The 144179-nt window shown below is 36.6% G+C and overlaps 1 protein-coding gene across 2 annotated transcripts; it reads right to left on the bottom strand.

The window, feature by feature from the left end:
• Positions 1-62059: 62059 nt before the first annotated feature.
• GABRG1 (gamma-aminobutyric acid type A receptor subunit gamma1) lies at positions 62060-143798 on the bottom strand. 2 transcript variants are annotated; one of them, XM_053578110.1, is made up of 9 exons: positions 143348-143798; positions 122572-122720; positions 105922-105989; positions 88491-88711; positions 87449-87531; positions 83536-83673; positions 83262-83414; positions 77957-78168; positions 62060-68115 (listed from the first exon to the last, which is right to left on the bottom strand). In XM_053578110.1, exons 1-9 carry the CDS (start codon positions 143449-143451, stop codon positions 67846-67848), a joined length of 1398 nt encoding a protein of 465 aa, XP_053434085.1. In that variant the 5' UTR covers positions 143452-143798; the 3' UTR covers positions 62060-67845. The 2 variants fall into 2 exon arrangements, with proteins under 2 accessions (XP_053434085.1, XP_053434086.1); XM_053578111.1 differs by lacking the exon at positions 62060-68115 and adding an exon at positions 77224-77305.
• Positions 143799-144179: the final 381 nt, after the last annotated feature.

Raw genomic sequence — 144179 nt, 5'->3', positions numbered from 1 at the left:
TCCCCTGTTTCTTTGTTTGTGTGTTTTAATTTCCTTCGCACATACCCTCCCTGGCTAAAGGAAACAACGTTCCCAGACTGAAGGCGGTCCCAGAGGCAGAGTTCCAGATTTCCAGGCAGGGGACTTGGGCTTTCACGCTCTCTGAACAAATTCAAAGGAAAGTAATAAGCACAAACCACATGTAAGGGCTAGAGAGAGAGAGAAAAAAATCAACGCCCATGATCCTATCTGCAGGTTCTTCCCTTGCCTGCACTGCGTTCCCCTAAACTATAACCCAAGGTCAGGGAAGCTTGCACACCTGTGATGCAAACATTACCAAGGGCCTAAATCATTAACATTTTCATAGATGAGACCGTCTCAGGGTTCTCTTTTTTTTTTTTTTCTTTTTTGGTGGGATCGCCTTCTTAATTATTCCAAATGCACTTTAAACCCACAAGAGTGTGTTTTCAGAGGGAATATTTTAAAGGAGTTATAAAAGGTAAAATATCGTCTTATAGTTATCTCGAAAGAGCATCGTTTCCTGCAGTGGTAGGGAGCCTTTGCTGGGACTTCATCTCTGTTTTGAGGAGACAGGTACAGCAGTCAGAGGTAGGATCTGGTCTCTTCATCTAAACAAAAAGTTTCTTTGATACGTGGCCACATGACAGCAGCATTCAACAAGTACCTAAGGTTTTCTGATTTACCACCATATGTCCTGTCCCTAGCATAAGGCAGCAGCTTAGTATACCTGTGCTGATATTCTGAATTACTGAGCAATGGATAAGAAATTGATGATGGTGCTGCAACCAGGCTGAAGAATAAACTAAAATGAAGTCATCCATTTTAAGGTTGCAAGGCATAGAAGCGTCATATTCATAGGATCATTGAAGAGGAGATTCAGAACATGCCACTGCAACAGCAACTCTACCCCTGTTCACCCTACCCTAGGATTTCCTTGTTGGCCACATCCCTGGGAGGAAATTTTTTGGGAAACTAATGCAGGTATAGAGAGACAAATTTAAAAGGAAGATACTCCTGATTTGAGAAACACTTCTGCTTTTACCTGGAAGTGTTTATTGCAATAAGGATAATTCACTTTAGGAGGCAGAATATTTTCTGTCTTTTCCCCACTTACGATTGTCTGAATGGGGTGCTGGCGTCATCGCTTTGGGAAGGTGTAGCTAGAGTGAGCAGCGTCAACAAAGCGTGGGTGGGAGGAGGGTCTATACTGAACAGATATTAGGATAAGAAAACATACCAGTACTACGTAAGTTAATGAAAACAAAGGTGGTCTCTAGAAAGGGCTGATGAGTCATTTGTATTAAAAAAGAGGGTTTTAAAGATACAGCAAATCCAAATAGGGTAAGGTAGCCATTGTTCGTAGAAAACTGACGATGATGAAAATAATAATAGGAGAAAAACAATTAAAATTCTCTTCAGTTAATCTTTTTTTCCTCCATTTCCAGATGTTGTAGCTTTTGCCCTAATTACATATATAATTAGATTTCAGTAGCTACATGTAAAATCTTTTACTAAATTTTCTTCTTAACTTAAAACTACTTAGACTTATAAAAATATAAGTGAATAAAATACTAAAATCTAGTAAATTTGCTTTTGACTTTGTTTATGAAACACTAACAATTCTAGTGATTTTTAAAACCCAATTCTAGTGATTTTTAAAACCCTACATGTAAGTTTTATTTAAACGGTTGAAACAAAAAGAAAGTGAAAGATGACATCGCTTGACTAATGGGAACTTTGTATTTACTATAGAGTGGTCTTCCATGTATGTGGCATTTTGAAAAAAAAAAAAAAGCTGAAACTTTGCAGTATTAACAATTGGCTCGGCCAGGCATTGTGGCTCACATCTGTAATCCCAGCACTTGGGAGGCTGAGGCCAGAGGATTGCTTGAGCTCACAGGTTCGAGACCAGCCTGAGCCAGAGAGAGAGCCCTCATTTCTAAAAACAGCCGGGCATTGTGGTGAGTGCCTTTACTCCCAGCTACTTGGGAGGTTGAAGCAAGAGAATCACTTAAACCCGGGAATTTAAGGTTGCTGTGTGACACCACTGCACTCTACCAAGGGTGACAAAGTGAGTCACCAAAAAACAAACAAACAAAAAACTGGTTCAAAAAAAAAAAAATGTGACTAAGATACTTTACTTGAGTTTGACCAAATGTAACTTTGTCAGACTATCTTACTGTTATAAAAACAAAAATCGGTCTAGTCATACTCAAACCTAACATTCAGTTCTACAGACCCTGTAGTAAATCTTATGGTTTATATGACTAGTTTACAGCATGGCATGAGCTTTACTGTAGTCAATGGCGTCTGGGTTTTTGTTGCTGGTTTTTCTTATAAATGGTTTATCAAGACTTAAAATAGTTTTCTTGCTCAAATGGTCTGATGTAATATTTTAAAAATTCTTATAAAAAGGAATAAATTAACATCTTTTGCCTTAAAAAATAAATTTATGTTTTTTGCAGCAATTTAAATGGAACTAGAGACCATTATCCTAAGTGAAGTATCTCAGGAATGGAAAAAAAATACCACATACTCTCTAGTAAGTTGGAAGTAACTAGTGGGAACACGTGGGCACAGAGGGGCGTGAAAATCACTGGAAATCAAGAGGGAAGAAAGACAGAGAGGAAAGGGGCAGAGATACCTGATGGGTACAGTGGGCACTGCTGGGTGAATGAATAGCCCTGAAAAAAAGCTATCCACGTAACAAAAACATGTGTTCCCCTTAACATTTTGAAATTTAGACAAATGTCTTATTAGTCTTTTGGTTGTTATTATGCACCTATAAATACATCAAAATACATATTGAAGTTGACATTTAAACAATCTTTTAAGACTTCAAAACAGTGATACATATATATAAATATATATGTACTTATGTGTGTGTATATATATATATATATGTATATATATATATTGAGACAGAGTCTCACTCCATTGCCCAGGGTAGAGTGCCATTGTGTCAAAGCTCATAGTAACCTCAAATTCTTGGCCTCAAATGATCCTTTTGCCTCAGGCTTTAGAGTAGCTAGGACTACAGGTGCCTGCCACAATGCTCAGCTAGTTTTTTTTCTTTTTTTTCTTTTTTTAAGTAGAGAGGCGGTCTTGTTTAGGCTGGTCTCAAATTCCCTAAGCTTAAACAATCCACCCTCGTCGGCCTCCCAGAGTGGTAGGAAAACCAGTGTGAACCACCATGCCCAGCACAAAACAGTTATATTTGATCTGGGGTAAAATCTCTCCAAGAATTCAGTATATTTTTGCTTTAGACTTTAGAAGTGTTATATGTTCTGATAATATTACTTTGTTCATGTTGTAGTTGTAATCCAGATACCATCAGGATGTAGGCTTCACAGTTTGTGAACGGATAATTATTTATTTATTTATTTATTTAATTTTTATTGTTGGGGGTTTATTGAGGATAGAAAGGACCAGTTTACATTGACTGCGTTTGTTAGGTAAAGTCGCTCTTATAATTGTGTCCCGTCCCTCAAATGTGTGTCATATATCGTGACTCACCAACCCCCTCTCTCTGCTCTTCCCTTCCCCCACCCACTCCTTCCTTTTCATTTTTATTTATTTAATCTTTTTTAGAGACAGGATATTGATATATTTCCCAGGCTGGCCTTAAACTCCTGGGCTGAAGCTTTTCTCCTGCCACAGCTTCCTAGTAGCTGGAAATACAGGCACTCACCATTGTACCTGGTGTGAATAGATATTTTAAATAAACTTTTCCCTTTCCTATATTTAGATATAAACGTATTCACACAGAGTTATCCACTGTTATAGAGGAAAGGAATGTCCTAATTGTCTTCACTACAAATTAGTCCAGACAATGCATTCTGGACTGGATTTAAATCTTAACATTTCTACTCCATAGATTTTTTTTTTCACCTTGGAGTATATGATTAACATTTCTGTGCATATTTCCTCTTAGAAAATTAACTCCTATAATTATTGTGAGAATTAAGTAAACTAATAATCAAACTCTTTGATTTGGTGCAAAGCATATGCTATGTTACATTAAATCATGTGAAATTATTATTTTTATAAGCAAAAAGTGGTTGGTATCAGACATTTTATGCATCTCAATCCAGTTTCAGTATTATAATCTCCCTGCTTAACTACTATTCTTTATTTAAGAGTCAAAACATTTATTACTCTTTCCCAGAGCCATTCCTAGGCACTTACTATTTTTTGTTTTTGTTTTTGTTTTTCTTATGACCTGGTGAGGGAAAATGCTATGTAAGATGGAGCCAGGAGGCCATTTCAGCTTAGACCTCAGGCATGTCTTAAGTGAATACTCCACTCAAGAGGTCACACATTCTTGGCTGAATATCTGTCACAAAAATCTGTTGACTGATTCCTGCTGAACTGGGAGGTTCCTAACCATGGCTACATTTTCAGCTATTACAATCTATCTCCAACATCCAGACTGCTTCAGATATAATCACATCAATTGTAATAGTTGAAAAATAATTCACCTGATCTTCCCATTATTCTTTAGAAGCCTGATCCTCTCCTTTGTTCTCCAGGGCACTTCCTGAGGTAACTTGGACGTGTTTGCCGGGCTGTTACAATCGCTCAAATTGGGCTCAAAAAAGATCTTTGCTGTTTAAACTATGCCTCAGTTTTTTTCTAGTCCAAACTCAGATCCACATGCCTCTTTGTTGCTACCACAAAACCAGAGAGAGAGATGTCTTAATCCTTTTCTGTGTATATGCTATTTGTGATGTCTGACAATTGAGTTTGAGAAATCATCCCAGAAAAAGTGCTCCATACCTCATTTCTGAATATCACTAAGGTCACCTTCAAAGTGCTCCCCTTGGGAAGCTGTGCACCGATGCCAGAGCCTCGTCCACCCTTCAAAGCAATTTTGGAACTCTATTTCTGGAATGGAGAACTGTTGTCACATTACCATTGATGTACTGAACATTGCCCAAATGTCTTCCTTTCAATATTTCCTTTATCTTTGGGTAAAGAAAAAAATGACTGGGGACAAGATCAGGTGAGTAGAGCAAGTGTTCCAATAAAGTTATTTGTTTACAGTTTAAAAACGTTCTCACAGGCAGTGCCCTGTGAGCTGATGCATTGTCATGATGCAAGAGCCAGGAGTTGTCAGCCAAGATTTTCATTTACAATTTTTCTAATGTTTCTCTATCATGTTTACTTGATCTTCTACCCTTCTCACAGTCAGCTCATGATTTTGACACACACTTTGATGAACTTTTGCATTTTTCCACCAGTTCTGCTCATTACAGGCTCCCCTTACCTCTTCTCATTGGTGACACTTCCTTTCCTTTAAAAAAAAAAATGCTTAATCAGGCTTGGCCTCTGTAGCTCAGCCTCTAGGGTATTGGCCACACGCACCAGAGCCGGCAGGTTCGAACCCAGCCAAGGCCTGCCAAACAACAATGACAACTACAACCAAAAAATAGCCGGGCGTTGTGGCGGGCACCTGTATTCCCAGCTACTTGGGAGGCTAAGGCAAGAGAATCACTTAAAACCAAGAGTTGGAAGTTGCCATGAGCTGTGATAACACAGCACTCTACTGAGGGCGATATAATGAAACTCTGTCTTCAAAAAAAAAAAAAATGCTTAATCAATTTGTACACTGCCACTTTCTTCACAGTATTATCCCCATAAACTTGGAATAACAAATCCCGATTTAACAAGAAAGTACCACAACAGCACACAAAAACACGCAACAACAATAATGAACACCCCCATCCCCACTCATCCCCCCACCCCAGCTACCCTTCTCAGCTTCTGGTAGCCATCATCCTACTTTCTGTCTCCATGAGTTTTTTTTTTTTTTTTTTTTAATATTTAGCCCCAAATACGAGTGAGAACATGTGAGATTTGTCTTTCTTGCTTGGTTTATTTCTTAACCGAACATAATGTTCTCCAGTTCTATCCATGTTGTTTCAAGTACAAGGCTAATTTTTTTTTCTTTTTTGTACTTTTGTGTTTTGTTAGAGACAGGGTCTCCCTGTGGTATACAGACTGGTCTCAAACTCCTGGCCTCAAGCTACTCTCCCACCTCATCTCAAAGTGCTAGGATTACAGGTGTGAGCCACTACACCTGGCTTTCTGTTTTTTAATTTCTTTAGCCCGAGTACTTATCACATGTTTCATTATGTCAATATATCCAAAGTATATTACAAGTGTCGTTAGCAATACTAGCACAGAATTTTTCTTCTTACATTACCATGTTTCACACCTAACAAGCCACCAGCCTCATTACAAGCTTTTCATAGTATACTAGAGAACTGGCTATCAGACTACTTGGAACGCAGGGACGCAGCAAAGAGCAGCTCAGTCTCCTGTACTAAATGAAGGGAAAAGGGCAAGACAAAGGAAATTGGTTGTACCCTTAGACCTTTCTGTACAATAGTCCTCAAGAATGAATTTGTTATTTCCAAAAAGTAATTCCCCAGATATGAAATTATAGCTAAAGGAGTAATTGGAGATCTGATTCAAGCAGAGAGAGCTCATGATTTCTCATCCAGATCTACTGCATGTAGTGAAGTCAAACACAGAAATCCTACAAACTTCTAATATGGGATATAATGTGCATTCCATTCTTAAAAGAAGAAAAAAGAAAGAAAGGAGAAAAGAAGAAGGAAGGAAGGGAATAGGAAGAAAAAGAGGGAGAAAATAACAAGAAATAAAAGAAGAAAGGGGAAGACATAAAAAAAAAAGAATAGAAAAAAACATCAAACCATGCAATAACTCACCATGAATGTAAACATACTATGTGTGGATACAGGGGGGATAAAACTAAATGTTCATTCCTTTTCTTTCACTCAACAATTAATATGTCACTAACGGCAAAAGTTTGTGAAGGTTTACCACCAACCAGAAGATTCTCCAGCAGACACCGTCTGGGTGTCCACTAACTCCGTTCAGTTCCGACTCAGTCTACCTGGAGATATCATCGAATTCCACACATTGAAGATTCAGTCCTCAAGACTGCCCCCCCACCACTGCCACCTCAGATGCCACTTGCAAGCATAGCCTGGGGTCTATGCTTCTGACCAGTCAGAGTACATAAGGATCCTTCTTTGGGTTTAATCAATTTGCTACAGAGGGTCATAGAACTCAGGGAAAGCATTTACTCACTTTTCTCCATTTATTATAAAGAATTTTGCAAAGTTTACAGGTGAATAAAAGTGCCCTGGAAGTTCCTGGCCCTTTCCTTGTGCACCAACTCCAGCAACCTCAGTTGTTCAGCTATCTGGGATCTCTCCAAACACTGTCCTTTGGGGTTTTTATGGAAGCTTAATTATGTTGGTATGATTGATTAAATCACTGGCCCTGGGTGAGCAGTCCAACCTCAGCATCTCTCCCTTCCAAGAGGTCCAGGTAAAATAGAATGTTCTAATTGTAAACCATGGATTGCCTCCCTGGCCACCAGCCTTCATCTTGAGGATACTCCGAGGACCAGCCACCAGTCATCTCATTAGCATACAAACACTACTCTATCGGAGCTATATGCCAGGAAACCAGAGGGAAGACCAAAAACAGTAGAACCTCTGCAAGTTGACCACCCAGGGGACTGTAACCAACTGGTCAACGTATGGAGGTGGTGAACATAAGGAACTAGGCCTGCTGTACTGATATGCACATGTGGAGCAGGTCTGGTCTATGAAAATCAGGTCAACTTAAGGAGGTGGTTAATGTAGAGAGGTGGTCAACTAGGGAGGTTCTACTGTGTGTATTTCATGGTATCACAACTATCAGAGCCAGAAACTGAGCTCTAGAATTATTAAGAACTTGTTTGAGTCTTGTCTGGCTAATCCTCCCTCTAACTCAGTTTCTTTACCTATAAAATAGGTATCATAATTATAGTACCCACTCATATAGTTGTGAAAAATAAATTTAAAAAATTGCATAAGTTACCTAATATAATTCCTAGAATGTAGTTAATGTTGGGATATGGGGTTTGTCTGGTTCCTTGAGCAGAGGAATGGCTCCAATAAAAAAATGAGTGGAAACTGGAAGCGAAATACCAGCGGTCACAGCCAATGTAAGCGCCCATGGGCATTAGCACAACAAAGAGAAAGTTCAGCCGTGTGGGGGCTCAGTGCTGTCATCCCAGCATGCTAAGAGGCTAACCTAAGTGGATTGTTGAGCAAGAGCGAGAGCCCCCCAATGCTCTGCTACAAATAGAAAAACTAGCCTGGTGGCAAGCACCTGTAGCGGCTATTTGGGAGGCTGAAACAAAAGGAGCTTGAGCCCAGGAGTTTGAGGTTACTGTGAGTTCTGATGACACCCTGACACCCAGGGCAACAGAGTGAGGCTATGTCTATTCAAGAGACAGAAAGAGAGAGAGAGAGAGAGAGAGAGAGAGAGAGAGAGAGAGATAGTTTAGGGAGAGGAAGCAGAGCGCATTTCCAGAGAGTAGGAAATGGGTCAGTCCCTCTCCTGAGTGAGAAGAGACAATGAGGCCACCTCAGAGCCAGAGTAAAGACATAATTATCCTCTTTTTCTCCCTTTGAAATTGTGTACCTCAGTCTCTCTGTGCCTCCAGGCAGTTTTATCTCTTTTTGTTGGTCATCCATATGGTTACTTTATACCGATATTTTTTGCCTTTTTGATGAAAACTGCTGAGTGTTGATCCTACTGTTGATTTTACCAAAGCTCAGGTGTTTGTGGCATGTGGCCCACACACATCCCATGACCAAATGTGGTGACTGTATTTTGTGCAGCACAGGCTTGGTTGGCAGAGCACAGTGCCTGGTGTGTTTCTGGGCCCCTCCAGACTTTCCTATCAACAGGCCATGCCTTCCCACCATGCCCCTTGAAGCCCCTCTCTTTGTTATATTTTAATAAATATTTATTAATGTATGGAAAAGACAAGGCAAGGTCAGAATTAGATATATTTTAAATATACATACAAATGCATATGTATATTAAAAATACAACAGTCTTGGCTGAAAATATTTTCAGAGACTATTATCCAAAGGAAATTTCAAAATCATCGTTCCACAAAGTCCTAACATTTTTATTATGGACAGTTGTAATTCTCATTTTAGAAAATGTGAACATGAAAAAATTTAACTTCAATTCTGGTAAATGACTTTTGGGGTACTCTTGGAAGTTCAGGCCTCAAATAGGAGCTGAAGCAAGGAAGACATTCATTTATTTCTTACCTAAATATAGGCCCAAAATTCATACAGAAGCTCCACAGTGCTGGAGACCCAGGTTCGTTCATTAGTCAGGGTAAGATGACTGAATGTTGCCTTTATTCCTTCATTAGTCAGGATGAGCTATTTGGTATTGTTGTTGAAACCCCCAATTCAGCCCTCTTACCTGATGTGCAGGTGCACCCAGATGCTGTGACACTGGACACTGAAGATAGAGATAATTTACTCAATTTTGTCAAAGTGAGCAGATGGGAACCCAGGTCCACCTTACCAAAAACATGAAGTAGGGGCATTTATGTGGCTAGGGAATAAGGGAGGGGGGGCATCTCAGGGAACTGAGGTGACGTCTTGTTTCTTAAGTCTCAGATAACATCTTGAGCACCCCAAAATTCCCCAAAGAGCTGTGTGTCCTGTGTGCATCACCCAACTCACACACGGTGCTGTCACACCCCCTTGTTTCTATCTGGCTTCTTGATTGGATTTACCCCTCCTGTTCTTAAAGGAGGGCACATGAGCGTTCTCACCAAACACTGATCTGGATCGCAGTTTTAACCCAGTTTTTTAGCACAGGCAGGACACTGGCTAGGCCCAGCCTGACCCTAAGGTGACAACAGTTTGACAGATCCATGGCTGCGTAAAACAGCTTTAATAACAGCCTCAAAACTGCTGACACCATGGCTTGTGCCCCTGAGGAATGTATTTTTTGTTGCTGTCAGGAAATCCCACCCTGGGCCTATGGAAGCTCGAGGGACAGGGGTCATTGAAGGTTTATTGGGGCATTCAGTTATATCCTTCTCAGTACACAATGGAAATGTCAACAGACACTGATCATTCAGTTGATGTAACAAGAATTTGAAAGGAAATCCCATCTTGGCGAGAGGTCTCTGAGAGGAATTTACAGGAGGGATTTTTAAAGATGCAGACTCTTTGTTTGGAGACACTTTGTTCCCTCCCAGGATGAAGAGAGGCTGCTCACCAGCATGTGCTTAGAAACATATTCATCACTGTAAAAATTATAGCTAATCGGGCGGCACCTGTGGCTCAAAGGAGTAGGGCCCCGGCCCCATATGACAGAAGTGGCAGGTTCAAACCCAGCCCCGGCCAAAAATTGCAAAGAAAAAGAAAAAAGAAAAACAAATTATAGCTAATAATGCTACTGTTATCTCAGAGCAACAAAACTCATTGTATTCTCTATCTAAAGTTGTCTTGAGCAATCATATAACACTTCTTGTTAGCTGAAAAAGGCAGAATATGTGTAATAGCAAATCACTCCTGCTGTGCTTATATTAAAGCTCAGTTGAAGTTGAAATGCACATAGGTAAAATGAAAGAGTAAACTCCATGGCTGCAACAGGTGAAAAAAGATAAACCAGGATTAGTAATGGGTTTTCGGGACGATTTCCATGACACGCACAAGGGCTTTGATTTATATTTTGGGGAATCATTACATTTGGCTTATATCTCTTATTCATTACTGTTGTAACTTGTATCTTGGTTAACGTCATCATCAGATGTGGATTAAGATGCTGCTGTAAAATTGTACACAGGAGTACTCAGATTGTGATACAACAGCATGCGGGGGTAGAGGTACTCAGATGATAGGACAGCATACAGGGTAGGGGTACTCAGATGATACGACAGCATGCGGGGGTAGGTGTACTCAGATGATAGGACAGAAGGCAGGGGGTAGGGGTACTCAGATGATATGACAGCATGCAGGGTAGGGGTACTGAGAAGATACGACAGCATGAGGGGATAGCGGTACTCAGATGATACAACAGCACGCAGGGTAGGGGTACTCAGATGATACGACAGCATGCAGGGTAGGGGTACTCAGATGATACGACAGCATGCAGGGTAGGGGTACTGAGATGATAGGACATCATGCAGGGGTAGGCATACTCAGATGATATGACAGTATGCAGGGGTAGGGGTACTCAGATGATAGGACAGCATGCAGGGGTAGGGGTACTGAGATGATACGACGCATGCAGGGTAGGGGCACTGAGATGATACGACAGCACGCAGGGGTAGGGGTACTCAGATGATACAACAGTATGCAGGAGTAGGGGTACTCAGATGATAGGACAGCATGCAGGGTAGGGGTACTGAGATGATACGATGCATGCAGGGTAGGGGTACTGAGATGATACGACGCATGCAGGGTAGGGGTACTGAGATGATATGACAGCATGCAGGCGCAGGGGTACTGAGATGATACAACAGCATGCAGGGGTAGGGGTACTGTGATGATACGACAGCACGCAGGGGTAGGGGTACTGAGATGATAGGACAGCATGCAGGGGTAGGGGTACTCAGCTGATACGACAGCATGCAGGGTAGGGGTACTGAGATGATACGACAGCATGCAGGGGTAGGGGTAGTGAGATGATACGACAGCATGCTGGGTAGGGGTACTGAGATGATACGACAGCATGCATGGGTAGGGGTACTCAGATATAGTACAGCACACAGGGGTAGGGGTACTGAGATGATACGACAGCATGCAGGGTAGGGGTACTCAGATACAGTACAGCACACAGGGGTTAGGGGTACTGAGATGATACGACAGCATGCAGGGGTAGGGGTACTCAGATACAGTACAGCACACAGGGGTTAGGGGTACTGAGATGATACGACAGTATGCAGGGTAGGGGTACTCAGATATAGTACAGCACACAGGGGTAGGGGTACTGAGATGATACGACAGCATGCAGGGTAAGGGTACTGAGATGATTCGACAGCATGCGGGGTAGGGGTACTGAGATGATACGACAGCATGCAGGGGTAGGGGTACTGAGATGATACGACAGCATGTTGGGTAGGGGTACTGAGATGATTCGACAGCATGTGGGGTAGGGGTACTGAGATGATACGACAGCATGCAGGGGTAGGGGTACTGAGATGATACGACAGCATGCAGGGGTAGGGGTACTCAGATGATATGACAGCATGTGGGGTAGGGGTACTGAGATGATACGACAGCATGCAGGGTAGGGGTACTGAGATGATACGACAGCATGCAGGGTAGGGGTACTCAGATGATACGACAGCATGTGGGGTAGGGGTACTGAGATGATAGGACAGCATGCAGGGTAGGGGTACTGAGATGATACGACAGCATGCAGGGTAGGGGTACTCATATGATACGACAGCATGTGGGGTAGGGGTACTGAGATGATACGACAGCATGCAGGGTAGGGGTACTGAGATGATACGACAGCATGCAGGGGTAGGGGTACTCAGATGAAAGGACAGCACGGGCGAGCAGGCCTCGCAAGTTGTCAACTAATATGTTCACTCACTAATCCAGAAAATAACATAGATCATTTCTACTCAGTTTATGGACACTTACCTAACTAGATGAGTGTATGTCGGCATTGCAAAGAATGTTTGGTGAGTATTGCTAGCTCTGCACAGCCAAAGTTTTCTGAAATCATCACACCATAGCTTCATTGCAGCCAGAGGAAGTGGGAAGGAGGGAGGTAGAAAGTATTCTCCATTCTTGTAAGGACTGCGTCTGGAAGATGCACATATACTTCTATTCAAAATCCATGGCCTGGGCGGCGCCTGTGGCTCAAGGAGTAGGGCGCCAGTCCCATATGCCAGAGGTGATGGGTTCAAACCTAGCCCCGGCCAAAATCCATGGCCTTACTTTAGTGAGATGGCCATATCTACCTGCAAAGGAGACCAGAAAATATGGTCTTTACTCTGATGATCCTGCACCTTGCTAATATTTAGGTGTACCATTACTAAAGAGAATGAATATTGAAAGACCAATTGCAGCCTCAGACTCCAAATTTGTTGACAAAATTATATAATGTTCATTAGGGTCAGACCATATTTAGGAAACATTTGCATTTCTACCTTCTAATGTAAATCAAAACTCCAGATTCAAAGCAATCCTGACACACTTCCTATGTGTCACCAAAATAAATCTTTTAAATCAATAATCACTCTAAGGATCTATTTAAATATATATTTTCCTTCCACTTAAAAGGAATTTCTTCTGAATTACCTAAGCAGCCTAAAAGCTTTTAATGACAAGAAGCCTTACAGGATGTCAGTGAACTAAAGTTCAATACAGGTTAAAGAAAAAAGAAACACAGGCTTAAGGTTCGCAGTTTAGCTCTCTCTGAAGTTACGTGAGGAGAAGCAAGGTATCCATTACCATTGGACAGCAGAGTTTTGGTTTTTTCTTCTCTCTCAAGAAAAGCCCAATACTTTGGAAGATACAGCTTTGACGGTTCCACAAACTAGTGTTCCAGTTCTGTAACTATATCAAAATCAATGTAAAAGAGAAAATTTTTCATTTATTTCTTCTTTTTGTCAAAAACTCTTTCCCATTTGAAATTCATCCTTAGAATCTATTTTTTACAAATTCTTATCATTGGCCACCTAAGGATTGAATGAAAGCTAATTGGTAGAAATTATATCCTTTTATCGACCTTCTAACCTGAAAGAACATTTCAGGCAGTATTTCCCACAGTGAATCTGTTATCAAAGAAAGCTGCTCTCTCATTTTAAGTAAGCTGTCTTTCAGGCTGATGTAGAGTAGACTGGCTTCTTTCAGACACTGCTTCCTGTCATCAGAGAATGCCTAGGTTAGAATAAGTGCCAGTTAACCAAAATGTTACTGTGATTCTAGTGCAAAGTACACAAATGGAGGATTAGAGGCCTGAGTGCTGCCACCACCTAGTGTAACTCACTAGGTTTGCTCGTGAATACTTTCTTCTCTATGACTGTGATAAGCCTCCAAGATGGCATGGCCATATCTTCATACAGGTGGGTCTCATCTTCTTGAGAGTAAAGACCCTTCAAACAGGATGCTATCAGGTGATAAGACTCAGCTGCCAATGGTGATCTATGCAGCTTTTGCCAGCCAGAACCTGAGGCTCGGACTCTTAATCCACAATGTTCTATTACTCAAAATGCCAACAGGTCACTTCACACCTTTAGTACACCAATTGCCTCCCATCACAGGTTTTGCTGTTGCCTCGGAGATGCAGAGGACTATTTGGAAGCTATCTCTTCTACTGGAAGTTCATCTGTTCTGGAAGGCACCCAGTAAGAAGGGATAGCAAAACCTTGAGCTTTTTCAAATTGAAGGAGCTTTTCCAAACTGAATTTGGCCAGTGGGAGGCAGGAAACAGGAACTAACTACAGTCATTCCCTCACCCTGAGCAATTGGCTCTGCTTGCCGTGTGGATGTAACCAGCTTAGAACTATAACCCCTGTTACAAGCTTTTCCTACATCTTCAGTTCATTTTTCTCAGACTTCACTCACTCATAAAATGTTATCATTTAAGTTTTCACTTCAAGCTCTGTATTTTGATCACTTGAGCCAAGACATCCATAACTTAAATAGTTTTTAGCAATTTTATTTATATCATAAACTCCTGTACTATAATCATATATATTTATAGAGTAGCATTTAATGGTTCAAGGCATATCTATGTTGTATAACAATCCAATTAATGTAGTTAATATATCTAATTATCTGTATCACCTAATATATCTATTTTTTTTTTGTGGTGAGATTCATCAAGAGCCTCTCTTTTAGATATTTGGTAATACTCAATATTTTACAGTTAATTGTACTCTCCCTATAGTGAATTGAACAACAGAATTTACTCTTCCCAAGTGTAACTTTGTACCTTTTCCCTCCTCCCCTCCCCATACTCTCTGGGGTTCTAGTCTCCACTTGCATGACCATCTGTGTGTTGTTTTGGTAGATTCCACACATTATCGAGATCATGTGTTATTTATCTTTCTGTATCTGGCTTATCTCACTTAACATGATGCCTTCCAGTTTCATCCAGGTTGCTGCCAATGATGGGATTTCAGGCTATTTGTGGTTAAGTAGTATTCCATTGTGTATCTATACCATATTTTATTTTCTTTCTTTCTTTCTTTTTTTTTTTTGTTGTTGTTGAGACAGAATTCTCACTCTTTTGCCCTGGGGTTGAGTGCCATGGCATTATAGCTCACAGAAACCTCAAATTCTTGGGCTCAAGAGATCTTCTTGTCTTAGCCTCCCAAGTAGTGGGGACTACAGGCATCCATCATACCACCTGCCTATTTTTTTCAGACAGGGGTCTTGCTCTTGCTCAGGCTGGTCTCAAACTTGTGAGCTCAAGCAATCAACCTGCCTTGGCCTCCCAGAGTGCTAGGATTACAGGTATGAGCTTCTGTATACCACATTTTCTTTATCCATTCATCTTTCATCAGACACTTGGGCTGACTTGATGTCTTGCCTATTGTAAATAATGCTGCAATAAACATGGGAGACCAGGTATCTCTTCAAGATGCTGATTTCATTTTCGTTGGATATATACATAGCAGTGAGCTTGTTGGATTCTGTGGTAGTTTTGCTTTTAATTGTTTGAGGAATCTCTGCACTGTTTTCTGTCTTGGCTGTGCTAGTTTTTATAATTCAAAAAATAGCATGTAAGTGCTTTTATCCACATTCCCAACAACACTTGTTTCCTTACATATTTTTGGTAATAACAATTCTAACTAGAGTGAAGTGGAAACTCACTGTGGTTTTCACTTGTAATTATCTCAGGATTAGTGATGTGGGGCATATTTTCATAACATTCTCATTAAATATGAGCATTAAACAGGTCATTAGATGTGAAATGTCTAATATCAAATCAAAAGTTTGGTTTAGTCTAGGTCAATGAGAAGCAGTACAATTATTCAAAGTATGCACTCAAACTATCAATGCAGCTTGGCCATCTTAGTGGCAAAGAAGCCTACAGAGCAAGTGGCTATGAAATTGCAAAAGGTGTTTTCCAGAGCTTGTTGGAAATTGAATATTTTTCCTTGTAGGAAGTGGTCTGAAAGTCTGGAAGAAGTGTCAGTCAGTTGGTGCAGCCTGACGAACATGGTGGATGACAGAATGTTTCCAAGTCCAGCCTCTGTAGTTGAAACACGTTTGTGTGACATGCGATCAAACACTGGTTGTCTTGCAAGGGATATGCCTGTCTCTGCTGATCAATTTCAGCTGCTTAACTGCAAGCATCTTCATCATTTATCCAATTGATGGTGTAGACCTTTGCTGTAATCCACTGACCAGATTTCATGAAGCTGTAGTGGATAATATTAGTGCTAGATCACCAGACAGACACCCTCAGCCTTTGTTGATGAATATTCAATTTTATTTATTTATTTTTTCTGGTTCTCACGCTTTTTGCCCATGTCATCATAGCTCACAGCAACTTCAAATTATTGGGCTCATCTCAATGGGCACTTGGGCTTCTTCCATTACTTGGCCTTAATGAATTGAGCTGCAATGAACAATCTGATGCAAATATCTTTGTTATTAAGTGATTTTTGGTTCATATCCAAAAGAATATTCAGTTTTAGACTGTGTTCATACTTCATCTTTATCCAGACATTGTTACAAACACTTGCAATTGTCAAAAAGAAGCCATTTCTCATCATACAAAACAATATGGTATAGAAATTGTTCACCTTTATGTTGTGACAACAAAGAAAGGCAAGTTTCTGGATGATTTCTGTTCTGATGCTCGTTTAATTCATGTGGAATCCATCTACCCAATTCCTTTACCTTGCTAACTTGTTTTAAGTGGTCCAATACTGATGGAATAGTGACGTCAAACCTTGCTGCTAATTCACAGTTAGGTTGACACAGATCCGCTTCCCCTGTAGCTTTCAGTTCATCATTATCCACCCCAGTTTCAGTTTGCCCAAATGGTTCATCTTCAAGATTAAAATCAACAGAGGGGAAATTTTTAAACAGTCGTCCATGCAAACACTTCATTGATGTTTCAAGCTGTCTACATTACGTTTGTTCCATGATAGAACTCGTATTCGAAGATAACATGGATTTTTGATTTATCCATGGTTTCATGAAAATTGATCCAAAAAAAATAAATTGAAGGATAATCGCAAGCCAAAATATGTGTTTAAAAGAATGAGGATGTATCTTTTTTAACAATAAGATTTTAAAATTAAAAAGAAAAACATAAATTGAAGGATTTCAAGATCTTTTTTATTTCTGAGAAAAAGAGAACTGATACATAATAATGTTTTATGATTCTCAATGTCTGAAAATGAAGTCACTTATAACAGACAACAGAGCCACAGTGAGATTGCTGAGCCCTCAGAGTGCACATGCATTGTGGACTAAGGTGACAATATGACACCTGTGGTATCAGGCACCCCCCAAATACACCTGACAAGAAAGTGAAGCCAAAAAGCAGCTGATGGTAAAGGCTGTGCAAGCTCCTGCAGACAGTAAAAACTGCAGAGAAACTGCCCCCAGCTGAGCGTCCGCAGAAGGTCTCAGCTCGAGAACAGTGAGACTTTTCTCTGAGAGCTGGAAGCTCTGCTGGGAGAGCAGGACAACTCCTGCCCATCTGGCCTCCCGGGAAAATACAGATCTGCTGGTGCAGTCGGCGCTGCAGTTTGCAGAACGGTGGGCATTTCCTCGGTGAGATAGTAGTTGTTCTCCATTTTCCAGAGAATTTGGGCCAACCTGGACCGAGCAAAAATGGAATCGTTTTTGGCACATCTAAGTGAGAAGGTTGGAGTTGCACCTGCCCTCAGGCACAGGCTGGGACACGTGTATAAATGAAACCCTCACTGTGGTTTTTCTCCACAAACTCGCCACTTTGCCTCTTCTTCAGCCTTGGTGCCATCTGCAACACGCCGCAAAACCAGCAACAGGGCAGCAAAGGAGACTCACGTTCTTTCTGCTTTGATTCCCTCCTGGAGGGCGACATCCTCCCCTGCAGGACACTCAGAGACATCTCGCTTTACTTTTAAATTTAAACACCAATTTGACACCAATCCTAAACACAAACCTCTGGCAGGAGAAAATAGTAATCAATTGGCTTAGGGCCTGTTTAAAGTCAGATTTCCCAGAAGTAAACACTGACAGCAAGGGCCCCTGTGGAAGGGATTGAGGCTGTATTCCTGGGAGAAACCAGAAAGCGGAGAGGCAGGGAACCAAGTCGGGGTGTGAGTTCAGCAGAGCACAGAAAGAGCCACAGTTAGCCCTTTCCTGCAGAGAAATCTGCTATATAACTTGCTCTTACACTTCTAAATTAACAGCCATAGATAAACATAAATTCCATACTTTTTGTACACGAGAGCACAGTGGCTCCAGGGTCAGAGGCCTGTCCCTTGAGGGGCAGTCTGAGTTGCAGGCCAGTAGGAGCAAACGGGCAGGCGGCTCCCAGGAGACAAAGGGACTGGAGCACTGGAGCCTTTCACTAAGAGGTAGCTGGGGATCTTATCCTGACAAAAACCAGGCCGCATTTCACCAGCATGTGAATAAAATGAGTGTTGTAGATAGCACAGACCAAGACATGTCCACTGCATTCTCCAAATTAAATTTTGGGAATGAATCAAAATAATCTTTAGTAAAATACTGAATAACTGATTAATAATAGTAATTTTGGTTTTATATTTTAAATGATAGCATTACTGAATTAAGCAGTTACTGTGGGGTGAAATGAGCATAAGATTTAGAAAGTAGTTCTGCTTTCAGCCTCTCATTTGGAGTGTAAATTTGGACAAATTAATTAACCTTTCTAAGACTCAATTTTCTTATCCTCAAAGTGAGAATTAAAATAAGACCTCCTTCCCTAATTTCAGTGAAGATCAATGAGATAATGAATGCAAAGAGGGTTGCAACTGTAACAATGTTTGGAATGTTAATGGGCCCACCTTTCCTATTAGTATGTAAATATCTGATGGCCTTGACCTCTTGACCTTATTTTCCTCTCCTGTCCCCGCGCTTAGCCTACTACTTACACTTAATCCACACTCCTTGGAGACTTAATCAGGAAAAATATATTTGGCTGGCTGGCGTTTTGCTTTGGCAGCTATATAATCAAGGACTTGATTGTTCTATACCAAAATTTTCATTTTGATAGAAATACAATAAACTATTTTAGATTTTTTGAGGCCAAATCATGACCTTTATAATGAGCCAAAAGAAGGAATATGGGAGGAAAAAATGACTTTGTCACCTGTTTTACATTTCATAAATTTCGTCTTATTGAGCAATAATTATGGCTTGGTGCCCACAGCCCAGGGGTTACAGCACCAGTCACAAACCCTGAGGCTGGCGGGTTCGAACCTTCCTGGCCAGGTAAACAACAATGACAACTGCAACAAAAAAATAGCTGGGCGTTATGGCTGGTGCCTATACTCCTGTCTACTTGGGAGGCCAAGGCAAGAGAATGGCTTAAGCCCAAGAGTTTGAGGTTGCTGTGAGCTGTGATGCCACAGCACCCTGCTGAGGGCGACATAGTGAGACTTTTCACCATGAGCTGGAAGCTCTAGCCCTCTAGTAAGTTATATACCAGATTTCCCTACAGGAAAGGGGTAAAGATGGCTCATTCTGTGCTCTGCTGAACTCACACCGCAACTTGTCTCAAAAAGGAAAAATTAACTAGGCATAAATTCTAAACGTTCCGTGCAATCATTGGCTGTCAGATTTCTTCAGAAAACCTGATTTCTTCAGAAAATCAAGTTTGTATGTGTCTGGAAGTAAAATGTCATCAAAATGGTCTTGAGAACAAGGAGAGGTGGAAGATATTGGGGAGAGGCAGAGAGAGAGGTAATAATAAATAAGAGATTCCAGGAAATTGTAGTAGCAAAATATCTGAACTTCAGAGTCAGGCTGTCCTGGGTTATTATTTCTCTCTGTGCCTCAATACCCTCAGCTGTAAAAGAGGATACAATAAAGGCGTCCTCATAGATTGTGATGAGGACTAGTTGTTTTAAAGCATATAAAGCATTGGGTCATTGTATATGTCTTTTTTCCCGTAGAATGTTTATTGCTTGCCTGAAATTACCAGTGGATAAAAGACATTCAGATCATGGTAGAGGGTCTATGATAATTGACTATAAATATTCCAGCACCTGTAAAAGCAAGGACAATTAAGCATAAAATGTTGTCCATTGTACCCAAAGCAACCTATAGATTCAGTGCAAACCCGTCGGAATTTCAATGTCATTCTTCACAGATAGGGAAAACAATTATAAAATTAGTACAAAACCACAAAAGACCTCAAACAGCCGAAACAAGCTTGAGCAAAAACAACAAAGCTGGAGGCATCACACTCCCTGACCTCAAAATATATTACAAAGTTTATAGTAATCAAAACAATATGGTAGTGCCGTGGAAACAGAGACATCAGCCAACAGAGGAGGGTAGACAGCCCCGAAGTAAAGCAAGCATCTGTGGTTACTTGCCTTTCTACACACACGTCAAGAATCCACAGTGGGGGCAGGACGATCTCTGCAACAAGAGGCACTGGGAAAGTGGCTGTTCACATGGAGAAAAATAAAACTGAACCCTTATCTCATGCCATATACAAGAATCAACTCAAAATGAATTAAAGACTTAAATGATGAACCTGAAATGGTAAAACTTGTGAAACTGCCAAAAAAAGGTTTAAGGTGAGAACTGTGGTAGGGCCTAAAACTCTGCAAAGGCACAGACGTCCCTAATACTTGTGATTATAACCTGGTTTGCAACCGCACACTTGCTGCTTTCCTGAAATTGCTCCTCAGGAGTCACAGATCTGCTGATGACAAAAATTCTTAACTTTCTCAAAAAAAAAAAAAGAAAAAGAAGAAAAAATTCTTAACTTTCTCTATAGATAACATCAACCTTGTGAAACTAAGGCTAGTTTTTGGTGTATCTTCCAGGCCCTGCATTCCAATACAACAGCTGACCCACCCAGTCCAGTGCCCCATACTAAAGAATTGACTCAGCTGGTATTGAAACCCCAGCCCAAGAACTGGCTCTTCAATGGAGACAATTTCTAAACCCCTGTGGTTTTTGCCCCAAGTAGTAAATCCAATTGCCTAGGCCAGGAGTCCTCAAACGTTTTAAATAGGGGGCCAATTCACTGTCCGTCAGACCGGTGGAGGGCCGGACTGTAGTTTAAAACAAAAAACTATGAACAAATTCCTACGCACACTGCACATATCTTATTTTGAAGTAAAAAACAAAACAGGAACAAATACAATTCACACCGCTTCATGTGGCCCGCAGGCCGCAGTTTGAGCATGCCTGGCCTAGGCTTTTGGCCCCAAAACTGTCTTTAAATACCGTTTCTCCCAAACTTTTAATGGCGCCTGTGATATTAAACCCTTTCTTTGCTGTGACACCTGCTGTCTTAGTGTACTGGCTTCCTCCTGGCCAGGGGACAAGGAACCTGGTTGGGCAGTCACATTACTAGAAGAAAATACTGGAGAAAAATGGTAACATTGGTGTGGGCATTGATTTCTTGGATATGACCCCAAACGTACACGCAACAAGAGCAATGATCAACAATTTCCCATTTGCATCAAGCTAAAAACCTGTGCATAAAAAATAAAATGATCACCAGAGGAAGAATACAACTCACAGATGGGAAGAAAATATTTGCAAATCACACATCAGATAAAAGTCTGTGTATGGGAGAAGGAAACATTTCCCTTTTGTCCCTAGAAGTTTCACTGAAAGATTAACTTACAATAAGGCAGATAATTAAGAGAAAGACATTTCTCTTTATTTCTGTGCAAGTGGGAAGAATTACAGAGTGATTACCAATATCCCAAACAGGTCCAAAGTGCCCTCATTTGAAAGAGGAGGGGAAGATGAGAAATATAGGTAATTCTGGCAATAAATAATTACTAGGGAGGATGAATAGGTACTTGGGAGAATGAATGGATGGAGGAAACAGATCCATAAGTGAAAGGTTCTGGACCCAAGGATAAAATCATTCCCAGGTGCAAGACAAAAGGAAAATGGAGGTCCAATTCATGAAATTAAAGTGGCTTTTATTCTACCCGGAGTGTAGGTGGGGGAGATTCCTGACTAGGGAGAAATCCACACATGGGCTATGACAGACAGGGATTTAAAGGGCTAGGGCAGCCAGGATTGGTGGCATTCCAATTTCCTGGGAGGGACATGAGTGTGACCCTATTTGGCAGGCCATGACCCTTACCCTTACCCTTCCCGGATGGGGCAAGTTTATTTGCACAGGTACATCTGATTCTATCAATTTGTAAATGATTCTCTTTGGAAATTAAGTAAATGTGAGAGACAAGTATTATTTCTAAAATGGATTGGACAAAGATTTTCAGAAATAGGAAAATCTGAAGGAAATTGACCAATACTTGGAAGCACGCCACTGCCCAAGACTTCGCCAGATTCAAGTGGAAATGTTGAACCGGCCTATATCAAGTTCTGAAATAGCATCAACCATACAAAATCTCCCTAAAAAGAAAAGCCTGGGACCAGATGGCTTCACGTCAGAATTCTACCAAACCTTTAAAGAGGAACTAGTACCTATGTTACTCAACCTTTTCCAAAATATAGAAAAAGAAGGAATACTACCCAACACATTCTATGAAGCAAACATCACTTTGATCCCCAAACCAGGAAAAGGTCCAACAAGAAAAGAAAATTATAGACCAATATCACCAATGAATATTGATGCAAGAATATTCAACAAAATCCTAACAAACAGAATCCAGCAACACATCAAACAAATTATACCCCATGACCAAGTGGGTTTTATCCCAGGGTCTCAAGGCTGGTTCAATATACGTAAATCTATATGTATAATTCAGCATATAAACAAATTAAAAAACAATATAAACAAATTAAAAAACAAAGAGCGAGTGTTTGATTCTCTCAATTGGTGCAGACAAAGCTTTTGATAATATCCAGCATCCATTCATGATCAGAACACTTAAAAAAAATTGATATAGAAGGTACATTTCTTTTTTTTTTTTTTTTTTTTGGTAGAGACAGAGTCTCACTTTACTGCCCTCCGTAGAGTGCCGTGGCATCACACGGCTCACAGCAACCTCCAGCTCCTGGGCTTATGTGATTCTCTTGCCTCAGCCTCTTGAGCAGCTGGGACTACAGGCGCCGGCCACAACGCCCGGCTATTTTTTTGTTGTTGCAGTTTGGCCAGGGCTGGGTTTGAACCCACCACCCTCGGCATATGGGGCCGGCGCCCTACTCACTGAGCCACAGGCACTGCCCAGAAGGGACATTTCTTAAACTGATAGAGGCCATCTACAGCAAACCCACAGCCAATATCATATTGAACAGAGTTAAATTGAAATCATTTCCAGTCAGATCAGGAACCAGGCAAGGTTGCCCATTGTCTCCACTACTCTTTAACATTGTAACGGAAGTTTTAGCCATCACTATTAGGGAAGAAAAGGCGATCAAGCGTCGCCATATAGGGTCAGAAGAAATCAAACTTTTGCTCATCGCAGATGATATGATTGTATATCTGGAAAATACCAGGGATTCTACTGTAAAACTCTTAGAAGTGATCAAGGAATACAGCAGCGTCTCAGGTTACAAAATCAACATTCATAAATCAGTAGCCTTCATATATACCAGCAATAGTCACACTGAAAAAACAGTTAAGGACTCTATTCCATTCACAGTAGTGCCAAAGAACATGAAATATTTGGGAGTTTATCTAACAAAGGATGTGAAATATCTCTATAAAGAAAACTATGAAACTCTAAGAAAAGAAATAGCTGAATATATTAACAAATGGAAAAACATACCATGCTCATGGCTGGGAAGAATCAACATCATTAAAATGTCCATACTACCCAAACCAACATACAATTTTAATGCAATCCCTATTAAAGCTCCACTGTTATACTTTAAAGTTCTTTAAAAAAATTATACTTCATTTTATATGGAATCAGAAAAAAACCTTGAATTGCAAAGACATTACTCAGAAAGAAAAACAAAGCAGGAGGAATCATGCTACCCGACCTCAGACTATACTATAAATCTATAGTGATCAAAACAGCATGGTACTGGCACAAAAACAGAGAGGTAGATGTCTGGAACAGAATAGAGAACCGAGAGATGAATCCAGCTACTTACTGTTATTTGATCTTTGAAAAGCCAATTAAAAACATTCAGTGGGGAAAAGATTCCCTATTTAACAAATGGTGCTGGGTGAACTGGCTGGTGACCTGTAGAAGACTGAAACTGGACCCACACCTTTCACCATTAACTAAGATAGACTCTCACTGGGTTAAAGATTTAAACTTAAGACACAAAACTATAAAAATACTAGAAGAAAGTGCAGGGAAAACTCTTGAAGAAATTGGCCTGGGTGAATATTTTATGAGGAGGACTCCCCAGGCAATTGAAGCAGCATCAAAAATACACTACTGGGACCTGATGAAACTGAAAAGCTTCTGCACATCCAAGAACACAGTAAGTAAAGCAAGCAGACAGCCCTCAGAATGGGAGGAGATATTTGCAGGTTATGTCTCTGACAAAAGTTTAATAACCAGAATCCACAGAGAACTCAAACATATTAGCAAGAAAAGAACAGGTGATCCCATCTCAGGCTGGGCAAGGGGCTTGAAGAGAAACTTTTCTGAAGAAGACAGGCGCATGGCCTACAGACATATGAAAAATGATCCTCATCCTTGATCACCAGAGAAATGCAAATCAAAACTACTTTGATATATCATCTAAGTCCAGTAAGATTAGCCCATATCACAAAATCCCAAAACCAGAGATGTTGGCATGGATGTGGAGAAAAGGGAATACTTCTACATTGTTGGTAGGAATGCAAACTAATACGTTTCTTTTGGAAAGATGTTTGGACAACACTTAGAGGTCTAAAAATAGACCTGCCATTAGATTCTACAATCCCTCTACTAGGTATATACCCAGAAGACCAAAAATCACATTGTCACAAAGATATTTGTACCAGAATGTTTATTGCAATCCAATTCATAATTGCTAAATCATGGAAGAAGCCCAAGTGCCCATCAATCCATGAATTGATCAATAAATTGTGGTATATGTACACCATGGAATATTATGCAGCCTTAAAGAAAGAGGGAGACTTTACCTCTTTCATGTTTACGTGGATGGAGCTGGAACATATTCTTCTTAGCAAAGTATTTCAAGAATGGAAGAAAAAGTATCCAGTGTACTCAGCCCTACTATGGAACTAATTTATAGCTTTCACATGAAAGTTATAACCCAGTTATAACCTAAGAATATGAGGAAGGGGGAAATGAAGGGGAAAGGAGAGGAGGGAGGGAAGAGAATGGGTGCAGAGAGGGTGATGGTGGGACCACACCTACCTTGCATCTTACAAGGGTACATGTGAAACTGACTAAATGTAGAATATAAATGTCTTAACACAATAACTAAGAAAATGCCAGGAAGGCTATTTTAACTAGTGTGATGAAAATATGTCAAATTACATATAAAACCAGTGCATGGTGCCCCATGATTGCATTAATGTACACAGCTATGATATAAAAAAAAAAAAAGCAAAATACCTGGATAGGCATTTCTTAAAAGGAGACATACAGATGGCTTTATATGCCTTATGTGAAAAAATTTTCAGCATCTGTAACCATCGGGGAAATACAAATTAAAATCACAATAGTCACTTGATATTTGTTAGATGGCAAGGATGTGGGTGAAAACAGAATCCTTGTACAATGTTAGTGAGAATATAAACTAGTACAGCCATTTTGGAAAAGAGTATGGATATTTTTCAAAAATTAAAAATAGAACTACCCTGTGATCAAGCAATCCCACCTCTGATTGTGTTTCCAAAGAAATTGAAATCAGTAAGTCGAAGCTCTGCTGTTTGCAGCATTATTCACAATAGCCAACATATGGAAACGAAATTTCTATCAATGAATTATTGGATTTTTGAAAACATGGTATAAATGCCCAATGAAATGTTTAAAAAGAAGGAAAATCTTTCATTTGTAACCATTTGGATAAATCTAGAGGACATTATGGTCAGTGAAATAAGCCAGGCAGAGAAAGACAAATACCAGGTTATATCATTTCTAGGTGGAATCTAAAAGAGTCAACTTCAGCTGCCCACAAGCACGGAGGGACTAAACCTATCACAATCACTTCTTCTGTTGATAAAAATGAGGATTGGGAAACAGCTCAATCATACCTTTCTTAAGTAATATTGACTTGCAATTACTAACCCTAAAGTTTGATGGTTATTAAAATAAGGATAACGATTGCTTCTTTACTGGGGTGTTATGCTCAGAATATTTGTGATGTAATATGTTGGTCCAATTTCACTAACATTTTCTCGTGAGTTTGCTTTTTTTGGCATTATTCTTTTTGTTTCAATGTGTGTTTGTTAAAATTTCACCAAATTTCTTAATTTCACTAGGGACATTTGCTTACAATTTGATTGTGATTGTGACTAGATTAGGTAACACTCAAATTGTCAATTTAAAAGATGAATAAATAAAAAGGAATTTAAATAATATAAAAAGACATTTCTATGTACCTAAGTGTCCAAGAAGATAGCTCCAATCAATAAAAAAGACCCCTAAAGGCATTAGAAAACTAACAAGAAATATAAACAGCCGACTTGCAGAAAAAGAAACTCCAGTTGCCAAGACTGCATAAAAAGACAAATAGCCTCACTAGTAATTACAAAATTGCAAATTATGACCACAGCAATCTAGCCTCAGCCAAACTGGCAAACATTATATAAACATCGGGCGTTGAATATTATGTGACAAAATAATAACCTGTAGAAATTCCTCTTAGAGGGAGTGAAAACAAAAGTACCAACTCTATAAAACTCTTGTAATGGTTAATCTAACATATTAAAAACACTTAGAAGAGTGCCTAGCACATATTAATATCCGAATAATTCTTAAAAATGTTCATTATTCATTTGGATATATATTTAAAATATATATATGTGTCCAATAATATTGTGTATATATATTTTAAATATCCACGTATTTTCATGATAATAAATGAAAAAGGGATTATATTAAGGGTGGAATTTGTGTAAAAAAGGAAAAGCAGGGAAATAAATGAAGTAAAATGCAAAATTAGAGAAGAGATGTGTAAAGGCTGATGTTGAACTTGTCATGTGGTTAGAAGAACACAGTGAACTGAACCGTCTACACTTGAGATCGAAATGGAACGTATCTGCTATTTTAATTCCAATAAGCTTTTTGAGGACAACCTGGCACAGTTAGTTGGAATAAATATTTTGCAAAATCATTGACATCAAAATTCATATTTGATTATTTTCCTAGGGAATGTGCTCGAAGTATGATACATATTCCTTATGATTAACATACTATAGCCTGCCAGATAATGCAGAAGAGAAAATACTGAGCCCAGCTTCCTATTGAAATATGACAACTGCAAGTTTGATGTGATAGTAATTGTACAACAATCTTGTGAGAACTCAGATAAAGATTCAGTGTTTGTTGATCTCACACAAGAACATGTACATGAGAAATTCCTGACTGTAAAATAAATTATTTTTCAGGTTTGTAGAAAGGGAGAGGGAAATTGGAGGTGTCCTGCTAGAATCTAAGCTTCTACCGTGTGGTATCTTTTTTTTTAACAACTTTCACTGTACTTCCTGTAACAAAGCCCGGTACTTAGGTGCTTAGTTATTATTTGTTAAGTTGAAGAACAGATATTACAAGGAGAGACATTAACACTTCCTTCACTGGGGTATCTTGTTTGAATATTTAAGAGCTCATGGTCTCCTAAGAATCCAATGTCCTTAGTTGATGAATAAGGAAAGCGATCCCAGGGCTTGATGATGTGTGTCTCGTCCTGCCTTTGCTGAGCTGCCCAAGTACTGAAGCTTGACAGACACAAATCCTTTCTACCTGCAGCCAGTAAATAATGAGCCTCGTGGCATATTAACAGCCTTTAGATGCAATGGCTGGAGCAGCATTTTGTTTGTTTTAACCCATTACCCAGCAGGGATACACAGAGAGCTCATCCTGAATGGAGTTACCCCTCATTTCCTCCTGGGTTATGTAAAGACAAGGGGATAAGATTTCGCTATAACATTTTGAGTACATTTCTCAGCTCGTCTTATTTTGTTGTGAGTGGTAACAATTTGGTAACCCTTTACCAGCCTCTCCTCCGTGGTGGGTAGGACTTTCCCGTGACCTCAGTAGGGCTCAGTTCACCATTCCTGCAGTGTCAGTCGGAGACACCTGTGGTAGGTGCCACGTTCCAGACCTGTGCCCTTCAGTATTTATTTAGTGAACAAGAATCAGACAAAACCTCCTTTATCCCTCATCTGTGGATTCAGTGTTGCGGTCTGGTGACCCTTGGTCCTCTGCGTTCCCAGGCCACACCGCTGTCCTGCCGGCCTGATCCCCACTCTGACCTGTGATGGGGTATCTGTGTGCTGACCTGACACATTCTCTGTGGAAACATGTTTGCTCAAGTTTTCTTTTCAATTAGCAAAGATTAGCAGCTCCAGAACATATCCCAACGAGTAAGTTTTTGTCTTAATTTGTAGCTATAATAAGCTGAATTTTCTTCCCTAAATAAGAGTGATCACTGTCCCAAGCATCAATATTTGGAGTAGATAAAACTTCAGAGCTGTTTTTCATTAAAAATTTCTTCAGAAATATGTAATAATAAAATGTTACTTTGCACTTGATCAACTGTAAATATTAACCATCCTTACCTCCTTACTCTTCCTATGCAATTACTGAACATAAAAAAATGGTTTGGAAATTCTTTCACTGCATAAATCTGACTTACATAATTAAGTCTGCTACATGTAGTATAATAAATTTAATATGTGTCAATATATGTCTGTTCACAATTATGCAGTAATAGCAATGATTAAAATACTAATAATAGTAACAGGTTTTTCTTCTGAAATACTATCTTAGAATCAATGAAAACTGTTTTAGGAGTATCTTAATTTCTCTCCTGGTGGACAGTGGCATCCCCGACCACTAAGCATTGGTGTGAGAATAAAACTTGGTGCATGTTAATGTGAAACAGGTTTACTGCGCACTGAGTCCAGTGAAACATAAAACCCACACACTCAAGCTATGTGAAGCAGCAAGGGACTATAGAATCCTGGGATTCATTCCGAGCCTGACCCCTAAGACTCAGGCAATCAGCCCAGGCCGGACAGAGCCTCATCTGTGTGGATCCCATTACACTGCAACAGAGAGACTCCAAAAAGCAGCCGTCTCTGGGCTTCATGACATCACTGAATGGTGCAGTTTGCTGGGATGAAGCCTGCAGCAGTCCCCAACCTTTTTGACACCACCAGGGACTGGTTACTGGGAAGAAAGGTTTCCATGGACAGAGTGGGAGGGAGCAGGAGACAGAGGCAGTCAGCCGGGAGGCTGTGCCGTGGCCCAGTTTCTCACAGGCCACAGACCAGTCCTGGTCCACAGCTCAGGAGTTGGGGACTGCAAAATTAAAGGACATGTGTTTCTAGGAATTCCAGATAGCAACAGAGGAAAGCTACTACTCTCGTTTCTTTTCTCTCGTCTTAGGGTGTTGCATTTCCAGCACATTCTACAGTTGGTTTTGACAGCTATGAGCGAGGAAGGGGAGAGAACTGGGTGGGTCCAAGGCCACCTGGAGAACTGCCCTGCAGTTAAGTGTAGAAATATGCTACATACTCCGTACAATTAACATACACTAGCATAGCAAATAATGCAGAAGAGAAAATACTGAGCCCAGCTTCCTATTGAAATATGACAACTGCAAGTTTGATGTGATGGTAACCGTACACAGTTAGAGATTATATTATTGATAAGAATGTAGGACATGGTATGCAGCTTCCCGTTGGTTCTCTGTGAAGTTAGACAATCTAAAAATTCTCTCTGTACAAACACTAATCCAGCTGTGGAGCTGATAAGGTCTCTTTTGTCTGCTGTGGTGGATATTACCACTAGGTACAAAACATAATGCCCATAACATCGTGCTGCAGAAGAAAATAAATGACAGAGCTTTTCCTGTTGGATGGTTTAATGTAGTTCACCCTTTTATTCAAATCCAAGGTCAGGATTTTCTCTAGTCAGGATGGCAGGATAAATTTTGCTCTTTTTTTTTTTTTTCTTTTCAATGGGTAAGCTGTAAGTAGTATTTTTATACTGACGTTAGTGTTAGAGCCTTTGTCTTGTGAATAAAAATTTAGGCTGGAAGGTTTATTTTAGGCATTCACTTGTTTATTTAATGTGCATTATAAATTATTCTACCACCATGTTATCTAATAAATCATACTGTTAGATGTTTATCTTGAGATTGAAAATTATTTCACAGGCAACTCTTAGGAAGTTAGAGAATCTCTATAAATAATATACCAAGTATTTCTGAATAAAAAAATTGAGAAGAAATATATAGTTGACATTTTTTAATTCCATTTCTGAGGGAATGAAAGTCAAATAAATTTCAACAAGTCAAAATGACTTTCACAGCCACATCTGTGTATCAAAATGAAGCACACTTTGAATTTAGAAAAGATTAGTTTTTCACATTTTGATCAGCTGAATAAAGATTTTTGCTTTCTTGCCATCATCTAAAATATGGCAAACATCCAGATTCTTAGCTAATGTATATGACATCTGGGAACAACAGGGAGAGATCAGAGTTGGAGCTTAAATACATTTTACCTAATATTCTAATGTAAAATGATCTGAAGTGGTGGAAACACATAGTATACTACGGACAAAAGTTAACAGTTTCTGAATAATATTAAGAAGGGTAACAATTTGTAAAACAAAGTAAATATTTTTTTCAAATAATCACATTTTACAAGTAATTTAGATGTTAAGTGATATCATGAAATCCTGCCAAAGAGCATAGGTTGTGACGTTAGATACCTGGGTTAAGATTTTACTCTGCTGCTGCAAATTATTTCATTTTCCTGTGCATTGTTTTCCTTGTATTTAAAGTAAATATAAATTAAACTAACAGTTCAGTAGGTCGGTGTGAGGACCGAGGACATTAATATGGTGAAAGCACATGGATAAGTGAAATACGCAAAAAGCACCCCAAATAATTCTTACTATCAAAAGTTAATCAAAAGAAGCAATTAGGATAAATATTTACAGTAAATATTTTTTCCATAAATATTGAGAATACTTAAGATACATCAATGGAGAAAAGACATAGTCCAGAAAGGAGGAAGTGTATTATTTATGATAAAAACTAAACCCCACTGATAAACAAAGAAATGTACATTGAAAAAGTATTAAAAACTGATTTTTATCATTCAAAGTAGCATGTATAAAGAAAAATATGAGTATACTATGTAAGGCGTTTATACTGAAAAGACCATTTTTGCATAATGCTGAAAGGAATGTAAATTTATAATAATCATGAGAAATTACAATATTTTATTTATAATAAACATGAGAATTATAATATTGTATTAACTGTTCTAAAAATAAAATTTTGTAAGTTGTAGTTTTGCTTTTAGTTAAAGCATTAAGCAAATGATAATGTAACCTAATTTGTGCAATTAAGTTATTGGCATTTTAGGTGATTCCAAATATGTGAGATTGTGGTAAGAGCATTACATTGGAAAGGTGAAAAATCATCATGCAGTTTTGATTTTGTGTTTTGGGCAGATATTATGAATCCATCATGTGTCAGACACTATGCTAATTGCAGAGCTTACAATAGTTAGCCAGAACAGATTAAACACCCCGCCTTAATGGAACTCACAGTCTAGTGGATAAATACACATTAGAAAATATTTGTGATGTCCCACTATGGTTGGTAAATGGTATTTGTTGGGGGAAGGGGGGTACAGGGAACTAAGGCTGTTGGTATGCAGGTGCTATCAGTGACATTTGAGTGACCTGTAGTCTGTAGGAATTAGATTTAAGGAAACAGCAATTCCATGTAGAGCAAAACAAGATACTTAAGGAAGCCCAGCGGCGTGGCGAGGTTTATAAAGCTGTCATTGTACTTGAGGAAAGGTAAGAAGGATTTGAGCTGGATGATCAGAAGTGACCAGATCAAGCACAGCCTTGGAATGGAATGTGAGGATTTGTTTGAGGCAATGGAAATCTACTTTGGGGTTTTACAGAAAGAAGAGTGCGTTTTTGAATGAGTAATCGTTCATCAATAAGGAAAATACATATGAAAGTGACGATACCGTTAAGTAGGTGTTAGAGCAAACAAGGGAAGAGAGTGGGGCAGTTGAAGTAGAGAAGTCAATTTTACTTAACCTCTGAGCTGCGCTGTGGTCCTCAGGCAAATAAAGATGTCAAGCTGGATGGACTCAGGTACCTTTCTGATAAAATAAATAAACAAATTGACCTGACTGCGTTCAGCTGATAGACAACAATAAAAGGAACATCCCAGCTCTACCACAGTCATTCAGAGAGTAAAGCAAGGCCAATTTGACTTAACACATAACAATGAGGAACCGGGAGACAAGAATTTGAAAGAGAAAGACAAAAAGTGGCCATGAGAGAGGAGAGCTGATGAGCTCTGAGGTCTTGTGGGAGCCACGTCACTCAGGCTTGTCTGTGAAGGTTCCCAAGGGACAGACTCAAAGTAAAACAGTGTGAAGTTTTCATCAGAGAACCCCACACGGCATGATCACTGCCTCCCTGCAGGTCCTTACACAAACTTAATACCAAAGGTATTTCCTTTGCATTTGTAGAATGTTTTCCCCTTCACCAGGAATCTCTCATCAAAGGAAAAAGACAGACCTGTCACCCAGTCTAAAGAAGGCGTCTTCCTCAAAGTCACTTTTTCACCCAGTCTAAAGAGGGTGTCTTCTTCGAGATCACTTTTCCAGCTCTTGCTCTGTGTGTGCACAGTTTAATGGGAAAGAAGTTGTAAGTGTAGGTGTTTGGTTCTCTTGAGTTACTGTGGAAAAAAATCAGAATAAGAATTTTCCTAATAACAACGGAATAGAATATGCAAATTTTTGCATGTTTAGTGGTGACGAAGAAGGGACGGGGTCTTACCTGGCCTGCCCATGGTTCTTCCTTCATCTCTGTTGTTTTACTATATTAATGTTTTTCCCCAGAAAGGGCCAATAAACGTGTTTCTGCTTGATTGTCAAAATTTCTTCCTTCCACTGTGTTACAGGGGTCGGCCCAGCCCCTGCTTGGTCATGCTTTTTCTGCATTCTGCTCATGGGAGTTACGAATACATATATTTATATACTATATACAAATCACAAACTTCAGGGGATCTTTAATCCAACGTCTTTATCCTTACTGCTAAAGCAATTGAGTTGCAAGCCTGCAGCATTCTCTGCCTTTTCAACCTTACCTTTGAACCAGAACTGAAGAAATAGGAAAGGAGTGTTACATAGCGAGTCCCCAAATACTGAATCAGGCCCCTCCAGTCCATCAAGCCCTCTGTTACCAAGGCGGGATCATCTCTGCCACTGGAGGGAAATTCAGTGGTATTTTTGTTTGTGTAATGTTCTAATGTCCATGTTAGGGTTTTCCTAATTTTTAGAATACTCTTCTGCCCCTATCTTTGTAGAATTTTTTAGCCTGTGTGGTTGATGTAATTGTTGATGAAAATTGAGACAAAACCCGTGAGTTTTTACAAGCATTATAGATGTCACTGACCTCTTTATTCTCCGGTTACCACAATTTTAATCTTGGTGCCCGTCTCGCATTTCCACTCATACTTGGTTGCATGTCTGCCTTCTTTTATACCAGAGGCATCGCCATGGCAGGACCCTGTACTCACCATGTTTGTGTTCCAGACGTCTTTCATGGTACATAACAAATACATGGTTCAATAAATATTTGCAGGGTGAATCTTTATTAACTGAAGAAACAATGTTGCCTGTGTTAAATAAAGGCATTATTAAAATAACATACAAATTTATACATCACAGAATTTCCAATATATCCCAATTTTAGAGCTTTTATTCTTATCAAAAACTGAGAAAAATTTGAGAGAAGGGATATGGGGACTTTAGTGAGTTCCATTTTTTTATATACGACTGGGAGATGATATGGTAAACTAGACTAGATCACTTAAATTGTGTATCCTCCCATTTATTAGAAAATTGCAGGGGTGTCCAACCCACAGCCTGCAGGCTGCATGCAGCCCAGGATGGCTACAGATGCGGCCCAGCACAAAGCTGTAAACTTACTGAACACATTATAAGTTTTTTTGGTGGAACTTAATGGCACGGCTCTCGAGCCTGAGCTCTGTGGATGACAAGGTCCCGTCCCAATGTCATGTAAAGTAACCATATGTGTGCTCTCACTGTTTGTACATCCGAGTGGCTTCAGTTTTACTCTGCAGCTCCCAATATGTGTGTTCCAAGCACAGACAGCCAAATTGACTCCATCACACATTCCACGTGCAGGTGGTAACTTGGTAATGCAGAGATTATCAGTAATATTTCAACCTACCATTGCAACGTTAGGCCTTTACTGTCATTTAGAAGTCAGGTAAGCGTTCTTATTTGATTATTAAGGGTACTTGGCAGGGGCACCTCACGTACCACCCACTGGCTCCACTGCTGGCCCTCTGTGTCACCCTGCGCTGGCAGCTGAGGGCCCAAACTTTGCTTTCTAATTTTTGTCAGTTTATCTTCCTAATAAAAGTAAATATTGGCCCTTACTACTTTTTTTAATACCACCATGGTTTCTGTGATGTCTTAAAAAAAAACAGAACCCAATAAAAGAAAAATTAAAGATTAAGGAAGAATGTTTAACGAAAAGTGGATAGGTGACTCATTTTTGCCAAGGCAAATAACAAAGCACTTTGATTGAATTTTCAAAGACCATAATTTGAAAAGCCATTCTACATAAAAAATGTGCTGCCAAATTTGATGCATATGAAGGATTGGGTCTCAAGGACAAAATAGCAGCACTTAAAAAGCCTGTCTTCTCAACAAAAATTGTTTTAGAAAGTTACAACTCAGATTCCACTGTAACAGATAATTTTTTTTTTTTTTTTTGAGACAGAGTCTCACTTTGTCACCTTGAGTAGAGTGTCCTGGCATCATAGCTCACAGCTCAAGTGATCAAAACCTGAAACTTTTGGGCTCAAGCAATCTTCTTGCCTCAGTCTCCCAAATAGCTAAGACTATAGGCTCACAATGCCCAGATATTTTTTTAGAGACAAGGTCTCACTCTTGCTCAGGCTGGTCTTGAACTCATGAGCATAAGAATCCACCCCCAAGCCCCCACCCCGGCCTCCCAGAGTGCTAGGATTAAAGGTGTGAGTCACCATGCCTGGGCCTTGTAATTGTATGGTAGTGTATTTAATAGCAAAAAAATCAAAACCATTTGTTGATGGTAGTTTATTAAGCAATGCATAGAAAGCATGGCAGATAGTTCTGGGGCAGTACCTGTGGCTCAGTGGGTAAGGAGCTGGCCCCATATACCGAGGGTGGTGGGTTCAAACCCAGCCCTGGCCAAACTGCAACAAAATACTAGCCAGGTGTTGTGGTGGGCGCCTGTAGTCCCAGCTACCGGGAGGCTGAGGCAAGAGAATCGTCTAAGCCCAAGAGCTGGAGGTTGCTGTGAGCTGTGTGAGGCCACGGCACTCTACCAAGCGCCACAAAGTGAAATTTTGTCTCTAAAAAAAAGAACTTTGTTAGAACTTTTTTTTTTTACACTGATTGCATTTATTAGGTAAAGTCCCTCTTGCAATCATGTCTTGCCCCCAGAAGGTGTTACACACACCAAGGCCCCACCCCTCTCCCTCCTTCCCTCTCTGCTTTTCCTCCCCCCCACCATGACCTTAATTGTCATTAATAGTCCTCATATCAGAATTGAGTACATAGGATTCATGCTTCTCCATTCTTGTGATGCTTCACTAAGAATAATGTCTTCCACGTCCATCCAGGTTAATAAGAAGGATGTAAAGTCTCCATTTTTTTTTAATGGCTGAATAGTATTCCATGGTGTACATATACCACAGCTTGTTAATCCATTCCTGGGTCGGTGGGCATTTAGGCTGTTTCCACATTTTGGCGATTGTAAATTGAGATGCAATAAACAGTCTAGTAGAAGTGTCCTTATGGTAAAAAAAAAAAAAGTTCTAACATCACTTTGTCTCACCAGACTATAGCTAGGTGAATTGAAGATATTGGAAAATCTAGTGAAAAGAAATTTGGAGAGTGAAGCTGCTACTTTTATTTTTTATTTATTTATTTATTTTTTTTTTTGGCCGGGGCTGGGTTTGAACCCACCACCTCCGGCATATGAGACCAGCACCCTACTCCTTGAGCCACAGGTGCCGCTGAAGCTGCTATTTTTAAATTTTATGATAATCGCCTTTAGATGACGGCACTGATGCTACAAATATGGCTCAACCTGCCATTTTATTAGAAGTGTGGATGATGAATATAATGTCCCTGAAGGAACAGGGGATTTTTAGTGCCATTGAAAGACACAACCATATCAAGAGATTTATGCAAAGCAGCGAAAAATATGTGAAAGCAATTTTTTTTGTCCATTGTCAACATAACTGGTACAGTTACTGATGGTGCCCCAGTGAGAGGGGCATGAGGGACCTGTAAAAAAAAGAGAGGGACATGCAAAATTGATAGAAGATGATGTAATTGCCACCCAAAACACGTGTTTGATGAAGGAAAATTTATGCTCAAAAGTTTTAAACATGGATAGCGTTAAGCAAATCATCAGCACTGTGAATTTAATAGGGGCCAAGGATTCAGTCATCACCAGTTCCAGGAATTCCTTGAAAGTGTTGATGCTAACTACGGCGTTTGCTTTTTGGAAGTAATATGGCTAAGTCGAGCCCAAACGTTGAAGAGATTTAATGATTTGTGACATGTTATCAAGTCATTTATGGTATCAAAAGCCAATTTTGTGCCAGAACTTGATGAACACTGGTTTACATATTTATCATTTTTAGTGGATTTAACTGCTCACTTACATGAGTTAAATATGCACTTCAAGGTGAAAAACAACTTCTCAATACAATGTTTAAAACCATAACAGCGTTCCATATGAAATGGAAATTATTGCAAGCTCACATTAAGGCGAATGATTTTTTTTTGCATTTTGACACATTGACTAAAGACAGTTCTATGAATAGTCATAAATATGAAGCCTTGATTTTTGATTAGAAACAAGAGTATGAAAACAAATTTCAAGATTTCCAGGAAAAGAATATTGGTGAATTTGCTACTCCATTTTCAGTCGACCTGAATATATTATCTGTCAATTTTCAAATGGCATTGCAGAGCTGCAGGAAGACATTCGACTTAGAGGAAAATGAGATCACGTCTCTTTACTGGACTGTTACAGGTGCCATCTTCCTTGCTTCAGAATCATGCCTTTGTCATGTGATTGGGTTTTGGCAGCAACTACATTTGTAAGCAACTATTTTCTTTTCTTTCTTTCTTTCTTTTTTTTTTTTTTTTTTTTTTTTTTTTTTGAGACGGGGTCTCTGCTCAGGCTGGTGTCCAACCTCTGAGCTCAGGGCAATCCACCTGCCTCTGCCTCCCAGAGTGCTAGGATTACAGGCGAGAGCCACCAGTCCTGGCATAGCAACTATTTTCAAGAATGAAGCCCATTAAGAATAAAAGTTAAAGCCAAACTGTTTGATGAGCTCCTTGAGAAGTTTCTGAGAATTGAACTGGTTCTATTGAACCAGATGTTGATGCATTAATTCCTCAAATACAATATCAAATATGGCACTGGTTTTATGTTGCCCACTTTTCATTTATAATAAAAAATTATAAACTATCCAAAGAAATTGTATTATTTGATGTGTATATTTTCCACACTAGTGATCATAGATTTGAGACCTACTCAGTGGTTTTAAAAGACTTGGAATGAGCACTGCTTAGTCAGGATTAATATGTGAGGACATTTTTGCTTATCTGTAATGGCAGATATCACAAAAATTTTGCACAGATTTTCTTTTTGCTATTTTCATTCTTTTATGATTCCGTATCTAATGTGTGGCCCAAGACAACTTTTCTCCTTCCATTGTGGCCTCCAAAGAAGTCAAAATGTTGAAAACCTTTGTTATATAGTTTTAAGAAACATTGGCTTGAACTCATTTCTCGTTGCTAACAAAGAAAATAATCTGTCTGTCTAGGATATGCAGTGAGTCTTGGTGAATTTTAATTTGTGTGAGGTGATAGTTAAGCATGGTCTTCGGCAGTAATCTATTACAGTCCTATGTCGCATCACAATGGTTCTGGCAGTGATGATGGTGCACCGTTGATGGTTCCACATGATTATGGGGGGCTACGTAATGCAGCAGTCTACGCGCTCCTGTTTGTGGAGTGCCCTCTGTGATGTTCCTGTGATGGCAAAATTGCCAAAAACACAGTTTTGCTCTTCACTGACTTCAGTTTGTACATCTTCAACTGCTCTTCATTCATCTAAACCTGAAATGAAATTTTTAACAACAGAGGAAGATAGATAGTTGCAGGCAGCTCCAAGCACATAGTAACTTTGTTGCATTGTTAATTCCAAGTCTTCACACACTGAAATCCTTGCTGCCACATAGGAAAGGCAAAGCCTTCAAGATCAAGGATATAGCAATTTATTCACCTTCTAGATTTGGTTTAAAAGGGAGAGGCTTTACATACTTGCTTATGAAGTGAGTGACCAGTACTGCTTCGCATATATGAGACCATCACTGTGTGCTCTAAACTGGAGACAGTGAGCAGCCTTTTATGAGAATGCCCTGCCCCAACCCTCCTGTGGATGTTTCCAGAAAAACTCATCCAGGTATGATACCTCTTAAGGCAGCAAAAAAATTCTTATGTACAATGTGCTGATTTTATATACCATTTGGAATGCTTACATCAAACTGGTTAACATAGCCTTCACCTCACTTACTTAATTGTAGTGTTTAGACATTTATACTCGACCATTAATACATTTGACATGTGCAATATGCACAGTTGGTGAGGTCCCCCCGATTTCCCTTCCGCCACCCATCCACCCCCTCCCTTCGCCCGCCTCTTCTGTCCTTCTTTCTTGGCTCTAATTGTATTATATCTTTTATATGAAAGTGAGGGTAATTAAATATTGACTTCATAATAGTATTGAGAACATTGGGATTTTTTTTTTTCCATTTGTGAGATACTTTATTTTGTTATAAGAAGCCCATCGACCCGGGGTGGATTAACAAATTGTGGTATATGTATACTGTGGAATACTATGCAGCCATAAAAAGATGGAGACTTGGTCTCTTTTACATTTGCCACCAAGTTTTGATGTGATAAGATATAATTTTAGGCAGAGTCAACCAGCTTGAGTTTAAAGACAGGAGTCAGGGGCAACTCCAACATGTTTATCAAAAGCAACTAATCTGAAGGATAAAGTTATCTTTTTATTAAGATGGAGAACACTAAAAGAAGACCATGTGAGGAGATGGAAATAAACAATTAGGGGAAAGTTTATGTCGCCTGTTAATCTGCTGAGGAAATATGTGAAGCTGGCAGGTAGATGTGGAGTTCAAGGAAGAGTTCGAGAGTCTTTGCAATTTAGATAGCCATTTACTAGAAAAAATTACTTAGAAAGCAAGTGAATTACAGAGAAAGTGGTATAAGGACTTGATCCAAGGACCAATTTCTACAGTCCAAAAAAGCATTGTAGGATTAAATTTCTTCATCAGACCTAATAACCCCCATATTTTCAATGATTGAAAATAAAAGTATATCTTTGAAAGGCAAATAAAGGGAGAGCTGTTTGTTTGCATTCATTATGAATTTCCAGACATTTTGTTTTTCAGAATTTGAAAGCAATTTAATACAGTATTTTGGCTCCACGGGAGAGTAATGTGTATGAGGAGTCTGACTATTGGTTGAAAAAATATGGGTTGATTTTGGGGTTCAGCCACAGGCAATTACAAAGACTTTATGAGGCAGGCCTCCAGGGGCAGGGAGCTGACTCCCACGGTGGCCTCCAGGGGCAGGCAGCTGATTCTGACTGTGGCCTCCAGGGGCAGGGAGCTGATTCTGACTGTGGCCTCCAGGGGCAAGCAGCTGACTCCTACGGTGGCCTCCAGGGGCAGGGAGCTGACTCCCAAGGTGGCCTCTAGGGACAGGGAGCTGACTCCGACTGTGGCCTCCTGGGGCAGGGAGCTGACTCCCATGGTGGCCTCCCGGAGCAGAGAGCTGACTCCCACTGTGGCCTCCAGGGGCTGGGAGCTGAATCCCAAGGTGGCCTCCAGGGGCAGGGACCTGACTCCCACGGTGGCCTCCAGGGGCAGAGAGCTGACTCCCAAGGTGGCCTCCAGGGGCAGGGACCTGACTCCAACTGTGGCCTCCAGGGCAGGGAGCTGAATCCCAAGGTGGCCTCCAGGGGCAGGGACCTGACTCCGACTGTGGCCTCCAGAGGCAGGGAGCTGAATCCCAGGGTGGCCTCCAGGGGCAGGGAGCTGACCCCCATGGTGGCCTCCAGGGGCAGGGAGCTGACCCCCATGGTGGCCTCTAGGGGCAGGGAGCTGACTCCCATGGTGGCCCCAGCGGCAGGGAGCTGACACCCACAGTGGCCCCAGAGGCAGGGAGCTGACTCCCACAGTTGCCTCCTAGGGCAGGGAGCTGACTCCTATGGGGACTTGAGGCACAGCCAGCGCATAGCAGCTTCCGAGAGGAGGTGTTGTCAAGGACGCAGCTCTCTCTGGCTGACCATGCTCTTTCTCACATTGCTGCTAGTTCCAGATCCTTCATTCTTAATTTTTCTACTTTAGATCTTGGGCAGAGGTTTTCTTTAGGTGCCTCTGCTTATATCTTCTTAAATGAAGGGAAGGAAGCCCTTGAAGGCACTTTGTCCTTCCTTACTCCTAGCCTCTGCCCCCTTGCTCCCCACTCCAATCCCAAGGTTTATTAAATGATCAGAGTTTTTCGTTCTAGGTTCCCTCAACATCCAGATGACCCCCCCATATCTGTGCTGATTATCCAGTGTACCATTCCATGGGGGCAATGGAGAGGGGATGGGAAGAATGATGTCATTTTCTTATCTAGGGCTCATGCTTATACCATCATAATATGTGATTGAAGGCTTAACTGTCATTTTTTAAATTTTCAGGTTAATATGCAGGCACAAACGATTAGATTACATTGCATTTCTTAGGTAAAGTTCAAGTTGTAGTTGAGCCTTTCAAACAGGGAGTGTGCTGTGTACCCCTATCTTAGGTGAGAGCTTACCAATCCTCCTCCGTCCCTGTCCCCCATTTGAATTTAATTGTGTTTTTCTCTTGCTGTGAGCATGCAATTGTTCATCTTCTAGTTTCGTATTCGTATTGAGTACACTAGATACTTCTTTTTCCATTCTTGTGATACTTTACCAAGAAAAATGTGATTCAACTCCATTTGTGGTGTGTTGCTTTAATCAGCCTCACCAACACCGTGCTCTCTCTCCCAGGAAATTTACCTGACAGTGTAAATTCACCTTTTACAGATTTTTATTGGAACAAATTTCAATTTTTTTTGCCAACCCTGTATGACTTTAATTTATATTTAGGTATTATCCTGCATTTGAGATGGATTATGATTCTCTTAACATTTCTTTTTTTTTTAAACCTTTTTTTTTTTTGATTTTTATTTTCATTTATTTATTCTTTTTTGCAGTTTTTGGCTGGGGCAAGGTTTGAACCCACCACCTCCAATACATGGGGCTGGCGTCCTACATTTCTTGCAGTTTAAGTGGTTATTCTAAAACTTCCATAAGCACTTTTTTTTTAGAGAAGTACTATTCTGCCCTGATATTAATGCTTTCATGTTCCCACCAATGCTTTGGCAAATAAACGAACAAACAAACAAATCTTTTTGTTGTCACTGGGATCTTTATAGTCTTAATTCTTCTTGCAGGATCCTTAAATAGTTACAGCCTCCAAAATTAATGGTAAGCTACACACTCTGTGTTACAGTATGAATGTGTGTCCTGAAAGCATGTGTTGGGAACTTAATTCCCAAATCAGGTTGCAATTTAATTTCACTGTAACAGTATTAAGAGGTGGGATCATTAGGAGGCACTTAGGCCATTAGGGCTCTGCCTCATGAATGGATTAATAACGTTACTTTGGGAGTGAGTTCCTTATAAAAGGACAATTTTGGTCTTTTTTTGTCTCTTTCTTTCTCTCCCTCTTTTTGCCCATTCTCCACGGATAATTCAGCAAAAAACTCCTTACCAGATGGTAATCCCTGAATCTTGAACTTCTCAGCTTTCAGAAAGATGAGCCAATTAATTCCTGTTCATTATAAATTACCAAGTCAGTGGAATTTTGTCACAGTAGCACAAAATGCAGTTGTAAATACAAATTCCTCAAATATAACTGCAATTAATCAACTTTTCCAAGCTTATTTTTACTGCTTTTCAGTGCTAAATTGATAAACAAAGTTTAATATACATTGAGATCTATCTTTTTAATATACAACTTTTTAAAGCTTTTTATAAGTACAAAAAATACTGAAATTTAGTTCAAGTTAATTCTGTTCTGAATCTAGATATGTAGAAAATGTGATTTACACCCTATCAGGACGAGTGAAATGTCCTGTACCTTATTTATCATAAGCATTTTACTATTACTCAAATATTATTCTTTGTTATGTTTCTAATATTGTGATTAGGAGCGGAAGGACCATAATATTTTACACATGACAAGTACAGTTTGCTAAAATTTATGGAGGAAATTAGAAGGAAACAGAGGCCAAATGCTAATGCTGTTTTCAGCTCTTGAACCATCCAGCATTGAAGTCACTAAACCTCTGTGATCTTCCTCACCTCTAAAATTAGTACCAATTACCTTGTATAGTTAAAAATAATACATTATCTGTTGCACTACTCAATCCCACAGTCTTGATTTTATTACAATTGTACAGATGTTAATTTATTGGTGGACTGTGTTGGAGTTAGGGTGTAACAATAGGCAGATCATTCCTGGGAAAGTTTGCAAACTTCCCCTTTCCTACGTCTTAATACCTCAGTGTCCTCCCCTTTGCTTACCTATTACCTACCAGGCTCCATGACCTGGGATAGTCCTGTATCAAAGGGGCATTTGTCCCCGTGGGCCCAGTCCCTTCTCTCAACAAAAACCCTCTCTCTCCTTCCTCACGTGAGAAGTCAAAAGTGAGAGCTCGCCAAACAAAGAGAAATGATATCGAGGCAGAAAGAACTCTGGAATTAAATTTGAATGGGCTCGAATCATTGACCTCATCTTGCTACTTCTTTTACTTTCAGAAAATGGCTCTTATTTTCTTAACTGTACAATGGGGCTAGTGATACCTTTTGATTGTCTCTGAGTGTTGGGAAGATTAAGTAGCCTCCAAAAGTCCCTTGTAAATATTAAAACACACGCAAAGCAAGTTCATGTAATTCAGCTTCCGCATGTTAGTAGGAGGAAGGCAATAAAGACTCCATGGAAACCTCCCATCAGTAGAAAGAGGTATATGAGCGTTTGCAGGAGCCTTCCAAAGACAATACCTCTCATTTGTTGCTGAATCCAAAGGAGTGGTATAAGACACAGGCTTGGGGAGAAGAGAGACTTACTAAGTTGAGGAGGGGCTATCGCTATGATTTATTGAAAAATTGTGATACCCTAAGTATAGACATATCTCATTTGCCTACATTATCTCCAATTTTTATTTAGAAAATCATCCAATGTAGAGATGGTACTAGTAGTCATCATTTTTGTTTATCACATATTTCCGTTTATTTTTCTACCGATGGTATAGTGACAAGTGACATTTGAATAGCGGCTACTCTGTCATCATGGGTTTCTGAACAGTTACAATGAGCAGCGCTCATAGGTAACGGAAGAGAGAAACAAAGTGCTCTGTCTCAGATTTTGAGATTATTTAGTGGCACTGGTCTATGGGCAGCGCATGTGGCTCAGTGAGTAGAGAGCCAGCCCCATATGCCGAGGGTGGTGGGTTCAAACCCAGCCCCAGCCAAACTGCAACAACAACAACAAAAAAAAAAATAGCCGGGCGTTGTGGCGGGCGCCTGTAGTCCCAGCTGCTTGGGAGGCTGAGGCAAGAGAATCGTGTAAGCCCAAGAGCTGGAGGTTGCTGTGAGCTGTGTGACGCCACGGCACTCTACCCGAGGGCGGTACAGTGAGACTCTGTCTCTACAAAAAAAAAAAAAAAAAAAAAAGAGAGAATAGTATCAGATAAGTATGTTACATGTTACAGTCTATTGCAGCCCAGCAGCACACAATTCTCAAGACTGATCTCTGTCTTCTATAATGCTGGATCCCACAGTGTGACTGCAGGTTGGAGGCCAACTCAAACTGATCTCCGATGGCTAATATGTCCCTACCCAGGAGAATTCTTACTCAGGATACTTCACAAGTGTGAGGACTTCACTCAGAGAAGCCTTAGAGAAAAGAGACAATTTAGAATGAGAAAAAGGACAAACAGACTTGAAGTCAAAGTAATTATTTATTCATCTGCAACACAAAGCTAATAAACAGTGGCCAGTTGATCTGCCTTTTTGTATAACCTAGATTCATTAATTTATGTAATGTCATAAGGACTACTATATTCCAGGGAACTTTCTGTGGAGGACAGTGGTAAGTCCCACACACAATGACAAGTAACTTACATCAAAAAGATTTCTACCTTGGGGAAACCTAACTTTTGACAAAATTCGGAATTGATACAATGTATATGGAAGTGTTGTATAAATTCTAAAATGTAGTCATTGTATAATATAAATAATACACTAGAGAGAGATTGTCCTGAAAATGTTTCTAAAAAAAGATATTATTAACAAGAATAGTTGGGGAAGAAAGAAAACAATAATGAGGGGGAAAATGAGGTAACATTAATTGAATGTGTGCTGCTTACCATAATAAATCTTCAGGACTTTGTATGAGGTAAATGACAGTATTCTCCAGATTTCTTGCTAGAGCACTGATATTTTAACAGAAAAATCCATGCTGTGTACCACACAGTACAATGCCGAAAGCATGGCTAGCTCTGTCCAAGGTACTGAAGAGTGTTAGGTTGACTCATTTTTAACCAGTCGTTACCATTATATTTTTATTATTGTGCCATTTAATAATATTTCACAGTGTGCTATTTATGGAGAAAGACCAACCTGTGACTTATTTTTCTAGTGAGCACATTGTTTCTCATAGGCATTTAATTAATGATAAGTCACAATGAGTTATTTCCTGCTGTTATTGTCTAGAAATATCAAGATATTTCCATAAAATATAGAAAAATATAAAATAAAAAAAACCTTCACTATCTTTTGGTCCCTTTTGTCTTACATCTAATATGTTAAGAAATATTTAAAATATAAACATTTATAGACTATGAGAAAATTGGCAATTAATTAACTGAGTGGAATATAAATAATTTATAGATAATTATTCCCTTATATATATCTGAGCTGAATCTTATGGTCCCTGCATCATCAGGGACCATCAGGATCCCAACAAAGCTCATCACGTTTTCTCCAAAATATTACATAATAATCTTCCAGGTCACTGAAAACCAGGGAGAATCATATAAATAGGACAAATTGGTCTTGGCCATAAGCAATTGGGACTTAATCTTACCAAAGTCTTCTGAAGAATATATAGGATGTCTCCTGTGATTCTCCACCTGTGATATCACAGGAAGAGCCACAGACTCATTATTTCCTTTTCCCCATTGGTTGGGAGTTTACATATATATATATATATATTTTTTAATTTTATTTTTACTGCCAACACTTCTAGGTTGCCCCTGTGTGCGTGCTGATCATGCTCCCATCTCCCACACCATTGTTTGGGAAAAGCTCCAGAACAGAAAGTGAATGGATGGGCGGTGGAAGTGGTGGAAACTTTTAGATGAGAGATTATCACCTTGAAGGGATTCTAAATCTGCACACAAGTATTCCCTAAATCTGTGACCAGAATAAGGGATGTGTCCTTGAGTATGAAGTTAGCCTCATGAAATGGTGGTGTGCCAGGGAAATTGTTGAAGAAGCAAAATAATTAAAGTTTCAGAGCTGGAAATGAACGACATAGTAAATTAGACGGTCAGTGAACCTGGAGAAGTGGTGGAGGGAAATGAATGTGGAATATCTTGAAACAAAAAGTATAGTCATGTTGTATAGTTTGGTATTCTGTTATCATAGCATCAGTATTTAGAATGTGCTATAGGAGGGATTTATTTCTGTTTTTTTTTTTTTTTTAGAGACAGTCTCACTTTGTTACCCTTGGTAGAGTACTGTGGCATTACAGCTCACAGCAACCTCCAGCTCTTGGGCTTAGGTGATTCTCTTGCCTCAGCTTCCCCAGTAGCTGGGACTACAGGCACTCGCCACAATGCCCAGCTATTTTTTTGTTGTAATTTGGCTGGCGCTGGGTTCGAACCCACCACTAGTATATGGGGCCGGCACTCTCAGTATATGGGGCAGGTGCCCTATCACTGAACCACAGGTGCTGCCAGGAGGGATTCATTTCTGAATCATAATCTTATATTTTCAGTATTAACTGTTGAATACATAATATTCTGTATGTTTCTCAATTCAAAGTTCCTAAAGTAAGAGCTGTACTTTCAAAACTGTTTTTTCCAAAAAAAAAATCATCCTGGTTTGTAACTTATTCAAAAGAACATCTGGATTTGGATCAAGAAGTTCTTTCTGTTTCCCAATATCTGTATGTGGAGAAGACCCAAAGGTGGCAGGTGCGACAGTTGACATCTCTAGTGTAGGTAGTGTAGGGGATTTCTGCCTTCCTTTTACCCACTAGATATTAGAAAAATGTGTTCCAAAACATTCTTACCCACTTTGCTTTGGAATGGTCAGAAGCACCTGTAATCACCCATAAACCACTGGGGCAGAATCTTCATGCCTTATAGACAAAATGAAGACCTGAATGGTCTATCATTGGAAGTGAGGGGAAGAAAAAGATCAAAGCTATGTAATGTATAAATTAAGTAATAAGCTATACATTTATTGATTGCTAAACCTTTCATTCAGAAAACTTGCTGAAACCTGTATGTGGAAGTTCTGGTAATGCCCAACCAGGATCTGCTGTAGTAGACCTATACAGCAACAACCTATAGTTGACCTATAACCCTAACTGCTACCCCTATGAAACTACCAAAATGTTGGGTTGAGGGCACACTTCATGCAAGTTATACTCAGGTAATGGTTGAGCATGGTAAGGACCAACAATCATGGCCATTGGTAAGAGGCCCAGCACTTCTCTAACAGGTAAATTGACTTGAGGACTCCTAGCTGTCCTGGCCCACCTTTTTTTTTTGAGCTGTGCTGCAGTTCCAGAGTCTTCGTACCTGATTCTTTTTCAGTTTCCTTCTCAGGTTAGACACCCAACATCACCTGTTTTTCTGTCTTCTCCGGCTCTCTGTCTTCGTCCTTCCCTGGCATTACGAATGACAGATCTCTCGTCTATCTATTCACACGTCATCTTCTCCGTCTGGGAGATCCCCACTTTCACAATGTGCACTTTCCCCCACACCTCACCTCCATCACACATACATCAAGGAAGAAATTCTCTCATAAGATGAGTCTCTTGTATTTATTTCAAAGAGATTATGTTAAAGGAATGGACAAAATATTTCTATATTTTGGAATCCAGTAATAGAAATGAAAAAAAAATATTGATCCTCCAGTGAGATGAGGTCAACTTTTTACTATAAATAACATCAATTATACTTAAAATTCTTTGATTGTTCTTAATTTTGAAAGTTGGTTTTTGTGACTCCAATTCTAATTCTCAGGGCTAATAGACATCATGCTGTGCCTGGAATAAGTTCATGAAACAGCAATGAGTAACAGATGGTTTTTCAGGTATTGGAAGGACATTTGATTCAGACATTCAAAATGAGATTCAGATTTTTGAATTGTATCCAGTTGTGCTGGAACCGGTAAACGGGAACTGGAGTGGAATATTTAATCTGATTGAGTAGACAGATAGTCCGCTGTTTTTGCCTTAATAAAACCTTTTTTCTTTTTAATATTGGTTGCTATAAAAACAGTGGGTGCAATACATGCCAAATAAGGACTGTTAGCAGATTTGTAGTCAAGGTTTCTCAAAACAAAAACATACAACAAAAAAAAATTTAAAACTTGAAAGTGGCTAGTATACTGTTGGATAAATGTCTACTAAAATTCAATGCTGAGAATTGAGTGAAGATGTTTTATATTCAGAAGAATTAAAAATTAGAAGTAATCTGTGAAAAAGTTGATGGAGGCAAAGAAAGAACAAAATTTTTATTGGTTTCTTTGATTTTTGTGGCTTGTCAAAGAAATCGTATTTAGATTTCAATCTATATGACAACGTCTCATTCTGTCACTCAGGCTAGAATGCAGTGGTGTTATCACAGCTCACTGTAACCCTGAATTCCTGGGCTCAAAAGATCTTCCTGAGTAGCAAAGACTACAGGTGGGTGCCACCATGCCTGGCTGATTTCTTATTTTTTTTTAATTTTTTTTTTTTTTTTTATATATAGGTTCTTGCTACATTGCCCAGGCTGGTCTTAAACCAGGGCCCTGAGCAATCCTACTGAGCCTCAGCTCACTAAAGAGCTGGGATTGTAGGCATGAGAAACTGTGCATGGCTAGATTCCAATTCATTTAAACAGGAATTAATACGGTAGTGAGATTCCTCAAGTATTTTGTGATTATTGCACTCATGCTATTTCCATTTTTATAGATTCTCAGAAAATGTGAAGTTTGCTAAAAGTCCTTGTAACTTTTATGATATTTTTAAATCATTATTTCATTAATAGCTATTCTCATTAATCCTAAGGGCAATCTGGCTTCAATTTATTACTTTGTTAATGTCTTTTTGAAATGATGATGTGTTCATGTTTGTGGTATTTCAGTAAGTTAGAAATAAAATATTACTATAAAACAATATCATTTAGAAAAACAAGCCATTATGTTTCTATTACTATTTCACATCGAGAGCCAGCATTCCTAGTATTTCTGTGACTTAGTGTTAATTTATTTTGCTTTTAAATGAGAAGTAATGACATTTCTCAGATTGTTTTCTATTTGAAAGAAGCCTAAATACACACACACACATAAGCGCAAATTTGAGGTGATAATAAAATAAAATACCATGTGGTTTAAAGCAAAGAAAATGGTTATGGGTTTTGCTACAAGATTAATCTAAATTCAAAATTAATTCTGCCATTTATCAAGAACATAACCTGAACTGATAACTCTAGTATTAAAATCTTCAATATATAACATTCAAGATGGCTACTGGAAATTTTAAAAATGCGTCGAGCATTGTCACTGTTTAAGCCCAGGTTGTCAAGAATTTTCTTCTTCATGTGTTTTCCTTTCCTACTTTCGTCCCCTATCTCCAATCAGGAACTTTTCAAATAGTAGAGTTCTTTTAAAACAGTTCATATGATATTCAAGCTGACTGTGAAAAAAATACCCTACATACCCTACATGAAATTTAAAGAAAAATAAAGAGAAAGATTATGTAAGCTTATATATTCAACTTGAAATTAATTTTTATAAATTACAAAAATTATTTATTGAAAGGTGCCGGCCCCATATACCGAGGGTGGTTGGTTCAAACCCAGCCCCAGCCAAACTGCAACAAAAAAATAGCTGGGCGTCATGGCAGGCACCTGTAATCCCAGCTATTGGGGAGGCTGAGGTGAGAGAATTGCCTAAGCCCAAGGATTTGGAGGTTGCTGTGAGCTGTGACAGCATGGCACCCTACCGAGGGTTAATAAGTGAAACTGTCTCAAAAAAAGAAAAAGGAAAAAACAAAAGAAAAAGAAAATTCTTTAGTACCTATTCTTTCATCACATTACTTGATTTGATATTTCTTTAATGATGATAAAAATTTCCTCAACAGGGGTGGCACCTGTGGCTCAAAGGAGTAGGGCACCGGCCCCATATCATATGCCGAATGTGGTGGGTTCAAACCCAGCCCCAGACAAAAACTACAAAAAAAAAAAAAAAAAATTCCTCAAGGATGTATCAAATAAATCACTTTTTAACTGTTATTTTCCTTGAATTATTAAAATAGAGCCCATCTATTACTATAACACATGTATTATTTCTAAGCCCTTGAGCAAACAATATTCTTTCAAGTTTTCACATGTGTGATATGTCATACCAAATATTCAGCCTGTGGAAATGCAAATCTAGCATCAGGAAAATGCTCCCTGAACCTACGTCTCAGGGAGCATCTCTGAGATATTGCTGAGCACACTCTCGGATTGTCATTTCAGAAGACCAAGGTAATATACAGCCACAGAAATACATTTGCAGAATTGTATTTGCTGGAGTTTGACATTAAAATGCATTCCTTATACACATTAATGCAACAGGGCTGTAGTTTTCTTGGTTTTTCTTCTTTTTCATATTTTAAAAGAACATTTCTGTTAGAGTCAAATTAAATGGTTTTAAACATCTATTTCTATTCTGTTTGTCAAAATACTGAACTAATTCACAGTTAACTTTCTCTAGCTCCAGTGCCTTTTTCCCTGGCTTTACATTGGGTATTCCAGGGAGCTTCATTACTACTGAGTAATTGTGCAAAGTATTCTCCTGATGGCTCAAGTCCTACTCTATTTGATGTCTCATCTTCCTTCCATTTCAACTTTAGTTACATTAGTTATCTTCATTTTTACCTGTTTTGTGAGTTTTTTTAATTTTGATTTTTTTAATGGCTTACCTGTTAAATAGAGACAGAAAAACTGAAGTATTTTTCTCACTCTCGTGCACAATCCTTTTTGACACCAGCTGGATGTCTCTAATTCAATTCAGTTTTGACACTATCTACCTGGATATGTCATGAGGTTCCATAGATCAAGGATTCAGCCACACGAGACTGCCCTCCACTTCTGACACCCGTCATCACCGCGCTAGGTACCACCTGCATTTCTGACCCACTGACCATAAGCACGAATTCTAGTATCTCTTCTCTGGAGATAGAGGGATTCGGAGAACACAGGGAAACACTCTACTTGCACTTACTGGTTTATTTTATTTATTTAATTTTTATTTCAGGTTGGTATGAGGGTACACACGATTAGTTACGTTGTGTTTGCAAGGTAAAGTCTGGACTAACTGTTATTAATGAAAGATATAAAAAAGATATAGATGAACAACCAGATGACAAGGTACAGAAGGTGAGATTGGGAAGTTCCCTGAGGACAGGAGTCTCTATTCCTGTGGTGGTGGAGTGTGACACCCTCCCAGGGCTTGATGTGGTCACTAATCTGGAAGTTACTACAGGGTTCAGGGATTTTATGGAAGCCTCTTCAGGTAGGCTTGGTGAATCAGGAACTCCATTTCTAATCCCTCTTCCTTCTCTGGAAAAAGGAAGGTGGAGCTAAAAGTTACGTGATGATAATAATCATGTTTTGTTCTTTCTGGTGATGAGTCCCCATCCAGGAACCCACCAAGAACCACCTCATTTGTAGAAAAAATTCTTCTACCACTCAGGAAATTCAAAACAATTTAGGAGCTTTATATCAAATGGTCTTAGCACACAAAGAATTACAAACGTCTTGGAGTTCTGGGTCAGGAACCAGAGCAGAGACCAAATATTAAAACAAAAGATTCGCCTGGCACCCCTCTATCTCAGAAAACTGAAGAGTTTTAGGAGCTCTGGTCCAGAGACCGGGGCAAAGAACATGTATATATATTTTTATTTATCCCCTGTGTTTATTAATTCAACTCATAGTTTATCAATTGATAATTTTCTATATTACTTTTCTCACTTCTGGCTTTTCTTGTGTTTGTTTTGCTTATTTGTTTGAACTGATAGTTGGTACTGTGGAGCATTAAATATCATGTATTTCCTTGATTAAATGTAAGTATATGTTTTGTTCTATACTTTTTCAAATAATTTTCTTACATTTGTACATATATATGTGAACGTTATATTTCTATCAGGATTTAATTAGGACTTTCACTTCTCTCTTGGACCATTATTTCAATGACTCTTTTAAGTAATTGTCTTCTTATGTGGTACCTATTTCGTCCCTTGACTTAACATATGCAGTTAACACCGAGGACAGGCATGCATAAATTATAAATGTGTGTGTGTATTCATAAAAGATAGTGCTTATAATAAGTACCCTAATTGGGGATCACATTGTCAGACAGAGAGGTCAGAATAGTTGTGGGGAGTTTTACATTTACAGGTTAATCAGAGGATACTTCCTTAAGAGCACAATTTTGCTTAGATCTAAAGTATAAGAAAGAACTAGAAAAACAAATTATAGGGGAAGGAGCAGTCTAGGAAGAAATAACATGTTGCCCTAAGATTCATATCTGTGAATGCCTTAGGGTCTTTGAAATGGCACTAAAACTTGTAGATTTTGACAGGCCAGATATTACAAGGCTTTCTGAAAAATAAGTAACTAATTTAATTTGTTATGAATAGAAGCAAAAAGAAAATATAATTTAAGCTGCTGTGTGAAGAATTGATTATAGTGAACAAGAGTGGAAGCAGAAAAACCACAGTACTGGGCCAATTTATAAATTTAGAAGAAATAATGAAGAGGGTACTCCCTAGTTTGCAGCAGGATAGGTAGAGAGAAATTAATTGTGAAGGTAGAAACAGCAAATATTTGGTACCTATGCACATGTTTTCCCTGAATTGTAAAAGAAAAATCATTTCAATGCCTTTAGTTAGGACGTATACTTTTCGATTCAACCAGATCAGTTAAGCCTTGGCTAGGCTAGGTCAGAAATTACATATTTAAGTAACCTATTTGGCCTAGAAGATATTAAATTAAGGGATAAATATGTATTTCATGAATTCACAAAGTTCTCATTTATTCAGCATAATTGGAGGGACATAATGATTTAACTATATAGGTTATAGTTACTGTTTACTCAAGGAACCTGGCTCCATCACTCAAGGAACCTGGGCTATTACTCAAGGAAAGTGGGTTTCATCACTCAAGGAACCTGGGCTCCATCACTCAGAGATCCTTAATTTCAAAAGAAAAGAAAAGCAGCAAATTGATTACTGCTACTATTTAACAAAGTACTCGAAAAACTTACCTCATGAAACAGTCAGATTAATAAGGTCAGTTTCTACAGGTCAAGAATTCAGATATGACACAGTAGGGAAGATTTCTCCTGATTCCATCATGTGAGGGGGCTCAGCAGGGAAAATCAGAAGGTTAGTGGTGGTTGAATACTCGAGGGTGGAAATTTTCTGAGTCACCTTTAATTGCATGTTTAGTAATTGATTCTACTCAACTGGGATCTTTTCTGGGCTGACGGCTAGAAAACTTCCACGTTTCTTCCCCCTGTGACCTGTCTGTGAGGGTGATTTGGGGCTTCCTTACAGCATGCGACTGAGGTTGCAGGGCCAGCCGCCCCCAGAGAACCAGACGCAGGTCGTGTTACCTTTTAAGATCTAACGTTGGAATGCTTATAACATTAGACCCAGCAGAGTCACGAGCCTACTGGGATTAGAAGGAAATAACATTGATCTGACCTTTAACAGGAGGAAGGTCAAGGTCACACAGTTAAGAACACTGTGCACTGAGAAACATGGTTGCAAAAATTTCTGGGGAACACAATCGGCCATACACCTCATTTAGCAAATAATGGAATTCTGGGCATATGATAGGATTGGTGTGTCTTTCAAAGAGCCAGAAACATCTTTACTTCATTGAATATGGCATTTTTGTTTAAATGTTATTTTAATTTTCGTCTTGATAGTTTAAGGAATGTAGGTCACGGTTGAAAATTAAACCATTTAAAGACCATTAGGAAACATACATTTTCTAGGCCAGTAGAAAAAGCATTTCAGCTTCTTATTAGCTTTTCCTATGATGAATCACAAAATGAATCAACTTTACACTAGGAAGTCAGCACGGCTCAATAAACTAATCAATGAACTAAGGCTTCAGCATATGGTAAACACCCACTACTTCCCCCAAGATATTTTAAGCCTCATCAAAATAGTCCGAACCAGATGTATGTCAGGTTTTTTTTTTTTATTGCAACAGTACAATCTATACTAGAAATGAATTTTTGAAACTCCCTGAAAGTTCTTACCGTAGATTCCCATCCATTCCTGAATGTCTGCATTCCTACCTCTTCCACTAAGTAACCAGAATATACCCTGTTTCCCCGAAAATAAGACCGTGTCTTATATTAAGGTGTGCTCCCAATGATGCGCTAGGTCTTATTTTCAGGGGATGTCTTATCTTTCCTGTAAGTAGGTCTTATTTTTGGAGGACGTCTTATTTTCGGGGAAACGGGGTATTGGAATTAGCTTTGGACAAACTGAAAAACCTGTAATGCAATCGGCTCTTCATGGTATTTACTGGTTAAGAGAATGATGAAAATATTGGGTTATGATTCAAATGTAGATTGATGCTAACACATGCTTCTTCCACCTCATGCTCAACGCGGTAGAATAGTAAAGGCAATGTTACGAGTGGCGAGTTTAATGAAGTGCGCCTGTCTGTTAAAAATAATTTGCTTCAGGCAAGTCACCTTGCTAACTGCTTTCCTTTCCTCCATCTGCTTCCTTAATGGCTACAGTAAGGTGACAGAGTCTTCAACCAACAGTTTTGGGTTTTTTTAATGCATCAGTACAAGAACCGGATGAGCAGAATAAGGTTTGCATGGAAACCAGCAGTGGATCCATAGTCTTTCCAAACATTCGCTTTTGTTCCCCTCAGGACTTACGTCTGCATTTCAGGGAAGACGCAGGGGAAGCCCAAAAGCTGACAACACTAGGATTTATTTCATACATCATCCTCGCAGGTTCCTTAAGAACAACCAAAAAAAGCTTAACGAAAAGACCCCCTAAGCACTTTCTTATATCTCATTAACAAGAACTGGATCATATGATTGCCTTTTATGGTAAGAAAGTTTGAGAAGACAAATACTTTTTCATTCCTTTATCTCTGGAGTAGAGAACAGCCAGAGGGCTGTGTGTATATTTTTTCTTTTCTTTTTTTTCTTTACTAAATCATAGCTGTGTACATGGTTGCGATCATGGGGCACCATACACTGGTTTTATAGACCATTTGACATACTTTGATTCCATTTTTATGATACGTTCAGAATAAGCGAACCTATTTACCCAGGAGGTAGCTTAGTGATTGCTTAGGACAGGGGGTGCAGGATAGATGGTGGTAACTAAAGGACATGGGGTTTCTTTTTAAAGTGATGAAAATGTTTCAAAATTGACTGGGGTGGTGGTTTGTACATATCTGTGACCTGTGACTACACAGAAGCCATTGATTTGTACATTTTAAATGGGTGAAATGTATTGAATTATATCTCAAGGAAACTGTCATTTAAGAAAGTTTTCAGGAGCCTATAATATTGAAGGTAGTAGCATGTCACTAGCGATGTTTGAGTAGGTTAAGGAGTCTGGGTTTTCCACTGTGAATAGTAGGATTTAGGGATCTCCCTGTGCATATTTCAGTGAGCACTCACTTCATGATGTCTGCTGCACTTCCTGCATCGTCAAGGTTATTATTACTATCTGTGTTTTACAGTCGAGATGAATGTGGCTTAGAAAGCTTAAGCAGTCTTCCCAGGGCTGCACGGCCAGTGACCAAGGGAGTTGGACTAGAAACTGGGCTTCCACATTCAGTCATATTTTCAGCTGCTACAACTGTGCAGCTTGTTATTACGGTTGAGGATTCAAAAGTCATTATTTCAAGAAATCTCTCTTTCATACATGTCTTTTACTTCGCCTAAGCATTAGAGGGAGATGCTACAGTTTTGAAGCACTTGCAAAATGCCAAATATTTATATAAAAGTTACAGTTATTAAATCATCTGTACAAGAAAATGCCAGGAAGGCCATGTTAACCAGCATGATGAAAATGTGTCAAACGGTCTGTAAAACCAGTGTATGGCCCCATGATCACATTAATGTACACAGCTATGATTTAATTAAAAAATCATCTGTAATATATGTTAGCCCTAATTTCTAGATTAAAAAAAGTTTAGAAGTTTAAATAATTTTTCCATGGTAAAACAAAACAAGGGGAGAGTTTAATATTTGATTTCATTTGCGCATTGTTTCAAAGTCGCTCCTCTTTTTTACTATTATCCATAACATGACTTTGTAACTATTATGATGGTTCCTAATTCCATTCATCTATATCCAGTCTGCAGAAGAGTTATCTATCTATCTGCCCATCATCTACTCTCCATTTCATTTATCTGATGAATATATTATAGTATATATACAGTGCACTAGCTGTTATTATTTTTTCTTATTGTCATATTGTGTTTTATCACCCCCTCATTTTTCATTCTCAAAAGCTATTCTCACAAGCCTCATAGTAAAACATGTCTCCCATCCCCACTCTAGTTATTCCAATGTGTCGCCTTCAATTTTCTGTTGTTAGAGTTATTTGTCAAAGATGGTTAAATGAGAATTGAAGTAACCATGGTGTGCTCATGCAGTAAATATTCAGTTGCAGTACCAGTAATAGTATCAGTACATTTTGATCAAAACTTGATGACATTTTTTAAATAATTCTGGGCACACAGTAAAAACTCAATACATACTGTGTTACTTTGCTTTATAATGATTAGTGACCGTTCTCTCACTTGGGTGGGGGGGGATGTGTGTGTACCTCCATAGAGAAAGGTGATGAACAAATATACATCCAATTGAGAAATAAATTCTATCAAATTTAAGTTGAAATGCATGATCATCTTATTAATTCTAGAATTTTCCGTAAACTCTCTCATGAAATGTACCAAAGTTTCCATTTTGGTATCAAGAGACAAGTAAAAATGAAAAAGGACTTTGCATTTGTGTTCTGTGATATATATCAGGTGTAGAACAGTGTTCATCAGAGTAAGAAGACTCAGGCCAGCAAAAGAAGCCCAGCCTAGACACCATTTGCCTTATTTCTTTGACCCAGTATCTCTGTACATAAAACAATCCACGAGATAAGTAATGTAATTTAAAACAATTGTTACAATTTCAGGTGAAATCGGTTCCTTCAATCAAGACTTCCTTTTATCCATGGACGAGAAGATTGCAGTGTACCCACGAATTCATATTCCTTTAAAGCAGGGCTTACACACAATGTGTGTAGTTTGCCAACCCCTCCCTGGTGAGGATTGGCAAAGAGGTGTTCAGAGGTGTCTCAGACAATCTGAAAAGATGAGTAGTGATAATGGCTAATGAATAATTGTCAAGAATTTAAGGATTTAGGGAATATACACTCACAGTCTTTTGCTAATGTAAATAAATTTTAAAGGAGTTTTTTTGTATAAAATATTACAGAATGCTCAAGTACTTGTTTAAAACAATGAATACTGTCTTTGAGACTTTAAAAAAAATAGGAGAAAAGATCATTACAATGAAAATCATAAGCTGCAGCGCCCGTAGCTCAGTGGATAGGGTGCTGGCCACATGTACTAAGGCTGGTGGGTTCAAAACCAGCCCGGGCCAGCTGAAACAACAATGACAACTACAACCACCACAACAAAAACAGCTGGGCGTTGTGGCAGGTGCCCACAGTCCCAGCTACTTGGGAGGCTGAGGCAAGAGAATCACTTAAGCCCAAGTTTTTGAGGTTGCTGTGAGCTGTGATGCCACAGCATTCTACCCAGGGCAACATAGTGAGACTCTGTCATTCCCCCCAAAAAAATCATAATAAACTTTATATACTCCAGAATATTCTGGTACCTCCAACCATACCATTGCTTTAATTAAAGTTATTAACTCCTAGTAATTGTTTATATTTGTTTATCTTTTATATCTTAATTTATCTTTTGCTTAGCTATAGCTGGATTAAAGTTCAACTATATGCCCCTCAATTTATTTATTCAAAATATTTCATATCAGATTGTTCAAGTTTTTCTGCTTGTTTATTTTCTTATTTGATTCTAAACTGTTCAAACTCATGAAGTATCTCAAATTAATTGTTGTAACATTAGCAAGAAAAGAAGTTCCAGAACACCCCAATCTTGTCTCAGCCCAGGTTTTCTTTCTCCAAATTATAAAAGAAAAATAAAAAAGAGGTGAAGGGGTGTACTGTAGACAAAGAAAAACATTTTAAGGGGAATTTTGGCAACAAATGTTAATTTAAAAAATCTAGTAAGTTAGCTTTTGCCCTTAAAACAAACATATGTCTAGAAATTTACTGCATCAATGTTGAAAAAAATTGTATTTGCCTGTATGGGAGAGAAGGGAGCTAGAGACCCAGGGATATTCTTGGATCGCCCAGGTAGAGCTCGCCAAGGGTTCCCGGCCCTGCCGAGGTCACAGGACCCGCAACTCCGGGCAGAAGCCCAGAACCACCTGCCGCTGCCTCCGCTCCCGTTTCTCGGGTAGGAAGACAGCAAATATGTGGCCAGAAAGTGCATTAACTTTAAATTCTGCGTCCCATCAGCATCTTCAAGCCTCGCACCGAGGATCTCCACGTTCCCCTCGGAATCTTGTCTTCACCCCTCCTCCCTCTGCCCTGTGACCTAGAAAGCTGACTTGGGTGACCAAGCCCCCCCACCCCCGCTCACCCTCTGCTCTGGCCTCCTGTTACAGTGTGGTGCTGGGACCACCAGCAGCAGAGCAGAGCAAGGAGAGGGACGCGGGGACGCTGCTCTAAGGGCCCCTCCGGCCTCCCCAGCTGCCTCGTCCTCTAACCGGGAGGCAGGAAGGCTGCGCTCCCTGCCCGCGTCCCTTTGCCCGCTGTGTCTTTACAGCTCCCTTAACGCCCCTTGGGTCCTTCAGCGCCACCTCCTCCATCAGTGATTAGTTTCAGAGTTCTGGAAGCTCTGCAGGGCCTTGCCTAACTCTTTCCCAGACTTTTGCAAACTGTGCATTTATTTATTTTTTTATTTTATTATTTTTTTGTAGAGACAGAGTCTCACTGTACCGCCCTCAGGTAGAGTGCCATGGCGTCACACGGCTCACAGCAACCTCTAACTCTTGGGCTTACATGATTCTCTTGCCTCAGCCTCCTGAGCAGCTGGGACTACAGGCGCCCGCCACAACGCCCGGCTATTTTTTTGTTGCAGTTTGGCCGGGGCCGGGTTTGAACCCGCCACCCTCGGCCTATGGGGCCGGCGCCCTACTCACTGAGCCACAGGCGCTGCCCCAAACTGTGCGTTTATTAAACCTTCCTCAAACTACAGGACGTGGGCCCAGCCTGCTTGCTGGTGCCTGTAATCCCGGTGCTCTGGGAGGCCAGCGTGGGAGGATCGCTTGAGCTCAGAGGTTTAAGACCAGCCTGAGCAACAGCAAGACCTCTGTCTCTACTGAAAATAGAGCTACTCAGAAGGGTCGCATGAGCCCAGGAGTTTGCGTTTCAGTGATACCATTGCTCTCCAGCCTGGATGATAGAACAAGACCTTCTCTCAAAAGAGAAAGAAAACATTATGGGATTTGAACATCTTATTCTTCTTCAGGAACCTTGAGTGAAAACCACATCAACAGTCCCTTGGGGAGAGAGTAATTTTTCTTACCCGCCTCAGTCGTCCCTAAAGGGACAACAGCAAGGAAGATGGGAGGGATGATGCATGCGGTGTAAATAGTCTGGTGTTTGCAATGTGCTGTGATACCTGGAGGGTGTGTTGTAAACACAGAACTTCTAAGCAGAATGCTTGAGCTTGATGTGTGTCACGCTGCGCAGGTCACCCAAGCGCCCTGCTCTCTGCCTTCTGGCTCGTCATAGGGAACCTTTAGTAATGATCCCTCTTGTGCCAAAGGTTTTGACAATGGCAAGCTGAGATCATTAATATAAAAATTATTATGCACTAAAACAATAAACTAAGATTTTTAGTAATGCCACGTTAAAGATCAATATGCAAAGTTTCAACTTTTTAACATTGTGATGGGAATCTTTTAAAATGACAAGCCAGTTAGAAAATGGAAATTTGAGCATGATGATTCAAAGGTAAGAAGTTAAAAATAAATTAAAAATTGAAAACCTAATTTTTAGTAAGAAAGAAGGAAAATCAGTAGGGATTTGAGGCAGTATTCAGATATTTGATTTGCTGTAAATGTTGACTGTGTATCATGACCAAATGTACCTACTTTATAAGATTATCTTAAAGAAGCTCTCCTATTTTATTCAGAGTACACAGTTTCTAACAAAATGGTTGCTGTGCCTATTTTAAATATAAATGTTAATAATTGAAGTGCACGTACTTAAATGCAGAGAAAGCACATGAGTAATGCGCCAGCTGAATTATTTATTCCAATGAAATTATTCATAAAGGGCTGCTTGAATTTTAGTGCTGTGAAAAAAATGTTGTTAAAAGCAAGATTTTAAATTGACACAAACAATTTTAATGAGAAAACATACTTTATTTGTCTTAAGGGGAAAAATCATTAAAATTACTCTAATATTTGCATTTATCACTTTTCTTTTACTTAACTCATCTTGTGTCAATTTTACCGCCAACAACAACCTTCTCTCTAGATTAACTTACTTTATCTCCTTCAAATAATAATGAAATCATTATGAAAAGGATGTAGTTTCATTAGTGAAATAGAATTACAATAATTTTTCACAGATTCTATTAAAGAGGGCATGGCTTTGAGAGAAGTTGAGTAGGAAATACAGTGGAGAGCAATTAATTGCATTTACTTCACATAAACTTCTCTTCAACCGAGTCCTTTTCTTTGGAAAGTTAAAATTCAAAAAAAGAAAAAAAGGATTAAGCAAATGCACTTTTAAATGTGATTATTTTTAATTAACACGGTAAAGTTCTTCTAAAACAGGAATTGGAAAACTTTGTTTTCTTTTCTGTAAAGTGGAAAAAGATAAATAGGTTTCGCAGGCCCTTTGATTCCTGTCTCACATTCTCAACTGTGGCATTATATTACAGCGTAACAGCGGCCATGGACAATACGGAAATGAGCACGGTGGCAGGGGCCTGCTGCTGTGATCCCAGTTTGCCCAACATTTTATCTAAGGTCAATCCTCCATATTTTGATTGGAGTATTTTTTTAAAAAAAAAAACATGTTTAGTTTTATCAGTGATTTCAACCAGTGTGTCGTGAGAGGATCTTAGGTCTGCTGCGAAAATTTTTAAAGATCATTAATTAAATCATTTTCAAAAGAAGTTCAAAGCACAGTAAGTATATTCTTTTCATTACTTTTGTTTGTTTGTTTTTGGATCAACATAATTTAAGTGTGGCGTGGAAGTTTAACTATAGGTTTAAATGTGCCATGAGATAAAATGGTTGAAAAAACGCTGGGTTATATTTGACATGTTTCAGCTGAATTAAAATCGACTTTGGAAATAACAAGTGAGAGGTAAGAAAGAGGATGCTATTATGCTATTACTGACTTATGTAGTGTTTTGTGATTTAGACAGAATGGAAGCGAGAAGTCTTTGCTTCTCTTTTGTGAGGGAAACAGGCTGGAGTTGTGGAGTAAGAATAATAACCTCGCTGTCAGAATAGTTCCGTGTAATTGAAAGATATGGGTCTTTAGAGCTAATGGTAATTAATTGTAGGGTACAAGTATGAGTTTTGCGAGTCTGTCTACTATATTTGCCCTCCGTTTTCCTGTCTGTTATACAGAATTTTTTGCTTTGAAGATGTAATAATCAGTATGTAAAACATTGAAAGTTCCAGATAGCACGTACTTAAGAAACTGTAATTCTCTATCTCCTTTTTCAACATTTCATGAAAACAGCATATCTGATATTTTTGGCTTGAAAAAAGAATCACATATATATATATATATATATTTTTTTTTTTTTAATACCTTACTGTGGTGACAGGGCAGGAAGAAATAGGTGGATAAAGCAGGATTTGCGTCTTTCCTGATTTCTGGCTTTGAATTTTCCTTCAGTAACTGTTTCTTCAAGTGGAAACTCTCTTTCATAACATGAGATATTTGGAATGGTCTGAGTTTTACCCTAAACAGTAGACATTGCTCTCACTGATATACTGGGGAAGGGCATCTGGCAGTTCAGATTAGGGTAAGATCACAAACTGGTAGAATAAGCCAGAAATTCAAGCTTTGGCAGCAAATATAATGCATCGCCATTACACTTAAATTTCATAAATTCATTTTCAAAACTGTTGATCAAGGGGAAATTCTTAACTTTCTTAATTGAAAGAATGGGAAATAATATATTTCAGAAATTAACCTCAATGCTAAAGACATGATCATATACTCCACAACGGTAAAGGGACATATCTGTAGGAAAGCTAAAAAAAAAGACACATTTTTCAGAGAATGTAACTCTTTACTTCATGACAAGTGACGGGGTTTATTTTGTACGTAGGTCATGAAAGTACAGAATGCTTTGAAAGACTGAGAAGCTTTAGCTTTAGAAGCCGCAAAGGCTTCTCCACGTGGTGAGGCTGAGAGAGAACAGACGCCGTTACACTCACATGCCAGAGAAATTTATTATACGGAGTAAGCGCACAGACTTAATGGGTGCAAATCACAGTAATTACAGGGCATTGTCAAGACCCCAAGTATTTCCATCCGGGTAAATCATGTCTTAGAAGTCCATTGGTTAGCGCTTTTGCTTCCCTGCCTTTCAGTTATCACAGTCTTTGCTAGTTACAGATTCAAAGGAGCCAGGTACATTTCATTATCCCATGATAAGAATACTATTTATTATGAGACAAATAGTCCAAAAATTGTTTGAGGATCAGAAATCAATTTTCCAGATTTGTTTGATCCCATAGTGGAGTATTTTTATTCACAGTTAGAAACCCAGCTGATGAAGAGTTGGCTAGGAACAGGCAGCTGTGGATGGAAGCAGTCCGCTGTTTCTAGTCACGCTTCTCGTCTCTTTCTGATTTTCATTTTCAGTTAGAAAGCAAAAAGGCTCTGCTTGAAGAGAAAGCCCTTTTAATAAGGAACAGATCTTTTGAAAATAATAATAATCTGGATTACCTTATGCTTTACACTTCAGAGATTATTTTTCTTTATCTCTTATGTAGGAAAAAAACAATAAACAAATAGAAAAGAAATAAGCATTGGATGAAAATACAACAGCAAAGAAGCTTGTCATACATTGAGAAATAGTGTTTTCGTGTCTGTTCACACACAAACATGTGTTATTCCTTTTGCTTGACCCACCGTGTGTCTCAGTTACATTGCTTCATAATTGAAGCTAATGTCTGCCAGTTTACTTTTCTTATTCAGGGCTATCTTTCCCCCTCTCTATAAAGACTTCTGTAATTAGAGTGTGTATCTGCACTCCCTCTCACCTCCTATGTTATAGTAGCTTCCTAGCTGGCTTTTCTTGCTTCAAACATCACACAGCACTAAGACAAAACTTCTACGGTTTTATTAGTGGCTCTTTTGCAATCCAGTATTTCTGTAAATGCTTAATGAATTTATATTATCACTTAGCATCCCACACTTTTTATTCCTGCCTCTTGGTCTTATCTTTCTAACTTTGATTGTCTCTCTAAGAATCTTCCCCTCCAACGAAGGTGGAATTTTACTTTTTGCCCTAACTTCTGTTTATTAAAGTGTTAACACTGTTTATCCAACTGGAAATTGTGATCTCTGTTTATTTCACCTGTTGAATCCTAAAGCTGTCATCCTTAAAAACATATCCTCCATGAAAACTTTCCAGAGTTTCTTTTAAATTTTATAATTACTCCTGTTGTCTCACTAAAGTATACATTCTTTAAGAGTTAATCTAGACATTCCCTATTATATCTAGAACAGTCCATTTTACATAGAAATTGCTGCATAAATATCTGAATTAGGTTACCTTGTGTCCGAAATGCACACACAGAAAGGCAGAACCTACCCTACAGCACGAATGTGGCCCATGGTGTTTGGAAACTGCATTTGGCATATCTTTGATGGAAATTTGGTAATGGCTTTAATAACTGAACAGAGGTCACCCTTGGCCTCTTTAGCAATAAAAAGTAACAAAGAACGACCAACAGAAATATAATAGCAAGTGTGTGTGGCCGCATACGGTATGATCATGACAAGCAACGAATTTGATGATGTAAAGAAAAAATAGCTTGGTTAGAAATTATCTTCAAAATGTTTGTAGTAAGACAAAAGCTAAATCATTAAGTATCTGTTGTGTCACTTCATCCCAGGTGTTCAGACCAATGAAATAATTTTGGGTACGGTGTCTTGTCACAAGAAATTTTACAAGGTTAAAAATACACACTGGCATAGAACTTTGATTATTCTATCTGTGTATTTATTCATTTATTATGTTTATTCAATTTCTGGTTATTGATTTAAATTTTACCCTAACAAATCTTATCTGAAACTTGTCTTTTGTGCAAAGAATAGGATGCATTTTGTTACAACATCTTGACCTGGAAAACAGTTTATATTTACCAGTATGAGCTGTGTGATTGTCTGCTGAACCACTGGCAACAAGGAAGCCCTCAATGTTATTCTTATTCTTAAGAAAAATATATAGTTTATTTTATGATGCTATATTAATGCCAGAATACAGGAGCACAAATGGGAGGAAAAAAACCCTTACAATTGCCTGTATATTTACACACATTTACTATGCTTTGATTTGAAGTTGATAACATTTTAAGGTCTTTAATGAAATCTGTCTTTAACTTAAAATATATCCAACCAATTGTCTAATTCTCACTTACATCAAACTTTACATTTAGCTACATCTACCAAAGAATTTTTTCCTTTCCCTACTGAATTCTCAGGTAATTTATGCACTTTTTTCTTGGAAACTATTTTGCATGATAGCAATTAATTTCAAGTGAGCGCTAATTTTGACAATGCAATTTGAGGATAAACCAAATATAACCATAAATCTATGAGAATAAAAATATGTCCATCACACTTCCCCTAGAACTTCTAGATCCTGGTCACATACTCAGAGAATGAGTCTACAGGTGAATTACCATTTTTCCAACTGATCTCAAATCCATCTGCTCTAGTCATCCCTACATCCTTTAGATCCACATTTTTTTGGTCTGTTATGTAAAAACATTTAAAGCATCCAGGAAATTCAAGTCCCAGTGAATCTCATAAATTAAGGTATAATTCACCTGAGGAAAGAGAAAGATTCTAAAACCATCCTCAAGATGGTAAAACTAGTATTTGGAAGAGTAGAGGGAAAGGCATTGCACTACATCCTACTTGAAATAAGCTTGATTTGATTTTTTAAAAAAGGAATCTAAGTGCATTTTTACCTTTTCATTTTGTGTTTTAAAAACTGTTAAGATTTTCACACCTCTCTGTTCTGCATATTTAAATAAAACTGTTCAAAATACCACTTGCTTTGAAAACCAAGTGCTTGTTTTAATGGTATATACAAGGAATGTCGATAGAAAAACATCTTTCATGTTTGTGTCAAGTTTGTTTCCACCTGTAAATATTGACAGCATTTAAAGCCAAGTTAATGAAACACGAATGATAAAATCAAGGCTATTTATATCAAGCATTTTTAAGTCGTTTTTTGTTTTTTAAGTCATGCTCAGTTACACTTGAAAGAATCCCCAAATCAAAACTGCCCCATGAAAACGAGCAGGATACAGCTCAAAACAGGAAAAGCGCCATTCCACATTTTAGTGGTCTTTTCTTCTTGAGTGCTTTACCTTTTATTTTTCTCTAAATGAATGGTTACCATAAGAATATCGATCATGACTCAATATTATAAAACTGAATGTACTACGAATCGCCTGAATGTGAATATGTACATGGCCAATGTTTACTTTGGCTCTGCATTCAATTAAAAGCAGTGTCGGTGGATGTTGGGCATTATTATTCAGTCCATGTTTATTTTTTCAAAGACTTATAGACAAAGTGAAAAATTTAGCTGGGAACACATAGTAAACTGTATTTAAATTAAAATGAAAAGCCCCATATAGTCAGAAATCAGAAGTATAATCATGCTGGAGCCTCACAGGTATCCACTAATCTTAGGGGAAAATTGTCCCATTAAAACTAGAATATCCAGTGCCCAGGTGAGAGCTTCCTTCTCAAACCTGAAGACAGACTGTGGTCATAAAATTCTTCATCCTGACAGTTGCTCGTGGCAATGGAAACAGTTTTTAAAGGTTGTTGCCAAGCTGACTGTGGTGATTATCCAAAAAATTAGGTTGTGACTATTGAGTTCCTATAAACAATTGACACGTCAAACCACTTTCAGGATTTGAATGACTAAAGGCTACAGTTAACGCTCCTCTTAACAAGAGGGACATTTTAAAAACCATTAGCTGACAGGCTTTGTCTACACTGAGACTTCACAAGGAATTTTATCTATTCCTGCCTCTAAGAATTTAGAGAGCTCCCATTCTCATGTTCGCTAAAGATGCCTCTAAAAAAACAAAAAAGCCACCTTTAACATGATTTTTGAGGCTGCTCCGATTTTCTAGAAAAAATAATATTATAACAATTTATATTATACTTGTAAAACTCACAGGGCTGAGCACAGTGGCTCCTGGCTGTCATCTCAGCTACTCAGGAGTCTGAAATGGGAGGGTCCCTTGAGGCCAGGAGTTCAAGGTTACAGTGAGCTATAATTGCACCACTGCATTCCCGGCTCAGTGACAGCGTGAGGCTCCATCTCTTAAAATGAAAACAAAAAAGAAAATTTGCCTGGTTTTGTTTAAACCCAGGAGTTTGAGGCTGCATTGAGCTCTGATTGTGCCATTGTGATCTAGCCCAGGTGACAGAGTGAAACCTCATTTTTAAAAATATGATTAAGCGCCTGTAGTCCCAGCTACTTGGGAGACTGAGGCAAGAGAATCGCTTAAGCCCAAGAGTTGGAGGTTGCTGTGAGCTATGATGCCACAGCACTCTATCAAGGGCGACAAAGGGAAAAAAAAAATATATATATATATGATTAAGTAGGGCAGCGCCCGTGGTTCAAGAGTAGGGTGCCGGCCCCATATACCGGGGGTGGTGGGGTCAAGCCCGGTCCTGGTATAAACTGCAAAAAAAAAAAAAAAAAGATTAAATAGAAAAAGGACATAAACTGACTAGGTCTTGAACTTTGAAGTTGGAAAAGGTAATACCTGACACCTTTAGGATTAAAACTGTTCCTCAAAAATTACTGGTATAAAATTGATAATAATACAGACTGAAGATAATATTCTAAATATGACCTGCAGCTCAACTTTTCAGGTTGAAAAGTTAATGGTTAATTCTTTAACCATATTAGTAAGTATAACCAGTGTTCTTCAATGCCTTAATGTTTTGTTAACTTAAGAGCTGTCACAATCTTATAGAAAGAAAAAAAGTCATAATTTATCTCTGCATTTAATTTGTTTGGTATATTTGACATTTCAATGTTAACCTCTTCATACTTTGTAAATGCTCTAGGGCAGAGAATAAAATGGTTAAATTTAACAGTTTTCCTGATTTCACCCAACTTTAAAAAAAAAATGACTTTGGTGGTTTCCATCAAGTTTGCAAATCACCAAAGTATATGTAACTGGAGTTCTATTTAATATTGTGTCAGAAAATGTACTGGGTTCAAGACAGTTAAAATCAGCCTTTGCATAAGTCTTTTATAATTGATAATTTAAACATAAATCAATTTCTTCTTGGGAGTAAAACTTGGAAATAAATCCAAGAATATCATGGCTTTATGATTTTAAATAACTATATTCCTAACAGGACATACAAATAAAAAGCAAGAAGAAAATTAAATTGACAACCTTTTGTAAGTGAAAAAAAATTACTACATAAATATTAGATAGTAGTCTCACATTACGAGTAATATAGATTATATTTAAATACAATATGTATTAAAATTATCCCATCTTTAAAATATGGATTTAAAAAACTGATGTTAAAAAACATGGATTATGGAAAATACAAACTCAAAATATAATAGGATGTAAGTTAAAGAAAATTAAAGTAAAAATATATAATCATATTTTAATATGCTTCATTTTGCACTAATCGCTTTCATGTAAATTGTTACTGTATTTACCTATGAAGGTCTGAAAATAACTGCAATACAATTCAAATTCTAACCATTGGTTTCTTTGCATTTTAAATTTAAACTTCATGTTACTGAAGTAGAAAAGATTATATTGGATTTAGTGACACTTAATGATTTTTGTCTATGAATTGGAAATTATAGGTAAAGATAGCCAACCCAGTAAACCAGATTGAACAGGGCAAAAGCTGTTGGAAAGAATATTCTAGAATAAGAGTCAATTTTGGCAATGCGTATGTGTATCCTTCCTTCCCTCCATGATCCTGTTCTGCAATCTTCAAAGCAGCAGAAGAAGCTGGCACAATCTTTGCCCTCCAAGCACTGATACCCATAATCCTCTTCTCCTTGCGGCACAGAAATGCTGTTCATCGGAATCAGGGTGGATCCAGGATGGACAGCAGGGGATGTCTGAATAAAAACATAAATGAGGTTTTGAGACAAAAGTCGTGTACAGAAAGATCATTTTGCCTCCTCAAGACAAATTTTAGGAGGCTCATATGCAATAACAATAATTTCAGTTTCTAAAAATCAAGTATTTATAATTCTAACCTGACTATCAATTATAATTTACTTTGTACTATGCATACAAAAACTATGCAGACAAAAAATACGCTCCCAAAGAAAACATATTTTATACCTTTAGAAAGTTGATCCACCAAAACGTCATCAACCAGGAATCTAATTCTAACATGAGAATGAATCGTCTATTCCCAATATTTTATAATAAAACACTTGCAATACTATAAATATGTTATTTATTTTGATAAAAATCAGAGACAAAAAAGAAAACATTTTGATAACGTAAAGGTTTGAGAAGCTACAACTGGACCGTTTAAGGGGTTTGTTGTAGTGGATAAGCACAGGGGTCCTATTTGGGAGAGAGGATGTGAAGGACTTAAAAAACCTCAGGTTTGGGAACAACAAGTGTTCAGAATTCTGCTCATTTTGTCAAAGAAGCTATCCTTATATCTCAAATTATATTAGCATCTAATTTTGTGACAGCTATGATGACTATATATCATAACTCATGTAAACTGTTCAGAGCACCATCTTGCCCCAATAATAATAGCTTCTACTATTATCAGGATTATTTGGAATACATGTCAGATTAACGTATTAACTTTTTTCATACCAGGTTCTGAGTAATACTTACATAACAGTAAGAATTTTTTTAGAGTACTATGTATCAGGCGAAACCAGAATACTATGGAACATTAAGGTGAACACTGCAAAGCCAGATGACCTTGGGCTGAATTCCTAGCTTTGCCTGGAAGGTAGAGTAAGAATAAGCTTGAACAGGAAATGTGACTGTTCTTTGCCTCTGTGTCTTATGCTGTTCAAGAATTGAAATAACAGGCCAGGTGCAGTGGTTCATGCCTGTAATCCTAGCACTCTGGGAGGCTGAGGAGGGAGGGTCCTTGAGCTTAGGAGTTCTAGACCAGCCTGAGTAAGAGCTGATACCATTAAAGTTACTGAATATTAGTAATATTATCAAATATTATTGGTGATTTTATTACTGTTATAAAATACAGATTAATATTACTAATTTCCCATTTAAAATGTTGCACAGGATAATGCCAAACCAAGCACTGGTTTTCTCCACCTCTTCTGTTAAAAAATCCGTTTAAGTGGGACCTCACCTACTGTGCATTGTGCAAGGGTACATGTCAAATACATTCAGAGTATAAATGTCTAAACACAACATTTAAATAAGTGAGGTGAATGATATGTTAACCGGTTTGATGTAAACATTCCAAATTGTATATAAAATCAGCACAGTGTGCCCCATAACTGCATTAATGTACACAGTTATGATCTAATAAAAAAAATTCATTTAAGTATCATTTGAGAGGTTCAAAAATTATTGATTCCACATTGGTGTTAAAAACAGACAGGAGGTAGGCCTTGGTAATGGGACATTACCAATCAGCATGTTAGAATTTGTGTTAAATTTCTAAAGTACAAAGAGCAGATGGAGACAGGTTGATGGATAGAGTAGATCAAAGAAGACTTATCTCAGAAATGAAAACCTGAGTATGGAAACTGTTCTTATCAAAGCTCCAGAGACACTCAAAGCTAGGAAGACTGGGAGCAAGAAATAGGATGGAAAAGATGATTTAACTAAACCATGCTTTAGTTAAACTATCTCTAGATTAGCTTCACTTCTTTGTACTACAGTTTATCTACTATGTGTACAGAGAAGAAAAGATGCTGATGGGGTGGGATTTGCTTATAAATAGCTCTCTCTGACTTCTATTAAATAATAATAACCTCCCACCACTCAGAGAAGATGATGGCAACTGATACTGGTATAGGAATGTCCTGGCATTGCATCATTACCAGCCCATAGTTTATCATTTAGAGGGCATCTCATGTCAGATGTCACGCCCTCCCCACAAACACACCCATGAAAGTGAATGTGGGCAGTTGTGAACTTGACAGTGACCTGCCAACCTTGCAGGACTTACTGAGGAGCACTCATCAAGAACTTAGGAGGTGAGTGAACAATAACAAAGAAGAAAGTGAAGATGAAAAACTCTAATAATTCAGAAAAGAGAACATTAAACCTTCTCATTGGTACACTCAGAAATACTTAAAGATAATGAATGCATTTAAGAAAAATTATATCTAAAATAGCAAAAGTTGGAAAATAAGACCTCTTGGAAATTCAAAAGGTTATTGTAAATTATTAAAAAGCAAAAGCTTTTAAAATAAATTCTTAAATTTCTCATCATATAAAGAAAAAATTATTTTCATGCAAAATATGATAAAAAGAAAATCTGGTTAACTTAGGAAGTCTGAACTCCAACTAACAATAATTTTAGAGAAGAAAATAAAACTCAAATGGAACAAAGAAAATTCTCAGATAAAAGATAAATTAGGAATATTAAGTAATGAAGAAATGAAAGACTCTGGAAAACAGAAAATGAGCTGATCCTTAAGAATTTTTTTATACCATGGGAAACGTGATGATAAAGCATTTCAGGTAAGAAAATAAAAAAGCTTACCTGCAAAAAAATGATACTTATACTGAAATTAGAATTAATAACAATAATGAATTCAGAAGTAAAGACTTATGTCTACCATTTAAAGTTTTAAAAATAACCAGTGTAATTAATACTAATGGTAAGGTAAAATATTGAGGGAACAAATCAGAAGGAAACAATAGAAGACCTAATTTTTCTATGTCTAATAGCAAGAGTTAGACACGCCTTGAAATTTGGTGATTCCACGAATTATAAGTACAATGAAAATCCTCACTGGAAGAAAGTAAAAACAGAAATGCTTAATATATGGTGAATTCTAAGATATTGCCCAATGGTGCTGGGTAGAGAATTTTATTCATCATTTACGCCAGTATGGATTTTCTACTTGTTTATTTTAACTCTATACCTATATTACTATTAAAATTGGTTTCCTTCAAAAGAAAGTTTTACTAAATGATCAATTTGGTTCCTTTCAGCTGCCAGGGTCAGAACCGGTATTAAATGGTTTATCTGCTGAAAACATCCCTCCTCCATTCGCTGACTCTTTACAATTATTTAAGTGACCTTCTTACTGTGTTCACATTTCACCAATGTCATACAATCCCTTCTGGGAGCTTTGCCAGATATCATTATAAGAAAGGACCTTTATAATTTGTGAAACTGTGGATTGATACAGCTTTTCATTAGTCTACTACTATGCAAGGCAGACGAATGTTTATTCAATAGATTCGCACCCAGTGAAAAGATCATTGCTTTGTAGAAGGGACTGTGGGTGGGGTTGTGGGCAAAGGGCCTCCTACACCTTATCTTCATCTTAATGCCTCGGTTCCAGTTTTCAGGAATATATTACTTCTTGAAATATTGCAAAAGTTTCAGAATTTATCTCTGTATCTTTTGCCATTCGAGTATACACTCTATGATTTTAAAATTATCTTTCAAAAACATAGCAATATACCATTTGGCTTAAAAATTTGCATGACTTGCTGGTGCTACCAAAACAAAAATCTGAATTTTTTTTTTTTTTATTGTTGGGGATTCATTGAAGGTACAATAAGCCAGGTTACGCTGATTGCATTTGTTAGGTAAAGTCCCTCTTGCAATCATGTCTTGCCCCTAGAAAGTGTGGCACACACCAAGGCCCCACCCCCCTCCCTTCTTCCCTCTCTCTGCTTTTCTTTCCCCCCCAACCTTAATTGTCATTAATTGTCCTCATATCAAAATTGAGTACATAGGATTCATGCTTCTCCATTCTTATGATGCTTTACTAAGAATAATGTCTTCCACGTCCATCCAGGTTAATACGAAGGATGTAAAGTTTCCATCTGAGCTTGACACCAGCGGCTCTGCATGTCCTAATCATAAACCACTTTTCTATCCTCCACATGGGTTATTTTCTTTCCTAATGATCCTATTTCCTAGACCAGCACCGTCAAATAGAACTTTGTATGATGATAGAAATATTCTATATCTGTGCTTCCAATATGGCAGCCATTAGCCACATGGGGCTATTGGGCATTTGAAACGAGACTAGGGCTACTCAGAGACACAACTTTACATTTTGTTTAATTTTAATTAATTTTAACCAACCTAGTCATCCATAGCTAGTGGCTGCTATATTGGACAACACAACTAAGGACATACATCAGTCTACTTTTTATTCTTGTACAGACGCTTCAACTCAGCTGATATGACTTCCTCTGTTTTAAATGTTCTTCCTGATTTGTTGTCTTTTTTTTTTTTTTTTTTTTTTTTGTAGAGACAGAGTCTCACTGTACTGCCCTCTGGTAGAGTGCCGTGGCGTCACACGGCTCACAGCAACCTCTAACTCTTGGGCTTACGCAATTCTCTTGCCTCAGCCTCCCGAGCAGCTGGGACTACAGGCGCCCGCCACAACGCCCGGCTATTTTTTGTTGCAGTTTGGCCGGGGCTGGGTTTGAACCCGCCACCCTCGGCATATGGGGCCGGCGCCCTACTCACTGAGCCACAGGTGCCACCCCTGATTTGTTGTCTTAAAAACTGCAACTTATTCTTCAAAGAATTACTACAATAAAGCCATACATTCTCTGAAATTTTCTCTATCAAACACCCTTGGAAGAATTCATTTATATGCTTCATGAATGAATCATGTACACTTGAAAGGAAGCCTCCCCCCTCCACTGTGACCCACATTTGCCTAAGTTTCTTTTCAACAGTATGTGTCTATGACATCAGTGTTTCCCAGACCATTATTATCTGGTGTCTCAAGAAGTTTCAGGTACCAGGCATAGGTCAGAGGCCTCAGATGCCAGGAAAAGGCCTCAAAGGTTTGTTGTACCTGTTAACTTATATAAGACTAGGTCTTTTGTGTTTTCTTAAAATACGAAGAAATACTATCTTATTTCTGAAAAAGTATGAGAACCCACTCATCTAATCGTGAATTCCCTCACAGACTTTGCTCCCTTTTGATCTTTATCTTGAATGGTTCTTTATATGGTACTTTATTACCTACATGTTTGCACTTGTTATGTATGTTTTCACAAGTAGATTTAAAGATTCCTGAAAGACAAGAATATAGCCCATCACCTTTTAATTTCCAAAGTGCCTTGTCCATAGTTGGTGAAATAAATTTCTATCATTTTATAATTTCATCAAATCTAAAGCTCAAAAATAAATAAGTTCTATCCTCAAGTGGCACTACCATACCCTCAATATAAGTATAACATAATTTTCTGGCATTTTTTATGGACTATGGGCTGAATAGTCAAGTTCACTTTCCTTAGCAAGGGCTGGTTTCTACTGTTGCTTTTCACTGACATTTACTTGCTCATAAAGGGCCTTGATTACATTGTTGAGCTCAGTCAGCCTAACTTCCAGGTTTTCTTGAAAATAAATACGTACACCAGGGGATATTATGCAGCCTTAAAAAATGGAAGAAAAAGTATCCAAAGTACTGAGCTCTACTATGAAACCAATATATGATCATCCACACTTTCATATGAAAGCTATAACCCAACTACAGCTCCAGATGAAGGGGAAAAAGGAGGGAGAGGGAAGCGGGGGAGGGGGTAGGGTGGGTGGAGGGAGGGTAATTGGTGGGACCACACCTATGGTGCATTTTACAAGGGTACATGTCAAATCTATTAAGTATAGAGTATAAATGTCTTAACACAATAATTTAGAAAATGCAGTGAAAGTTTGTTGTAAGTATTTCAAATTGTATATAAAACCAGCACATTGTACCCCACAAATGCATTAATGTACACAGATATTATTTAATAATAAAAACTGGAGTACAGAATTAAAAAAGAAGAAAATAAATGTTGGCACAAATACATTTGAATCATATATTAATGAGCAGTAATAAAAAAAAAAAAAACTACGTAGATAAGAATATGGGCCAGACAGAAAGTTAGACATGCACGATACAGAAGAAAGAAGTATAGAACTAAAGAAAGAAGGATGACAGCAGAAAGGAAGGGAAAGAGTGAGGCAGGGAAAGAATACTATGTGTAAGAAATACGTACAGAGGAAAGATGGAAAGAAGCCCGTACTTCATGTGCTAAGTGAAAGCATCTTTAGCATTTTGTGCTTTCTTAGAAGTCAATGAAGCTCAAAATCTATGCTGCTCATCCTTTCCTCAAACAAGTACATCAGGGCATTCTGAGAGTCTCGGATCAGCAGTCAAAGTTTTGCTGAATAACAGACATGTGACGGGGTCTGACCATTGCCACAGATAATTTAGGAAAGAAAGGTAAAATGACAAATTCTAAACCACTCAGAATTTTAATCCCATTAAAGAAAATGGGGGGATAGTAGAGAAAGAGAAGGGGGTGAGAAATTCACATGCAAATTGTAATGACAAGATTCTACGAAATGTGTGGGCCTGGGCTGTACATGTGATTGTCCTAGCTTGGAGCAGAAGAAAAGTAAGAATTGATCAAAAAGCCCTTAAGTAGAGAATTCAGCAGGCAGAGCTGTCTCTTCCTCACAAAAGTACATTTCAATTTACCCGATTAACTAGACCATATGGCTGAACACTGAACCATGCAGGGAGTCAAATTTGATTACTGATCCTGATTTTTCACTCAAAATATCATTTAGTACCAAAAGAGCTTCTAAAGCGCATAATTAAATGGAAAAAAAAAAAAAGAAAGGACTGTAGATCTATAACTTGGATAGCTGTAAAGAAAATACATTTGGCAGCTAGGCAGTCAATTATAATATGTCAATTTTAACTGTAGCCATTTGTCATTCAGCGCTTCAAGACTATCATTTCATTTTTATCCCTTATTTCTCCATGTTAGCATTTAATATCTTAACTTGTTATTACATTTTAAAGACCTAGAATATAATTTTTTTTAAGAGAAGGAAGAAAAATGTAAGAAAGGAATATAAAAAAGTCTATTAAAGAAAATGGGGAGAAAATTTTAAAAACGCGTTTTCTCATCCACTATAGAAGTGGTGGATATATTTAAAGGAAAATAACTTGAAAGATCAAAAACAAGTTAAAAGTAGAGAAAAATAACAGTTAATCTGTATTTGGACCTACAGTTAAACACTCACGAGATCCTCTTTACCTTTTACCTTTTTTTTTTTTTTCCAGGGCTTTTTCCTAAACTTAGGTTTTGAATTTAGATACTTGTGATGACTCTTTATTTATTTATTTGCAGTTTTTTTTGGCTGGGGCTGGGTTTGAATCCACCACCTCCGGCATATGGGGCCAGCGCTCTACTCCTTTGAGCCACAGGCACCGCCCTGTGATGACTCTTTAAATGAAAGATTATATCACATTTTTAAAAAAGAACTATTATTCAAGGTACACTAGCTATTTTGGAGATACCTTACGAAGTACTTTGTGTACATAATTTCACTTAATGATCAAAGTAACCTGATAGAGAAGATGTTAGGACTTCCACCATATAGATGAGAAATTGAGTCCCTCATTAGCCACAGATCTAGGAAGTAGCACAGGCATACTCTACTTTTTTCACTTAATATTGAAGGTGACCTTTTTGAGGTTGTATAATAACTTTCCTTAAATATAAATTTAATTGTTATCCAATGTCTTGTGTTCCTGTATCACAATGTATGAAATCATTCAACTATAAATGGACATTTTGGGTTACTCCAGATTTCCTGTGGTATGGGTAATGTTTAATTTCTTTTATTTGTGACTGTGAATAATAAGACTTATATCTTTGAGAAAAACTAGTTTGGGATTTATATTTTTTAGGGACATAGTTCCAAAAATGAAAATAGAATTGGGGGCGGCACCTGTGGCTCAGTCCGTAAGTCGTCAGCCCCATATACCGAGGGTAGCAGGTTCAAACCCGGCCCCGACCAAACTGCAACCAAAAAAAAAATCGCCGGGCGTTGTGGCGGGCGCCCGTAGTCCCAGCTACTCGGGAGGCTGAGGCAAGAGAACCACTTAAGCCCAGGAGTTGGAGGTTGCTGTGAGCTGTGTGAGGCCATGGCACTCTACCGAGGGCCATAAAGTGAGACTCTGTCTCTACAAAAAAAAAAGAAAATAGAATTGTTTATAACAAAGATAATTTAAACATTATTCTAGACCAATACCTAGAACATAGACGTTCTTAATAAATATTTGATGAATAAATAACTAAATAACATCATAATTTTAAAATTCTCACTCCAATAACTTAGTTCCCCTGAGTAAGTGTGCCATGGAAACTGTGGTTGAGTTTGCATGACCTGATGTGAAATCGGTTAGCTATAGTCTCAGAGTGGCTCATGTCCTTCAGAGACTCACGTAAGTGAGATTTTACAAATTGCCTGGCATTTGTGTTAGTTATTTTCATCCTAAACATTGCCAACAAAACTCTTCAGATGTAAAAATTTCAAAGCAGTAATTAAACATGGCTCTTTATGAGTAAATAATGAAATGGAAAAATCTAGAGAGGATGCTTGGCTTTGCTAATGGAAAATAAGAGAAAACTGTTATTTGTCTTTACTCAAAATTTTAGCAATGGATATTACAATTGACATCATTGCTCCCTGATTCCCTAATATATCTCGTGAAGGCACTGACATTGTGTCAAGTTAAAAGAGTCACAGATTAATTCCACAGTATAAGTTACAAACTTATGCTGCCAGAAATGTGTTCTGCTTTCTTGGAATATAGTGGAAATCTAAAGGCAAAATCTAAAAGTCAAAAAGAATTTGACTTTTGGATTATCACACAAAGAATAAAATATCATTTAAAAGTATAGTAAAGTTTTATAAATTAACAAATGAAAAAACGAGGGGAGAAAAATTAAAAGCATCAAATACTAGAGCTTCCAAAGCTGTTAATATGAGAAAATGACAAACCTCATCATATATATACAACGGTGGGCTCACACCTGGCTATTCCATGCACACGGGTTTTATATGATTTTTATTTGAGCATATTCTTTGGGAACATTTACTGGAATCAGTAATGAGGTGTCTTTTTGTTAATTTTAGAAAAATAAATATCTACTTTTATTTCATTTATTTATGTATGTAATATAAAGGAAGAGTTATAAGCTTGAGCTCTGGAATCAAAAGAGTGACCCCGGTCTGCATCTTGAATCCTTCACTCACAAGGCTGTCCTTGTGCAAATCTCTGAACTTGTACTTGTGGGATTGGTCTGAAAATAAAGGAAATCAAATACCATGTGAGAAAATGTCTGGGACATGCAGTTAGTACTAGACTTTACCTTCACATATGTTACAGTTCTTATATAAAAGGTAATTATTTTCAAATATCCCATTCTTAAGCATGTTAAAGACAATGGAATCAGTTTTAATATATAAACTTGGTATGATTTAAGGCAGACATACAATTGGGAAGGGAGTAAATAAAAGATCATAAATACACAAAAAGCAAAAAATCTTTGTAACTTTCAAACACAGCTGAATTAAAGAATGATGTTTAACACCAAAAATCTGTTCATTGCTTTGGCCACTCGATAGAAATCAAAATCCTAACATAAAAACATAATTAAAAAGAAATCTTAAATGGTGTTTTTGGGAGAAAGGATGAACAATCATAGAAGAATTCACAGCATAACAAACCACTCTTTACACAGGCTATTTGATAGGGAATATTAGGGAAATAGAAATACACTTTCTTGGTGGGCAATGTTAAGTACTCAGCTTCACCTTAATTTTGTTTAGCTTTGTTGTGATGCCTACAGCATCTTTATTTCTCTAAAAAAAAAAAAAAAAACAACATGAATATTCAAAACAGTAGTTCTCAGTAAGTTGAGGTTTATGAAATAAAAGATGTTTTAACATACCGAGGCCTTATTTTTCAGCTTTCTGTCTCTAGCAATCTTCTCTTTTTTGTTGCTGGTAAAATAATGCAAGGTTCCATACTCCATCAAGGCTGCAAATACAAAAATGAAACAAACAGAAACAAAGAGATCCATGGCGGTCACGTAAGACACCTTGGGTAGAGACTTCCTGGCAATTGTGCTCAACGTTGTCATGGTCAGAACTGTAGTGATCCCTGTGGGGAGAGGAGAAGAGACAATGAAAAATGACAGGACACTTTTATTTTTCCATCTGATGGGCAATACTGTGTGCAGAAATAAACAATGGAAACAAAAGGGTATGATTACTAGTGATTTACAGAAAGAATCGCTGTAACCATAGCTACATTACACCGATGTGCTCTTTGTATCTGTGTGAATTTTAATCATTTCAATTACTGCGGGCTGCAGTTGACTCCCAGTACCTGTCTTTCCCTTCCTCCGTCAGAATATAATATCCAGTTTTTAGCTGGTATGTGGTTGCCCAGGAAAACAACTTCGTCACCTTCTCTGTATCTGTGGGTTGCCACAGGCTAAAATGTAGCCAAAAGGAGTTAGGTCAAGAATGAACAAAAGGGCTTGGTACCTGTAGCTTAGCTGCTAGGGCACCAGCCACATACACTGGAGCAGGTGGGTTCGAATCCAGCCCAGGCCTGCCAAACAATGATGACAGCTACAACCAAAAAATAGCCAGGTGTTGTGGTGGACGCCCGTAGTCCCAGCTACTTGGGAGGCTGAGGCAAGAGAATCGCTTCAGTCCAGGAGTTTGAGATTGGTGTGAGCTGTGATGCCACGGCACTCAAACCAAGGCGGCATCTTGAGACTGTGTCTCCAAAAAAAAAAAAAAAGAATGTCCAGAAGATGGTATTTAAAGGTCCTTTCCACCCCCTCATTGCTTCCTGTTGGACTACAGTGGCCAGAGCACCAGCCACCTTCTTAGACCATTAGGTGATCTTAGGAATTAGCATTACCCACAACACAGCAGAAAGCAGAAGGCACCTGAGTCCCCAGTACTGAGGTGTGTCATTTCACCTTGAAATACCTAACCCCGGACATTCATATGACAAATAAATGCTCCTCTCCCTAACTGAAGCAGCAGTGATTTGAGTTTCCTACCATCCATACACAGGTAAAATTAATCAAAACTAATCCAGTGTTTCCTTATATGTTAACTTGAATTATAACTATTTTTTAATCTCAATTTTTAAATAAAGAATATAGGCATACTTGCACTAAGGGAATCTTTAAAAACACACCTAAATCTTTATTTATGTAACTATTTTTTAATCTCAAATTTTAAATAAAGAGTACAGGCATACTTGTACTGAGGGAATCTTTAAATCTCTTTATTATTAACAATTCAGCATGTGTATAGGACTGGAATGCCCCCAAGGGCCCCATTCTCTGTGTGTGTGTTTGGAGGCCTTTGTCTCTTTTTATTCACTGGACTTCTTGTGGCTCTCACCACTGTTCATTTTTGCTCTGCTTACTCTCAGAGGAACATGCCGTCTTCTTACTTAAACAGCCATAATCCTGATTCCTTATCTTACCAGTAAGGACTCCAGGAGTGGAAATGTTTATTCTCTTAAAGGTATAAAATAGAAGGCCAAATACTTCTGAATTTGGCTGATAATTATAGAGCGGCAAGATCTATGACCAAAAAAAGAAAGTAGAAAGAGCTGGTAGCAAGTCTCTTCCGTATGGTGAAGGCAACAGCTCCCTCCTTTCCTCATGACTTCATGGAAACGTGTCCCAGCAATTTCTCTCACATGCCCCAGTTTTTCACTTTCATCATCTTTTACGAATGAAAAATAATAATCAAAGATGACACAAATGCGACAGACTTGGAGTCATGGATGTAAATGTAAGCTCCATTTCTGACTCTGTCAGCGCTGTCATCAAAGAAAACTTAAGGTCTCTGTGTCTCTCCTCGAAAAACCTGGCCCTGTAATATCTTGCTTGGGACTCACAACAGATGTATACAAAAAGCACTTAATTTACTTATTTGTTCTTAAAGTGACTACTCAGCTTGCTGATTTTAAGTTTTCTTCCCTTCTTACATTAGCATTTTAAAGCTATAATTTCTCCTCTAAGCGGTGCTTTAGCTGCATCCCACAAATACTTATAGGTTAAGTTCTTACTAAATTCAATTTGAAATGTTTTCTAATTTCCCTTTGATTCTTATTTAATCCAAGGTTTATCTAAAAGATCATTTTTTAAAGATTTCCAAATATATAAGGCCATTAATATATTAATTTTATTAATTTTTAATTTATTGCCATTTTGACCAAAAAATACTTTAAAAATTTTTTGCCTTTTGCATTTTATTGACCTCTTGGTTAAGGTTCCATATGCACTTGAACATAGTGTCTTATGAGGGGAGGTATGATGATTTAGAAATATCAATCAGCTCAAGTAGTCGGTAATTTCAGTCAGATTCTCTGCATCTTAATTTTTTCATGTAGTTCAATGAATGAAAAAGGGATGTTATAATTTCCAATTAAAACTCAAGATCTGTCTACTTCTCCTATTACGTCTGACAGTTTTTACTTCAGTTATTTGGAAACCAAAACTACATCTAGGGTTTATTTCAGTGAATACAAGTCTTCCCTTTCCTTCAACTTCCACACTTTTTTTGGGGGGATGGGCTCATTAAATCACAATGTTCTCATAATCACACAAGATAGGTTTCCAAAGCTATTTATGGATTCTGTAATTATGTCTCATCCTTACTTAAAACATGTTCAACATTAGATCTATTGATTGAACATTGATTTTTATTATGAATGATTGCATTAAATTTTACTTTATTTAAATATTATCATATTCTTTTATAATGTAAGGAAAACTACAGCAGAACTTAGTTTTCACATATTTATTTCTTCAATATGCGGTAGTAATTATGATTACTGTGATAATCTTGAGAAGAACATAATGAATTTTCTATTAAAATGTCTGAATCCATGATAATAAGAAACTGTTTAAGGTATTAAGAAGATAGTAAGAAAACATTCTGGATATATTAATATTTTCTCTATGGCTTGCCCTGCTCAAGATACTATAACAGTCTTTCATCAGATTTGAAATAAAATCCAAAATCCTTAGAATAATTCACAAAGACTTGCAGGATCAACCCACCGGCCACTTCTCTGATCTCAACTGTGACTGGTCAGTCTGCTTTTGCCACAGTTGTCATTTTATGAACCTCAAGCATGACCTGGCAGAAGATCCCACTTGGAAACTTGTGGTTCTCCTTGTCTGGACTACTTTTTTACCAAATATCCATCAAGTTTGCCCCACATTTCCTTAGAGAGAACAGTCTCAACTTTCTAAGTCTGCAATATAAAATAGCAAACATCACACCACCCGTCTCCCCATCATTCCGTAAACATTGATCCTGCCTTCATCCCTGACTAAAATTTTGTTATGTGCTTTTTATATTTCCTCACTAAAATGTAAACACCATGAACATGAACATGTGGTAAATTATTCACTGTTAACATGGCAGCACCAAGAATGCTGCTTGATTCGTAGAAAGTATTTGATAAATGTTAAGATGTAGTGTTGAATTAACGAGCTCAGGAACCGTCCTTTGGTGAGGCGTCTCTGCTGGTCTGTATGTAAGTGGATATGTAAACACTTCATAAATCTTGACTCTTCAACATCATAATAATAAAGTATATTTTTCAAGTTAATTCTGGCTGTAACTATCTTTACAATTAATATGCTAATACTAAAAAATATGAATTCATGCCGAAAGACAATTTCACGATTGTCTTTTCTCTTCTTCACAACACTCTAACATATGACTCTATACAAACCCAGGGTGTAAATCATCCTTCAGATTTTTATTGGAAGAAATATGGGAATAATGGCAAAAATACAATGTTTAGCTTATACTCCTAGTGCCATAGAAAGATCTTAAAATACTATATACACTTTGGACCATAAAATAATTTGAAATAATAAAGGAAATACAATTGAGGTATGCATGGATTTTGCCTGCTAGCTATGTCAACAGCTCTGTTTTGATTTCCTGGGGAACACAATTTCCAGTATAGAGGATCCTCAAAGCTATGTCACTGTCAATTTTATGTGATCTGCATTTTAGTATATATGTTAAATGGAATTATTTACCAACTGTCATAGAAACCACAAGAAAACCTCTTGGTGGTTGAACAAGGCAACAATTTCAACTTTCTTTATGTATTTATTTTTTTTAAGACACAATTATCAGCAGTGTGATTCATGTGTTACACTGATTTGGGGAATGGACTGATTGATCAATAAGAATTGTGTAACAACACATGAAAGCAGTTTATCATTTTCTTTTAAAAAGTGTATAGCAATTAGACTCTTATTTTCTTACATGCTTTTTTATTGTAATAGCTATAGAAAGAGAGCAAAAGTTTATTTTATCAAGTAAGAATTACAAGTAGTAATTCCATTAATCAATGTTATCGAATGGGCAACGCTCAAATATTCAAAGAATAATTATACATTTTATATATTACAGAAGCAGGAAGCTTCTTTTTCCTTTCAACTTATTACCCTTTGCAACAGTTAAGTATTCATTAGCAGAGTATTTCTTTTTCTTTCTTTCTTTTTTTCTTTCTTTTTTTTTTTTTGAGACAGAGTCTCACCCTGGGTAGAGTGCCATGGTATCACAGCTCACAGCAACATCAAATGGGCTTAAGCCATTCTTCTGCCTCAGCCTCCCAAGTAGCTGGGACTACAGGAGCTTGCCACAATGCCCAGCTATTTTTTTTTTTTTTGTCATTGTTGTTGCAGTTGTCATTGTTGTTTTAGCTGGCCCAGACTGGGTTCAAACCCACAGCCTCAGTGTATGTGGCCTGCGCCCTTACCCACTGAGCTTATAGGTACCGCCTATTAGCAGAGTATTTCAAAGTTGTCCAAACACACACCAGTATATAAATACTAGTTATTAACGATGCAGATAAAACATAAAATCTTGATGAAAAGTGATTGAAAATATTGACCAAAATAAGATTTAAGTTATGTGTTATTTCTTAACTGTGTAACATTGGTTCCCTTAACCACCATCAGCAGAAAAAAATTAGTAGTTTTCTGAAATTTCAAGTCCATTAAAATTCTATTTCCTATGTGTTTTTCATCTGTTCCTTTCAACATGGTATCACATTAGTGTTTCTGACAACTTTTTGCCTGATTGCTTAGAGGAATCTTTCTAATATATGCAGCTATACACTTTTTTGACATACCATGTTTTTTAAAATCCTGTAATATTACAATGTGATATTACACGTCATACCCAGTGATGTTCTTGCAGGCACAGCATCTTTATTGATCCAAAAAGATACCCAAGAAAGAACCACTGTCAGGATACAAGGAATGTAGGTCTGAATGGTGAAATATCCCATTCTTCTGCTCAGGTCAAAAAAAATTGTCATGATCACATAATCCCCTGGAAGAAAAAATATGTTTTATTTTGGCTGTAAAATATATAAAAGTACAGACCCAAAACTATGTATTTTAATACCAATGTCATTTAGTATTAGTGTTATTCACTGTGTATTTCTCCTTACCAGAGATTGTGTGGGAGATTTCAGTTGAGTTCCGCAACCCTACAAATGCAAACTGATACAATCTCCAGTATTTAGGATCAGCCACTTCTACAGAGGGCTTTTTCCACTTATACTCAATTTCATTTTTAGGGTATCCGTCTAGAGAAAAAAGTAGAATAATGTTACAGAGAGTAGCAATATCCAAATCTGTTATGGTTGTAATATCAACAATATCTAAAGACAAACTCTTGAAAATTCTCCCTGCTTTATTATAAGATATGCCCAGTACAGAAAATACTGCATAAAATACCTATGTATAGTTTAAAAAAATAATAATATACTGATCAAATAATGATAAACTGTGTAATCCTTGTAAATCAAGAAATAGAACCTTGTTAGCACTCAGAAAGACCATGTATTTACCCAGGACAGGATTCTCCCTATGTCTGGAGGGGGTGTCCGTCCTGATTTCTGTGATAATGTTTCCCTTTTATATTACAGATTTTTACATGGATCTCTGAAAAATATAGCTTAGTTTGAGCTCTTTTTGAATTATGTTTGACCGTTGCCATACTTAATGCATTATTGTACATCTTTAATAATGTGATAGTCATCAATATTGTATGTAAGTTGCTTTATTTATCAATTTTACTGTTGTAGACACTTGTAATATTTCCCATTGGCTATCACATTGATTCTAGGAAACATTATTATACCTGGTACGTGCATTATAAAATATAAATATGCAAAATTTTCCCTGGGGTGTATACATAAGTATGGAATAGCTAAGTCATGCTTTACACACAATTTCAACTTCATGGAATAGTGCCAAGCATTTTCACTGGAGAATATACTAACTATTCTCTCACCGGCCAGAGTGTGCAGTTCACACGAATCCACATTCTCACTGATCGTGATATGGACAGTCTCTTCATTTTTATTGGTCCATGAAGTGTATTTTGTTTCACATTTTCATGATTGCTGATAAAATCTAGTATTTTATTTTATTTTTTTAAAAATCCAGTATTTTAAGAATAAGTTCATTAGATTCTTGGGCTTCTTTTTTAGAGAGTTGCTTGTTCACGTGGCCATTATCTTATTGGATTTTCTCTTCTTTTTTTCTGTTTTTTAAAAAATGAATTCTTGATATACTTGGAACAGTAGTCCTTTGTTAGTTATGTTGAAAATATTTTTATATATTCTGTGGTGTCTACAATGGAGGTGTATTCTTTCAAAAAGAATATTTTGCCTCCTATCAGGGAAACCCTTGAGGCTTTTTTGACCAACCAAGTAAAGAAAATGTGGGCTAAAAATCTATTTGAGTGTGGACTTGTGACTGGATGCTCTTAAGAACAGTTATTTCATCTTGGAATGCTGATCTGCTGATTTTAGAGGCAGTTTTTCATCTTTTTCTTCTTTCTCCCTCCCTCCCTTCCTTCCCTCCCTTAGTGTGTATGCACACACATGTGTCACGGGCACATCTTCATGTGACCGTGACTGTCCCCGCATTGTATCCCAGCTGTGTGCAGGTGTTACGTTGTATTTGACCTCCGTCCCACAAAGCTGCCAAAACCAAAGCTCAAAGTTCCCAGGTTTTGCCCATGACCTCAGGTCACAGTAGGCTGCAAACCTACCTTTCTGGTTTCAACTCTTCAATTAGCTTTTGGTTGCTGCTATTTGTATTTTAAGCATTTTCCATAGAAAGGCTGGCCTACCATGTTAGAGATATAGAATCTGGCCAGGTCAAGCCCGTAATCCTAGAACTCTTGGGAGCCTAAGGTGGGAGGATTTCTTAAGCTCAAGAATTTGAGACTAACATGAGCAAGAATGAGATCCCATCTCTACTAAAAATAGAAAAAAAGTAGCTGGGAGTTGTGGTGAGTGCCTGTTGTCCAATCTACGTGGGAGGCCCCAGCAGGAAGATCCTTGAGCCCAGGAGTTTGAGGTTGCTGTGAACTAGGCTGAGGCCACACCCATCTAGCTCGGGACAACAGACTGAGGCTCTGTCTCAAAAAAATAAGTAAATAAAATAAAGATGCAGAATCCATTAATCATGTTTTAAGAGGCAAAATACCGTATCATTTTGCACTGGGATCCTCTATTAGTCATGCAATGAAATAGCTGTCACCTCCGCCGACCTATTTAACAAGGCTTTCTTCTTCCCATGTCTCCATATTCTTCCTCTAGGATTCTAACCTCCTTGCTTTCTAGGACTCTAACCTCCTGTTCTTCCATTCTTTCTGTTTGTTTATGATAGAGGCAATAGAGTGCACCTATAGTGTCTAACAATATGGGCACAGATAAATGCAGTTAGATACTTAGCCAATCTGCATCTCAACATGTTGACTTTTAAAACTGGCACTGTAACAAAATCTTTCACACATATTTTTTTTGTGAAATATTAGATTCAGAAGAGTTAATTCTGGACCTATGTAGAATGTCCCCCCAAATTACCTATGATTATTATATTTTTGTCATGTACATCCAATTACCTTCATGAAGACAGATTATTAATTCCCAACAGTGATACTCAAAACAAAAGAGAGGTCACATCAGAACTTAGAATCTAGAAGAAGTTCCATAACTGCTCTATGACTTATTTGCATATCAACTATTCCCTGAGTATTCCTATTAACCAAGTCTTTGCTGCAATTTAGCTATTCTATTTATTGCAAAGTTAATCAATCAATAAGTTAAGAGATCATCAATAGAAAAGGATGTTCTAATGAGACAAAAACCATCGAGAAAAGTCAAGAAAATCACTAATAGAAGGAAAAGAGATCTAAAAATTTAGTAAGTGAAGAAATGGGGTAATCCTAATGAAAGATTATATTACCATCTATTGTCAATAGATTTTAGAATATGATCTATAGAAAAATAAAATTTCAAAAAAAATGACTAGATAATTTTTGGATGTAACCAATAACATTTTAAGTAGACATTCTATATATTTTATAGACATACTTCCATGTTATCAAGAAATACATTTTTATAAAAAATGTATGTGAGGCTACATTAGTCAATATGAAATAAAATTAACATTACTATAGAAATATTATGATCTTTTCCTTAGAAGAAAATACTAGGCTTTATATTAAAATTATTTAGCTCTCACCACTTTACTGACTCATTTTTTTAATTAAAATGAACTCATAAAAGTCTTCTTACTATTGCCATACGGTAAATACTCTTAACTTAGATAAATTTGAAAACATATTTAAAAATCCAGAATGATAAAGTTACATCTCGTTTCAGACCAATCACTGTGGTGCACACCTATAATCCTAGCATTCCGCGAAGGCCGAGGCAGGTACATTGCTTGCACTGAGGAGTTTGAGACCAGTCTGAGCAAAAGCGAGACCCTGTCTCTACTAAAAATAGAAAACACAGCTGGTGTCTTGGTGGGTGCTTACAGTCCCAGCTACTCAGGAGGCTGAAGTGAAAGGATCGCTTAAGCACAATAGTTTGAGGTTGCTGTGAGCTAAGATGCCACTATGCTCTACCCAGGGCAACAGAGTGAGACGTTGTGTGTGTGTGTATATATGTATATATCCCCTGTTTCCAGGAAAGTAAAAATGAATGTAATTTGAATCAACTTTTTATTTATGGATGTGTAAAAACATTTGAATATAAACTTATTTCCAGTATTCCTTTTTTTAATCCAAAGTAAGAAAGGGGCATTAGAATAAAACTAAAAATTGTAAGTAATGATTTAATAAAATATGTACATTCACTACACATTTATTGCCATTTCTTAGTTTAAGAGCAAAACACAGATACATTATTTGTGATTATTTTATCTCAGAGAATTTAATGTAATCCACAACCTTGAAAATTACATTTTATCTCATTTTATTTTATATTTTTTCATAAAAACGGTCACTGAGGCTAAAATTCTATAAAACTATCAATTTTTTTTTTTTTTGTCACTTACAGCTTGAAAATTCCAATGGGCAGGAGTGTTCATCCATAGGAAAATTATGAAGTTGCAGGTAACATTCTGCATTAATTGTCAATCTGTTGAGATGGAAAAATAAGTATTAAGGAGAAATAATTTTAAGCATCAAAGATTTCTCATCTTATTTGAAAACATGATCATGGCCCACAATAAAGAACTGTGAATATTAGAACACTGTAATAATTCTAAATTCTCAAAATATTAAATGATATAAACAAGGTGTTGGGTATGTTAATAAGTTTGACATAAGCTTTCCACATTGTATATCAAATTAGCGCATTGTACCCCGTACACAGTTATGATTTAACAAAAAATTAAAATTAAAAATATTAAAAGATAATATTACAATCGTGATTGAGTATGGAAATCCTCACATTTTCCTCTCAGCCAACTAAGTCTCCTGTGTATACAATTCAATGTAATGCCTGCATTTGCTTTTGCAAATTCGTACTTTGGTGTTTCACCCAATATATACAGGCTCACAAACATGCCCCCACACACCAGAATAGCAGATTCTACATGGTGATTTATTTCTTTTAATTTATTATAAACATCTTTTCATTTAGGATATCCTTAATAAGTAGATATGTTCAAGGCCATAAATTAAATAAACTTGAACCTTATACATCAACCCTCATCTAATATTCCCTTAGGGATGTTTTACCACACCATTGAAAATCCGAGCATTATAATTTTATAGCAAGATAGCTCCCAGAGGAAATCTCAGTCAATTATTTGAGGAATTCTTTAAAGAAACATAATGTTCTTGCTGTAACCGTTTCTGCTTCAAAGGAGGAAAACTAGAGTTTTTCTTGTTTGTTTTTAGTCCTTCTTTCATAATAATAACTCTGAGCTTAAAAAACATCATCAGATATTACACAATTTTAGATTTTACCACATAATAGCAACTACATATTCTTTAACTTGCAACTCTGAAAAAGAAAAATTTAGGAGCAGATCAAATATTACTATGGGGAAAATAAATTAGAGCAAGTACAAGTTTTCAGAACAGTATTACCTTAGGGTATACAGAACTCGTCCATCATTCCAAATCCGAAGCAGACGATTAGGAGTCGTGATCCAGTGAGCATCAGATTTTCTTGAGTTTCTGAAGAAAGTGTCAGGAATCCAAATTTTTCCTACCATATTGCTGTTAAGCATAAGCACTTTCATGGTACTATTGAATTTTAAACGACTGTCAAACCAGGTTTGGGCAAAAATGATATCGATGGTGTATTCCTAAGGGAAAAGAGAAATAATAATATATGTGTATTACTAGAGCTGTTATTTTAGATGTTTTCCCCAGAAGATCAAATTTTTATATTATAAAATTCAGGCTACTAAGTAGCATTTAAACTCAGTCCTTTGGAGAAAAAGTTATGATTTTATCCTTACAAGTCACGTAAAATAAAATACAATGTTTCTAATAATTATTGATGTCCTAGGTGGATTTATTCCTTTCTAATGGGGGGGGGAGTTCTTTCAAGATTTTATAATATGCAAATATATCCATTAAATATAAAAGCAAATTATCATAATGTTGAAAATTGTATTAAATTTTGCATATAGGCAAGGCTGGAGCAAAGAAGTTATACATACTAGAAAGCAGTGGCAAAGAAAACTGCGTGGTTATAATAAAGCTATTTGGAGTCGGTAATGAGCCAGTATCTGCCTTTGCATCCTAATAAAATTTCTGCCATATTGTAAACATTAAAATTTATCTGTACTGTTAATGAATAGTAAAGCAGTGCTAATCAATGCCATAAGGTAAATAGCGTGAAAAGATACACGTGTATATGCGTGTGTAACTTTAATTTTAGAAAGGATTTAAAATAGATGGAAAAACATGAGGTATTATATAAACTATTTGTAGTGGGAGAGATTGGTTGTCTACTTCTGATGTGATATTGGTAATCGCCCAATTTACCTGAAAGAAAATATTTTACGTAAGAAGTAGATGTATAATTGGGAATTTAACTCATGAATGAAAATTTGAAAAAAATGCCAGGGAGATCAGTAAGTAAACAGAATAGGAGTCAACTTACTAAGGAAGTCGTGTCAAATCCCAGTTTCCACACAGATGACTCATAATTATAATTTGCTTAACTGGGATACAGAGATGAAGTGACACAGAAACCCTATTTTGTCTATTTTTGATGAGCAATGTTGCAGTTTTGGAAAAGCACATACATATTAATTATTACTTAAAATGCAGCAAGGGCTCAGATATCATGCAATTGAGTATAAAATGCATGCTTTATAAAGGGATTAAATACATATATAAAAATTATGGATAATTTCCCTGTCACGATGTAACGTGTGATCTTCAGTAACATGTCCATATATTTAGCATCAATCGTTTCCCAGTCATGGGTTTGAGTGGATATGAAGACATGGAATCCTTGTACAAAAGTACTTGAATTGTGATGCTCTCTTTTCATAGCCTTGCTTTCCGTGCTAGAGTCACTTAAAGAGAGAGAGAAATAAAATTTTGGGTTTATAGAGCCAGTTGTGCTGTGGGATATAGGCCAAAAGTCCTTTTGCAATTAGATGAGCCACACAAATTCCACAGCTACAACTTTGCTGTGTTTGTAGTTAAAGCTGAGTCATGATGCAAAACACATCCCATAATATGTAATGAAGCATATTTATACTGCAGGTGTTTAATCATCTCGCTGAGTAATATTAATGGAGTAACCCATATGTGGGCATGCAGTCAGGAAGGCCAGGAGAGTCTCATATACAATATTGCTGGTGTACCTCCTCCTTCAACCTTGTGGAACATTCTTGAACAGTATCCCTGAAGTTATTTTTAATCCCCATTCTATCTTCCTGTTTCTCTCGCCATGTGCGTTTTCTTTGGAACCAATCATAATTTATTTAAGCACCTTCTTTACATGATACAAATGATTAATTAGCCATTAAGAGCGTAACTGCATAACTTATGCTAATGACATGGTTTCTGCAAATAGAGAGAAGGCTCATATTCATTCTAAGGTAGACAGTGGAAAAAGTATTTAGCCAGAGTTATGTCACACTTTTGTACAGAATCAAACTGCAGAAATTAATTAATATAATAGCCAGGACTATGACTTGGCAGATATCCAGAATTGGTGGAAAGAGGAATCTCGTGCCACTGGGGGGGGTTGACTTAATTGCAGTATTCACAACCAATAGAGCATTCAAGGTGGTGCTTAAGAACTAATTTGTCCAGGGATGGAATTTCATAACCAAGGGAAAATCCCGCTTAGCAGTTTGCAGGATTTTATTTAAAATATCTGATTTTGAAAGTGCTAATTGCTGTTGGAAGGGTTATAGTTTCCAAGGGGGTCAAACATTTCTAAGCAGATAATCTTGAGGAAATGTCAAAAAAGTTTTCTATTCACAAATGTTTTCTTCATCTAAGATCAAGAAGAGAAAGGTGTAAAGCATATCTTGATAACCCATCTTTCCCAAATTCTTTGTAGAGGCCAATTCTCTCAAGCCCTTTTAAATGGCTAATTTTTCATAAATACTTGTGAGATCAGAAGGTCATGAGAGTCTGTGCCATTTTATATGTAATCAAAAAATCCACTTTTGTTTACAGATTTGGATTAGTGTAATTTCCCGAAAAATCATCGAACTATGTTCTTTTACTTCACATTACTATTTGTAGGTCAGAATTATCTCCATAATAAAAGAGCAGAGAAAATCCGAAATGGGATTTCCATTCACTCAGAACAACAATACAATGGTTTCCAGCGTATTCCTTTCGAGATGAAGAACACTGCATTTAACATTGTGAACCACGTCGCATTATGGAATGTTCTGTATCTTCTTCCAAGTTAACTGACAAAACAGCATTAATAAACAGAAAAGTGAGTTATTCTGATTTCTAACTTAATCAAATCAAACTAGACTTGATGAGAGCATGCAGTGCAATTTCATTGCTACATTGTCAGCATTGTAATGATGTGGTGCATCTTACATTTTAAAGTTAGTTAATTCCATATCATTGGTTTTCTGGCAATAGGGAAAATTCACACACAACTCAAGACCTGCCTTAGCAACTAAGTTAGGTGATAATTTCATCATGAAATAGGGTTGATTTTGCTCTTTCCACACTGACATTAATCTCTCCCCAAACTGTCTAATCAGGTGGACAAAACAGAATGGAGACCAAATCATTGTTACCAATCGATCACGTAATAGAACTATAGAAACAGAGAGGAAAGGTATGAGTGTAACTAATCCAGGGCACAAATAGCTTTAGTAGTAAATGGTGGCAGGTATTTGCTCCATTTTTGCTTAATTATTGTAAAAACATCAGCCTCTTGATACTACCACTACGAAGTAAAAACTTTAGTGTTATTCTATTTTCCAAATGGAAAAACAAATGCCAGCTGTTTGAATCATTGAAGTCATCCAGAAATACATTGAGAGAGCTTCAAAAAATAGGCATGAATCCTACATTCAGCTACTAACTCTTTGTGCCCTATTTATACGTTAACGATGTAGATTGCCAAAAGGAACATAATATTGTTTGAATTCATCAATTAACTTTTTCAGCAAATATTTTTTCAGTGTTCTAGTTATTTTTTTTTTCAAATTATGGGGTTATACAAAGATGAAAGTGGAGCCTTCTTGGTATGAATAAACAACATTAAAATTGGACATTAATAAAACTTAGGAGATGTATAGGTAAAATGGAATAAAAAGCAGTACATTGTCTTCAGCTAGGGAAAATTAAAAGTGGCTTCATGACAAATATTTAACCTGAAATTTGAAGGATTTCAATTAATAATTTATGGATAATATATGTATAAAAATTACCCATAATTTTTATATATGTATATATTTAATCCCTTCATAAAGCATACATTTTACATTTCAGGCATTTAACCTGAAATTTGAAGGATTTGTGAACAGTCAGGTACATTGTGGAGTCAATTCATAAATGTTTGGGAGGGGAGAAACAGGCATGAAAATGTAGGGAACAATGGGAAAATAAAAGAATGCAACCCATGTAGAATGAAAAAATGCTATATTTTCTGAATGTCAGGGAATGGCATTTTTCAAATACATAGGATATTCTACATTTGGAAGAGTTTTGGGCAACTATTGTCTAAAATTTAAAAATTGTCCAATAATTTACCCTGGAATGTAGCCACAATTCTGAATCCATGCAATGTCTGAATCATGCCGAGTCAGACATTTCCTACTAGATATAAAAACTATATAAAATTTCAAAGAGCAAAACTTTCAATTTAGTATAATCACAGAACCCTGAAGCCCTGCAAAGGAACACAAAAATGAACTCCTGGTCCTCAAGAAGTTATAAGATATAGAGGGGACATAGTCAGCCTGCAGAGATCTGGAATGAGAATTGCCCTCAGGAGTTTGTATAGTTAAGACTCTTCTTAGAAACATAGTCCATCAGACAGATGGTGCTGGATGGATGGATAGATAGATAGATAGATAGAAAGAATAAATAGATTTGTTTTACAAAACTGGTCCATGAGATATTGTGGGAGCTGGCAAGTTCAAAGTCTATAGAATAGGCTGGTAACTGGAGAACTGGACAAGAGGTCGGGTTTCAGTCTTGGTCCAAAGGAGGTCTAGAGGTCCTTCTTCCTTAAGAGACTCCCAGCCTTTCTCTTGAACTTTGATCTGATTGGAGAGGCTCGCTCATATTAGAGAAGGTCATCTGTTTTACTCAAAATCTACTTTCAAATGTTAATCCCATTTAAATAATGCCCTCACAGCAACATCTAGACTGATGTTTGGCCAAATACCATTGTGTACCTCACAGCAATGTTTTGACCAATGACACACTGAACATGTGGTGGTCCCGTCTGACTATAATGATGCTGAAAAATTCCCATCCCCTAGTCATGTCGTTGTCGTGGTGTAAAGCATCACTCACTTGTTTGTGGTTATGCTGCTGTAAACCTACTGTGTTGCCAGTCATATAAAAATATAGCATATAAAATTATGTATAATACCTAGTATCTGTTGATACTACATGACTATTTTCTTGCTTTTTGCATTTACCATACTATCCCCTACAGACTGTACTCCTTTGACTTATTAAAGTCAATTGTAAAACAGCCTCAGGCAGGTCCTTTAGCAGGTGCTCCAGAAAAAGACATTGTTATCCCAGGAGATGGCAGCTCCTGTGCCACGTCATTGCTCCTGCAGACCCTCAGTGGGACACGGCGTGGAGGTGGGAAAGAGTGAGATTGATGATGACTCTTGTCCTGTGTAGACAGAGGCTGATATGTGCATTTGGGTCTTAGCTTTTAACTAATAGGTGTAAAAAGTAAAAGAAAAAAATAAATTTATAAAGACAACAAAAGCTCACAGAATAAGAATCAAAAGAAAATATTTTTATACACCTGTACAGTGTGTTTACATTTTAAGCTACCTGTTATTAAAAAAGAGTTTATAAGCTTTTGAAAATTAGAAAGATCATAAAGTAAAAAATGTACAGTAAGCTAAGGTCAATTGATGAAAGTAAATTTATCAATTTTGCATAACCTAAGTGTTCATTGTTTACGAAATTTACAGTAGTGTATTGTAAAGTCCTAGGCCTTCACGTTCATTCACTTGCTCAACTCACTCAGCGCTACTTCTAATCCTTCAAGATTCATTCATAATAAGTTCACTATGTAGGTGTATCGTTTTTAACCATTACACTGTATCTACTATAACTTTTCTATGTCTAGACATACAAATGCCATTATGGTACAATTGCCTTTAGCATTCAGTAAAATGTACAGGTTTGAAGCCTAGACCAATAGGCTGTACCATGCAGACTAGGCATGAACTTAACTGTTAACACCTACATTAGTGTAAGTACATTCTGTGAAGTTTGTACATGACAAAAATCACTCATGTCATGATGGGAAAGAAGTTGTAATTATTTTTCATTTTCTACATATATTTCTTTGAATGTTCTTGAAACAAGGTATTGCTATTACAATTTTATTTATTTATTCATTTATTTATTTATTTATTTATTTTTGAGACAGAGTGCTGTGGTGTCACAGCTCACAGCAACCTCCAACTCTTAGGGTTAAGCGATTAAGCGATTCTCTTGCCTCAGCCTCCCAAGTAGCTGGGACTACAGGCGCCCGCCACAATGCCCAGCTATTTTTGTTGTTGTTGTTGCAGTTGCCACTGTTGTTTAGCTGGCCTGGGCCAGGTTCAAACCTGCCAGCCTCGGTGTATATGGATGAGGCTGTAACCACTGTGCTATGGAGCAATTTTAAAAACACAATAAAGACGATTTATTTCCCTCTAAAAAAAGCAAAATCACCTATGGACACATTTCTCCCCATCTGTAAGTGAATCACCACTCTATTTAAGTCCCACAGCCTAGACAAGTTGACACATGAAATTAGCCATCACAAAGCTTTAACAGTAGGAACAGATGCACCAGGGTTCAGACAGATGTATCAAAAATTATCCATGTGTTTATTTCCTCAGTGAAGTTTTCTCTATGTCTTTCAATGGACTGTACGTAATATAATAAAAATCCACTAGCTGTAGGTTCTACCTTTTGCTTCTCTGCACTCCAGGCTTCATAAGAATAGGCATGAAATCTAAGGAGTGATCTATACTGAAGACAGAAGAATTATTCAGTGAAGTTCCAAGAAAATAAAGAGTAAAACACCATCAGGATACTAGTTCTCAATATGTAATGAGCAGCCCAACTAAGTAAAATATGTGTGCTCGCCTTATCTTTTGAACCTATTTAACAACTACCACATCTCTGCCAAATTCAACATTGACTTGAAAGAGGACCATTCTTAGTAATAATGCTAATATTTGACAGATTTTGGATATAATTAAGATAATTTGATTTTTATTTAAAATAAAACAATCAGGCAAAACAGTAATGCATATCATGGAATTAGTTGATGTCAAGAGTTTTTATATACTCATGAAATAATTTTATAAATAATTATAGAAAAACATAAGAAGTCTACTCTGAGCTCACTATTTATACTAAATCAGAACTTGATATAGGCCTATTCAACATTTCCACTTGATTCTGGCTAAGTCTTGGAAGGTGACGTGCTTCCAAATATTGGTCAATTTCCTTCAGATTTTCATATTTCTGATAATAAAGTTTTTTATAATACTCATTAAGGATTTTTTGAATTTCTGAGGAGTCTGTTGTTATTTTGTCTTTGTCTTTTCTGATTGATGAAATTAGAGATTTTACTCTGTTTTTCCTGGTTAGGTTAGCTAAAGGTTTATCTATTTTATTGACCTTTTCAAAAAACCAACTTTTGGATATATTGATCTGTTGTATAATTCTTTTGTTTTCAATTTCATTTAATTCTGCTCTACTTTTGGTTATTTCTTTTCTTCTACTGGGTTTGGGGTTGGAATGTTCTTCCTTTTCAAGTTGCTTGAGATGTCCCATTAAGTTGTTAACTTCCTCTCTTTCCATTCTCTTGAGGAAGGCTTGTGCTATAAATTTCCCTCTTAGAACTGCCTTTGCGGTGTCCCAGAGGTTCTGATAATTCATGTCTTCATTGTTGTTTTGTTCCAAAAATTTGGCAATTTCCTTCTTAATCTCATCTATGACCCAGCTATCATTCAGCATAAGGTTATTTAACTTCCATGTTTTTGTATGAGTATGCAGATTCCTGTTGTTACTGAGTTACTGTTGTTACCGAGAAGATGCAAGGAATAATTTCTATTCCTTTAAATTTACTGAGGTTAGATTTGTGACCTAAGATGTGATCGATTTTGGAGTATGTTCCGTGGGCTGATGAGAAGTATGTGTATTCAGTTTTGTTAGGATGAAATGTTCTGTAGATGTCTGCTAAATCCAAATGTTGGATGGTTAGGTTTAAATCTAAAATTTCTTTCCTCAGCTTCTTCTTGGAGGATCTATCCAACACTGCCAAAGGAGTGTTGAAATCTCCAACTATTATGGAGCTGGAGGAAATCAAGTTGCTCATGTCTGTTAGAGTTTCTCTTATAAATTGAGGCACATTCTGGTTGGGTGCAGAAATATTAGTAATTGAAATATCATCATATTGAGTATTACCCTTAAGAAATATGAAGTGACCATACTGAATCAGAAATGTTTTCATAAATTCAATGCAAATGTACATCTGGTAATTTTAATCCCAGAAAACTAAACGTGATTCCCTTCAGACCAGTCCCTTTGCCTTGTAGATGCCATCTATTTGCTTTTGCCCAATGACGATTCTTCTTTTTCAAGCTCTGTCTTCTTATCCTCTCTTGATTTCCTCCATTCTGATTTAGATACAAGGAAGTATTAGACAGTATGTAAAAAATTCTGACTGAAATTTCATCCTTTTTTCCTGCACACACAGGTCATCCATATCACGTATAAAACTGTAAACTAAGAGATGAAATTTATATTTTTATAATCACTAATTTTGGTAACTTATTTTATACCTACCTTTCATCATTTAAAAAAAACTTTTAATGGCATTTGTGTTCTTGTTCTCACCGTAGGATATTTAAATGAATGAGAAAGTATATAGTCTACATAAAACCCACTTCCTAAGTATGAAAAACAGTATGACAGAAGATAGACCCTTGACCCCTTTCTCCGTGGATGGTCTGTTCCAAGACCCCAGTCAATGCCTGAAACTGCAGGTAGTATTGAACCCTGTAGGTTTTTTTTTAAATATATATATACACACACACTCATGATAAAATTGAATTTATAAGTTAGGAACAGTAAGAAAGTAACAATAAAAATAATAAAGTAGAACAATTGTAACAATGAACTGTAATAAAGGTTAAGTGAATGTGGTCTTCTCCTCTCATTTTTTTAAAATATCTTAAAATAAGATATTTTAAGACATGGTTGACCATGAGTAACTGAACCCTCAGAGAGCAGAATTGTACAAAGAAGGACCACTGTTTACATACACTCAGATTATCTCTGTCTCTAGAGTTTATCACCAATTAAAGCATGGTAAAGAATTCTGTGAGATTGAATAGTCAGTGTTTAGGTGAGGCCTCTGTGTCCAAGAGAAGTAACATTGCCAATAGCAAAACATGTTTCCTGTCCACACAAGAATCATTTGTTCAGTGCTAGATAAATAAATAAATTGCCTTATGATATGGTGGGAAAAGTGCTTCTGCACCTTTGATGGTGCTGCTTTAAAAATAATTGTTATTTGAATTAGGCTGTCTATTAAGAAAGAGAGGACACTGTATTTGGAAATTATTTGTTAGAAAAAGTCAGCAGGGCTCATGTTTTAACTTATATATATTACTACATAGAATCAACATTATCAAAATTTCTATTCTATCGAAAGCAATCTACAGATTCAATGCAATCCCCATTAAATACCAACATTGCTGAAGAACTCGAGAAAATAGTACTTCATTTTGTATGGAACCAGAAAAACCCATATAGCTGAGGCTATTCTTAGTAATAAAAACAAAGTCAGAGGCATCACCCTACCAGAATTCAGGCTATATTATACATCCACAGTAATCAGAACAGCACGGTATTGGCACAAAAACAGAGACCTGGACATATGGAACAGAATAGAAAACGAAGAGATGAAACCAGTCGCTACCTGCCTTCTGATCTTTGATAAAACAAACAAAAGCACACAGTGGGGAAAATAATCCATATTCAAATGCTTCTGGGAGAACCACGTAAAAGACTGAAACTCGGCCCTCGCATTTCACGCCTTACAAAAACTGACTCAAGATGGATAAAAGACTTAAATCTAAGACATGAAATGATAAAAGTCTTAGAAGAAAGAGTGGACTCTTTCATCCACTTTCATTTATTCAGTTAAATATCCTACAGTGATAAAATCTGGGGAAAGATTTTATGACAAAGACTTCAGCAGCCATCACAACAACAAAAATTAACAAATGGGACTTAATGAAGCTGAAAAGCTTCTGCACATCTAAGGACACACAAGTAAAGCAAAATTTATCCATTCCCAGATAAAGGAATCATTTATCCATTCCCAGGAAAAGATATTTGCAGGGTATCAATCTGACAAAGGGTTGATAAATAGAATCTATAGAGAACTCAAATTAAACAACAAAAAAGAGAGTAACAATCCCAAGTACCTCTGGGCAAGAGATATGAACAGAACCTTCTCTGAGATTAATGGCTAACAAACATGAAAAAAATGCTCATCATCCCTAATCATCAGAGAAACGCAGATCAAAACCACTGAGAATAGCCCGTATCACGAAGTCTCAAAGCTGCAGATCCTGGTGTGGATGTGGAGAGAAGCGGACACTTGTACACTGCTGGTGGGACTGCAAACTAATACAACTTTTTTGTAAGGAATTATGGAGAACTCTCAAACTAGGCCTCCCATTTGATCCTGCATTCCCATTACTGGGCATCTATCCAGAAGAAAAAATATCCTTTTACCCTAATGACACTTGCACTAGATTGTTCATTGCAGCTCAGTTTACAACAACCACAAATGTAGAAACAACCTAAATGCCCACCAGCACAGGATTAATAAGCTGTGGTACATGTACACCATGGAATACTCTTCAGCCATTAAAAATGATGGAGACTTTACATCCTTTGTATTAACCTGGATGGAGTTGGAACACATTCTTCTTAGTAAAGCAGGACAAGAATGGAGAAGCAGGAATCCAATGTACTCAATTCTAATACGAAGGCAGTAGTGAGTTAATACATAGGGTGGGGTAGGGGAATGATGTAGGGGAGAGGGGAGGAGAAAGGAGATTTGGGGTCATGGCGTGTGGCACACCTCTTGGGGGCAGGATACAATTGAGACTTTACCTAACAACCACAATCAGTGTAACCTAACTCTTTGTACCCTCAATGAATCCCAAATGATAAAAAAAAAAATAATAAAAAATGAGGCCTCATAGGGTATGTCTGAATCAACAATAACAATTGAAATAAAACAGTGTGTTGGAGCAGGTGGATGAGAGGAAGGCTAAAACCAAATTTTAATTTCATATATGAAAATCATGGCTGATTTTGTTAGAAATCTCCTCCTCAATCCTGACCTGAGGCCAGAATTACCATCAGTATAATCCATTCTACATTATTTTATATCTGTAAGGACTTTAAATTGTAGATTTAAGATTCTCTTCTTTGAGGCATCTTATTAGAAAATATTTCAAAATAGACCAAGATCTATCAGAAGTTCCAGGTGTGTATGTACCCATATCATGAAGAAACAATTATGACTGGCTAAAAGGACTTAATAATATATTATTTTTAATCACAGCAAAGTGTAAACCTTCTAAATGTTAAATAATGCATTGGGAAATATGTTATGTACAAATATAACTCTTAATATTATTCAACATATAATAATCTTTTGAAGTAATTAAGTAAAAATTACTTAACATGTAAAAAGATACGTTATTAAACAGCATGTATAGTGTTACAGTATTTGGTAAAATTATGTACATAAAATTATGGTAATAACAATGGTGATCATTAAATATGTTAGAAAATTTTGCCTTTTTTTTTTTACTTAAATTGAATTTCTCATTTTCCAATATTGAATATGTGAGTCTTTTAAGATAAGGAAAAAAACCTATTTTAATGAAACAATAATTTAGAAAAAAATACCATTACGATTACCTTTTACAATTTAAAATATGTATAGATACACACAGTGCATTATTCCTGGACTGTTCCCCTTCTGTTATGGCCTAATTTATATTTTTGTAGCCATCTTCCCCACTAGGATTTATGCTTCTCTCAAGAAAGAAGCTGTATCTTTTATAATTTATATTTTCCAACAATGAACCAACTGTCACTGTATAGGTGGTAAGTAAATAGAAGACAAAAAAGACTATGAAATAAAAATAAAAATATGTCTGTTTAAATCAAGAAATAAAATTAAAAATAGAGAAACTAGCCAGTGTGATGGTGCATGCCTGTGTACAGGCTACTTGGGAGCCTTAGGTAGCTCAAACCCAACAGTTAGAGGTTGCTGTGAACTATGACACCATGGCACTCTATCCAGGGCAACAGAGTTAGACTCTGTCTCAAAAAAAAAAAAAAAAAGAGAGAAAGAAAGGAAATAGAAAAACATCACACCTGTAATCCTAGCACTCTGGGAGGCCAAAGCAGGTGGATTGCCCTAAGCTCAGAGGTTCAAAACCAGCCTGAGCCAGAGTGAGACCCTGTCTCTACCAAAAAAACAAAAACCCAGGTGTTGTGGCAGGTGCCTGTAGTCCCAGCTACTTGGGAGGCTGAGGCAAGAGAATTGCTTAAGCCCAAGAGTTGGAGGTTGCTGTGAACTATGATGCCACAGCACTCTACCGAGGGGTACAAAGTGAGACTCTGTCTCAATAAAAAAATAAATAAATACATTTTAAAAATAAAATAAAATAAAAACCCTTCAAACTAAGACAATTGAAAGCCAACTGGAAGCAAAATTCAAAAAAGAAATAAAAAAGAAAGGAAAAAAAAGAAAAAAAAGGAAATAATTCTTATTCAGGTCTATTATTTAATTTTATGTCTACTAATGTTTAATCAAAAAGTAATTAAATTTTATATTGTTTTACAATAAGATCTGAGAAGTAAATTTTATACTACATAGTGACAAAAAGTTAACATAATATGCAGAAATAAAAAAATTAAAACCATGATAACAATCTTTAAGATAATGTACACACCAAGAAACTAAAATCAGTTATTTTAAATGCAAATTCATTTCCTCAAGTGCTACAAATAATTGTATCCAGGAAGACTAGAATCCTTCTCTTCCCCTCCAGGAGCACATGCAGGTCAGTTTCTTTGGTAAGAAAAATGTATCTTGTTGCCAATCCTTTGTTGTTTCATAATTCCTCAAGTTAATATACTTGGCACACAGTAACCATTTCCCGTTAATATAGTAACAGTAGAAACAAGGGATTCTTTGCTATGTAGAGGTGACATCTAAGGCATTACGTCCAGAAGCTGTGGGAACATAGAGGCGGTGAGGGAGAGATGAACCTGGGAAGGTCAGAACCAATTTCAGGGGCTGTGCTGGAGAAACGTGTTCCTCGCAATGGAAGAACAACATGAAAAACACTTCTCTAAGGGCCCCAGTTTTCTCCACGTTTTCAGAATGCCCAAATACAAATCAGATGTCTGCAGAGTTTATTACCAAACTAAGTCTGATACCAGAAAGTACTAAAGACCGAAAGTCAGTTCTCATCAGTGTCAAGCAGCCTGTGGAACCACATCTCTTCCCCACTCTCCACATAAAGGTTTGATAAGCGGGCATTTCATTCAAATGAGAGAGAAAAAAGTTATTCCGCAGAAAAATCCTTTGTTTACATTTAATAATAAATAATGCTTACAACTTTTGTAGCTCCGTGTATACTATTGTTTAAAAAGACTTTTATTTTAACTTTTTGTAAGGAGAAAACTTATTTTCTTTTTCTGTAATTTAAGGTTTTCCAAAAATTGTCATTTTGGTAGATATTTCTACAGGCCAGAAGGAAAACACATGGTCATGTGCTGAATCTATTTACTTCTGTTCCTGTGCTGCTTGCCCTGGTGTCCTGTTCAGCAGGTGTTTTGAAGTATTAGCACCGCTGGTTTCCTGGATACTTTTTAAATTGGCCTCTTCCTAGTGGGTGCCTTACTCCTCTGTCCTGTCTCTATTACCAAGACCAAATCCTAATTTTCAAGCTGGAAAATCTATCCAGCTTCAGTATGATATTCTAACCTTATATGATATAACCCTCTTGCAATTGGAATGATAAAAATGAAGCTCTGCAAATACAGACTGGGACCTCACTCCTGAGCAGTTTTTATAAGTTGTTTCTGGTCCCTTACTTTCAAATCTTCATATTCTCAATCTCTTAATAGTGAAAGGGTGTAAGTCCCTGCAGGTAAACCAAGCTATACCTGAAACTTTTAATTATAACTACTTTTGTACTTACTAATCCTGTGCTGTGGCCTCCCACTAAGTCCCTATAATATCATCTTGAATATCCTGGGGGGTCTCACTGGTCTTGACTTGGATTTGAAGAATTTCTGTAACGTTTGAACACTGTATTTGTTAGTCAGAGAGTAGCTGCTATCGTGAGGTATTTTCTCGAAAGAGCAAAAACATAATCTCACCCAAATCTGAAAAGTTGAGGTAAAAAAAATTTAAGTCCAATGAGCTCTATTACTATTTTCTCACCTTCACGTCTGATTGCACAGTTTTGTTCTGCATATACTTAAGGTGGTTCTAATCAGAGCATGCATAAAATTCAGCAGCCTCTCTCCAGGTTATTCTATTTTTTTCCAGTCTTCATTAGTGCCTCTATTATTCATTTTGACTATAAGTTATCAAAATAAAAGCTACAATCCATATATTCATTGATTCATTCACTCATTTAATGTGAAATTATTGAATACATTACTCTTGATAGAAACATTAGGTTAAAACTGTTCATTGAACCCTGTTTTTTAAAAAAGTAAAATGAAACCAGATTCCATTGTAGAATGATGCCATTTCAGGTGTTATCAGTTATCCAAAGTTATCTTATGTATTTGGTCTTAAAAAGAAACAAACATTTTGAAACATTCAGTAGCAAAACAAATTTTGCCTAACTTAAAAAAATTAAGAAGTTAAACTAATACATTAAATTTGTTACTTGCCCATACCTTAAATTATATGAGTGCTTAAGGGGGGAACTACTAACTCTTTGCTTACCAATTTGCTCGCTTGATTATTCTCAAATTCAAAACAATTTTGTTCATTTTTATAGAAAGTGAATTCTAATTTCCCTGCATTGTTTAGATAAAATAGTGCCCCATGTAAGCTGTTGCATATTAATTCCTATTGTGACAATGGTTTTCTTTAATAAACACTATCAAGTATTCTACGGAGATTTTGCTTTAGTTTCAAGTGTTATTGTGTCACTGGTTTCAATAGCAATTTCACTCATTTACTATTTTTTTAAGCTATCACTGTCCAAGGATACAAGTGCATAATTTGCCCCACAGAGAAAACTAAGTCTTTCATATGTGAATCTTCTGTTCAAGAAGACAATCATAGAAGCCTCTCCGTAGCTATTCTTGTCAAAATGCTTCTGGAATAATACGGCCGGGAAGCCTTTTCTCTTTATTTTAACTACCACTTTCTAAATTTAATGAATTCATGCAAATTGAAAACAAAATCCCCAAACAAAAAGTATACAACTTAGGAAAATGCAGACATTTGCATATGCTCAGACAGACTTATTTTCTCTAGGCATCGGTTACTTAGAAGACAAACCTTATGAAATTCTTCTAAAAAGAAAAATTAACATGTTTGCAAGGTATTACCTTATGAAATTTTATATTTGCATAATGTTAAAAATTTAACCTTATTATACACATACACAGAATGTTTTCTCTTTACAAACATTACCTCCTTGCACAGGAATTTGTTTTGGGCAGTACTAATACTAAAATAAATTGGTTGAAGCTTTCTCTTCTCTCGGTTTCTCTGGCACTGATTTGTCACTATTTTCTTGCCAACTTCGATCTTTTAAGTCCTTAAATATATCTGTTCCCCAAGGTGTAGTGGTCATTCCTTTTTTCTTGTCTCTTCACTTTAAATCTGTTTTTCCCATCTCAAAGTGTTTTAGCTAATTCCTGACAAAGATTTGGCTCCAACTTTGACCTTCCCCTGAGTGTTAGCCCCTCACTTAAGATCAACATTTAAATTAGTCCACTGGGACATCCCACCGTCCTCTCAAATTCACTTTATCCACAGCTGATTCGTATTTGTTGCATTAAGGTGACAATTGTGTCAGTTACGGTACAGCTAAAATCCTGTGGCTGCAGTAATCAGTGCAGACAGTTGTAACAGTTAATGACAATCATGTGAACATCATATTAAATAGGAGAAAAACTGAATATTGTGAGTGTGGCTGTGACCCTGGAGGGATAAATGGACGGGGCAGTAGCTCTGCTCACTATGAAGGTCTTCCAGGTATATGATGGTAAGGCCTGGAACAACGAGATGCCTTGACTGCTACAGTATTGAATAACTGAAGTGAAGAGGAACTTCAGCAAAGCGAGATTATCTTTAGGTATCTTATGGGCTGAATTGTGTTACCCCAAAACTCATACGTTGAAGTGAAAATTCACCGTCTGGCACCTCAAAACCAGCCTGTGACTTCATGGCTATCCCTGCAGGACCCATAGATGTCTTCTGGGCTTTGTGGCAGCAAGTTCAGAGGTGAGACCAAATCTCCTGTGTGATTGTGATTCATCATTATTCTCCCCTTCATCTTGTTTACTCCCTTTAATTGTAGTGCCATCTTCTCCTGGCTCTTCTTCTGTCCCTCTGCTGTTCTGGAGCATGCCCCTTGCCAGGGCTTCTCACGCTTACACCTGTATCGTGTATGTTGATTTATACCATCGGCTCCCCAGACCTGTGATCTTTATACCTGAATTTTCCCATGGGTCCTCTTACACATTCTTGATATCTTAAGCAATACTGTATGCCTCTTGCCTCCCTTCCCTTTCTGATCTACAGCTATATCCAGTTCTAACACCTCCCCTGATGTAGAGAATCAGACACAGTCCTGCTGGGCAGCTCCTCCTGAATGTGCAGTTAGCCTCTGGGCTGCATACGCCTATACTGTTCTGCCTCCCTAAAATAATGATTCTACCATCTCTTTACCTAGGAGTCTATACACAATTGATAAATCACCAAATTCTAAAAACTTAACCTGTCTAATATTTCTGATATGTGCTGTTATCTTCTCCAACTCAGCTGCTATTGTATTAGGTAAAGCCCTGACAATCTGTTGCTCAGGCTGGCTCAGCAACCTCTTAATGGGGTTCTCTGACCTTGAACGTGGACTCTTACATTTATCTTCTGTACAGTCTTCTCTGCTGTACACTGTTCTATGCTATATACTGTGATATACTAAAAAATATAAATCGCCTCTGACACTCCCCTGATAGAAAGGTTTTAGTCATTTCTGTTATCTGAAGGGATACAATTCATACAATGCACAGTGCTGTTCATAAGCTTCCTATTATGCGGGCTTGCAAAACCATTCTTAATAAAGTCTTTGGCCAGTACTTTGGCCTCAGTTCCTTGCCATGCACTATGTATTCTAATGACATCTAATTGCTGGGCGTTTTCCTGATCTTATCAGGCTGTTTGATCCTCTGTGACTTTGCGTCTGAGCCCCTTTCCTTCTCTCTACTCCCCCCTCAGGATTTCTGATATTTCCTCTGGATTTCTTCGGGGACCCACTCTTGATTAAACAGATGATAATTTTTTATGCTCTCACATACTCCTGCAAACACAGTGCATTGGAAAAACAGGCTAAAAATTCTTAAATATGGGAATTTTTAGCTTCAGTTTCCAATACATGGCACACATACTGAGCACATGGGTCCAAATTCGGTCAGCTTTAGTTATTAAAAGTTATTCACACACTTATCTTATTACGGTGGTTCATAACAAGATAACAAGATCTTTTTAATATTCCTTACTCACCATATTTATGGGATCCACTGGTCCAATGCTGTTTACATAAACATCAGTTTCAATTACAGTAGGTCTCACTGCAAAATACCAACAAAAAGAACGGTCAAAGTTATAACCAGAGGTCGTTTTAAATAAATTTTAATTTTAAATAAATCTTGAAAACTAACGACTTTTTACCATTTCAATCGTGAAACATCCTGAAGTGCAGAAACATGGCTCGTTACAAAAACATAGACACCACCTTTTCAGTTTTTAAGTCAATCATATAAATAAAAATTAATGTTTTAATGAAAAATTCCAGTGTACAAACTAAAAATATTTAAAATATATAGATTATCCACCAAAATTAAGGAAGTGAATCCAATAAAAATTTTTCTAGTTGTTGCAAAATAGTTACAGATTTTACAATTAGAATGTATTTTCAATATATCTCTTTCTACCCAATGGTTATCAGCACTGTAGAGGTAAATGTTTAATGAGCTTGTCCTCAGAGATAGGGCATAAACATCCAATTTGTTGCTTTTGCTGGTTTTATGTTGTAAAAGCCCAAGAGTTAGAGGTTGCTGTGAGCCGTGTGACACCACCGCACTCTACTGAGGGCGGTACAGTGAGACTCTGTCTCTACAAAAAAAAAAAAAAAAAAATGCCACAATGGCTGATTTAAAGACATCAACATGAAATCATTGAATGCAGGGGCCATATAATATATTACATCATATGTTACATAATAAGAGTTTATTTTGAGCCAATTTCAGCACATACTAGAATACAAAGTATAGTTATGAGGATTAAAACATATGTTTTAAACCTCGTATGCTAAGGTTTAAACCTTAACAATGTATATTAAGAAAATAGTCTTCTGGGAAAAAAATCACATCATAACAAAGATATTTGTACCAGAATGTTTATTGCAGCCCTATTCATAATTGCTAAGTCATGGAAAAAGCCCAAGTGCCCATCTATCCACGAATGGATTAATAAATTGGGGTATATGTACACCATGGAATATTAAGCAGCCTTAAAGAAAGATGGAGGCTTTACCTCTTTCATGTTTACATGGATGGAGCTGGAACATATTCTTCTTAGTAAAGTATCTCAAGAATAGAAGAAAAAGTACCCAATGTACTCAGCCCTACTATGAAACTAATTTAGGGCTTTCACATGAAAGCTATAACCCAGTTACAACCTAAGAATAGGGGGAAGGGGGAAAGGGAGGTGAGGAAGGGGCGAGGTGGGCAGAGGGAAGGGGATTGGTGGGATTACACCTGCGGTGTATCTTACAAGGGTACATGTGAAGCTTGGTAAATGTGGAATGTAAGTGTCTTGGCACAGTAACTGAGAGAATGCCAGGAAGGCTATGTTAACCAGTGTGATGAAAGTGTGTCAAACGGTCTGTGAAGCTAGTGAATGATGCCCCATGATCATATCAATGTACACAGCTATGATTTAATAAAAAAAAAAAAAGTGAAAAAAAAATATCTACAGGAGTGCCATACTTGTGGCATTTATAATTAATGAGACTTACTATAATAATGATAACTTTTACATTTTCCTGTTTTCTAGAGAACATATTTTCACTTTCTTTTACTCTAACCATCACTAATACCAAATAAGATATAAAGGATTAATTTAGTGAATCAGCCCATACTTAAGGGATGGCCGTAAAGAATGCAGGAGGTAGACCAGAAGGAGAGACACGTCCGGGACTGTGTCTAGCTCTCACAAATAATCACACTGAGATGAAGCATATTAGATAAAGCAGCAAACTATTCTGGCAAATGAAAACTACATAGTCAGATCTGCTGGTCTGAGTCTCCGTCCAGCCTTAGTTTACCTGTTTTGGGATTTTTCAGTCTGGCAGAACCCTCAAGCTAACAAATTTTGAAGGAATACGTAAAGTATTTTTCAAGATACTGTGTATATAATTTTAAAATAATTATCCCTTACAATTAAGAAATCACCACTTAGGAAAACATACAATGTTTACATTGTTTTTCTCTTGAAAAATTGTATTATGTAACATGTATATTTTCTTAACTAGAAAAACAAATGAGATTTGTTAGAAATAGTGCGAGTGTGGAAAACTCTGTAAAGTCTCTAAGCCTATACAGTACTTTCAAATGTCATTTAGTCTCCGCTACCCAACAGTTAGAGACTGTAAATAAAAGTAGGTTGTATGATTTCCAGAAGATTTTACAATTTCACTTGGGCTCAGGCCTTCTGAGATGAGTTGCTATAACCATCATTGTGTTTCTGACTAGCTATGAATTCTAGCCAATAAATATCATATTATTAATGTAATTATAGCTAGATTACAAAATAATTTTATGAAAGCCATTAACAAGGCAATGAATTTATTAGTCCAATTTGTAAATATGTTTATTAAGTGTTAGGAGCAATTATAACTGACATATGCCATGTACCACTCTTATATAATTAGATTTTTTTGGTTAAATTGAATCAACCAACACCACATACCTGTTTTTATTTTACCAAATTTAGAGCTGAACAGTGTTTACAATGAGAAAAAAAGTAATTCCTGGGACATTTTTACCTACAATATATGCTTTCCGTATTTACAATGTAGAAGGTTTCATATGTGAATGAGCAACCCTTGTTTCCTGATTATAAGATGAACTTCGGTATATTTTAAAAAATATTAATTCTGTCATATGGGCATAAGGTACATGGCCTTGGACACACTAAGGTATTTCATGATCAACATGGTTGATATGAAAAAGGAATCATATTAGTAAGTCCAACGTGAAACATTCCTACTGATAGAGAAGATACTCGTTAGTAATTGTAATGCATTTGCAAAGTATGAATCTCTTTAGAGTTATGCTATATCCAATTTTATAACTTTGGGTAAGAAAACACATACTGCCTTGAGTCTGCAGCCCCTAATACCATGGAAGAACAACCTGAAAGGAAACTAAAATATCTCAGAGAAATTTGGGAACTCAGCTGGTGAGTCCACGCTTCCGAATATATAGTGCAGAGGAAAGCAGCAGAAATCTGTAATTGCCCCTTCGTAACAACTCACTGCCACTTTCATGTTACCATGAAGAATACTTGCAGGTAAAATTACATAAAATATAGGCTTCTTGGAAATTGCGTAAGTCGTTTTTTAACACTATGGTTTTTCCACTCGAGTTTGTTCAATCACAGGATATTAACAATGTTTAAAAAGAAAAACATCATCTTTTAATACGAAGCTAGAAAAATAAAACTAAATGGAAATTGTCATTCCAGGCTCATTAAGTAATGTCCTGAAAATGGGCATGTTCTATGTTTAATTAACACACAAGAAGACTTTGCAATGGTGTAACAATGGATAGGAAAACGATGTACGGCCACAATAAGTTACATTTTTTTTGTGCGTGGAGTGCAGGTAGAGATGGCCCTGGATGATTTCTGCAAGACTTCTTTCTGTGCTGTGATTCTAAGCACTTTGCTAGGAGCAGCTCACCAGAATATAAGTAGATAAACTCCCGGTGGGAGTTGGGATATAGAGAGAATAGAGGTGCAAGGTAATTTAAAGGACATTCCATGAACAGAAACCGGATGAAAAATGTAAAGATTTACAAAGAAGAAAGCGGTGGAATCAATATTGTTTCTATGGTCCGTTTCCAGGTAGCAAAGTTACCACTGAGAAGACCCAATTCGAGAGGTGGGTATTTGGTTTATGAATCAAAAAAATACACTAAAATGGATTTTTTTTTTTCTTGCAGTTTTTGGCCGGGGCACCTCGGGCATATGGGGCTGGCGCCTTACTCCTTTGAGCCACAGGCACTGCCCTAAAATGGATTTTTAAAATGATTTCTTTGCAATTTATTTAAACCATGCTTTCTTGGACACCTCATTTCAATTTCTTTGAGATATTTTTCATGGATTATGTAGCCTTTTGGCCACTTTTTATATTAAAATTAATTTAGGTCAAATAAAATCTCCACAGTTCTGGAGAGAAAGTTTTACAGACTTTTCTTATTGCCCCCAGAGTAGACAGTTAAAAAAAAAAAGAAAAGAAAAGAAAGAAAGAAAAAAGAAAAATTGTAATATCTGATGCAGATATTAAAATTATTACACACACTTTGTATTTTTTTTGCAGTTTTTGGCCGGGGCTGGGTTTGAACCCGCCACCTCAGGCATATGGGGCCAGCACCCTACTCCTTTGAGCCACAGCACAGGCGCCACCCAAACACACTTTGCTTTTTACTTAGTTTTTGCTGTATGAATTTTATTTCCATCTAAAAATTTCATTCAACCAAGTAAATTATTATTTATTTTAAGTGGTCGAGAAAGCAACTATCCGTTGGTAGGCCCTTAAAACTCTGATTGCCCTTGGCTTCTCTTCTGGTCCTTGCCCATATATAATTTTTTTTTGTTTGTTTGTTTTGTTTTTTGTTTTACCAAGCTATATTCAAAAGTTAAATGAAGCTTTTTTTAAGGTTTTTTTTTGGGTTTTTTTTTTTTTTCCCCCACAGATTCATCTGTTTCTATCTGCAAATGATTCCTTCAAAGACCTGCTGTTTCACTCAACTGCTACATACAGGAGAGTCAATAATTCTCATTTCTTATAATATCCAGGTTTAGTTTAGTTACCAGGACGATGCTCACTTTGTAAAATGAGTTTGGAATCTTTTTTTCTGTGTTTTTTTGAGAGAGTTTATGCAAGATTTATATTATTCCCTTCTTACATATTTGTAGAATTTACCAGTGAAACAACAAATAAATAAAAAGGAGTGATTATTTCTGAACTGGATCCTTATTCCACAAATTCATTATTGACACAATTGGAAATGGGGGCTAAGTATTTACTGTTGATCCTATATACATATTACCTTTCCAGATTTTATGGCTGTACTATGTTTATGTAAGGTCAAAATGATACACATATGTTCTCTGACCAAAACAAAGTTAAAGTGGAAGTTGATAAAATTCTTGAAAAGTCCCAAAATTAAGTTATATTTAGATATAATCTATTAATCAGGACAAAATTGTCTGTAACAGTTTGGGTCCAGATACTTCTTCCAAGGCCTGAAGCAACAATGGAATGTCAACCTTTACTCCACAATCATCCTTTTCAGGTTACATACAGATAGATACTTGGATACATGTGGGCAGAAAGGTGCACATGGGTAAACAGATTCTTACAACTGTGCTTCTAATACTACAGCCAGTACATATGGCTAAAGGACAATTTATCCTTAAATAGAAATGAATTACAGTTAAACAAAATAAAAATGTATTTTCCGTATCCTGACTATGGTGAATAGTGCTATAATAATCATGGGGGTATAAATATCCTTTTGATATATTCCTTTCCTTTCCATGGAATAAATACTTAGTAATGCAATTTCTGGATCCTATAGTAGTTCTGTTTTTAGTGTTCTGAGAAATCTCTGGATTGTTTTCTTTCTTTCTTTCTTTTAAATTAGTACATATGTTCAAAAGCTACAAGAGAGGAATCTGAATATCCCCAATACAAGGAAATAATAAATATTTAAGGTAACAGATATCCTAAAAAATGTATTTTCTTAGCCACACTAACCACATTTCAGGTACAGAAAAGCCACATGTGACAAGCAGTCACAAAAAAAAATGGACAATGAAGAGCAACATTTCTGTCACTGCAGAAAGTTCTGTTAAACAATGTCACTCTTGTAGGTTATTTTGAAAATTTCCAGGTAGCTACTTATGTTTGTCACAAAAAATTGAGAAAAAATACATATTAGAATTATTCAGTGAATGAAATCCATTCAATTCACAGTCACATGTAATAAAAAACTGTTCTGCATTTAACAACATTTTGAATGCCCATTCGTGTATGTGAAAATAAATGTGCTATAATATTAGCCTAGAAGATAACATGTTTTTACACAGAAATACAAATTATTATTTGTGTTTTTCAGGAATTTATGAATTTTTCAGTAATGCAACATTGTATTAAAAACACAGGAAGGTGATATTTATTTTTGCTATGAATTTTTACCAAGAGTTGTACCCCATTTGAGCCAAGCACACCATCAATCATAATGCTTCTCACGGTATGGTCGTCACTAGTACTACGCCCCTGTGTCACTTTACCTGCATGACTTTCCAAGACACGATGATTCTGCAAGTAAATTCAGACATCTGGTGGCTTCATCAGTTCTTCCAGTGTAGCTATGCTTGAGTCTTTTTATGAAATGCAAAATATGCGTAAATAAACACATAGTCCAGAGAATGGTTCTTCTCAGGAGAATGAAAGTTTGGCCTCTCGTCTGTATATAATCATCTCTTTAGGAGCTTCTGCCCCTCTACTTGATTGAAGGAAGGAGAGGAAGAGAGGGATTCAAAGAAGAAAGTACAGCGGAGGATCTGCACACCTATTTTTTTTAGCCCATCTAGGATAATTTATTTCCTTGTGGGCATAAAGCACACTAAAGGAAAATAACTTCGCTGGGAGAATCTCACAGTTGCTGGACCACAGAGTTGTGCATCAGAGCGTATCTTCAAACAGATTGCTGATGAAGAGAGCTGAGGCGCATGGCAGATCTAGAAAAGCTTCCAGGCTTCCCCTGTCAGGGAAGTGAGCAGTTAGGATGTCTGAGAACAGCTGCAAAAATCCCTCAGACCTTCCTCCCCGTAAGAGTCATTATTTACATGTTCACGCCTCAAAGTCCACTTAAGGCCAGCTGGTATCATTCTGAAAGGCTTAAACTGCACCCACTTAAAATACCTGGGCCACCACTACTAGCATCCCGGGAGAGCTAAAGAGATGGAATAAAAGCACAGGCTGCACCACTCTTTCCTTCACCGCCAGGGCCTGTCTGTGGCAACTGTCTGCCCTGCGTCTTCAGAGGGGGCTGGCTTTCAATCTGTTTAAACATTAAATTTTTAGACTGTGCCTAACTATTTAAGTAACTGACACCACTACCTTGAAAGTAGTTAAGAAAATGGAAAATGATACTCAGTGTAAGGCCGTAAAAGCTCTACGAGATAAGCAAAACTGAGTCCCTGCTAAGTTTAGAAGACCTCAATACATTGACTTTATAAACTTCTGTAGCACAACCAAAGAGAAAAGGTACTAAAACAAATTTGCAACAGGACAAAACAAAAAGCCTGCAAAGGTCACTTCAAAAATTAAGTCACTATGTATATTCTGATGCACAGAAAAAATGCTACGCGTGGTACAGTTATCAATGTATCTAGGACATATTTAATCTAAGACACATTAAACAAAAGTGTGTATACAAGTTGACCATTCATACCTTGATGTGACATAAATGTACTTAAAATATAAAATTCATAGAGTAGACCAAAAGCAGCTTTAAAAACACACATGGATTAAAAAGATTAAATTCTCTGTGTTCTATTCCACAAATACTTATTTGGTAAGTATTAAATGGGCCTTATTTATGTTTCACACATTCATTGAGCTATAAGGATATTGAGAATTCTAATTTTAGGATACTTACATTACAGAAAAAATAGACAGTGAAGTGCAAGGAATAAATGGAAGATGAACTCCTCTTTGTGTCAATTAATTGGTATCAATATATTCATCCCAATCAAACAAGTATAAAACTTACACTGTTTTAAAAAACTACATATTGATGGTTGAAGGACTCAAAACAATTAAGAGAACTGAGATTTGGGTCTGTCACTGTGGTTCATGCCTATAAGACTAGCACTGTGGGAGGCCAAGGATTGCTTGAGCTCAGGAGGTCAAAACCTGCCTGAGCAAGAGCGAGACTCTGTCTTTAAAAATAGCCAGGTGTGGTGGCGGGCGCCTGTAGTCTCAGCCACTCCGGAAGCTGAGGCAAGAAAATTGCTTGAGCTCAAAAGTTTGAAGTTGCTTGAACTATGACACCATGGCACTCTACCAGGGGGGTGACAAAGTGACACCCTGTCTAAAAATAAAAAAATAAAATAAAAAATAAAAGACAGTGGAGATTTAATACATCAATTCACTAGAAAGAATGAAAATAAAGTGATGTGAGCTCTAGGTTACTCTCTGGCCACTTTGCCTCCTTGGAAGGTTTGCTGATTCCCTGGACAACACTAGTGACTGACGAGAACACAGTGGCCTAGAACTTGCAGCTGTCCCCTTAGGCTCCAGGGACAAAAGGTGAAGTCAAAAGCTAGCAAGGCAGCTAGGACATCCTTGGAATAAAGGAAACCACAGGGAACTTAAGTGGGCATTCCACATGCCACTTCCCTCAAGGCATTTGCTAATTACTGAATTGTACATGTGTAGGGTGTGGTGCTCACAAACTGAATATAAACAGTCACTAAACATCCCAAATAACACGGAGAGAGAGAGGGTCCTGGTGTAAACCACAGGCTTTCATTTGAGACATTTGAAATTGCTATGTCTTAAGAGAAAGGAAAATTTTACATAAGGAATTAAACCAGCTTTGACAAAATAGCAACGGTTTTCCTTTACTTAATCTGACAAATAAAAAAAAAAAGCAAAAATTTTCTATTCTCTGAAAGGAAGCAATTTCATGCAGAAATGTCCATTTTTAAAAAATATATTGTACTGACATTCAATAGAAAAACGCACATTTCATAAAACAGAACCAAATCACCTTAAAGCAAGAAATAAAATGCCAAAGTAAATTTGAAGATGTTAGACAAGTGATCAAGATATTGTGTTAATCAGATGAAGACTTAAAATAATTGTGGTTAGTACAATTCCTTTATTTATAAGGAAATAAAGAGATGGTAACATGACAAGCACCTGGACCAGCTACAGATACTACCAGTGAGAACGGCTGACCTAGATGAGAGGTCAGAAATAAAGAGCAGACTGACACGCAGAAAGAGAGGAAGAAAATCACCCAAGAGAATATAAGATATAACGAACATGGTCAAGAGGCTAAACTTATCTGAAATTGGAGAGAAACTGAGACAGAAAAAATGGTTTGAAGTAATATAGCCGATGAATTTTACAGAAGCAACTAAAGATTACAACATATAGATTCAAGATGTCTTATGGACTCCCCAAACTCAATAGCAAAAAATAAAACAAATCTAGGGGCTTTACAATAAAACTTCAGAAAATTGAAGATAAAGAAAATCTTAAAGGTAGCCAGTTGCAATAGATACTTTACCTTCAAAATAGCAACATTAATGTGGAAGTATGACTCTTCAACAGAAATAATAAAATGTAGGAGAGAATGGAGAGTTACGTATAGAATTCATAGGAAGGAAATGAGAGCCATTGTGATTTTTTATATCCATTGGATAGATTCAAAAAATGAAAGTAAAGAGTCATTTTTATATGAAACTAAAATACTTAATTTCAAGAGATCTGAACTAAAAGAAATACTACAGGGAATACATTTCAATTTTTTTCTTTATTTTTGTAAAAGATAGTTGTTTTAAACAGTTCAAAACAAAAATAATAGCATAGCATTCTTTTGTATTTGAAATACATACAGAATAAAAAATACATGGATATTATAGCAAAAATAAAGTGGCGTGAAAGTTCTTCGAGTTGTGGTAAAGTTGCTGATTTATGATTAAATTTAGCAAAGCAACAATGTATATTTTACTAAAACTTATAAATAAGTGGGTGTAAGACAAGACAAAAGAAAATTGCAAATACTTTATGAATCCAAAAGAGGGAAAGAATAGAGAAAAATAAAAGCCATATAGAACAGATTACATAGATTAGAAAATCAGAAAACAAACTGGCAATAGTAGATTTCATTCAAAATGTTCAATAATTACCTTAATTGTATCTATGCCAAACTACTCTCTTTAAAAGAAAAGGATTATTAGACTTGATAACAAGAAAACAAAACTCACATACATACCTTCTAAAAGACATGACCTATACACAAGGATGCATGAAGACTGAAAATTAAAAAATGAAAAAAAAATATATATAAGCCAAATCCTAACCAAGAGAAAGCAGGAGTACATTCACAATATAAATCAAATTATATTTTATAGAAAAATGTATTGTTAAAGTATAGAGTAATGATTTCTTTATGATAAACTACTATTCAGTAGAAAGGAATGTCAATCTTAAATTTGTATTATGAAAAAACAGTTTCAATATACATAAAGCAAAAACTGTCTACAATAAAAAAAAAATTTAAAGAAAAAATTTTGTCTAGCTCCCATTTGATCCTGTAATCCCATTACTGGGCATCTACCCAGAAGGAAAAAAATCCTTTTATCATAAGGACACTTGCACTAGACTGTTTATTGCAGCTCAATTTACAATCGCCAAAATGTGGAAACAGCCTAAATGACCACCAACCCAGGAATGGATTAACAGGCTGTGGTATATGTATACCATGGAATACTTTTCAGCCATTACAAAAAATGGAGACTTTATAGCCTTTGTATTAACCTGGATGGAAGTGGAACACATTTTCTTATTAAAGCATCACCATAATGGAGAAGCATGAATCCTATGTACTCAATTTTGATATGAGGACAATTAAAGACAATTAAGGACGTGGTGGGGGTGGGGAAGGGGAGAGCAGAGAGAGGAAAGGAGGGAGGGGATAGGGCCCTGGTGTGTGCCACACCTTTTGGGGGTAAGACACGATTGTAAGAAGGACTTTACCAAATGCAGTGTAACCTGGTTTCTTGTACCCTCAATGAATCCCCAACAATAAAAAAAAAAAAAGAAAAAATTTTATAATCAGAGATTTGAAAGACACCTCTTTCATTAAATATTTAGATTATTTGAACAATAAAAATAATAAATTTGACTTGAGTATATTCTTTAACCCAAGTGAAATTAAATTAGGTATCAGTAACAAAAATATACACAGAATGTGGGCTAAATTTTGAGATTAAATAATGTTTATTTATCAACTCCATGTGACCAAGAAGAGATTACAAAGGAATAAATTGTAAAAAGTTACATCAGAGTTAAAGAAATTTATATAAATTTGTTATGTTCCTATCTCACATTATTTCCTCCAAAAGAAGTAGGAAAAGACTGCCCATATTTTGAAATAACTATTAAAAAAATTAACGAACACACAATCCCTCCCCCAAATACCAAATCCTGGCAAGAAATCTCAAGCAGTATCTCACTTCTACTCTAAAGCAACTTTCATGGTAATATTTGGTCTGAAATAAACGATCCTGCAAAGAGAAGGAGTCAGTGACAGATGAAAGGTAGATATAAAGTCCCCCCAGGGAGAATACGTGTGCTGTCTGTCAATCTGAAATTATTTACAAATTTGTCTGTAGACCAGAATATGAAGTAAGAGGAAAAGAATCTACAAGTATACATGACGTGACAGAGCACTCTACAAAACAGGTCATTTCTAGGCTAAGGAAATTGTCGCAAAGGAAAAAAAGAAGCATGCTTAGGAAACTGGACGGTGAAGGGGAAATAAACAAAGGTGAGAATTTTGTGCATCTGTAAATAAAAAAAGGAAATCAATAATTTCTCCCAGTCCACAAAATAGCTACACATTATCCCCACAACCAAATCTGTCCAAAGTATCTGGACTTTTGCTATCATCAGGAGGAGACATCAATAAACTAAAAATTCTATAAAACACCTGGAAACCACCAAACAAATAGGACAAAAGAGTTATTGCAGAAATAACAAATCAAGATCCAACACAAATCCATTGTGACAAAATCCCACAATAAAACATTGAGCAGAAGAAAATTGCATGAAAATACTCTGAACAGTTAAATAGATTCAAACAAACATTTTATTCAAGGAAAATCACCTTGAATTAAAAATTCAAAACTAAGCAGAAGAAATGCATTCCCCACCCACACCAATAGACAGAAATGAATAGAGAATTGATTGAACTTTAGAAAGAAATGGATAACAAAAGACAAAATTATAGGATGACAACAATAAATCCAACAAAACAATTAATAGGTAGGAAAACAGTAAAGAGAATATAAAAGAGACAAAGAGAAATCAGAGCATCAGAGAGAAAATTACACAAATATATGACAGGTAAGATGTGACTAAAATACCTATGATTGGAATCCATGAAGAAGAAAACCAAAACCATGTAAGAGAACTAATATTCAATCCTATAATACTAAATTAATATATAAGGAAATTATATAATATATATTATTATATATAATAGACTTTATATTCCTTATAATAGCTAATTATTTCCTTATAGCTAATATATAAGGAAACAAATCTTTCCAGAGTTGGAAAAAAAAAAACAAACCTGAAATAGCATTTCAGAAAGAATCATCAGGTGTCTAAAAAAAGTTACCCAAATCAAACAACTCTGAGACATGTAATAGTAAAAGTATTCTATTAAAAACAAAGAAAAATCCCAAAGACCTCAAAAAAAAATGACAAGGGCTAATGGACAGTAACAAACTACAGACTTCTCAAAAATAACAAAGTAAGTTATCAATTACTATTATGTTATTAAAAAACAATGACTGAAAGAACTTCATCAAACAAAGACTAGTGATGAGGATTTTAGGAAATAGTGATACAAATTAAAGACTATACCAAGTTTGAGACACGGATGGAAAACATATCTGAAGTTATATGTTACGCCCAAGCAGAAACTATGCATTTAAAAATAACAGACTGAAGGAGAAGGAAGGAAGAAAATTTAAAAACTTATTGATTGTTGTTTTGACAGTATGTGGACGTTAAATAATCTTAATCACAACTGACAACCACTACAGGCAAAGCTGAGACAAGGGGACATTAAGGCAAATAAGAAAGTACAAAGGTAAAACTACAGATTTAATGCAATCCCTATCAAAGCATCAATGTGTTACTTAAAAAACTTGAAAAAAAAGTACCCCATTTTATATGGAAACAGAAAAAACTTCAAATAGCTAATACATTACCTAGAAATAAAAACAAATCAGGAGCCAGCATGTTACCAGACTTCAGATTATACTATCAATCTATAGTGATCAAAACAGCATGGTGCTGGCACAAAAATAGAGAGGCAGATGTACCGAACAGAATAGAGGAACCAAAAAATGAACCCAAGATCATCATTTGATCTTTGATAAGCCAAACAAAAACACATACAGGGGGAAAGATTCCCTGTTTAACAAATGATGCTGCGAGAACTGGCTAGTGACCCGTAGAAGACTGAAACTGGACCTCCACCTTTCACAACTAGCAAAAATTGATTCTCACTGGACAAAGGATTTAAACTTAAGACATGAAACTATAAAAATACTAGAAGAGAGTGCAAGGAAAATGCTTGAAGATATTGGTCTGGGAAAATATTTTATTAGGAGAACCCCCCCCACACCGGCAATTGAAGCAACACCAAAAATATATTACTGGGATCTGGTCAAGCTAAAAAGCTTCTGCACAGCTAAGAGCACATAAGTAAAACAAACAGACAGCCTTCAGAATGGGAGATTTTTGCAGGTTATGTTTCTGACAAAGGTCTAATAATTAGAACCTACAGAGAACTCAAACTAATCAATAAGAAAAGAACAAACAACCCCATTTCTTTCTGGTCAAGAGACTTGAACAGAAACTTCTCTGAAGATAACAGGCACATGGCCTACAAGCACATGAAAAAATGCTTATCATCTTTAGTCATCAGAGAAATGCAAATCAAAACCACTCTGAGATATCACCTAACTCCAGTAAGATTAGCTCACATCACAAAATCCCCAAACTGCAGAAGTTGGCATTGATGTGGAGAGAAGGGAAAACTCCTACACTGCTGATGCAACTGCAAAGTAATACAGCCTTTTTGGAAAGAAGTGTGGAGAATTCTCAAGGAACTGGAAGTCAACCTACCAGATGATCCTGCAAAACCATTACTAGGTATATACCCAGATGAACAAAAATCATTTTACAACAAAGACAAGATTTGTACCTGAATCTTTATTGCAGCCCAATTCACAATAGCCAACTCATGGAAACAGCCTAAATGCCCATCAACCCATGAATGGATAAACAAATTGTGGTATTTGCATGCTATGGAATACTATGCAGCCATACACTAGAGGAAGACTTTACATCTTTTATGTTTACCTGGATGAAGCTGGAACATATTCTTCTTAGTAAAGAAAAGTATCCAATGTACTCAATACTACTATGAAACTAATATATAAACACTTACACTTTCATACAAATGATAAAACACAAAGATAGTCCAGAAAGAAAGAGGGGAGAAGAGGGGGAGAGGGGGAGGGTGAGTAGAGGGAGGGTATTTGGCAGAATCTCACCTAATGTACACAATGCAAGGGTACATTGCAAAATAACTAAGAGCATATTATAATTGTCTTACCACAAAAATAAGTAAGTGATATGATGGCTATGCGAATTAGTTTGATTTAAGCATTAACATTGTCTATTAAATCATCATATTATACACCCATAAATGTATGCAGTTATGATTTAATAAAAATTAAGAAAAAATTAAGTCAGCAACACAATATTAAAAAAAGCAATTCAATAATAAAAAATAATCGATCAAAGGAAAGGGAAGGAAGAAAATTACAAAAGCTCATTGATTGTTGTTTGGACACTACATGGAAGTTAAATAATCTTAATCACAATTGACAACCACTACAGGAAGAGCTGAGACAAGGAACACTAAGGATAATATGAAAGTACAAAGGTAAAACTATAAAAAAAGAAACTTCCAAAATACACAAATAAAAAGATTATTAAGTGTAAAGAATCCACATGACATCTCATATCAAAACAGCAAATATTGCTAAAATATTATGACAGAGTTGAGATCAAACTTATCACACATAATGGAATTAACTTATCTGTTCAAAGCAAAAAAAATTCATTTGGTTCACAAAGCAAGACTCAATAATATGAGGCATATGAGAGGCAGCTAAAACGAAATGATTCACAAGGTTCAAAACTTTGTGAGAAGCACAAAGGGCTCACAAGCAAAGGGAAACGAGAATGAGGCAGGAGTCATATCCCGATAGCAGATGAAATAGAATTTAAGTCAAAAAGCTTTAAATTTGACAAAGTCCTTTTTTTTTTTTTGCTTGAAGCCACAAGTCATTATAAAGACATAACACTTAAAATATTTATACATCAAACAACTACGCAGCTACCTTCATGAGGAAAAATGCATGTGATATACAAAGAGACATAGTGTACAAAAATTAAAGAGTGAAAAAGGATCATTAAGTTCTTAGCTTATAAAAAATATAAAAAGAAAAAGAAAGTAAAACAAAATAAAATATTATAGCAGTTATAAAATGACAAAACAATATGAGGACATTGATGGTAGTACATGGTGGGGGATGGGGAAGTGGGGGAGCGGAGGGGGGGAGGGAGAGAGTGGGGGTCACGGTGTATGGCACATCTCTTGGGGACGGGACATAATTATAAGAGGGACTTTAGCTAACAAATGCAAGCAGTGTAACCTGGTTCTTTGTACCCTCAATGATTCCCCAAAAATAAAAATATTAATAAAAAATTTAAAAATAAAATGACAAAATGGAAATGTATGAAGTAGTAAATGGAAAACCAGAAGAATTCAATAATAAATGGAAATCTTATGGTTTTGTGTGCTAGCAGACAAGTGTTTAAAAGCAGGAAAAAAAGCTACCTCTGTTATTCTTGATCAAGAAAGCGAAAGGTGGTGTAGTAATATAGTATATGAAATATGAAATAGCAAAAATAAGTAAACATTGAAACAGAAGTAGTTTTTTTTTTTTTTTGGTTATGACAAAATGTATTTGGGATAAAAGGTGGCTTATCCTCCAAGTTAATTATTTGTTGTAGTTTTTTAAAATCCAAAGAGACTACTTTGAAAACTGCAAAATAAACTGGAAAACCTAGATAGAAGGGTATTTTTTCCATGTAAACATGAATTATCTGTGGAAATAGTCCTTATTCTCTATGCTATAAAAGTCCAGCTGAATCTAATAAGAAATAATTGGAGCCCATAATCGAATTGAGTAGGGCTTCTGAAAACAGAAGTTTAAAAACTTGTTATTTTTATGTACTGGTAATATAACATTAGAAAATAACTTTTGAAGAAAAGGATCTTTTTACACTGCCATGAGAAACTCCAAATGTATAGGATTAAAACTAACAAACCATATGCCACATTTATCCATGGAAAACTTCAACAGAAAAGTAAATAGATAAATAGAAGAATGAATAGATGATGTTCATGAATTTTGATATGGTAAAAGTTCACTGTGAGAAAAGTTTCACTTTCCCTATATGGACAATACATTAATGAAAATCTTTGCTAATTTATAATTGTTGTAAAGACTTACAAGTTAATTATGTTTTAAAATTTGTGCATAAATGCAAAAAGTAAGAATAACAGTCTTGAAGAGAACAAAGTTGATTACATTATACTGTGACGACTTAAAATTCTACCTAATTAAAACACTGTGGCATTTGTAAAAAATTAGAATTCCTACTTACCTTTCAAATATTACCATAGTTCTTTTATGTAGTATTTTTCAGGCTTACAGGTACTTTGATCAAAACTCTGCTTTCACCCTTTGTTATAACACTTATAAAATGATAACATTTGAATGTTTTTTCTTCTTACTTCAGACCATGAACTCCTCAAACTATTAGTGACTATTCCAATCAATCTTAAATTCAGCAGTCACTGACATACATAAAACACTCAAGGAATATGAGATAAATGCTTAAAATACCACTTAAGATATTTTTCATAGAAACAAAATCCCACAAAGATAACTCAAACTTACCTCCTATGTCGGGACGAAGTTTATTGTCATAACCTTGAAGGAGTGAATTGAGAATTTGTGTAATATCACTTTCATGTATTTTTGGAGCCAAAACCCACGTTTTGTTCACTGTTAAATCCTCATCCTCTTCATCATCTGCTTTATCGACACTAAATAATTCAAAAAAAATTAAATGATGAAAAATGCAATCAAATTCTGTATATGGAAAGAATCATTTAAGCATTATAATAAAAAAGTAATAAGAGGGAAAAATCTTTACATAAATCTTACATTCACTAACACCTTTCTCATATAAACTGCCCTGATATTGTAAAATTCAACATTAAGAATCCAGTGAATACAATAAACATTATTAAAGTAATGAATTTTTATCATTACCACGTCTGTCATTAAAGCTCATACAGACGGTGCAGAGAAAAGTGAATAGTGTTGCCTGGATCTGAGCAGTTCTCGACCTGCACAATTGTTAAGTGCTGACTCTACCACAACCAAAAATAAAAATCAAAAGGTAAAATATTACAGGAAAATCGGTCTGGTGAAATTCATTGAAAACACGGAGAAATGAATTAAGGAAATATTGAGTAAAGGAAGATTTGAAGAAGTCAGGAAAATATGCTGTGCGCACTCCTTTTAAGTCAGAAGAACCCAGACATCTTAGTCCAAGAACTTTTCCAAAAATTGTCTGATCATCAGTGGGTGACTCACCCTTCACATGTATCTAGGGGTGGGAGAAATAACTATAAAATTTTAGGAGCAGAAAAGAGGTTTGAGAGGTCCAGCACCTTCGTTCCGTGGTATTTGAAGAGTGAGAAAACTATAGAGCTCAGGAACCACACAGAGCACCAGCCTATTTATTGGCAAAGCTGAGAATCAAAGCCTGACTGTCCCCTAATGCTTCCTGCCGAAGAACCTGGGTGCCTACAGGTGGAAAGATTCAGCTTCACTTCCGAATTAAGGTAGAAACATACTAACATTGGTAACATAAGTAAAACTAATTTTCTAGATTATATATATATATATATATGAATATATACGTGAAATATATATACATATTATATTTCAAAGATATGCTTCCCTCTAGCAGTAAATATGCTCCATTTTATCTCAATATATTTACCTGATTATCATTATTATTATTATTATTATTATTTGCACTACCCAGTCAGAATTCATTTGCTATAGAGCTAAACTTCTTACAAATCCAACCCACTCTACTTTTATCCTTATTGGGCATTAGCAACATCAATTCAAATTTAAGTTGCAAAGAAATTGCTATCACATTTTATCTTCATAATAGTTCTATTAATAGGTGTTATCAACATACAATAGAATACATTATTCTTCTCAATTTTTCTTCTCCCCTTCCTGTCAAAGAATTAAACCTCTCACCCCAGGAACGTCTATCTTGGTCATGTGACCTGTGATGCTTCCTGCAGGAGGATTAGACACTCGTCCTCTTGGTTGAATGCAGGTGCTGACCTGTGATTGGTTGTGGCTAATGGAATGTAAGTGACACACAGCAGGTTTAGTGTCCGTGAAGTTTACTACGTCTCTCTTGCCCTTCTGCCAGAAGACTAGCCATCCTCAGACAGAGGCGACTCCTGCACTTCACTCTCAGAGTGAGAGTGTCACGGGCAGAGCCAGGTGAGCTGCAGTGAACCTGTAACAGTTCCCGAGATCACACACAGTAGTTTGTTATCACAGTGTAACCTAAGGTATCCCAGCTGGCAGCTCCCGTGTGAGCAATTTTATTTTCATTAGCATTTGAGAAAATCAATTCAGAGATGTTAAGTAGCACATGCCTCAGGTTTTACTATTCTAAATTCTCACCAGTTCCTCCTGCCTATGCTATCCCAGTCCTAGTAAAATCTCCATCAGAACAATTTTACTCCCCTCAAAAAATATATGTAGTTCAAGTTAACAGACTGGGAAAAGAAAGCTCTCTAGCACAGTCAGAGGCTAACTCTCAGACCCCAAAGCTCACATTTCCTCTATTATTATTATATTTCACTACTTCATGGATGTGGGAATAATCTGTTGGAAGTTAATGAACTTGACCAAGGTAACTCTACATATTGCAAATATGGTAGAACTATATTAGACACCCAGTGTGGGTGAGAACAGTGAAAACAATATAATACTGTTCTCAATTTGAAAGACACTTACAGATGAGTATGAAGGCTTTGACCCTGTCCTTCTAAGCATGCATTGATTATTACAAAGTATTCAAAGTTCAGTTTTTTGGCGGGGGAGGGAAAAAAAGGGCACTCTGGCACCAGCTAGAGTGTTATAATGATATTACAGCTCACTGCAGCCTCAAACTCCTGGCTCAAATGATCCTCCTACCTCAGCCTCCCGAGTAGCTAGGACTATAGGTGCCTACCACCACCCTTGGCTAATTTTTCCATTTTCTGTAGAGACAGGGTCTCACTCTTGCTTAGGCTCCTCTCAAACTCCTGAGCTCAAATGATCTTCCCCCTGGTCTTCTAGAATGCTAGGATTACAGAAACGTTTACTACTATGTGGATTTCTAGAGAACATTTAGTTAATAGATTTTTGTTTAAGTACTCTATTACAGGAATTATTTTAGTGTGTTTAACTTTGTGAAGTATATATTACTGAAATTACTGGAAGACTGTTATATAAGTTCCTTCAAATAATTTCCTATTAGTTTTTCTAAATAAATAAACAGATATATAAATACAATATTGAAAATACTAAAGTATTGAGACTCCCTGCAGGTATGGTCTTCTGGCAAGTTTTCTCTTATTAGATTTGTTGAAATATTGGCAACAATCCAAATTTTAGGCTCCATTCATCTCTAAATCCCAGTTTTATAGGCTGAAACATCTAGGGATATAAGCAAGCTGCTGTGTATATAAGCTGCTAATCTTTCCGTGAAACATGATTGTCATCAAATGAAAGTTCCCAGAAAAGAACAAATTTTTTTTTTTTATATATTTCATGGTGGAAACATTTGGGTAATCTGAAAACCATATCCGACAGTGATTTATATTCTCCTTTCCCAGGTGGCACACTAATAATATAAAAATTGACCTCAATAATATTACAAAGCTCTCTTTCCTCCTTTTTTTGAAAAAAAAAAATAGAAAGGAAATTTTATTATAGTGAATTTTGTCTATACCTTCCCTCTAAGCTATCTAAAATGTCTTCAAAATATTTACTAAATACTCTGAGAATTATACTAGTATTATTTTGGTGATTATAAAGTACCTGTCATAATTTTAAAAGCACAGTTCTGATAGAATACTTGGTATCCTGATTTCTTTCAGAGCCTAAAAGATCTTTGTTATTTTTATGTATTTTTAATGACTATCTATTTGGGAAAATCAGGTATGGTTTTTATAAATAGTTCTATGAGAATTTCCAGCCTCATGCTCAAGAACTTAAATAATTTAAGTATTATTTTATCCTCACAGGAAAAAATTTTAGACATCTTATTATACACATATAATTTCGCTAATTGTTTATTATAATGTTTGCTACTTTTATTACTGTTATTAGCAATTGAATGTCTACTACACACCACAATTTCAGGAACTATGCATTAGGTTTATTTTACAAGATATGTCATTTAAACCAAAGAAATATCATGAATTAAAAATTCATATACCTATTTTAAAGTTGAGAAAAATAAGATTATAGAATTTGTAGGAAACACAACTATAAAATATCTAGGATTCAAAACAAGTTTGATTTCATTTGAAAATAGGTTTTCTTTTTCCTTGGCAGTGTGCTTATTACTAACTCGTCTTTATTGAATAATCCAGGGAGGTTGGATTTCAAATTCCCTAATTCAGAAGAACACAGGAAGGCTTAGGATATAGAACTAAGAAGTATACTTGGATTGTATGTGACTTGGTAGCCTCAGCCCTTCACTTCTGAGAAGATTAAACAACAATCTCAAGAAATCACAGTTTTTGATGAAAAAGTAATGTGTGCTTAATCTCCAACTCAATGTTGTAATTCATTTAATACAGTAAATACTATGTATTAGGAATGTGCTAAAATGAGAATATGAAGACAAATAAAACTGTCAACTAAAATCCTGGGTCTTGAGAGGCTGAGGTGGGAGGATCCCTTGACCTCAGGAGTTCAAGGCCAGCACGCACAACAGAGAGACCCCATCTCTATCAAAAATAGAAAAATTAGCTGGGCATTGTCACACACCTGTAGTCCCAGCTATTGGAGAGGCTTGGGCAAGAGGATTGCTGAAGCCCAAGAGTTTGAGGTTGCTGTGACCTATGATGACACCGCTGCAAATCTAACCAGAGTAACAGAATGAGACTCTGTCTCAAAAAAACAAAACAAAACAAACTTGCAGTCTTGATCTCAATTATCTCTTTTTTTTTAGCGAAAAAGAAAACTATTCACACAAATGATTCAGAAAAACATCATACATAAATATGCTGATCATAGTACTATCCATGATAGCACAAATTTTGAACAATAGGAGTATGCTTAAATAAATAATGATATATTCACATAATGGAATATACACATCTATTCAATTGCTGGCAGTGAAGAGTCTGTAAAAACCATGAAATTGTGTTTACAATTTAATATTATATGAAAAAATAACACACAACGATTTGCTTCCATCCTCACCTTTGTATAAATGGCTTACGAGATTTGATGGGAAAACAGCATAATATATACATTTCATACTCTACACCAGTCGAGCAATTGAAAATTCATTTTTTTCTGTATGTGAGTAGTATCCTACAATCTTTCTGTTCATATATTTTATAATATAAATGCATGAAAATGAATGAATTTGACGCAGATACCAGATAGTGCTCTGAAGTAGTAGGTGTCAGACATTCACTGTCTCCAGGACCCTCGCTTCTCACCTGTGTCCCCTTCCTCCAATTTACTTTTCCTGTCTAATCGATCTTGGCATCTTCATCTTGAAGCCTTCTGGCTCTCCCATTCTCTGACTGCAACCTGAGACTATTTGTTAAAGAAAGTTTTTGAGTCACACTGTATACCATTGTTGGTCTCTTCTTGTCCTTGTGAGCTTGGCTATTTGAACATACACGCATTTCCCTACTGACGTAAGAAACTGCTGTATGTGAAAGTTCACAAATGATGGTATGACCTTTCTTTTACAAAACGAACAGGAGTTTTGAACTAATAAATAAGAGCTAATATAAGTAAAGGAGGCAAAGCATGTTATGCCACATAACCATGAGGGAGCCTACCTTTATCACTAGAGAAGTAATATGTGCCTGTAGCATGCCCTTAAATTAATATAAACTATTTTTCGTGTATAATGTGAAGGCTCCTTAAGATTTTCCCAGGATGATACTGGTTTGTACCTATTGTCCTAGAATAATTTTTAATGGCACTCTCTCACTGATGAAATGGCCAACTTTTGATGAGAAATTGCAAAGTCAGCCTGTATAAAGTTCACACAGGTTGACTGCAAATGTCCTGGTTCTGACACACGAGCGAGCCTCTTCCATTAATCTGTTAAGAAAGCAGAGCGGAAACTCAGAGCAGCTGAATGAGTTGCCCTAGGAAGATGACTAAACCCTAAAGGAATACTGATAAACGTTTTACCCATAGTTGGAAAAAATGATATCGTTGCAAAGCGAAATGCACAGATGAAGTCATTTACATACTCCACTGGAAGGAAAAAAGGCAGTTGCTGCTACTTGAACTGAGTATGTACACGGGAGAAACTCACTGGGGAGTATAGTAGACGCTTGCTGACTGCTACTTTCTCTTCGACACTTTTGATATAGTCAATTAGTCTTTATATTCTCATAGGAAAAATTTCACCATGCTTCTTAAAAAGTAAATATCAAATTGATTACGCATATTGTTGTCATCTGAGGTGACCATATCCTTATCTTCAGCAACCAAGTGTGGCTAATATAATTTTTATAGCAAGTTAACCAGCATCAATGTAAAACCCAGATAACAGGTACATATACATGATCAAGACATCTTTATTCTTTCTTTTTACACTTAGAAAACAAATATGTTCAGAAGTCATGACTACTACTGTTATTTTTGTCATTTTAGTACCATTAAACATAATTAATTAGCTGGGTCATTTTGCTATGTTGTCATTTTAATATTGCAATAAACACAGTTGAATGGGTTGTTCTGGTATGCTCACTGGTGTTCATTTACTTATTTGATAAAAAGCAAAACTGGTTAGAATGGAACAAAAAGTATAGGTGCACTCTCCAGATCGGTATTTTATATAGTTTATATAACAATCAAGAACTAAATTCAGTTTTTTATAACACAGTTTTCATCATTAGCGACACAGAATTTCTTTAGAACTTCTGTATGCTTAAAATCATTAAGCCCCACATTAAGTATTTCTAAGAACATAGGATGTTTGAAGTAAAAGCCTCTTTAGAGTTTGTCACTGCATACTCACTAAATAAAAAATAAAAACCCTGGAATTCTGAAAACATAAGTGATTTCATTAGCGTCTCACTGCTACTCAACGCTAACAAAATTCCATGTAATGATCATATTACATGTAAAAAGATTGCAGTAATCTCAGTGTCTCAGTGATGGCATTTGCCACATTGTATATTAATTACTTAGAGAAATATCTTCTGGTTAAGATGTATTAAGACGTTTGGGTAGGAAGAAGTTACTATGAAATAGTTTAGAGACTCTAAGAAGGTAGATAATAATACAATCATCAACTGTCTGTAAAAGCAACACCCAGTTTAAGAATTAAAATCTTCTACACTCTTTCGCCTCCCAGGAAATTACACTTATTTTAATGAATGTGGTACAGTGTTACAGTAAATGTAATAGCTAGTGTGTTATTAGTTAATTATTACATTTCACTATATACATATATATTCCTATATGACATAAAGATACATATAGGTACAATAAATTGTAAATATAGTCATGCAATTCATTTTACCTAACAGAATGAAATAGTATTTAATTCTCATTTCCTTACACTCCTGTGATTATGAGTAAAGCAGACCAGCTGTTCATGTTCATTGATCTGCTGATCTTCTGTAAATTACATTCTAGCTTGATTTTGACGATTTTTAAACCTAAATGATATTTGTCATTTGACAAATATCTATTAGGTGCTTATCCTGTGGATGCTGAAGATGGATAAAGTAGCCCCCAGAGGAAAGCTCAGAGAGAGAAGACAGAAGACTTAGATATTCGTATTAATCTTTTAATGTCAGTGTCTGATTTGAACAGAGCATTAAATATCTTTGAACCACTTTTGGTTTCATGTCTTTTTGCTTTTCCTTTCTTTTCTTTTTTATTTTTTTTTTTGATGGTCTCCCTCTGTCACCTTGGGTAGAGTACTGTGGCATCATTGTAGCTCAACCTCAAACTCTTGGGCTCAAAAGATCCTCTTTCCTCAACCTCCTGAGTAGCTGGGATCACAGGTGCCCACCACAAAGCTTGGCTAATTTTTTCTATTTTGGGTAGAGATGGAGGTCTCACTCTTGCTTAGGCTGGTCTCGAACTCCTTTTAAACTCAATCTACCCACCTTGGCCTCCCAGAGTGCTAGGATTTCAGGCTTGAGTCCCCACATCCAGCCTGAACCACAATTTCCTCATCCAACGTTGAGGCTCTAGATCTTTGTAGACCCGTAGATGGTGAACGAATATTAAAAGTTACTACAGTAGTAAAAGATTATTTAGGACTTCCTCCTTAAAATGGTAGGGTGGCCATACTAGTCTTACTTTCTCAGAAATCGAGCAAAAGTAACAAAGTGGGCAAAACAGATTCCCGAACTCCATCTCTGACAAAGAAACTTTCTAAATTCCAAGCACAAAATGAATGGAAGGACCATAGATGTTTGAGCAAGCTGGCAGAATGGTCCTGCACGAGACCAGGGGCAAACTCTGGATACAAGGTCAACAAACAGATGCACTGCTGGCAAATGTGTGTATTCTATGAAATCGTCTTGCTAAACAAAAACAAAGAAAATCCAAGTTCTTCCCTTCGACCAGTTTTCTCAGGCCGAAGGGAAGAACACAGCCATGTTTGCATATGACTGTATAGATTGAAGGAGAGTGTCCTGGCACTTCGTAATAGCTTATAGTTGCCTGTCTTAGCTGTCTAGAACTTTACATAATTTAGTAAGAGTTTGGAACATATTTAGTAATTTCCAAACTCTTGGAAATACAAAACAAAGGGATATTTCAAGAGGATAATTATTAACCAGAGAGAAGTTTAAAAGTTCAGAAAAATTGTTATTATACTATACATGCCTCATCTGTAACTACATTAACATATTTATTATTAATTTGATCAATATCATATTATTTACTCCAGACACATGCACCTTCAATTTTCTAAAATTACTTACATTCACGATAAGTGCGCGTGTTAATATGCTCTCTACAAGTTAGTCTGTGCATGCTCCTTCTTTTGTACTCATTCCTATTGATTATTGAAAAGCAAAACAAAGGGGCAAATATCCTATTTAAAGCAAGAGCTGGCCAAAATTATTTTATTCTTCTGTGTCCAACAGTTCTCTGCTCTCCTGCCTGAAAAGACTAGTTTTTAGACATTTATGAGTGTATTTTCCTTAACTGTAATTCAACTTTGTCTAGAGACAATCCACAGGCACGAGCTGTCTGCATGTCTGTCTGCACCCCCAAGAACCCTGTTATTAGGTCAAGTAGTTTAGAATGACGTAGACACCGACCTGTAAGCTGAGCCAGACTTTTGCTTCTGACAGTGGAGAACTTCAACCTAACTCTGTGGATCTAGGTTTGTGGTGTAGCCTAGAAGAGACATTTTCTGCTTCCATGATCCCACAGCTGCCCATTCCTAGTTTTTCTGACATTTTGTTGGTCAGTCCTCCATTGGATCACATCCCACAATTAGTCATTTGTGTGTTAACATTGGTTTGTTTGCCTAAGTGTGGTCTCATTTTTTGGAATGAAAAGAATCTTTAACACACTACAGAAGACCTTGACACAGAAAAGAGAAGATATGTGCTCTTTGATTTATTTTGCATTGTTAGTTTAAAAAAAAAAAAAAAGTAAGACAAGGGACACAAATACCTCTAACCCTCCATTAAGTGCCCTGTCCAGCATCTGCTCAGGCAACTGATGGCAAAGCTTCCGTTATATGCTCCCAAAAGTGAGCATATAAAACCTGTCTACCAAGAAAGAGCATCTTAAATGAGCAGCTTTTGTTCCTGAAAATATAATATGGCAAGAACAACATTACTATCTCAGACTTCGACAAAAGCTTATAACTTAAGCACAACGAATGCTTTGTTCTTCTGTGCTCAGCTGAACTAAGCTAAGGATAGCTAATGTTTTAAGTTCAGTTGTTATTGGGAATGTGAACCCCGTTTTGCTTTTCTTTTCACCTAACATCTCCTTTCCTTGTGACCAAACCTGAACTCTTTTTCTTCCTCAGTCATGTTTTTGTAAGTGAAGTCACACAAAAGGGGTGATTGTAAATAATAAATTTTGGATGTGTCTATAAGCTACAATGAATCATGGGGGAAGAAGAATCAAGAGTGGTTACCTAGGTCATCCTAGCCCCTGTGTAACCACACTTATATTACTATTTCAAATATGATTTCTCAGTTGTCTTTTGATTACCCTCTGCACTCTTGACTATGGTTCCCTTTTTTTACTTTTCATTAATTAGCAACTCATTATAGTTTGTCATTTATCAATCAAGTTTTAAGTATGGTTTACGACATTACTATGAATAAATTCATTAATGTTGTGTGTTCCCAAGGTAATAATACATTTTAACAATATACGCAATTCCTTAAGTTTTAATCTGGTTGTGAAAGTTGTTACTTAGTATTTCAATGCAGATGTTCTAATTCTACACACACACAAATTCTCTCCTCATTCTCACTCATTTTCTTCCTGTTTTCTCCCCCCCCTCCTTGTATCTCTGTTCTTGGAGATGTCAGCAATCCTATTCTAATTTATATTTTCCAAATAGACTGTTAGCTCATTAGACTGTTACTAAACTACAAAACTTTCATGTTCTACAAACTTTCCAGTTGGACAATGTTTCTGCTAACCTTTAAGATATTTTATAATGCTGATAAATTATTTAGATAATTGGGCTATTAGGAGAAATCTATTATACATACAAGTGATGGTATATATAACTTGATTATAATAGGTGATATCAATATAAAAATATTTAAATCCATATTAGGTAAAATATTTATTGGTGTATGATCAATATCTATCCTAGAGGAGACATGACTCTAAAAATACTGCAAAGATAAATCAATCGCTTGCTTAGATAATAGGTACATTCATTAAATATTTATTAGAAGGAGCATTCAAAAAACAGAAAAATTTCTTTATCAGTAAATTGGAAATACCTAGCGTAGATTTTCAATGGAAGATAATGATTAATACAGGATAAAAAAACACTAAGAAACATATAATACAGGGGAAATTTTTTCTAAAAAGGAAAACGAGTTTCTATTTCCTAGCATATGCATTTCTTAAGCCAGAAAACAAGCATTATAATGCCCCAGGATCAGGCCAATTTCTAGAAATCCCTGCTCAGTTAATGCAGTAAACTTTTGGCAAATATGTTCAGTTTATATGTCATGAAATCTCCGTGTGAGAACTGATGACTTTCTAAGTCACTTGAACTGAGCTGAACAGTTATGCTCAATTTATATTTGCTTGGCATCCTGTGGTCCAGTTTTATATCAGTCAAGTAGGAGCTAAAAGTGGAGATTCTTCTCTCATGGATCTTAAAATCAGTTAAAAATTAAATAAATTTATTTCTTCACAATAGCCTTATAAGATAAGCTTTGTGCTACCTTTCAAAAATACGTACACGCACATTGTTATACATAAATAATAAATAAAATTTGTTATTTTCTTTTCACCTTTGTAGTCTAGCTGCTAATTCTTTTGTACAAAACTCTCCTTTCTAGGATTGTAGCTTTGAAGGATTTCATTGCTCATAAAAGCTTATAGGAAAGGAAAATAAGTAAAAGAGTGACAAATAACTTTGTAGACTTATACCTCCAGAGTTTTAAAGAAGTGAAATGATAATACACTCAGTTCTTTGATTATTTTATTAGCATGTAGGAAATTGGAACCCATTATTTGACATGAGTAAGGAAAAGTGCTTTGGAAGTCTGAGGAGGCAGAAGAGAGTCCCTCAATATCAGGTAAGCAGGTCTCATTTTGTGTTTCCAGTCTCTCCAGTGTAAAGCAAAGGCAAAGCCCAACTATATCTTAACTTAATTTATTTATTACCCTCATTAAGCTATAAAAACTTAAAGGCAGGTCCTAAGATATCTAATGTGACACCATTGATACCTACCCCAAATCTGAAACATAGCTAGTACCCAATAAAATAAAATACTCCCTGAATAAGGAATGAATGGAAAGGATGCTAGAACTCATTGTGCTGTTTTCAGGTAAAACTAAAATGAATTCAGGAAATAATAAGCAACTAAAAAACTATAATTATAGGCCTTATTAAGAGAATTATGGTAGCTAACATAAGATAAAATTAATTTTTAAAATATAGTAGCTTTCTATTACTACTACTAATCTTTCATAAATAAAAATAGAAGAAAAAATTAATGCTTTTTCACAAAGACAATACAACTTGTGAATAATTAAGAGGAAATATAACAAGGAAGGTATATCTTTTATGTGAGAAAAGTTAATTAAAATACACTAGAAGAGTTTAGTTTATGATAAATTTAATGTATAATAAAGGTGACTAGTCAGTTTAGAAATATTAGAATGCATTATTCAATAAATTACATTGAAATGTTGAATATCCCATTTGGAATGTAGTATTTCTACATTAATGTAGATTTCTACATTACACAGTAAGTTTTATACATATGAAAGATCAAAAGATCATGAATAAAATATGGCATTACTAATAAAGATAATAAGAATTTTTGTTTGTTTGCTTGGTTGGTTTGGGGGTAAGGAGACATTTCTAGATATCATGTGACTTAAGCAGGAAAATAAAAATATGATAACAGAGAGAAAATTGAAAAGGAAAAGGAACTCCTGTATGGAACGGGGTCCTTAGGTAAGACAGAGCCAAAGGTAAACTCAGAGAAAGATATTATGATGTAACAGACATACAGTTCTCAGAGGGGATAAAAGGCCAATGACTACATCAAATTATGCTCGCATTTACTGGAAGCACAGTAAAATAAGGAAACTATAACAAAAAATTTTAGATATTACATTGGCAAAATATTAAAAGATTCATAACATCCACTACCAGAGATAATACTGATAAATAAGGTACCATCAGTACAAAACAGAATTTGCTTTATGGAAAGTAATTTGGCATATTGATTAGAATGTTAAAATTAAACGTATTTACGTATATATGCAAATTCTGACAAATAAGCTTGCAACTCATCCTAGAAAAAGTGTCACACATCTCATTGCTGAAAATCACTACAGTCACTCTGGGATGCTATGCACTTAAGCCAGTGCCTAGTTTACCTTCTAAAGCTAATTTGGAACTCTTTGTCTGGAATGACCATCAAAGCTGTCCTGCATATCATCAAAATGTCTTCTTTTCAATATTTTTTTTAACTTTGGGTGGCAAAAATAGAGATTGGGGCCAGATTAGGTGCGTAGGGAGGGTTTTCCAATACAGTTATTTGTTTACTGGCTAAAATCTCCCTCACAGACAGTGCAGTGTGAGCTGGTGCATTGTCTTGATGCAAAGGCCATGAGTTGCTGGCCAAGATTCTTAGTTACGATTTTCCTGACTGCTTCTTTATTGATGTGTACTTAGTCTGCTACGCTTCTCTCAGTCAGCCAACAATCCTGACACACAATTTGATGAATTTTTGCAGTATTTTCACCAGTTCTTCTCATTACTGGCCACCTTGACCTGTCTTCATCAGTGGTGCTTTTTCTCCCTTCAGAAAAACAGTTAATCCTTTTGTATAGTGCCATTTTCTTCATGGCATTATCCATAAACTTTGACTAACTTATCCCTGATTTCACTTCTATTCTTGCCAAGTTTAACAAGAAATTTAACTTTTGTTAAATTAGTTAGCTTAATTCATGCTCTGACATCCCTGTGAAGGCACAAAAAACATGCAAAAACAATGATACTGCCACTCTGCAAGGCACGGCCACACATAAACACAAACACACCTGTGAGATGCTGATATACCAAGGTTATGAAACCTTACTGAGTTGTTTGCACAGTGCTGAGTACATAAGCTCATACTAGCACGTTCATTAACATAATTGTCAGACCTCATGTACGTACACAAAAATGTTTGTAATACACAAAATGAAAGATATAATCTTATAATTTAATAATTTAAAATTCTGCTATTGTATAGAATACCACATCATCATATAAAGAAGTTAGAATAAATATACTGATCTAAAAATACCTCTGACATATTACTTATGTCAAAAATGTGTTAGATCTCATTTAAAAAAATACATACAAATGTACATATAAATACCTATCTAAACTTTTGATGGAAAAAATCTAGACTAGAAGTACAGTCTCCAAATTGCTAACTAGTTTAGGAGGAATGAAATGGAATAAGGGACTTCCATAATTATGTTTTTGATCAAAAAACTATCATTATGGTACTGCAGAAAAACATTTTCTTTTCTTTCCCATACTTTTCAACACCAGAAGCAACTTGGAAATTATTTTAAGGAAAAAAGTAAAGAAAAATAGGTTTAAAATATCGATAGTCAAAAACTTACAATTTAAAATAGTTTATGTCTTCAAAATAGAATACAAATTGGATTACATGCCAGTAATTCTGCAATTTGAGATGTAGAAAATTAATTTAGGAAATAAAAGTAAAATGCAGCATCTCATCTTTAGTCCATTTTATATGATTTCCTTGGGAAGGTGGAAGGTATAGAACCCTTCGAAATTACATTAAACTTAAGAAATAAATGGTAATAAACATTGCTTTTGGCACAGAATGTTTTGTTAGTTTCGAGAAAAAGTCTGGGCAAGTAATAAAACTGTCAGAGCATAGTTTATATCTTTAGATTAGATCTAAGAACAATTCATTAATTTTAAAAAGGCCAGAGTTCTATCCTAATAGATTTTCAGAAATTAATTAGTATAATGGAATATTTGTAGAAAGAGGATAAAAACAGAAAATTTTAAAACATAATTTTTCTTAATGTATTTGGTTATAGTTTTTAAACTCTTATAATTAATCCACTGATCCTTAATGTAACAATGAATACTACACAATATGGTTTGCCAAGTATTTTTTTGGGGGGAGGCATTTTTGGTTTGTTGATTTGCTATGTCTGTTAAATGTTCTTCAAAACAGAGTTTAGAAAACTAGGATCCATGCACCTAATGAAGAGTGCTAGTTGTGAATAACCAAGATTATAAATGTTCTTTTGGGACTATTTTCATGTGAATATTTTTTGGAGGAAGAAAAAGAAAACATAATTTTCATTATAATCCATTTAAGGAATGGCCACTGAGCAGAGAGTATATTAAAATGAACATCAAATTCTCCATTTTCCATTTATATTCACAGGGCCTGACAGAATATAAATTAGATTTAGAAACAATACAACTCATCGTGACATTCACATTTTCTAAAACTTTGATGCTTTCATTCATCAGAGAAATTCTTCAAGGCTGCTAAAATTTTTACACAGTGGAGGCATCATATTGAGGCTTACTATATTGTAAAATAGATTCATTCCAAGGTCTTAAAAGTGGAAGTAAGAAATGGGAATTAGTACCACTGAATGCAAAAACGTATCTTTCCCGCCCCCCAAATCCTGGGACCTTAAAATGAGAGTAAAATATCTGCATTGCCATAAAGACCCTGGTAGAGTGTTCACTTCAAAAAGGAGATCACGCAAGTGAGTACAACAGAAACAACAAAACACTGTAGTTTATTAGTGATGAAAATTTGAAGTTATTAAAAAAATCGTTCGAAGAAAATTTGCAAAACAAAGCTGCATTCATAAACCAACTGTACAGAGTAATGAATTAGTTTGAAGAACACAGATGTCTGAGTAAACATGTAAACTCAATCAGCAAATATGGCTATTCCATGCTGATTAATATGTCTGCATTTTGGAAAAAGTACCGCTTACTCAAGACACTCTACTCAAAAATTATTCTGATAATTATACCTATCTAGACCAACTGAAGGGTGACGATGTCTCTGTGTTTAGACAGTTTACAAATTACATGACCATTAGGGATTTTCCTAGAAATTGACCCAAATATTGGCTCAATATTGGTGTCTAGAAATCCTGATTCTAGCAGCCTGGAACCCAATCACCTCCTGTTCTCACCAGTATTAAAATGTTTATATTAAGTTCACTTTCCTAGGATCATAGACCTTCTGATCTGACCTTTTTAGCTCCAGGTTGGAGACCAGTGTCTAGGTTAAATTTAATTCTGTTTACCTGTTACACAGTTTATAAGTTCCTGGTTTGTCTTTAAAAAAAAAAAAAAAAAGTGTTAAATCTCAAAAGACATTGTATCTGGGAGGAAAGTAGTAATTCAGCTTAGAATTTCACTATTAAACAAATTATAGAGCTTTTAACAGCATGTTGCTATTTAATGCCTTAAGTAAAGGATCACCTAAAAGATGGAATTTTCAAAAGGCCTATCAAACTGTGAGACCACACCTCTACAAATGTTATTTGTCCCTCTTTCCTTCACTAACGCTGAATTTATGCATATGACAGCTGAGACCACATAATATGTTCCAAGAGCTGCAACTGATGGCAACCAGTTCAGAGTCCTCACAGTATCCCATTGGTAATTCTGCCTGGCAATGAGGGCATTTTATTATCTTTACCTGTTTACATTAATAAACCATCTCAGCACAAACTACTAGACTTTAAGTTTGCCAGAAGCCTAGACTCTGATTCTCTAATCTGTGCATCTGGTATATATACTGTGAGACATATATCACATTTATACTATTCAAATGCTATTAGGGCAAGAACGTGGTCTTGCTTACCACTATATCCAGTTCCCTGAACCCTTGCTGAGTGAATAGTGATGCTCAATGAATGTTTACTGAGTAAGTTAATAGCTGAGGCTCTTTCCTAAAACACTGGACTTCAATTGGCTGAATCACTTTCATACTGTTAGACTTAGATTGTGAGATGTTAAAAATAGAAAAAAAAAACATAAATTTCATCTGCCTCCCACAGACTACAACAACACTCTAACAGCTACTGCCTGAATGTGGCTAGTTATAAGGCATCCATTATTTTGTTAGAAGACTGTTGTATTGGAAGAAAATCTGCCTCCGTGTAACTTTTCTCTGCTTAGTTATGGTTTCATGTCCCCCCCATACTTAATAAATTTAATCATGATTTTATATAACATTCATAAAATTAAGGTAGTCAATTTCTCATCAAAATATATACATTAAAAATTCTGGTTTTTATCACTTTCTCCTATGGTGTTTTTATCTACAGCAATACTTCACTGAGTCACAGATTTTCCTAAAATTATTAACCTAGTACTACATAGATTTCAGAAAGCATACTGTTAAATACTAAGTAATGGTTTCTAATTTCTGTGATTCCAGCAATTGAACCCAGGATTGCACTATTTTTCCTCTCTATCCTCTCTGCTCCTTTGTTTCTCTCCTTTTTCTTTTCTTTCCTCTTTTTGCCTTCATGCAAAGTCATGTCAATTGCTCAGACTTACTTTGCATTAGTAACCTGAGAGATTTCTAGTCAAGGATGCAGGTTCTGGTCTCAAAACACATGGTCTCAAACACATGCTCAGGTTCAGCACTTACTAGCAAGATGACCTGCAGTAAATGCCTAAAAATCTGTGCCCCAGTATCTCCATCTGTAAAATGGAGAGAATAACAATATCTAGGCTATAATCTCCCTTAATACTTGCTTAGTAGATTTGGTTAAGCATAGCCTTCTAGGCTGAATATTTGTCTTCTGAAATTGGGGAACATTTTGCCCCTAGTTTTCTGGTATTGCTAATGAGACATTCTCTAATTCTTTTTCATTAATTATGATCTATTTCCTCAGCATCTTCTTCCCTCAAAAATGTAGACTCCTCTGTGTACAATAGAGCCCTTAAGGTGTATTTTCTTATTTTGAACAACAACAACAACAAAAAAATGTTTTCCTTGGATTAATAGAATACATCTAGGTTTTAGGACGTGCCTATAAGCTCCATATTGGCAATACTCACATGTATGAGAAGTATTATACTGGGTATAGCACACAGCAATCATTCAACAATTATTGGTTGAATAAATGAGTAGTTATCTCTCCAAAATCCAAAAGACATTTAGTAACACACAAGGATTTCACTCTATTGCACTTAAAACCACTTTAGGATAAATAATACCAGAATAACTATTATTCCACAGATTACCTGTTATTACATCTTTCTTTTCAGATAAAATTTTAAGTCTTATGTTTTTGCTCCAGTTTTCCTTTTTGGTCTTGAAACGATCTAGAAATACAGGCATCATTTTCACTGTTCACAAATGAAGATTCTTTACCTTAAAGATTTGTTTGTAATCACCCCAGTGGGAAATAGTAGAGCCCAAACAAGAATTTAGATTGCATCATAAAGTCCAGGATTGTCACGTGGTAACCTAACCATATGTGAATTATTCTCCTGAAGCCCACTCTTCCCCTTCCTCCTATGGGAGTCATTTATTGCATTTTCATTATAATTTTCTCATTATCTCCAGAGCCATTTTTCAGTTTTCTACCCTTCCTTTCCTCCCCTTTGGGACTCTACATTTATCATTACATGCTTACATTAGACTAATCTACTTAATAACTGAATCAACTGCCAACTATTTCCTTGTGTTGCGTAGCCAGAAGTGTGTTCCATAGTATAGAATGGAGGAAGGACATTGCTTGTTTGGATAACCTAAAAGGCTCTATAACATTTGCATTTTAGCTTCAAAATCATTTTTTCTTAGTCCTTTGAATATTTAATTATCATGGAACACCATTGCTTAGTTATTTTGTTCTCAAGTTTTAATAATTATCATCAGCATTTTATTAGAAAAATCAAGCCCCAAATCCAAATACCTAAAAATATCATTGATTCACTACCACTCCCGCAACATGTATTACTGAAATTATTTAAAAATAATACATTTTTAAAAACAAGTATATTTACATATTTTCATTTGAGCAACTGAAAAATGAAAACAAGTTATTTTTCTTGGGCTCTCCTAAAATACAAATTCCCAGTTTTGTAAGTTAATTTTTAGAATAGCTAAAATCTCAGAGCACTTTTAAAACTCTATTATAGACTTTTTGTAATTGGATTTTTTTCAACATTACAACTAAGTTAAATCAAACTGAAGAGATTTTTAAGCGACTTGTCGAGTGTCATGGAGAATGAGATACAGGGACCTCAATTACAGCTTTTAGCTATAATGATAAAATAAGTTTTCATAGTTCAGTAATACATATAAAAATCAATAAAGTGTCTCTCCTCTATGCACTTGATAGAAACTTATGAAGAAAGAAGCAATGACTCTAATCAGATATAAGAAACAATAGATTTCAATTCTGTAAATCCCCCAAATAGATGAATTTAAAGATGTGTTTTGGAAACCAGTGTAAAGCACAAAAATTCTTACAAACAGAACCATCTGTGGGTAGCTTTGGAAACGTCTCTTAAAGGAAAGTGAGAGGGAACATGATTGCACATAATGTATATGTGTTGACACCAATTATCTCCAACTAAATGTTAAAAGCATGAAAAGTTCACCACAACTTTAGTTACTTTAAAAAGTGAATATATGAACTCTCATAACTGATCCCCCAAGAGCTAATCATAACAGCAACCTATGGATTTATTTTTTATTATGTATTTATTCACTGGCCAGAATAATCCAGATTACTTATATTCCCATGATGAAACAAATTATTGATCAATGTCAACTGTATCACTTCTCTCTCGGTTATAGTACATACATACGTTATTTACATTTAGAATTTTCATCTTGAAAAGTACTAAGATAAAACAGCAAATCCACGATCTATTTTGTCATTCAGTTCAAATCTTAGACATACTGAATGTGAAAATTTAAAGACATCATGAATTAGCTATTGCTATCCTTCATTTCTTAAATGAAGAAACTTTGCTCAGAGAGGTTAAGGAGCATTCACACACGAGACCATGACTCCAGAATGCTAATCTCATCTCTGTCCACACAGCTCTTTAACGCTGGGAGTCTGATGAGAGTTCTGGACCCAGTTACAATAGTCTCTAAAAAAGATCCTCAAAAACAAAACCTTTTCATTAAAAACAAAATATCTCTTTGGATAGGTTTACCTATTTGGTTAAAAGGGAAACTTGCATTTGCAATGATGCATACAGGTTGTTATTTCAGAAAAACACTGGCTAAATCTGTTTTTACTTTTATACTCCTATGAAGGTACATGTTCTTCCTAAATATCTCGTGTAAATTTTTGTAATATATTCAAAGAAATAAGCCATTATGATGCAACATACACAATAAATATTTAGCTAGTAGGATGTTTGTGCCTATGCAGAACACTTAGGGTTCTAAGGAAAAATGGTAAATAAACCAAAACTGTAATAATAGTTTAAAAATCACTGTTAAAAATTTCCAGCAAACCTAATATTACTTATCGAACTTTAATGCAATTTCTGTTTTCTGAGAGCGCATACAATTGTTTCACCTAGTGGTAATGGCAGTGGGTGTTCAGTCTAGTTTTATACTAAAATTTATAATAATAATTCATTTTAGCAATGACAAAAGTAGTTATTAAGACATGTTTGTATCTTTGCAGTGAGTGTACTTTATTCTTGAGTTCTAAGCAGGATTATGTAATACAATAATATAATGTTAAATATTGATTCATTTGAAACAAGTTACATGATATGAATAAGGTGTTTAAGACCATATAACTCTGTACACTCAAGACTCCCATGCACAATGCTCGTATGACACTGGGGCATTTTTTTTTTTTCTACCAGAATGATTTTAAAGTTTTACTGACAGGTATTACTGCCTGTTAAATTGGAGGCTTGTGATTGGTAATCTCTCTCTCTCTCTCTCTCTCTCTCTCTTTCTCCTCCACCTCTCTCCTATCCCCTCCCCTCTGTCTCTCTCTCTCTCTCACATACACACACACAGCCAAGACATTCGTACCACCATACATATTTTTAATTACTAGTGGACAGCCAGTTAAAATAAAAACCATTCAAAGCTGTTTCAAATAAAATAAACGTCATTTTTGACTTTATATTACACACTTGCAATGCTGACAGACATTTTTAGCCAAATGTTTCATTTTTCTTGATGGAAAACATTGATTTGTTCCGGCAACTTATCCAAAGAAGGGAGGGAGGAGGGAAAAACAATATTAGTAGATAGAAAAGCATTATTCGTGTCATGCTTTGTAACAAGTTTCTGAAATAACTTTGTCTTTGAAATGTGGAATCATCCAGAAAGTCCTTCAATGGCATCCATTCATTAATTTTAGTAGCAAAGTCATTTCCACTCCCCTTCAAGCCTCCCCAGTAACTAAAGCTTTACTATTTTATACTTTGCCTGAAGTAAAAAACAACTGAACTAATCTCAATGCTTCGGAAATAAACTGATTTTTTTCTATATGCGAGTGAATAGATCTAATCAGAATATAAAATGATGGTAAATATTGCACATGGGTTGGGAAATGTAAATGACTTAACTTAGTTTTTTTTTTTAATAAAGAAATGGAAATAAGAGACAAGGTAGATACCAAAGAATAGTTTTAAGTCCTTGAATTTACTCACCAATTTCCCAGATGCAGGGCCAGTAACAAGAACATCAACCTCACCCCTCTACTTTGATTCCACAGAAGAAAGGGGGAGAAGAGAAAAGCTTTCCAAGAACCCATCGGGGTCGCTTTTTCTGTTTGTGCTGCACTAGATCAATTCTGCAAGCCGGGACTTTTCCTCCCACCTCAGCAGCCGCCGGGTGAGTCCGGACGGGAGAGTGCGGGAAAGCGATACACCTCCGGACCAGGTAGGACGCACCTCCCCGTGAAATCAAACGGGGAGCCAATCAGAGCGGCAGGACGCCGCATAAATTATCTTAAACAGACTTGGGCCAATCGATCGCCCACGGAGGCGGGGCTTCCCCTACTAGAAATTGAGCCCAGTAGGAAAAAGGGCTGCGTTTTTCTAAAAGAAAAACAAACCTCTCCTCCGGGGCAGCGGAGGAGAGACGTTTGAGCGGCCTTGACAGATTCCCTCGCTCGGGAAAAGCTGCCTCCCTCTTTCCCAGGCTTTCCCTCCGGTCTGACTCTGTTTGGGCGCCGCCGCCTCTGTCCTCTCCAGCGGTTGGATTCTGAATCTGTCTTCCCAGAAAGACCCGTGGGAAACAGGCCATGCCCAATTGGGTTTCCCCGGGCTCGCGAGGATTCCGTTCGTTTTCTCTAATTACCCTTGTTAATTTTGAGGGTGGGGCGGTGTCTTATTTATCTCTGTAGACCCAGCAGCGCCTAGCGCGATGCCCCCACCCAAGGGAGCATTCCGAAGACGATGACTATGTGACCGGCTGAACCAACGACCGACCGAGCGGGCTCCGGGCGTTGCTGTAACCACGTTCGCCACAACCACACAC

Source organism: Nycticebus coucang, chromosome 23, assembly GCF_027406575.1.
Source record: "Nycticebus coucang isolate mNycCou1 chromosome 23, mNycCou1.pri, whole genome shotgun sequence".
Classification (NCBI taxonomy): Eukaryota; Metazoa; Chordata; class Mammalia; order Primates; family Lorisidae; genus Nycticebus; species Nycticebus coucang.
This window is presented reverse-complemented; position numbering and strand designations above follow the sequence as displayed.

Bases quoted from the DNA above. Each gene is read 5' to 3' on its own strand.
- GABRG1 (XM_053578110.1), bottom strand. From the start codon at position 143,451: ATGGGTTCTTGGAAAGCTTTTCTCTTCTCCCCCTTTCTTCTGTGGAAT. The intron at 87,532-88,490 runs GTAATACTGTTC...CCATCTCAACAG, and splicing joins CGAGTTCTGTATACCCTAAG to ATTGACAATTAATGCAGAAT. The intron at 83,674-87,448 runs GTAAGTGACAAA...TTTTTTCTCTAG, and splicing joins CCCATTGGAATTTTCAAGCT to ACGGATACCCTAAAAATGAA.